The 144179-nt window shown below is 42.1% G+C and overlaps 3 protein-coding genes across 4 annotated transcripts in view; all 3 read left to right on the top strand.

Annotated features, from left to right (window-relative positions):
• The window catches only part of LOC311186663 (carbohydrate sulfotransferase 6), a gene marked incomplete at both ends in the record, with an annotated part of 1188 nt that extends 265 nt beyond the window's left edge, over nt 1-923 (top strand). The window contains one exon of the mRNA XM_084257791.1: nt 1-923. This exon is cut by the window's left edge and continues 265 nt beyond it. Within this exon, the coding sequence (XP_084113917.1) occupies nt 1-923 (923 nt within the window).
• A 3960-nt stretch (nt 924-4883) lies between these two features.
• TMEM170A (transmembrane protein 170A) lies at nt 4884-20534 on the top strand (the record flags this gene model as incomplete). 2 transcript variants are annotated; one of them, XM_084257594.1, is made up of 3 exons in its annotated part: nt 4884-5007; nt 16723-16824; nt 20404-20534. In XM_084257594.1, the coding sequence occupies 3 exons, from the start codon at nt 4884-4886 to the stop codon at nt 20532-20534; spliced, it is 357 nt and encodes a 118-aa protein (XP_084113720.1). The 2 variants fall into 2 exon arrangements, with proteins under 2 accessions (XP_084113720.1, XP_084113719.1); XM_084257593.1 differs by having other exon boundaries at nt 16723-16893.
• Nucleotides 20535-26794: 6260 nt separating this feature from the next.
• On the top strand, nt 26795-128498 carry CFDP1 (craniofacial development protein 1). The gene is made up of 7 exons (XM_084257100.1): nt 26795-26883; nt 35218-35335; nt 36833-37052; nt 37371-37498; nt 49260-49379; nt 120102-120260; nt 128239-128498. Exons 1-7 carry the CDS (start codon nt 26820-26822, stop codon nt 128327-128329), a joined length of 900 nt encoding a protein of 299 aa, XP_084113226.1. The 5' UTR covers nt 26795-26819; the 3' UTR covers nt 128330-128498.
• Nucleotides 128499-144179: the final 15681 nt, after the last annotated feature.

Raw genomic sequence — 144179 nt, 5'->3', positions numbered from 1 at the left:
ACATGGCCGTGCGCGATCTGGTGCGCTCCGTCTTCCTGTGCGACATGGACGTGTTCGATGCCTACCTGCCTTGGCGTCGCAACCTGTCGGACCTCTTCCAGTGGGCGGTGAGCCGCGCGCTGTGCTCGCCGCCAGCCTGCAGCGCCTTCCAACGCGGCGCCATCAGCAGCGAGTCTGTGTGCAAGCCGCTGTGTGCCCGGCGGCCGTTCAGCCTGGCCCAGGAGGCCTGCCACTCCTACAGCCACGTGGTGCTCAAGGAGGTGCGTTTCTTTAACCTGCAGGTGCTCTACCCGCTGCTCAATGATCCCGCGCTCAACCTGCGCATCGTGCATCTGGTGCGCGACCCTCGGGCGGTGCTGCGCTCCCGCGAGCAGACAGCCAAAGCCTTGGCTCGCGACAACGGCATCGTGCTGGGCACCAATGGCACCTGGGTGGAGGCCGACCCCGGCCTGCGTGTGGTGCGCGAGGTGTGCCGCAGCCATGTGCGCATAGCCGAAGCCGCCTTGCACAAACCACCGCCCTTCTTGAGCGGCCGCTACCGCCTGGTGCGCTTCGAGGATCTGGCGCGGGCTCCACTGCCTGAGATCCGCGCGCTCTACGCCTTCGCGGGCTTGAGCCTCACGCCACAGCTCGAGGCCTGGATCCACAACATCACGCATGGATCCGGGCCAGGCGCGCGTCGTGAGGCCTTCAAGACCACGTCCAGGGACGCGCTCAATGTCTCCCAGGCCTGGCGCCACGCGCTGCCCTTCGCCAAGATTCGCAGGGTGCAGGAGCTGTGTGCGGGCGCCCTGCAGCTGCTGGGCTATCGACCGGTGTTCTCCGAGGAGGAGCAGCGCGACTTAGCCCTGGATCTGGTGCTGCCACGCGGCCCCAGCAGCTTCAGCTGGGCGTCGTCCACTGCGGCACACCCTGGGCCTTAGCTGAGCCTGGGTTGTGGCGGTCACTATGGTCAGGAGACTAGTATGTATGGCGGGGAGGTAGCCAGTGTGTTTGGGGGCGGGGGGGTGGAGTGGGGGAGCTTGGGGCCCTCCCCTGTAGCAGGAAAGGAATGGATCCCCAAACGCTATGCTTCTTTCCCCCTCCTTTTTGACTTTCCATTGAGTCCCCTTTTGGAGCTGGGTTCTGTCAGGCATATTCTTTATGGAAGGCAAAACTCGGGCCCCCACTTCCTCTGGACTTGACTCCTATTCAGGTGCTCTTTTTCCCGTTAGCTATTTCCTCCCTTGGCACAATCCAGCACCTGAGAAGGGTGGTCGCTCCCCCTGAAGTGTAGGGCACAACAGTGGCTGACCCCTGAAGTGTGAGCATCTTCACCCCCATCTCCCTCTGCCTTCCCCCAACACATACACACGTGCTCGTGCATGCACCGCACACACCTGGACTCCATACTCCCCATGCGGGTGGCACCACACCCCATCAAAGTCCCTGGTGTTTATATTGACCTATACCTTCACCAAGAAATCAGACAAGATGCCTTTCATCCTGTGGTTGCCCTTTAGCCTCTGCACCCCCACACTGCTCCCCCAAAAGTGAACCTTTGATTCATCCTGACAGGAGAGGTCCCACCTGAAGAAACAAATATAACTAGCCCATGTAAGACAGATTAGAGTTTACAGCCTGCAAAGTTTGACAGGCAAAATGTGAAAGTAAAAGGGTTTGTCCAAGGTCACATGATGTGGTAAGAGATGAGGGGGGGAGTGGAGGAGGAGGCTTTGCTCTGGGCTGCAATGGGGAGAAGATGGCAAATCAAGCTTGCAGAGACTGGTCTGCTGGACACAGAAGGGTCAGATTGTGCCAATTTCTTTGCCCTAGAGAAGAGGAAGCAGCTATGGCTGGGGCCACGCCTGCAGGAGACAGGATATGGTGAGCTTTGGGTCCAGACTGCAGAAACCAGAGAACCTCCTAGACAAGCCTGGAGGGAAGCAGCAAGGAGGGAAGGTGGAGGAAGGGAAACTGGGGAGGCCAGGACAGCAAGCCAGGCAAAGCAAGTGACTGACTGCAAGAGGTAGGCAGTCGGGATCGGTGCCTGGAGGACAGGTCACAGGGTGATGAATGTCATTAGATTGAATTTGCTGTGAGCTTAGAAGAAACAAGGCTCTGGGGTGCTTCTGTCTTCTCTCTAGCCTTCCTAGCCACACCCTGGAGGAAAGCAGTACAATTCAGAGCTGCAAACCACAATCACTAGCTCTGGCAGTGACTTAATGAAAGGGGTGCTGGATATAGAGGGGCTTAGTCCTGAGCCTGGGAGACCAGAGCCAGCAAGTACTTGGTAAATGTTTAAAAGAATGGGGTGGGAGGATCTGAGGACAGGGAAGCAGATTTGAATCCTTGCCAACAGAATACCCCCCCAGACCCCACTGGGGCAGAGTTAGTTTGGGGATTGACCTTGGCCACCAGAACTACTCTCCCCATTACCTCTGGAAATGAGGTAGCTGCTTTTGTTGTTGCCCTCGCCAGAGGGGTTCTGGAGCTTGCTAGCTTCTGATTCATGGCCTTGAATTGTTGTGACCTGGACTGTGGACCCACATCCTTGCTGCAAAGCAGACGTTCTGACATTTTCTCCCTCTTGCAGGGAGCAGCAATATATTGACCCTGAAGTTGAAGCTTCAGGTTCCATAAAACTTAGCTTTGCCCCAGATCACAGTAGCATGATCCTCTGATATTGAATCACACTGTGGCCTTATGCCACTGAGATTTTCGACTTTATGTTCCTGGAATACAGCCTGATGTAGCAGCATTGGGTCATTTGGTTTAGTACTTAATAGCATATTATTGAAAATAATAGAATTTTCTTTATTCATTATTTTTTTAATGGGCATTGGGTTGTTTTAAGCTATTGCCTGTTGTAAGGTGAACAGGGACAAACTTGCATGGATCTCTTGGTACAAATGCTATAGATTATTCACCTGGGAGTGAATTTTCTGAATCATGAGCATTTTCAGTCAACATTATTCCAAAATATATTAATTTACACCTCTTTCAAGTTATTTTACACTATAAACAATTAGCATAAATAATTAGCATTCTCAAACTTTAAAATTTTTGGCTATTGGTGGTTGACAAATTATATTTCAATGTGATTTCATTTTATGCTTCACTGATTAGCAGTGAAGTAGAACATCTTTATTTTTGCTGACCATTTGTTATTTTCTCTTTGATGAAACATTTATTCAGTAGTTTGTCTCTTTGTCATTTCCTTACTGATTTTTAGGAGTGCATTATGTATTCTGGATACTCCTTTGTCAGTTATATGTATTGCAAACATCTTTTCCCAATTTGTGACTTGTCTTTTTACTTTCTTTATGCAATTTTTGAATTACACAGGTTCTTAAAGTAGTAGTGAGCCTTTCCTTTATGATCTTTGCTTTTTATATTAAAGAGCCCCTTCACTCTCTTGAGACCATAAAGATGTTCAACATTGTCTTCTATAGGTTTTACAGTTATGCCTCTCACAATAAGTGAAACCAATGTGAAAAGGGGGGTGGATTTATAAAGAAAAACAAAACATTAACCTGGCTTTTATTTGTTTATATTTGTTTCATAATTTTCTTGCAGGGTTTTCCTGGAGTTTGTATTGCCTTTCAGGTTTTTTTTTTTTTTTTTCCTATTGAGAAAAAGAATGGGTACCCTCTTCACCCTGTCATTAAAAACGTGGACTTCATAACCATTTTGTCTATAGTTTAAGATTAATTCCATTAGTCTTCCTGACAACAGTACTGGTTAAACCCATCATTTCTTGTATTGCACACCACTCTTGGTAATCACTTTTTAACTTCACTTGAACACTTACTCAGTTTTCTTAGAAAGGGCACATGAAATACAATTTTCACGTCCTGCCAGTCTAAATGTCTTTTTTTTTTTAACCTCTCAATTCATAATATTGAGATAGAATTCTAAATTCAAAATAACGTTTCCTATAATGTGATATGTGATTACTTGTTACATTACCCTAAAATTGGTTTCATCCACTTACACACTCTACCAGTCTGGAAAAAAAAACAAAAGACAGCATTACTAAAGATCACATGACTTTTTTATACTTACTATTTTCATTTTAGATACGTTTCTTGGTAGATGTAGAATCCCAGTTGTACTATGAAAAAAACTGACCTTAGAAAGGGTCAAAACATAGGCTTCAAGAGGAAACTAATAAACAATCTTGGCTTATGTTCTTGAATTAAAAGGAAAATTGCACCTATTTGTACACATGTTTACTTTCAAGTTAAGCTAAAATAACATTTTTCCTTCAGAAATTGCAAGTATAGCTGCGTTATCGTCCACTCTCCTTGCTTGCCTGCATGAATCTTGTTCTCACTGCCAGATCCGTTCTATTCTATTCTATTCTATTCTATTCTATTCTATTCTATTCTATTCTATTCTATTCTATTCTATTCTATTCTATTCTATTCTTTTCTTTTCTTTATTTCATTTTATTTCATTTCATTTATTTTTTACATCATTTTTCATTTTTGCACAATGTATGCATTTTCATCTCGCTCCCTTTTAAGTAGGCATCCTGGGTCTGGTGGCGGGCATGCAATGCCACCACCTGTTCTAGGTGGCGCTGCAGAGAAGGGCAGCCCTGAGCCGGTGAGACTTCCCCAGTAGGCGGCGTAGCCCGCGGGTGCTGGGTCTCGGTGAGCTTACGCAACGTCAGGGGCGCGACAGCCTTCGCCCCGCCCCTGCCATCCGCGCCGCCCTGTGATTGGAGGAAAGAACCATCACTTGGCAGCGCCGTTGGGGTGCGAGGAAGCGGGCCTTGCCCAAAGGTGACGCCGAGGCGGCCGAGGTGCGGGGAGCCGCGAGGGCCGCGAGTGAGAACGAGGCTCGGCAGCACTTCGGGCGCTCTCCCCCATCTCTCTGCGGTGCATGGCGGCGGGATGGAGCACGACGGGAGCGGCGGGTCGGCCGGGCTCCTGCAGCAGATGGTCAGCCTGAAGCTGGTGAAGCAGGTGGGCAACGCGACCCAGTGCCCCAACTCCACGTCTCTCTGCTCCTTCCCAGGTACTGGCCCTGCCGCGCCTGCGCACTGCGCGCCCGCCGCTGCCGCCGGGCGGTGGGCGCCCCTCCCCCCGCGGGCCGGCGCCCCGCCGGCGGGGGGCCGTTTGCCTTCCGGGGGGCGGGCCCCGCGCCCTCGGCGGAAAGCTGGGGGAGATCAGCCCCTTTCCCCGTCGCTTCCCGGCCGTCCGATCGGGCGGGGCCACCGGAGCCCGCGGCGGGGCGAAGTTGGGGGGTGGCCCCGTGAGGGGGGGCGGCCCGGTGAGGGGGGGGGCTCCGCCACCCCCGGAGCTGGTCTTGGTCTCTGGAGTTTGAACTTGAGGGCGACAGAGGCCCGGAGGCCGCGGTCCCCGCGGGGAGCGGCGCGGGGTGCGCCTGGCTGCTGCGGTCCGGGCGGGCGTGGGAACCCCGCGCCCCGGGTTTCCAGTGTGTGGCCGACTCCGCTGCCTCGAGGCTGTGGGCTGGCACCCCGGGCCGCAGCCACCCTCTCCACCGGCGACTCTTTCTAGGAACCACTCTGCGGACCTGTTGCGAGCCTCCCACTCCTGCCTCCTCCGAGACCTTTGACACTGCTTTTAACTTCTCCCGGCCCCGCCCCCGACGCTTGAGCTGCACCTGGTGTGATGGGTTTTCGAAATTATAATACAGTCTAGAAGGCATAAGTGCTCTCAAGGTGGGGGAAATGGGAGGGCTCATGCAGGCTGAGAGGTGGGGATGGTGCTGTCCCTTGTGTGAGACATTTAAAAGGCAAGAGGGGGCCTCCTTGGTGGTGCAAGGGGTTAAGATGCAACATATGAAGCTATCTGCAGCCTCTGCAGCATGAGTTTGATCCCCGCCAGGGAGCTACCCACATGGCGCAGCAGACCTCTCCTGCCTCGCCCCCTGCTCTCCTCAGCAGTGTATTTCAGTCAGTCTGCCTGTTCTGCTCCCCACTCTGTCTCTGGTGGGTCCTCTTACCCCCCCCCCACCCCAAACCTCTGGCCTGCACTGAGTTCTTGTATGCATAAATAAATAAATCTTCAAAAAAAAATAAACAAAAGGCAAGAAGGCCGAGAACAGTGGCGATTGAAGGGTGAGGTTGGGCTCTGCTGCAAAGCTGACGGATGGATATCTTGCCCTAGTAAACAGAATACAGGGCACGAGACCTGCCCTAGATGCAGGATGGAGTTACCACTGCTGACATCACCCAAGCACCTGCGATCTAGCAGCCACTGGGCTGCGACAGTGGGTGCTATTCAGTGGACACCCGGGACCTGCTGTGTGTAACTACCTGATATTTTCCCAGACAGGTTTGTGAAATAGCTGATGGAATAATAGCCGTGTTGGGCAGATGCATATTAAAATCTAACCCGAAACGCCCGTCTGACAGCTCATGTGGTTTCAAAAGGTAAATTGAATAGTGACAACAGAAACTGGACTTTCTGGAGACACTGTCCAAAGAATGAAATGTTCAGGTCAGGACCAAATTCATTTCTTTCAGTTTGTTTCCTTATTTGTCCCCCAACTTTTTAGTTTGAAATTTTTCAAATTTACTGAAAACTTGGAATAACAATATCCTTTATTAAGGATATCATATCCTTTACTTAGATTCATTATTAATATTTTGATCCTTTTGCCTAGCTCTATTTTTAATGTAGAAAAAGAAATGTATTTGTACATATACATATATGCATGTATATATACATGCACATAACATTTTTACTTTCTGCAAAGACCTTTGAAAGGAACTTAGGGGAGTGATGACACTTGGTATCTAATAATAGTTCAGCACATTTCTTTTATGACAAGGACATTTTCTGCCAAAAAAAAACAAATCACACCCAGGAAGTTTAACACTGAATATTATCTAATCTATCGACATCCTTTAAAATTCCTACATTGTCTCACTGGCATCATTTATAGCATTTTCCCTCTTAAAAAAAAAACCTCAGGATCTTACCAAGGATCACATAGTTGTCCTCTTTACTCTTATTTAATCTAGAACAGTTCCTCCATGTTCTTTTTCACTTTATTTCATTTCTTTTTTTTTTTTCTATTTGGATTAACCTTGTTTTATAACATAAGCTTCAGATCTATACCATTAAAAAGCAACCTGTATATACAACATTAAGTTCACTGCTACAAGTCCAGTTCCCTCACCATGCAGCTGACACTCTCAGTTTCATGATATTGACCTTTTTTTTTTAAAAGATTTATTTATTTATGCATACAAGAGCAGGGGTACAGGCCAAAGATGTGGGGGGGCGAGAGGATTCACCAGAGACAGTGGAGAACAGAACAGGCAGATTGACCGAAGCACAATGCTGCGGGGAGCAGCGGGCGAGTCAGGAGAGATCTGCTCCGCTATGTGGGTTGCTCCCTGGCCAGCCAGGGATCGAACTTGTGCTGCAAAGACTGCGGATTGCTTCACAGTGCGGTGCTTAACCCCTTGTGCCACCAGGGAGGCCCTCATGATACTGACATTTTTTAAGCAGCCAGGTTAATTATTTCATAGAATATTCCACAATCTAAGTTTCTCTGTTCATTCATGATTAGATTCAGATTAAATGTTTTTGGTGAGCATGCTACCTACGTAAGTGATGTTCACTTCCCGGTGCATGTGTCAGGAGACATTTAACATCAGTGAGTGCCTTGTTGGTAATGCTGTGTTTGATCATTTGAAGATGGTGTGTGTGAGATCTCAACACTGTAAGGATGTCTTAATCCTTTAGTAATAAGTCATTTGTGGGGTGATACTTTAAACTCTGAATATTCTATTCTGCCTGTCTGGCTTTTAGTTGCCTTTAAGAAAAGATTGTGATAAGGGGATTTGAGATGATTGTTTTAACACTATAGGAGAGACTGTAGCTATGAGAATTGTTTTGCTTTCAGATGTTCTGAACATATTAAACTACAATATGTATTTGATTTGATGGGCACTTCTATGGATTTATAACTTGGGGGTGTTGATAGCCAGGAATCATTCATTCAGCAAATGCACATTTGAAGTGCTGGCTCTGGTCTGGGGATATAAATGTCTGAGATAAAAAAAAACCAAAAAACAAAAAACTTGCTGTCCCTACCTATTATCCAGAGAAATCGCTTTAAAAAATTATCTGTGAGATAAAGCCCTTTACCTCAAGTTGAGCAAAATGTAATAATTAAACATATAACCTACTTTGTGACTCACTTTGAACTGGAATGATTGATATAATAAGTACATGAACTTTGATCCTTTTTTGAGACACTAAAGTCTGCTGACGGTGAATCTCATTCATTGTCTTGAATCTGGAATAGTTTAACTTTTGTCCCCACAGAAAAGGTTACTGGCACTTTATGCCAATACAGTCTGGCAGAATTATTGCTCTAAAATAGTCTGTGGTTTATCACTATCAGGAAGCTTTGAATTGATTTTTTTCAACCTGCATTTGCAAGTTAGTCACTTAGATTTCTGCCTCACTCTCCTTTTCCCAAATTGTTCAAATGTCTTTTGCTGCTCTTGTCATCATTTTTAACAAATCTGAATGTCAAGAAGAGCAGATCTTTTCTTTGTATCAGCAGAGGTATTAACTTTCTGAAGATATGAATTTCATTCAAATCAACATCAGAGTGGATCTTGTAATACTTAAATTAAAATCCATATTTTGGTTGTGTCAATGCTGGAATCAAGACTGGGTCATATTTAGACCAGGTAATTATTCATTTATCTAAACAAATATTTACTCCATGTCTGTTGGAGACCTTTTGTTTTCTAGGCACCAAGTGTAGATTCGGTAGTGAATAAAAACAAAGGCGCTTTCAAGGGAAGGGAGAAAATAAGCAAACGAAATTAAAAAGTATAGAAAGGAACAGGCCAGGGAGTGAAACAGGGTAGGGGGATAGTAAGTGGTGACTCTAGTATGTCAGGGGGGTGCTGCTGTTTTACTGGAGGTCTTGAGGAAGCCGTTCTGATGCCGCCACATGAGCAGCGAAGGGTGTGAGGAATGGGAATGAGCCATGTCATTGGGAGAAGAATGTTCTGGCCCAGGGACAGCAGGTTGAGACCCTGGAATAGCAGCTTTCTTAAGAAGCTTTTTCCTCTTCTGGGGATGGTGTCTGGAGACCAAAATGGTCCAGTGTTTGACATCATTACCCTGCACTACAGCCTCTAATGAAACCAGACTACCCCAGCTAGTAGCATTGCTTACCTCTACACCAAGGAGGTTGGGGAAACACCCACATCCACACGTGGTATGTGCCCAGGTCCACTTGGAGTTCTTGTGAGACAGTCCAAAAGGAAAAACATGACTTCTGGTAGCTCCATGTGGGGGGAAAGTGTCTGACAGGATCAAGTGCTTTCCTTATTGTGTGTTGAAGGTACAAGAAAAGTTAGAAGCTAAAAAAAATGAAGCTTTTTTAAGTAATAGGGAAAAAAAAGAAAAAAGAGTCCAGGTAGTGGATGGACCTGTATGTTGAAGGAGAGCGGGAGAGATAAGAACCTGCAGGGCTGTGTTGGAGGATTTCAAGCAAAGGAGGGATGAGCTTCTCTTTTAAGTGTACAATGCATGGGCCTTTAGTGTATTTGAAGTTCGCAGCCATCATCACAGTCAGCTCCAGAATATTTTTGTCACTGCTACTAGCACCTCATATCCGCTAGCATTGACTGCCTTTCTGGCAGTTGGAAGAGATTAGATAGATGGCCAGGTCAGGACATTCCCGAGCTACCAGGGTAGAACCAAGAGCCCTGGGGTGAGGCAGGCTGAGGGGTGCAGGGAAGCACACTTGGAAACTAGGAGTGGGCAGTCATGTCGGCAGAAATCAGCCCAGGGTGGTGGTCCCCGGGCACCTAGGTTGTTTCCTAGTTTAGTTATAGTAAACAGTGCTGTAATGAACAAGGGAATGCAGTGTTCCCTTCAAATTAGTGTATTTGTGTTCTTCAGGTAGATATCTAGGAGTGGAATTGCTGGGTCATATGGTAGATCCATTTTTTAAAAAAAAATTTATTTATGCGTACAACAGCTGGGGTACAGGCCAGAGGTGCGGGGGGTGAGAGGATTCACCAGAGACAGAGTGGGGAACAGAACAGGCAGATTGAAACACACTGCTGAGGGGAGCAGCGGGTGTGTCAGGAGAGGTCTGCTGTGCCATATGGGTTGCTCCCTGGCTGGCTGGGGATCGAACTCGTGCTGCAGAGGCTGAGGACTGCCGCATAGTGCTGTGCTCAACCCCTTGTGCCACTAGGGAGGCCCCAATTGAGTTCAATTCTGACACTGTCTACTTGCAATTAACAGATTCCACAGGGCTGCCCCCCCCTTCCCACTTTTTGACACCAGTCAAAAATCCAGGTTGTTACCTGTTTCTGCTATATATTCGAGGTTCCCTGGATCCCTCCTTGGGTTCAATTAACTTACTAGAGCAGTTTGTAGAACTCAGGAAAAGTTCTTTACAAAGGATATTAAAGGATACAAATAAATAGAGGAAGAGAGAAATGCTGACGTCAAAATGACAAGAGGCCTACACTGGGCACATTGAGAAAAGCCTATCTGACCCCTGTGGGGAGACCAAGCTCCAATTCCAAAAGGCACTCCTGGAAATTGCAAGGGTTTTAGAAGCTCTGTGTGCGGAATTGTGGGTGGTGTGTGTGTGTGTGTGTGTCATTATTTCACAAGGGAACAGATGGGTCCTCTAGTATGTAGATGGAATTTGGTAACAGAGGGTTCTCCCAGTGGGCACTGTGAACAGAAGTAGACCAGCATCTAGTGGCAGCACTGGCAGGACTACAGTTCCCAGGAAGACTGGTGTGTCTGCCTAGAACCCCAATTGCACAGGAACTGGCCATGTTCATCCAGGTGTTTGACTGAGAACACAGGGCAGAATAGGGCCCACAGTGGGGGAAGGCTGAGAGCTGAGCCTCGCCCTGCTCGCTTGGCTTAGGCGCCTTCCATCCTGCTGATGGGGGCCAGGGTGATCTGGAGCTTTACTTGCGTAGAAAGTGACTCCGTTGTGGAGGTGAGAGGGTCAGGGAGCCAGCCAGTACAACAAAACCCCTCTGTGAATACAGAGCTCACCTAGAAGACTGCAGTCTGTGGAGCTTTTCTTTAACTCCAATGTCTGCCTGAAACAGATTCTTAAAGATAGTAAGCTCTTTGTGGACAGACATCTTTGTCTTTTGTTTTTCACTGACATGTCTAGCACGTGGACTAAGGTAATAAATATTTCTTTGTGAATACACTTGCCACAAGTTTAGTGACTTAATACAGACTCCCGCCTTCCTGGTGGTGCAAGGGGTTCAAGGTATGAGGCTCTCCACAGCCATTGAAGCGGGAGTTTGATCCCTGGCCAGGGAGCTATGCACTTGGCGCAGCAGCCTCTCCTGACTCACCGCTGCTCCCCTCAGCAGTGTCTTTTGGTCATTCTGCCTGTTCTGTTCTCCACTCTGTCTCTGGTGACTCTTCTCACCCCCCACAACTCTGGCCTGTACCCCAGTTCTTGTATGGATAAATAAACCTTTTTTTTTAAAGATTTATTTATTTATGCAAGAACCGGGGTACAGGCCAGATGCGTGGGAGGGTGAGAGGATTCACCAGAGGCAGAGCAGGGAACAGAACAGGTAGACTGACGAAAGACACTGCTGAGGGGAGTAGCGGGCATGACAGGAGAGGTCTGCCATGCCATGTGGGACCCTCGCCGGCTGGTCGGCTGGGATCGAACTGGCACTGCAGAGTCTGCGGACAGCTTCACAGTGCTGCGCTCAACCGCCAGCACCACCAGGGGAGGCCCTAAATAAATCTTTAAAAAAATAACAATACAGATTCATCTTACAGTTTTGGAGATAAGGAGTCAAAAATGAGTAAGCAAAGTGGTAGTACTGAAGGCTCTGCAAAAGATTGGTTTCCTTACCTTTTTACAGAGTCTGAGGTCACTTGCATTCCTTGGTTTGTGACCCCTTCCACCATCTTCAGGATCAACAGTGTAGTATCTTCAGATCTCTCTGTCAGCAACTGCTGCACCTCCCCCTGCAGTGACCTTTAGGGCTAACCGTCCCTAGGTCCGGCTGGGCAACCAGCGCGCAGGGGGAGAACAGCAAAACCCTACCTGCTGCACCTCCCCCCGCAGTGATCTTTAGGAATGGCTTTCGCCAGGGTCCCTAGATCCGGCTGGGCAACCAGCGCGCGGGGGGAGAACAGCCTGAAGCAGAGAAAGTGCAGCAGAAGTTCCCTGAAAAGGCAGAAGCTTATCAAAAGATAACGACCACCAAGAACCACTACAAGAATGCTAAAAATCTTATCCCGTCTTCCTAGAACTACAAACTTTAATCCCTTATCTGTCTTTCTAAACTTCCTCCTTTCTTCTATAATGGTCATTGCTTGTTATGTAGATCACCTCCCTGATAGTGATAGACTGAGCCAGTGAGCAAGCTAATTTCTTTGATATTCATTCCTGTGCTTTTAGAAAACATATATATACTAGTCACAAACTTAAAGAAAATTACACTCAGATTTTCACTCTTGAAGTGTGTCTGTTTGTCATTTCTTTCGCCGACGCCCTGACCACCCTGCACGCTTCTCTCAACCCTGAGGTGGCCTCATCGTCTACTGCTGTGCTGGTCTGCAGCAAGCAACAGTTTTGCCTCCCTCTCATAATGACCCCTATGATTACATTAGCTTTACTGGAAATCTGGATAATCTTCCATTTTGAGATTTTTTTTTTTAAGATTTATTTATGCATATAAGAACTGGGATACAGGCCAGAGATGGGGGGTCACCAGAGACAAAGTGGGGAACGGAACAGGCAGACTGAGTGAAATACACTGCTGAGGGGAGCAGCGGGCGAGTCAGGAGAGGTCTGCTGCGCCATGTGGGTTGCTCCCTGGCCGGGGATTGAACTGTGCTGCAGTGGCTTCAGATATCTTCATAGGTTTCGTCTTAACCCCTTCCGCCACCAGGTAGGACCCATTTTGAGATTCTTAATCTAATCACATCTGCAAACTCCGTTTGGCTATAAAATACTATGTGTTCAAAGGCTGTGAGGACAAGAATGTGGTTATTCTGGGGCCTTTTCTGCTGCCAGTACGGAAAGCTAATTTCTCTTTATAATTTTTTATTATAAACTAATTATCTGATTTATACTTCAGCATCAGAAAGTGGTGTAACTCAAGTTGCCAAAGTAAACAAAGTGGAAAATAACGCATTTGATTTGAAACAGGGAACAAGGAAATACTGGAAGATGTTTAGACAAAGATTTTTGAATGTATAGAGCCAGGGAAATGAAAAGTAACATAACATGATCAATAAACAGCTATTAAATGGATGACAAATTAAAGTGCAATAAACTTCCAGTTATAAAATAAATAAATCATGGGTATTTAATGTACAGTGTGGTGACTATAGTCAATAATATTGTATTGCATATTTGAAGGTTGCTAAGAAAGTAAAAGTTCTCATCACTAGCAAAAAAAGTCATAACTTTGGTAACTTACGATGTGACCATTTTGCAGTATGTACAAATATCAAATCATAATGTTGTATACCTGAAACTAACATAATGTCATGTCAGCAATACCTCAATTTTTAAAAAGGTAGGAGATTAAAGGGAAATCACTTAGTTTCTTAAGTGTTTTATTGATCAGGGTTTTCCTTCACTATTATAGTCCTGTAATAATCCTTCCATCTGAAAAGTATTTTATAAACTGCACTACACATCTAATATAATAAAGCCTCTTTCTTCCTACTTAAAGTGACTTAAGTACACTCTATAAAATATGTGAGCACTGAGGTAGCTAATGGATGGAGAGAGGTAAGAAGGGGGTGTTATGCTTCCTTTCTCAACCTCAGGGAGTTGTATATAGACGATGGAGATTTTTATTGGAGATTTTTTTTTAAGATTTATTATTTATTTATGCATACAAGAACTGGGGTGTAGGCCTGGGGTGTGGGTGGTGAGAGAATTCACCAGAGACAGAGTAAGGAGCAAGACAGGCAGACCTACTGAAATCACTGCTGAGGGGAGCAGCGGGCTTGACAGGAGAGGTCTGCTGTGCCATGTGGGTAGCTCCCTGGCTGGGCACTGAACTCGTGCTGGGGATTGAACTCCCCAGCTGAATGGTTGGTGATAGTTTGATGGCACTAAGACTTTAACCCCTATGCCACCAGGGAGGCCCGGAGCTTGCTTTTTTTTTTCCCCACTCAAAATACACAAAGAATTAGCACAGTCCTCAGTGACAATGCCAAGGGTGACTTGGGAGGATATTGTCCCCACCTCCAACCTCTGTTAGCCTCTTAAACTATTTACCAACAAGAATAAGAATTTGACGTGGCGGGGTGGTGGGTGGGTGGGGGGGCGGGCAACACACAACTGTATGCTTACAACTCAAATCAATTTCCTCCTCCCCGCATTTCCACCCTTTCCCCATTGTCCACTCTCCCCAAGTGGATAGACATTCCTCTTTGGTCTCTCTTAAATTGTTTGCCCCAATCCAACCAGCCTTCCGCAACAGTTCTTTTTAAAGCAAAGTTGTTTTTTTTTTACTTAAAGTAAAAGCTGAATTGTCATCAGCCTTCCCCCCAACCTCTCCCTCTACCCAGAAATAACAAATTTCTTAGCTTCATAGACATTAAGAGGCAACCTAGTGGATGAGGACATGTCTTGCAGATCCAGGTGGACCCGGGCTCTGCCTCTGGCTGGCAGTGTGGCCTCAGGCAAGTTCCTGCCCTTTCCAGCATCTGAGAGCTGGGGATATTAATAATGTGTGCCGCATCGAGCTGTTTGGAGCAATACATAAGCTAATATTTGCAAAGCACCCAGAACAACGCCTGTGTGCATTGCAAATATTTGTTAAATAAACATATGTCCAGACTTTTCTGAGTACACAGAAGCATTTACACACACATATTTACTTGTGTTTATTTAATTGTTTTTGTTTGTACAAAAACCTGATCTCACATACATACTATTCTGCAACTTAATTTTTTTTCCTTCCCAGCATGGTTGGGGCATCTTCCCCCATCAGTTTGTAAAGTTCTATGTAGTGGTATGTTGACTAGGGTATTACTTTTCAGATGTGGCTTTAAATACATAAATGATTCCTCATGTTTTTATGTGATTGTGTAATGTGTGTTATGGATGCACCAAAATGTGTTTCTCAAGACCTGCATTGGTAACATGCAGTTGGCGTCTAGTCTTTGGTTTGACAGGGCAGCTGGGAGCCTCTGGACCCCTTGTCCTTGCCTCCTGTGCATCCTGGTTGGATGCATTCCTGGAGTGCAGTGGGTGCACATTTAACTGCTTTGGATATGCACTTGTGAATGACTCTCCCGAAGGGTTTCCTAGTCTGTGTTCCCACTGGGAGTGTCAGTAGGACCTGCAGAATCATGTCTTTACAAACCTTTCCTGCCCAGAGTCTTTCATGGTCCTGCCAGGGTGTTCGTGCTCAAATGATCTGGCCTTCGAAGGCCACCATAATGTGACCTTGTCTTTTTAATTTTCCCTAACGTGACCGCATCTGTCTGTATCCGTATCTGCTATTACTATATCAACGCTCTGTAGTTTTATTTGGGGCAATTTTGCCCCCAGTGGACATTTGGCAATGTCTGGAGGAATTTGGGTTTGCCACATCTTGCGGGGCAGAGTACTAGGTCTATATGGGTAGAGCCTGGACTGGAGGTGCTGCTTCACAACCTGTAGTGCACAAGGCAGCCCCCCCACAAGAGAATTCTCTTGTCCACATATCAGTTGTGCTGCGGTAGAGAAACTGAGTTAAGCTGTTGACATCTCTAGATTGACTGTTGCTTACCTGCCTCTGGCCCCCCGGTGGACAAATGATTTATCAGTTCTTTGGGTAGCTGGAGAGCTATCTTGAGAATTCTAAAGCCTTGCCTGGACTAACTGGGAGAAAAAAACTATTTCATCAAATTGTAATGTCAATAGCATGGTATTACCGTTTTTTAATTATTTTTTTCATTTCCCAAGACATATGCCTAGTTGTGTATGTGTAGCTGTCATCAATTACCCTACTGTTGCCTGAACAGCCGGCATCTTAAGAGTGATTGGAAGCTCTTGCAGCCGCCAGCTCCTCCTGTAACCTGCCATTTGTCTTGGAGGAAAACCTTACTCACTTGCCATTTGTCTTAAAGCCCAATGTTTATGTTTCCTGGCATTTATTTCATATCTTAAAGATCTTTGCTGTCTTAAGAGGAGGTGCTGGCTTGATATTTTCTGCATTGTCTTAAAAGTGGTTGTCAACTGACTAACTGTACAGCTTTTCCATTTTATAGGATCGGACAATCAGCAATTCGGGAGCTCCAGGAAATAACTGCATTACGCCCTTTTGTTTGGTGCTTATGCTTGTACTTCACATAGAAGGGCATGATTGAGGCCATTTTCAAGTCTGGGTGACTCTTATTTCAGGGTTTGGGGGTGAAGATAGCTCTACCCCCAGTGTCAGGGTCTCAAACTTTTTCTGTAAAGGATCAGACAATGAGTATTTTCATCTTTGGGGGCCATGTGGTCTCTGTCACTGTTTCAGCTCTGCTCTGAAGAGATTTAAATGAATGGACATGACTGTTCCAGCTGTGGATTTTATGTCCAAAAACAAGTGGTGGCCTGCAGGTCATCGTTGGCTGAGCCTCTGAAACCATCAATATTTGGATATTGGATGGATGAATTTACATTGCCACTGAATGGTTTTGAAAATGAAAGAATCCAGAGTAATGATTTTCCTGGGAAGGCTGGTGATGTGTGACCTCTCTTTGTTTTCCCTTGTAGAGATGTGGTATGGTGTGTTCCTGTGGGCACTGGTGTCTTCTCTCTTCTTTCATGTCCCCGCTGGACTACTGGCCCTCTTCACCCTCAGACATCACAAATATGGTAGGTTCATGTCTGTAAGCATCCTGTTGATGGGCATCGTGGGACCAATTACTGCTGGCATCTTGACAAGTATGTTAGACATTAAAATACCAGTCAAAACGTTTCATATAACTAGTCAATGTCAGGGTCCATTTTAGAAACATGTCTGAGTGAGATGAAATTAAGAGTGGGTTTTATCCACAGATCCTGTTTTCTAATATGTGTTTTGTTTCGTTTTCCTTCAACTCCCAAGCCCCCCACTAGTAAACATCTTTGACTTCCTGTGTCAGATTTTGCCCTCATGGGCTTCCAGGAAGCCATGTTAAGCTTTATGCCATACATCTTGTGTGATAAATCACTAGCAAGAGAAAGATATTTGTTACTTTGGAAGCTCCTTCCTGCTTCTTTCAAGCTGCCACTTGACTTTGGCATTGCAAGTCAAATGTGGTTACATTAAGAATGGAAGACTCATTCTAATGACAAAAAAATCTTGTTTAGAAAAAGTACCAGGTTACTTTTTCCTCTCGGGACTTTCTGAGTAAAAATTGGAGTAACATTCATATTATAAATTATTTGTACCTTTTTTTTTTTTGGCTTTTGCTCATGTCATAGGGATGAGAATGATAAATTTAAATTGTTTTTAAACTCATAATTAAATATAACTTATACACTTTATATAAGACTTAGGAGAAAGGAAAAATAAACCCTCCATTCTGGCATCCCTGAGTGATAACCACAGCTTGCATTTTGGTGTGTGCTTTCAGACTTTCTTCTGGGTATACGTGTAAACATAAATAACATATTCCTATTAATTTGTAACTTTTATTTTTTTCACTGTGGATTTAAACCTTGAGCCTCAAGCAGATATCTGTCTGCTTGACTTGAGGATTTTTGGGGGACAAATTGACCTCATTTCTCTATATTTTGTAGATGATGAAACCTCTGTGATAACGCTGGGAGAAGCCAGCTTTCTCCTGTCTGTATTTTAAGGAGTTTCCATAACTGGCTTTGTACAATATATTTTTTTTAATTTAATTTTTTTAATCTTATATATATTTTTACATCATTTTTCATTTTTGCACAATGTATGCATTTTCATCTTGGTTATACTCCCCATACAATTCCCATCACCCTTGTTTTTTTCCTACTCCCTTTTCCCCCTCCACCCCTGTAGTGTGTCTCTGGTTTACAGTTGCTTGTTGATTTTGATTTTTACTTTATTATAATTAGTCTTTTTCCTGGTCCCTTATTTAGGTTTTCTAAATTCCTGCTATGAGTGACACCATCCGGTATTTTTCTTTTTCTTTCTGGCTTATTTCACTGAGCATGACTTCCAGCTCTATCCATGTTGCTGCAAATTGCATGAGTTTATCTTTTTTGATTGCTGAGTAATATTCCATTGTGTATATGTACCACATCTTCTTGATCCAGTCATCTATTTTTGGGCATTTGGGTTGTTTCCAGAGCTTAGCTATTGTAAATAGTGCTGCTATAAACATAGGGGTGCAGGTGCCCTTTGGAATTAATGTTTCTGTGTCCTTTGGGTAAATACCTAGGAGTGAAATTGCTGGATCATATGGAAGCTCCATCTTTAGCAGGTTTTAATTTAAATTTTATTTTTATATTCCCCATACAATTACAACCCCCTTATTTTTACCCCCAGCCCTCCTTTCCCTGCCCCCCACCCTCTATCATTAGTGTTGTGTGCAAAAATTTTCTCCCAATCAGTGGGGTGTCTCTTTGTTTTGGTTACTGTCGCTTTTGCTGTCTGTACAATATTTTTAACTGTATAACCTGCTGTTGTCTTAGAGAGCCTCTGCTCCAGTGTCCTCACTGGGTGACTGGCCCCTAGGGCCTGTTTCAGATTTCTCATCAGTAAAATAGGGGTTCTACCTACCCTGCTCACGTTATGACACATAAATGAATTAATTGTATATTAACAGAGTACCTGACACGGTAACTGTGCAGTCAGGGCTGTGATCATCTCCACCTTCAAGACTCCAATGTAGAGTTGGCTTCCTTTTCACTGTGCTGCTCTGCTATGCTTTTTCCTTTAACTTTTTTCATCATCCAAACCTACTTCAAATTTCTTACGCTTCTTTCTACTCAACCCACTTTTTAGGGAGCTAAATTACAAAGGGGTCCATGAAGCACGTGTCTTTTTATTTTTTTTTTTTTAAGATTTATTTATTTAGTTATACAAGCACTGGGTACAGTCAGAAGCACAGGAGGGTAAGAGAATTCACCAGAGCCAGAGCAGGGAACAGAACAAGCAGACCGACGAAATACACTGCTGGGGGAGCAGCAGGTGCGGCAGGAGAGGTCTGTTGCTCCATGTGGGACCCTCACCTGTGGCTGGGGATCGAACAGGCGCTACAGAGGCTGCGGGCAGCTTCGCGGCCCAGCGCTCAACTGCTGTGCCACAAGGGGAAGCCCAGCACATGTCTTTTGTGTCTGTGCGTTACCACTGCCAGTGGGGCCTTTCAAAGCTCTCAAGCAGCCAATAAGGGTCATAGTTAATAATATTCTTTCTTCTTTTTAAAATATGTTGTTAAACTTTCACCTCACATTTAGAACATAGTAGGCATTTAATGGGGATACTTTAGTCTTGCATTATTCAAAATTAGTCTGATTCATGCTTGTGCTTTCTCTCTTGTGTCCCCAGCTAGATTCTAGATACTATAACCATAGGAATCATACCTCATAAAACATAGAAGTAAATAAATATTTGATGAAATGAACATACTGTGACCAAGGAGAATTTTATTTGAAGCATTTCTGATGGGGAATATCTTCTGAGAACTTTGGATTTGTTCTTTTCAAACTAATGAATATACTCATGATATAATGAATCTTGATACAATGCTGAGTTCCTGCAGCAATTCAGATGGTATCTGGGGACATACAGATGTTTGTTTTGTTTGTATTTACTCAATTTCTAGGACATTATAGTGACTAACATAATAAGCACAATAAATGATGTAGAGAACAGGAAAGAATCCCCCAGTATCTCTCCCTCCATGCCCTTTGAATTAACTACAGCTTTATAAACATAGATCTCTTGCTTTTCATTCCCCTTTACTCCCTCCTCCATTCATTTCTGAAGGCAATTCTGATGGTAATAAAAGGTGGAGCAGAGATTCCCTGTGGCTTCCCCTGACATATTTCTTGCTCAGTGTCACACATTTTTTGCTATTTGCTCAGAATGTATTGGTTTAATGCATGGGGAATAGAGAGATGTTTTTGAGTTGGGCTTGAGGTCACTTGGAAATTGCAGTTTTTGTGATTTGGATTATGACTTCCAGATGATTTTACACAGTAAAACTAGGAATAACTCTCACTTCAAGGAGTCGCTTTTCAACATTGAAAAACACATTAGTGATCTGCAAACCATGGAAGGAATACTTAAGACCTACAGTCATCAGCAAAAACAGCAGAGCAAACACTTCTGTAATATTTAAATTTTAATGTTAAAAAATCCGGAACATTCTATTTAAAGTCTAAATGCTGTATTTTTCTAATGGTATTAACCTTGATTCTTTTCTTTTTTTCTTTCTTTCTTTTTTTTTTTTTTTTTTAAACACTTGACCTTTTGAACAGGTGTAGCAATTGCTGGAGTTTACCGAGCAGCAGGAAAAGAAATGATATCATTTGAAGCTATCACCTTGGGCACTGGACAGACATTCTGTGTGGTGGTGGTCTCCTTTTTACGGGTTTTAGCTACTCTATAGCATAAACCCTTTTGCTATGATGTCAGACTTAAGTTTTATAAAACTCTTGAAAACACAGCGGGATGTCATGTTTTCTTAGTTCTTCAGAAGGAAGCAAGTCAGATGAAAAGTATATGAAGAACAACATCTTAGCCCTTTCTTCAATTTGAAGCCCTAGGAATGGAAGATCTTTTTGGACTTCTATTGTTCTCAGCCAAAACAAATCAAGTCTTTGGGGGGTAGATATTTAATTTAAGCTGTTTTACGGGTACACCTATATACAAGCCAGGTCAGTGCTTCTGGGATGGCATCTTTTGCACTGAAATTCATAATATTCAGTTAGAAAATGCTGAATTTTGGTTATTTCAGAGGAACAGTGGAAAATACTGGTTTATTTCTGAGCAGAATAGACTGTACTAAAATCTATTTGAACTGATCTCGATTAAAATTTGGCAATCTTCTTTTGCTACATCATGACAATAAGTGCCAAGTACGTGTTGGTTGAATATAGCTTTGAGAACAAATTTAGTGAAATCTAACAAGAATAAAAATCTACAACGTAAGTAGTGGCTTTGATTACACCGTTTAAATAAAACAAAGATAACCACTGAATGATGTGACTTGATGGATAACTTTTTTGACCTCTGAATTATTTAATGTATTCTAAGAGATGTGAATTTGTTGTTTTGTACACTACCAAAATAAGCTAGCTGAATTGAGGCCTTTTTGAAGAATACTTGTACTACTTTTTCCTATTGCTTTTATTCTATTAATTTTATTTATGAAAACATAACCTATTAAATAGCTTTGGTTGAAAATTTCAGATCAGATTTGTTTGGATGCTCTTTGGACATTGGGCACATAGAAAAGATACTTTAAACATTGTGTTAAGAGTCTTTCTTAATGACTTTGGTTTACTCATAACTTGAAAAATTGTAGCAGTGTAGCTTAAACTAGAGGTAATGGTTATTGATTTCTTAGACTTCATGTAATTACCTGGAGGTGGGTCTTCAGCCCACTTTTACATTATTGGGTATCACTCCCAGAAAGTGCCTGAACTGAAGTGTCACTTTCAATTATGTCTCCACTGTGCCCTTTATGTTTTCTTTCAAGAGAATTTATATCTTTAAAGAAAATGAACTATCAAGAGTTTTTCCAATTTTAGCTATTTTTATTTTTCTTCTACTGCCTAGCTTTCTTTTTCACTAAAAGGCCTGAAAACTGTGACTTACAAAAGAGAAAGAATCACAAAACTGAAGTATCTAACTTGATCCTACCACCTAAACTGTTTTGTATGGTATTGAATTTATTGTTTTCAAAATAGTTTCTGTTCATTAAATCTGGCACTTTTAAAGGAAAGTTTTCATTGTGAGAGTAAGACTAATAGTCCATTAGTTTTGCACATAACCTATTAGTTTACATGCAAACACGTTTGCATACAACTAATAGGTTATATGCAAATGAAAATACCAATCCCAATTAAAGTTGTATGCATTCTGACTTCTAATTAAAGCAGTGTGCACTCAGGAGGGCTAATTTACAGGCAAAGTCATAGAGAAAAATTACAAAGAGTTCACAGAAATTAACTGGGCCTTTTTCTTCTGACTAATAAATGATTAGACCATTTATTGAAATTACAATGATATCAATATTCAGACCAGATGGAAAATACAAATAGAATTGGAATCCAAGCAAATACCCCAACAAGATTACTCTTCAATGCTCAACTCTTTCAAGTAAAATTTTAGTCTTTAAATAAGAATCCATTTTTCAGTTCAAGGAATTATGATTCTGAAAAGTATCCCTTCAGTTTAAACAATTTGGGGATATTGTATCCTTTCTTACAGAAAATTACTTTAGTCATCTTTACTGAAGGATCCCTCTTACACCACTTTTGGAAATAACTTTACAAATTGAACATGTGGACCAATATTTGGTGGGCCCCTCTCCCCCAACTACTAATTTTTAAACATATGATCCATGACTTCAATATTTGGTTATTTTTCTTTTAGAGCCAAAGCATTAATGTATTTTGAAAGGTGTCTGTTCCTTGTTTTATCTATTTATATTATCCATTCTTTTTAAAAGCTTCAAATATTAAATGTACCTTCAAATTATTGAATGTTTGATCTATCCCAGTATGTGAACTTTATTCTGTGAATAAATGTATATAGATTTTATACAGTTCAACCTTTGTAGCTTGAAGTGTTTTCAGGGAAAAGCTATTGGAATGATACAGTATGTCTGTTCCTCCTAAGTATGTGGGTTTTTTTAAAAAAATTTCTCATCTGAAAATACACAATTTGGGGATAGCTTGCTGAGATGAAAAAATATTGGCATTGTTTTACCTTGTATCTTTTTGTTTTAAAGCAAAAACTTTTTAACAAATAATTTTCTCTTTTTTCCATTCTTGGCATAAATTTAATTCTTTCCAGTGAAGCCCTCTTAATGTCCTCCAAAATGTGAACTTCTATTTCTGTCTGGGTCAAAAATCCATTCACAAGGGAGCCGTGCAATTCCATCACCCTTTGTGACTTTGAACTTTCCTTTGCCAAAATCAAACAGTACAACACTACCATTTCCTCTGTTAGCTTCATTCTATGACACCAGTTCCTACTTCTGTGGAGTATTTTGCCACAAAATCAGAATCTGGAGCTTTTCTTCCATAACACAAAGAAGAGCTCTCTGAATGGCAGTTGTCACAGGGGAGATGACAGTTGTCACAGTGCCTCTTCAGAACAGAGCGAACAAGGGGGATGTAGGTTTTTGAGACTTTTTGCCAACAACTTGTTTTATTAGAGACAAGCAATCACCCCTTCCCCAGCAGCTCTGCATCAACTCCTTCTCCCCCCCCCCTTTTTTTTTTCAATTTTGCAAGAGTGGGAGGCAACCTCTAACCATAGACACAATCTTCTGGGATTGTGGGGTTTTGGAGGCAAAGGCAGCACATGAAAATGTAAGTCCATGTACACATGTGTAATAAATATTCCAAGAGAAATGTGTCTTTTTATGCTTCTAACTAATATTTTTTTTTTGCAGCAAAACATTACCCCTAGGAAGTATTTAAACTAGTGAAAGTTCATGCAAAGAATTACCCTTGAACCCACCCTTATGTTTTTAAAGTTTTTAAATAGTATGTTGTCTTTGATTCTGTTATCTTTTCTGGGAGTTCTGGTTTGAATTAAGCTCTCACTTAAGTTATATGCACAACTGCAGTGCATATGAACCTTCCCTAAGAAACCATTTCCTGGAATGTGATGTCCTGGTGCCATCAACTGTCCACACATAGAAAGTTCTGTGTATGTGCATTTCCTTTCCATGCTTTCTGTGAGGCTGGTTGTGAGTAAAATCATTTTAACTTTTTGTATTAGATAATTTCACTAACTGCTACAGTCAAATGATCAAATCTTTGTACAATAGAAAATCATTTAAATTTTATTTTTCTACTGACATTTTTAATTCTGCTATAAATGTTTATCAATAAAGAATGACATTCAATTCTATGAACTGGAACTGTTATTTTGATTTCAGTGGCCAGTGACTTCAATCTTTTGTGAACAGTTTTCCAATTTAAGTTTTGTTTTGATGACCATAATTAACATACATATTTAACTGTATTTCTCTTATGTTCCCCTTCTTACTGATTTATGGTGAAATCCTTGTTCAAAGATGTAATTAAAACTTCACTTAAATGTGAACTTGAGTCTTATTAACTCCACTCATTGGGCTCTATGTTGCCATTAAGGACTATTATAGTTCCATACTGGAGTGGCTGAAGGCTGATACAGTATGTGAAAAATAATATTTCAGTACTAATTCCTCAAGAAGAGAGGTTTCCAAGATTGGTTTACTACTCTCAGTGACATTATAAGTTGTTGTGCTCTGCCATTTGCAGTAAATCGGAGTGACCTATTTAAGTAGCTTACCTTGTGGTTACAAGAAAACCAAACATGGGCCTCCCCGGTGGTGCAGCGGTTGAGCGCTGGGTTGTGAAGCTGCCTGCGGCCTCTGCGGCGCCGGTTCAGTCCCCGGCTGCTCCCCAGCCACCAGAGGAGGGTCCCACATGGCGCGCAGACCTCTCCAGCCGCCCGCTGCTCCCCTCAGCAGTGTACTTCGGTCCTTCTGCCTGCTCTGCTCCCCGCTCTGGCTCTGGTGGATTCTCTCACCCTCCCGCGCTTCTGACTGTATCCAGTGCATGTATAAACCAAACAGACAAATAAATAAATAAATAAAACATGCCTCTATTAAAAAAAAAAAAAAAGAAAGAAAACCAAACATTGGGTCTGGAAGGAGACCAGCGGTCCATTCACTTTTTTTGTAAGTATAACATGGTGCACAAGTCTTTGTTAGCACAATGCTAACCAATCCTGATTTCTACCAAACTATATGACACAAGAGACAATAGGTCCCACCCTACGTAGCCTTAAGGTAATCACTTTCTTTGGGGGCAAAAAAAGGACTTTTACATTGCAATCGGCATTTCTGAGTTCTTCACAACAATAGACTGGGGCATTATCCAAAATTAATAAAGGCAAGATTTCTGCCCTGGAGATAACATTGAACTTCCGGGATGAATCAATTGTGGAACCAATCAGACGTCATTGATGCTTTTTTGTTCCACAGCCAATATGCGGGCATATGCTTCACAATTTTCACTCTCAGTGCTTGTGAATTTGGGGATCTACACACCATTAGTGGTTTGCACTTAAAGCCGCCCTTGGCATTGGTGCACAATAGCAAGGTTGCATATTCTTGGCATGACGGAGGCGTTGAAGGCCATTTGCGTTGTATAGGTTCGTTTACCAGCATCCTTGTGAAATAACCCTGTATCACCAGCACTGAAAACCTGCCCTTCCACGTACCCCTTTTCCTGTATAACACTTAGCAAGTGTCTTAAATTCTTTCGCAGCCTTCTGATCTGCAGAACTTGCCTCATTTGCAAGTTTAACATTTTTCATGCCACATCGCCTTTTGAACCGTGCCAACCAGCACATGCCAGCCAGCACTAGCCGAGGAGGTTTTAACATTTTTCTGACCCTGGGAAACGTGACTGTAAATTTCTTCGGCTTTCAGCCTCACAACAACGCCGTCCATCAGGCCTTTTTATCGGTCGTCATCTCATGAATCCACAGATTTAGGCGCTTTTCCATAGTTTCCTCACGCACGATAGACGTTGCTCTGGCAATCCGGGAGCAGCCTCAAGAACAGATCAGCGAGTATCTTTCCTTTTTCGTGATGTACCGGATGGATGGTTGATTCATTAACGTTGAACTCACGGCCAACAGCAGTACAACTCACGCCTGACCAAAGCTTATCTAACATGCCGGTCTTCGCCATAAGGCACATCTATCACAGCCTTCTTGCGCTTACGACCACCAGCCAGCCCTTCACTGTGCTGCGGGGTCATTTTGTTTTATTTTATTAAAGATTTTTTTATGCATACAAGAACTGGGGTACAGGCCAGAGATGGAGGGGGTGAGAGGATTCACCAGAGACAGAGTGGGGAGCAGAACAGGCAGACCGATGAAATACACTGCTGAGGTGAGAAGCAGGCGCGACAGAAGGGGTCTGCCGCACCATGTGGGTAGCTCTCTGGCCAACCGGGGATAGAACTCGTGCTGCAGTGGCTGCGATTGCTTCATAGTGCGATGCTTAACCCCTTGCACCACCAGGGAGGCCCTGCAGGGTCATTTTAAACAGTGAAAATATCAACAAAAAGTAGTAGTGCCCCAAAAGCGTGGCACTAGATAGACTACAAAAAAGACACTTCTGACAGTTGGAGCGCTGAACAGCCTGCCTGGTTCAACCTCAGCTGGTCCACACACCAGCTGGGGTCTCAAAATGTTCACCCTCTGCACAGTCCGTGAATAACCCCAGCAAACACGCGATTATTGATTTGAGGGCGACAAAATACCTTTTAGCAAACGAGCGGATTCGAAAACACTAGCCCGTGAATAATGAGGGCCTGCTGTATCCCCACGGACATGTCATTCTGTTTAAGCAACTTTCCTAAGCCATAGCCCTGGGGCAGGGCTCCAGCAGACTACAAGCCCCAGCATGCACCGCTCCAGCACACGGCCCGTGCTCCGTCAACCGCCGCCGCCGCGGCGTCAGGCCCCAGGCCTTGGCCCGGACGTGTCGCGTTGCCACACGTAGAACTCTCTGCGCATGTGCACACGCTCTAGGGGTCGCCCCGGCTGGCGCCGCCGCCCCCAGCACCATAACTCTATGGTGTCTCCCTAGTGCTCGGCCGTTGCCGGCAGCTGCTGCGGTCCTGTGGCTCGGCCCACCGCGCGGGGCGGCGACATGGAGGAATTCGATTCCGAAGACTTCTCTACCTCGGAGGAGGATGAGGACTACGTGCCGTCGGGTGAGCGACTCGGCCTGAGGCGAGAGGCCGCTTGCCCCGCCCCGCGCCTCACGTGAGGCGCGCTCGGCCGGGCGTGCGTGGGCCGGGGACCCGGGGAGCCCGCGGCCGGGTCTCGCGCGTCCCCGCCGGCCAGGCCCGGCGCTCTCGGCCCTCGTGCTGCGCCGCCTCGCCACCCCGGCCGGCGCGGGGGCGCGGGGGGATTCGCCCGACGGCCCCCTGTGGGCTGGCGTCGGCCGCGCCCTCGGCCGCAGCGCGGGAGCGCACGGGAACCCCGCGGAGCCCGGGGGGCCGCGGCCGGCTGCAGCGTCGTCGCCGGACCTCACCGACGGCCGAGCCCCCCGAGGAGCGCGAGCGGGCACCGTGGACGCTCTCGTCGGCCCTCCGGCCCGGGGGGCTCGCTCGCCAGCGCCACACCCGACGTGGATGCGCCCCGCGCTCTGCCCTCGCCGGGGGCCAGAAAGTTCACCTCACGATGATGCACTTTGCTTCTCTGCAGTTTGTTTCTGCAGACGGTTTTGTTTTGTGTTTTAGCACAGGCATCTGAAGCCATCAAGCTCGTGGCCCAAACCTACCCTTTCTGCCACCCAGCGCCTTCCCCACACGCACCTGAGGTCGCTCAGGGCGAAAACAAACAGCAACACCCAAAGCTGGGAGTCATCCTTTTCCTTCTCTTTCTCTTCTCTTTATTGGGCGAAGCAATCCATGGGTTTTCTCTGAGCCTGTGGAAAATTCGTTTCTGCCTCCTCACCTGTCTCACTGTTAGTGAAGTGCCGCTAGGACGCACCAGAACTGCCCTACTGGCTTGATCGTGGTCACTGGAAAGCCACTTGGGATTTTCATCGACGTCATGCATGCACGTGCCAGAAATTGTCCACTCTAGCTAAAAGGCTTAGTTTGGAAGAAAAGAAAGAGTGCTTCCCATCACCTTCCATCCTTCTTCCATCTTCCCAGAAGAAACTGCTTTTCACTTTCTCAATTTAGTATTTCCAGTGTTGACTCAACCCATGCCTGTCTTGTCTCCTGCTTTACCCCATTCAATTCACCCCTAATTCCTAACACCCTCCTGCAGGCCATTCCCCACTCTCCTGCCTGTTAGGGTTCCTGTGACCCATTTTGCTTAGCTCAGTATTCATTTAGGGTTTACCTGGAACTGTGCCCGCCTCTGCTCACAGGGGGACCATTTGGTACATACTGTGGTTGCTTTTCCTGCACCACTTATTTTCCCTGGAGTTACAATGGCTATTTTCTTTTTACTTGTCTAATTTGAAGCTAAGCTAAGCATTGTCTGAAACCATCTTCCAAGATCCTTAGTTTTGTTAGGTAGGGTTCTTTATCTTGAAGTCCATTTGTCTTCTGATCTCTTCCGGTTTGGCTTGGCTTTACAACCCTTTTAAATCTGGATTTTCTGTCCTTCTCACCACTGTGGGTGTTTCCTGTATCTCCCTTCTCTCTAAGACTCCCACTTTTTTGGGTCCGGTGTTGTCTTTTTTGGTGGGTTCCACCCAAATGAAAGTAAAATAAGCCCTCACATTTCCTGAAGAAGGATGCATGGTAGAAACTTTTTTTGAGAGTTTGTCTGAAAATAATTGAGAGCCTCAGGCATGATTGATAATTTGGTATAGATAGTAGTTTAAATCAGAATTTAAAGATTTTTTGTTACTATCTAGTTTGTCATGTTCTGTTAAGCCTGTTTTGTTGTTGGTTTCTCCTCATTTATATAAAATGATAGAATCTTTGTTCCTGATGTTTTCTGATATTTCACAATAATTTACTTTGGTAAGAATGTTTTCATCCGTTGTGCTGGACCTCCTGGGAGTTATTTATTTTAGGACGTTTTCTTCCTTCCATTTTCTTTGTTTTATTCTGAATTCATCATTTATATATTGAACTTTATGTTAGACCTAGACTGGGATCTTACTTTTATTCTCTCCTGTTTTCTAATCCTTTGGCTTTTTCCCAGTATATGGCAAGTTTTCAGTATTTTCTTTTAATTCAAATTTTAGATTTGACTCTGGAGCAAAAGTTCTCTGTACTGTTTGCAAGATTGTTTTTGAATTATAACAATTCCTTGTTTTTTTCTCCTATTCCCACATTCCATCTTGACTGCCAAAGACAGAAAGGGTGGAGTATTTCTCTTGCATCTGCAGTGGAAACATTGGCAGTAGAGTTTTCAATATTTTATCTTTCAATTCCTATATTGTTTTTTTTCCTTTTATAGTTTTGATTTTGAATAGCTTTTTGTTCCTTGAGGATATCATTTTATAGCAACATTTTATTGTTTCATAAGTGCAGTATGTGATTGCTAAGAAATTAACAGTACTTTCAGGTTAGTTTTATTTATTTATTTTTTTTTAAAGATTTATTTATTATTTATACAAGCACTGGGTACAGTCAGAAGTGCGGGAGGGTGAGAGAATTCACCAGAGCCAGAGAGGGTTGCAGAGCAGGCAGAAGGACTGAGGTACACTGCTGAGGGGAGCAGCGGGCGGCAGGAGAGGTCTGCGCGCCATGTGGGACCCTCCTCTGGTGGCCGGGGAGCAGCCGGAGATCGAACCGGCGCTGCAGAGGCCGCGGGCAGATTCGCAACCCAGCGCTCAACCGCTGCGCCACTGGGGAGGCCCCAGGTTAGTTTTAAACTTAACAGTAAATTTCAGTGCTCTGTAAGTTTTGACAAATGCTGAGAGTCACCAAAATTAACAGCTCTAAGGAAGCACACCCTCCCCCAAGGAAAAAAAAACATAATCTTGTTTGAATAGAAAACATTGTATTTCTTCCTTTTCAATAGGTATACCTTTTATTTCTTTGGATTGCCTTATTTCTGATGTGACTTTCGCCATCATCCTTGTCTTATTCCCAATTGTAAGGGGAAAGCATCAGTGTTTCACTTTTTAATACAGTGTTAGCTATAGCTTTTTCACAGATGCTTGTATATGTGTATTTTAACTAACTCATTACTAAATCACGTAATGCTACCATGTCTGTGCTATTGTGCTCTCCATCTTATGAAGAAGAAAGTAAGACACTCAGTGTCATTCAGGTAGTCTGAGGTTGAGCTGGGATTTGATCCTGGCAGTTTTCATATCCTGCCCCTTACCAGATGCCTGTCATCAGAATTTACCTCTATTACTAATTTGCTGAGAGGTGAATTTTGTCAAATGTTACTTGTCTTTCTAATGATTAAGTGTTTTTTTTTTTGTTTTTTATTAATGTGGTGAATTAGAGTGATTGATTTTAAAAGTTTCAACAGCCTTTTATTTCTCGCATAAAACTCACTTGATTTTGGGCCTTCCTGGTGGCGCACAGATTAAGGCAGAGCTATCAAGCTTTCGCCAGCCACTGCAGCATGAGTTGGAGTTGAAGTTCGATCTCTGGCCAGGGAGCTGACCCACATGGCTCAGCAGACCTCTCCTGTCTCACCTGCTCCTTCCCTCAGCAGTGTATTGCAGTAGATCTACCTGCTCTGCTCCCCACTCTCTCTGGTGGGTCCTTTCACCACCTTTCCCCCACCCCACACGTCTGGCTTGCACCCCAGTACTGAATGCATAAATAAATCTTAAAAAAAAAAACCTCACTTGGTTTTGATATTTTTATATATTGCTTTTGGTTCCTATTTTGTCAAAAATTTTTGCATTTGTGTTTACAAGGATGTTGGTTTGTAGTTTTCTTTTAATTTCTCATTTTAGTATCTGCTAATGCTAGCTTCTTAAGATGAGGTAACTGTTTCCTCCAAGGTAAATAGTTTTCACCATGTATTTGTTTTTGGCTTTATTATGTTAGATGATTTCTCAGATTTTCAGCGATTAGTAATTGTTTGGCTCGCATTTAAGCATGGGGAACTAAAAAGGTGATTGGAAGTTCTGACTTTAGAGATTTGTTTATTTTGTGCTTAGTTGTCTAGATAGACACCACATTTATTACTTTTTTTTATAATAGTCTTTTTGGCTTTGTTCATTTATGTAATTTAAAATTTGCTTATCTCCTATTAATGAGATGAGCATATTTTTGAGAACTATGCGTAGCTCCTTCTCCGAACTGTTTGCTCATTATTATGACCAAAAAAAACTTACTATGAAAAGTTGATCCCAAAATGGCTATTGCTTGTTTGTCCAAATCATAATTGAGTTCAAGATAACACATAACTAGATGTCCCATCCCTTAAATCTGTATTAATGTAGCTAATTTCCCTTTCTGTAATGACATTGATTTGCTTAAGAGAGGACCTGAATTTGTCTAATCGTGCCCTCCTGGGAGTTTTAGGTTGGTCCTTTGTCCCTTGACTTTTTCTATAAATTGGAAGATACATTTAAAACTTTATGCATTCAAATGCAATATTTTTGGCTAGAGCACTTTATTAGTGACTTATGTGCTTCAAAATGTTTAACGTCAGAAGACACAATACCAGTGATTCCCACTTTTGACACTTGGCTCAGGATGATGAGTCTGATGCCTCTGTTGTGTAAGCATTCTGTGTGAAAATGTTCAGTATGCTGGGCCTCCCCAGTGGTGCAGCGGTTGAGCACTGGGCTGCGAAGCTGCCCGCAGCCTCTGCAATGCTGGTTCAATCCTCTGTTACCAGCGAGTGTCCCTCTTGGCGCTCAGACCTCTCCTGCCATGCCCACTGCTCCCCTCAGCAGTGTATTTCGTCAGTCTGTCTGTTCTGCTACTCACTCTGGCTCTGTGAATCTTCTCACTCTCCCACACTTCTGAATGTGCCCAGTGCTTGCGTAAATAAATTTTAAAAATTAAAAAAGGGCCTCCCCGGTGGCGCAGCGGTTGAGCACTGGGTTGCGAAGCTGCCCGCAGCCTCTACAGCACCGGTTCGATCCCCAGCTGCTCCCCGGCCACCAGAGGAGGGTCCCACTTGGCGCGCAGACCTTTCCTGCCGCCCGCTGCTCCCCTCAGCAGTGTACTTCGGTCCTGCCTGCTCTGCTCCCCGGTCCTTCTGCCTGCTCTGCTCCCCGCTCTGGCTCTGGTGAATTCTCTCACCCTCCCACGCTTCTGACTGTACCCAGTGCTTGTATGTATGTATGTATCAATCAATAAATAAATCTTTAAAAAAAATTTAAAAAAACAAATAAAAATATTTTAAAAAAATTCTGTATGCAGTGTACTTAATGGATAAAACTTAAAATTTTTCGTGATAATCCTTGCCTTAATTACTTCTGTCATTAGAGTGTAAAAGGAGTGTCTTTCTAAATTTGTAGAAATTACACACTTAAACACTTATCTGGTTGATGTTCTGTAAAGTACAGCTTTCCTGCATCAATTTGGGGCAAGTTAAATGTTTAATTCATCTCTCTTAATTGCCAATTTTCAAAATAGTTATCTGTTAGATTAAGGAGTCTAAAATGTACAAATTATTTTTTGTTTTTTTTTAATATAATAAATTGTTCACGGATTTTTATCAATGTGATGTGTTTTAGTCTACTAAGTTGTGTTATTCCTTTTTATGCTCGAGATAGCACTTTTGGCCTCTATGAGTTCTTTCAAACAGAATTTTACATACTTTTAATGTGACCCATTTTTCTTAAATAACTTCCTTACTTTCAAGCATTGCAAGGTGCCCCATTTTAACTTTGTGCTTGCTTTCTCTCAGATCTAAAATTGGCTGGTGTTTTTTGTTTGTTTGTTTTCAGGGGGCCCTGAACTGTAGAGAGATGCTCTTTGCTACTAGAATTCATTGTTCCTGTGCCATCTCAGTGAACAGATCTAGAAAATACTTAGAGTTCGTGTTGATTTTTTTTTTTTCCCTTGCTCAGATTTTTGGATTTGTTACTTGTTTACATAACTATAATTTTGGAGTACAACTTTCCACCTCCATATGTATATATACCTCACTTATTTATACTGTAAATTCAGTTTTAATATTTGTGTTTTCACCTGATTTCTTTGACTTTATGATTGTGTGTGAATTTTTTTTATTCTGAATATCTGGATTCCCTGCATGATTAACATAACTATATACTTGCTTTAGCCTATGATATAAAGGAAATAATTTCAAAATACCAACATTGATGTTACTACGAGGAACAGAACTTTTTTTGCCATAGGAATGAATCTTGCTAAGGCTGTATGGTTGTTTCTAAAGCCCTAACTATTAATCTTTTCTTTGTGGTTTATGTTATTGTTTGGGTTTGAAGTTATGTTCGTTTGTTTATTCAAGCAAATCTTGATTTAAGGGATTTTCAAAATTCTGTAGAATGATAAACACAAAGAATTCTTACTTCTATTACTGCCTATTCCACCCTCATCCTTATAGATAGCTATTTTCATTATTTTTTGTTTGTCCTTCCAGAATTGCTTTTTGCAAGTATAACAGTAGAGTGCATTTAGATGCCCACTTTTGTGGTTTTATGTCTTTTAAAGTTCTTTTGCTATATTGATTTTAAATCAAAAGGAAGCAAAATTACATTGGTGAATTCTTAGCTTGGAATTCATTCCTCTCTTCAGGAAACACTTATCACTTAGTGTCTGAGATACCAAACTTGTTTCCATTTTAGAGTCCTTATATTTACTGTTCCATCAGCCTTGAAATGCTTCCTCTTCAGTGTTTCACGTGACTAGTGCTGTCTCAGTATTTTTTTTTTTTAAAGATTTATTTATGCATACAAGAGCTGGGGTACAGGCCAGAGATGCGGGGTGGGAGGTGCGGGGGCGGGTGAGAGGATTCACCAGAGACAGTGGGGAGCAGAACAGGCAGACTGACTGAAATACACTGCTGAGGGGAGCAGCGAGTGAGACAGGAGAGGTCTGCTGCGCCATGTGGGATTCTCTCTGGTGGGCCAGGAATCTAACTCATGCTAGAGGCTGCAGATTGCTCCATAGTGCGGTGCTTAACCCCTTGCGCCACCTGGGAGGCCCAGTATTTTCTTTTTTATTAATCTCTGCTGTCATATTTGTATTGTTCAAAAGTTAAAAAATTTAGATTTATGCAAAAAATTTTTAGTCATCGTAATATTTTATGAATGTCATGGTTTTTCTTATCTCTGAGGATAATAATTGTAAAGGTTTTTTATCTTTTTGAGGATACTAGTTATAAAAAAAGTACAGTTTTTTTCCTGTTTCCTCTGAATTCCTTTCTGTTTGTTTTCAGTCTTGCCTTTCAAATATTAGCAAGTATTTGGCCACTTCCCACAGTGTTTGGTTATCCTTGGTTCACTGGTTGTATAGGAATATTCAAAAAGCACAATTTGTAATAATCCCCCCCCACCAAACTGGAAACAACCTAAATGCCCATCAATGAAGAATGGATAAATAATGGTATTGCCATATGATGAAATACTTTTTAGGCATGATGATTAAACTATAGGTATATCTAACAAAATGGGTGATTCTCTCAAACAGAATATTAAGTGAAAGAAGCCAGACTCAAGAGTATATATATATATATATAGATAGATAGATAGATAGATAGATAGATAGATATCCTTCGGTCGGGTTAAGGCTCAAAAACAGGCAAAACTATTCTGTGGTGTTAGAAGTCAGCATAGTGGTTACCTTTAGGATGGGTGTGGTGACTTGTTACTGGAAGGAGACAAAAGAGGCCTTCTGGGATACTGATTTTCATGTTGTTCTTGCCCTGGTTCCTGCTTCTCCACATGTGTTCATTTGGCATTTCATTGAACTGTACTTTAGATTTATGTGCTTTTCAATGTATGATACAATGCAAATATAAGCTTAGATGAAGTGAAAAAGAAAAAGGCTAGTTGAATCTCCGTTGGGCAGGATTTATTGACTAGTGCCCAGAGAGTGATCAAAATAGGCATCCAGGCAGTCCTCTTTTGTTGGGGATTTCTGCATGTTGGTGTATGAAGGTGGGAAATAGATGTGTGTGTTCTTTCTGCTATGTCTAATGGAAGTCCTCAGGCCTCTCTCTAAGTCTCTTTTATTGACAAGACAAGATATCTTTTGATTACTTTTGAAAGATACCCAAGATGACATGGGACCATCAGTTTGTTCTTTGAAAAGTACTGTAGTATAATTGGTGTTTCCATGTATTCATTCATTCAAGAAATACTTAAAAAAATACAAATGGAATTCATGTCCTTGTGTGTAGAGCATAGCTGAAATCTTAAACACTCCCTGTAAGTGGGATAAGTTATGGAGGGAAGTAGGACTCGATGGAAGCCTAGAATAGGGTAACGGTCTTGTCCTCAGGGACAGATTTCCTTAAGGAAATGATATTTTTGTTACGTGAAGAATAGAGAAAATACTGGATTTTTTTCTTAATGAAAATACCTTGATGTAGAAGTCTTTATTCTTAATGAAAATGTCTCATCTTGATGTGAAAACCTTTATTCCTATCTGTCTGACCACCCTATTATGTGATTTCAGGTGGAGAGTATAGTGAAGATGATGTAAATGAATTAGTGAAGGAAGATGAAGTGGATGGTGAAGAGCAGACACAGAAAACCAAAGGGAAAAAAGGAAAGGCTCAGAGCATTCCAGCCAGGTGATGCTGCCCTCCAGGCCCGTAGAAGTCAGGGCTCTTGTCACAGCCATTCTGGCTATTGAGATTGATCTGTTGATTTCTTACTGGTAGGATTTCTTGCCTTTTACTCATTAAGAGAAACATTTGATATCGTTTAAGGATTAAATTCTTGGTCTCTAGCAAGCTTTAAAAAATTTTTGAGATTTAAAAAGAAAGTAATAGATGATATGTACATCTGGTTAAAATGAAAAATTCGTTTACTACAAAAATGTGTCCGCTGCCCCTTATTAGCCCTTATTGCTTTGCCTCAGAACTGTGTTACCAGAGATCTCAATGCATGTACTGACATATGTATGTTTTCTACTCTGTTTTGTTTTGTCATTACATTTGAAACAGCTTTATTAGGACAAAGGAAAGAAGATGTTCACTCAGAAACAAGTAGGCTAAAAGATCCTACTCTGTTTAAAAACCCACAAATACTAGCATACTCTGCCGATCATTTCTCACTTTCCTGTTTCACATCTTGGAGATGCTATCATGGCATTTTACATAGCTGTGTCTTACTGTTTTCAGTAACAGCATAGAATTACAGTATATGTGTAAGCCTCACTTTATTTAAATATTTTTCAATGGGAGACATTTAGATTACAACTTGGCCTTAGCACAACAACAAACAAGATTGAAGTGTATTACATGTATGTCTGTAAATCAGATCTGTAGAATGTTTAATCCTGGATTAGGCCTTCCATAGGAGTTGGCACTAAATTATACTCCCTCCAAAAATTATGAAAATTCTGACAGATGTACTCGCATAGGGAATCTTCCATGGAAGTCTTTTATTCTCTTTGATTGGTGTTCTGTCTTCATGGATGTTGAAGCAAAAAGTAGATTGTAGTTTATAAAAGGGGAAAAAAAGAATTTTAGTTATTAAATGATTGACTTGAGTCAGAATGGTTTAAGAAGCTATTTTCTCTTGTAAGTCTCAGGTCCAGTTCTTTAATCTTTGAATTTTTCTGTATTCTTGCTTTCCATGTCTTTAGAAAGAGGGAAGGTATATGGATTTTCCCTTCCCTGAGAACTCTAGAAATAAACTCTAGAATAAATTTGGAACTCTCCTCAATGGGACGTGTTCTCCAAATGGAGTGACTTTAAGAAGTAAAAAAATTATCTGGCTTTTCGATGTTCTTAAAAACACTCTTTCTGGGAAGATTGATTCCATGTGGTGATTTTGGGTGTTTTCTTGGTGAAAATAGCTGATCCTGGCTTAGAAGTAAAGCACTGTATTTTCATTCTGTTTGGAAGGGAGTGTATCCATAAGAACTGAATTCTTTCTTACTTCCACAAAATTTTATCAATAGTTTACCTCCCCAACTTCCCCCACTGTGAGGTTAATCAGTAGTCCGAGATTTGAAAAGTTTTCTACGTTTTGCAGTATCATGTTTGGAATTGAGGGGATAACTGAAATCATTGTGCATTGTCTCTCTTGTCTTTTGTTTCTGTGTGATTGTTGGTGCTTAGGAAGAGAAAACAAAGTGGCCTCTTGTTAGAAGACGAGGAAGAGGACGGTTCCAATGAGGACTCTGGAGGAAGTAGCAGCGAGGAGGATGACCCAGGTGAAGAGCAGGAAAAAGGCATTGGGACAGAGGATGCAAGGAAAAAGAAGGAGGATGAATTATGGGCCAGCTTCCTCAATGATGTTGGACCAAAAACAAAGGTGCCCCCAAGCATGCACACTAAAGTGAGTTTGATAGATGAACGAGATGAATGTTCTTCCAGAAATACGCTAAGTTCCTGGAATAGGTTTTTGGTTATTTTTTAACAAACAGATTTGAAACCTAAAACAAATCAGATCAGATGCCTTTTGATAGTAACTACTGAGTGAAAAACAAAGCATTCCCTGTAGTAGGAAAAATAAGTCTTTGTAATCAGGTAAATTTCCAATAGATCTTTAGCTGTTTAAGATGGAATGTTGAAGAATAGCCTTAAATACTGTTTGGATACTTCTTTCAGCTTTCTTCCTTACATGAAACTAATTATATTTTTTACTTTTTTAAAGAGAGAAGAGGAGAGTGAAGAGACAAGTTCAAGTAAATTGTTGGTCAAAGCAGAAGAACTAGAGAAACCTAAAGAAACAGAAAAAGTTAAAATCACCAAGGTCTTTGATTTTGCTGGTGAAGAAGTCAGGTAAGATGACTTTCACAGACATAAAAATTAGTTCTTTAAGAGTGAGCATCTTTCTAAATGGTGTTAAGACATCTGTCCTCATTCCAGCCTATTATGATTGTTTACAAGAATTTTATTTGAGCTCAAGGCATACAGGTGGCTCCATGAACTTGGAATTTGAGGGAACAAACAATGAGAAAAGTGCTTTCATATATGGCAGTGTGATTTTTGGTTATTATGAAGTGGTTAGGTGAAGTGGTAATTAGTTTTTGGGTATTACAAAATGGATAGCGGAACAGAAACAAGAACCTTTAAATTGAGGTAACACTATGTGATTCAGCAATATAGGATGATACCTCTTCATGAAATAAGTATGTGCTTCCATTTATCCATTGCCATGTTTTCTGCTTTGCCTCAATCATTTCTCCTTTTATTACTTTTTTTAGTTGTGAAGCATGAGCCCCAGTGAAGCCTCTGAAATCAGATAAGAATTGAAAGCACTTAGGAGAGATATTTGATTCCAGTATTATTTCTTCATCTTAACATTAGTTTTTAAATTGATTACGAGGTTTATTACCAGTGTAGAAAAGTAGTAGGGCCTTGAAACCTGGTTGTTCTAGGTAAGAACCATATATGCCTAAAATATTCCTTTCCCCATTTATTTAAATTTTATTGCCTGAAAACAACAGGTCTATAATTTGGAAATGAATGAGAACAGAGAAGTTCCAATCAATAATCTTACCTAGGTGGTCATTTATTTTCCTTGGCAATAATTAATTAGGCTTGTATGCTCTCAAATTCTAAATAACCCTAAAATTGATACTCTTAAAAATACCCGGTTTCTCCCCAGTGGTGCAGCGGGGTTGAGCGCTGCGCTGTGAAGCTGTTCGCAGCCTGTGCAGCATGGGTTCGATTCCTGGCTGGCAAGAGGGAAACCCACATGGCACAGCAGACCTCTCCTCTCTTGCCCGCTGCTGCCCTCATCAGTGTATTTCGGTCCGTCTGCCTGTTCTGTTCCCCGCTCTGTCTCTAGTGAATTCTTTCCCCTCCCGCACCTCTGATTGTACCCCAGTTCTTGTATAAATAAATAAGTCTTTAAAAAAAAAATCCCGGGCCTTCCCGGTGGCGCAGCGGTTGAGCACTGGGTTGCGAAGCTGCCCGTGGCCTCTGCAGCGCCAGTTTGATCCCCGGCTGCTCCCCGGCCACCGGAGGAGGGTCCCGCATGGCGCGCAGACCTCCCCTGCCGCCCGCTGCTCCCCTCAGCAGTGGACTTCGGTCCTTCTGCCTGCTCTGCTCCCCGCTCTGGCTCTGGTGAATTCTCTCACCCTACCACGCTTCTGACTGTACCCAGTGCTTGTATAAATAAATAAATAAATAAATAAATCTTTAAAAAAAAAGATTATAAAAAAAATCCCATATCCAACAATTGGCAGTACATCTTGGAAATTAGCATTTGGCATTATAGTATTATAAATGGTGTGAAACAAAATTTTTTATTATTTAAAAAATTTTTTTTTAAAGATTGATTTATTTATGCATACAAGAACTGGGATATAGGCCAAAGGTGCTGGGGGTGAGAGGATTCACCAGAGACAGAGTGGGGAACAGAACAGGCAGATGGACTGAAATACACTGCTGAGGGGAGCAGCGGGTGAGACAGGAGAGGTCTCCTGGGCCATGTGGGTAGCACCTTGCCTGGCCAGGGATCAAACTCTTGCTGCAGAGGCTACGGATGGCTTCATATTGCTGTGCTTAACTCCTTGTGCCATCAGGGAGGCCCCCCAACTTTTTCTTCTGAAAATTTTCACTTAAAGAGATGTTGCCAGGGCCTCCCCGGTGGCGTAGCGGTTGAGTGCTGGGTTGTGAAGCTGCCCTCAGCCTCTGCAGTGCCGGTTCGATCCCCGGCTGCTCCCTGGCCACCGGAGGAGAGTCCCACATGGCACGCAGACCTCCTGCTGCCCGCTGCTCCCCTCAGCAGTGTACTTCGGTCCTTCTGCCTGCTCTGCTCCCTGCTCTGGCTCTGGTGAATTCTCTCACCCTCCCATGCTTCTGACTGTACCCAATGCTTATATAAATAAAATAAATAAATCTTAAAAAAAAAAAAAAAGATGTTGCCAGAGGGCATCCCTGGTGATACAGAGGTTAAGTCTCAGCGCTATCACTGTGAAGGCCTGAATTCGATCCCTGGCCAAGGAGCTAACCCATATATGGTGCAGCAGACCTCTCCTCTCTCCCCCGCTGCTCCTCTCAGCAGTGTATTTCAGTAAATCCATCTTTCTGCTCCCTACTCTGTCTTGTGAATCCATTCACCCCTCGCACCTCTGGCCTGCACCCCAGTTCTTTTATGCATAAATGAATAAAAATAAATCTTAAAAGAAAAGAAAGAAATGTTGCCAGAATGGTATTATAATAAATACCCATGTACCCATCATACAGATTTGCTAACATTTTGCCTCTCTGCCGCTTACATCTGTATTTCTCTTTTTGTCTTCAAAGAACCATATGAGAAGTACTTCTATTTATCCTGATATCTCACTCTTAAATACCTCAGCTTTGTTCCTCACCAACAGGGCATTCTCCTTTGTGGCAGTATGACCCTCACATCTAGTCAACTTCACATTAATGCAATTATTTTCAACTTCTTGATGACCGGTACTTTTGTAAAATGAAAGATTTACTAGAAAAATAAATTAGAAAGATAAAATATACAAGCCCAACTTTTTAACAGTAAGATCCTATAGACAAGAATTACATTTCATTGAATGTAGTTAAAATGAACATAAGACAGGGAAAAAAATATGTAAATACTTAATTTACATAATTAAGTATTTATTGAAATATGAGCAGTTGATATAGTGGATCACTGTTACACTTTATTATTCTGTAATTGAAACAAAAAACTGAATATTATCAGTTCTCAAAACTTAATATATAGACATACATTGAATAAATGCTGCTTATATTAATTTTTAAAGTTTTTAATATGACAAAATAACTTACTTCTTTCTTGTTAATTTATCTTATGTGGGCTTCTCTGGTGGCGCAAGGGGTTGAGACGCAACCTATGAAGCTGTCCACAGCCGGTGCAGCACAAGTTCGATCCCCGGCCAGGGAGCCACCCACATGGCACAGCAGACCTTTCCTGTCTCACCCACTGCTCCCTTCAGCAGTGTATTTCACTCAGTCTGCCTGTTCTGTTCCCCACTCTGTTTCTGGTGAATCTTCTCACCACCACCACCCCCCACACCTCTGGCCTGTACCCCAGCTCTTGTATGCATAAATAAATAAATCTTTAAAAAAAAATTATCTAATGTAAGTTGGATTGACAATACCACTCCTCTTAGAGGATAATGTACAGTTGACCTTTGAGCAATGTAGGGAGGGGCTAAGAGTGCAGGCCCCACACACTTTGAAATCTGAATAATTTTTCACTCCCCAAAAACTTAACTACTAACAACCTGCTGTTAACCATAAGCCTAATGTGGTTGATTACACATATTTTGTATTTTATAACTATTGTATTCTTAGAATGAAGTAAGCTAGAGGAAAGAACATGTTGTAAAATCATAAGGAAAAGAAAATTTATTTACAATACTTTTGACTGTGAGGTTTGAGGGCCAACTATAAATCTGTTGAAAATAATCCATGTATAAGTGCATCTACACAGTTCAAACTCATATTGTTCAAGGGTCATTTATTATGTTATACATATCTGCTTCTGTGTTGGTTTTCATTTTTGTCCTAATAATACTTACAAGGAAGCCTACCTCACAAAGATATTTTCATGAGGATGGAGGTACAGATTTTAAAGCAGTATCATTACGTGCTCTATTTCCATTTTACTTTTATCCAATATAAAGCCATTTTCAAAGTTCATCTTCGGAATTCTATTAGTGCCAGTTCCTGACAAGTTATAATTAAATTTGTTTTAATTCAGTGAAAAAAGAAACTCTGGATGCATAAATTTCCTATTTGTGGATAGTTTTTTCACGGAAAATATAATTCAGGATATTCTGTGAAACATTAATCTGTTGAAATTCTATTCTTTCAGGAAAAAAAATTGTTCTTTCAAGCTTCTATATTTTATTTTACCCTTGTAATTTATTTGCTATTGAAAAAATGTGTTGATTCCTTTCTTGCATGGAAATAGATTACTATAGATACCAAAGTTATCAGACAAATAAGGACATTTTACCATTTGAGAGCTTTAAAATTGGAGCCATCTGGTTACTTTTTTTTCTTTTAGAAACAATGCATTATTCTTCAGTTTATCATTCTCAACATTTTTATTTTTTGTAATCATTGTGCTCTGAGCATGCACTATAACATGCACATTTAAGATCATCCTTCATTTATCACATTTAAAAAGAGTCCTCGGGGCCTCCCTGGTGGCGCAGGTGGTTGAGTACCGCACTGCAGAGGCTGTCCGCAGCCTCTGCAGTGCGGGTTCGATCCCGGCCGGCCGGCGAGGGTCCCACATGGCGCAGCAGACCTCTCCGTCTCACCTGCTGCTCCCCTCAGCAGTGCATTTCGTTAGTCTGCCTGTTTTGTTACCTGCTCTGCCTCTGGTGACTCCTCTCACCCTCCCATGCATTTGGCCTGTACCCCGGTTCTTGTGTAAAATTAAAAAGAAAAAGAAAAGAAATTCATCTATTAAAAACAAATAAATAAATAGAGTCCTCTAAAAATTTAATGCATTAACTTCACATAATTTATAATTTTTACTACTATACTAAGAAAAATTATATTTTTTGGCAGCAGGATTTTTTCAATGAGGAAAATGTTGAGAAAACAACAGAGAATGTTTATTTATGTTCTAGTACAAGCTTCTTAATCTAAACTGTTTTCTTATTTTGCAGCTGCATCATTGGGAATACTCTTCTGAACACTTAAATTTCCAATCACATTTGTTGACAATGTGATGTTAGTTTTATTAGATATATACATCAGTGTCAGTTATGTTAGTTATAAAGAAACTGAAATCAATCCTTTATATCATCCTCGTGTTTAAACCACACAAATACTAAATATCACATTAGCAGTAACATGGCCTTCTTCAAACTGCATCAAGAAAATTCCCTGCTAACTTTATTATAGTTTTCACTGTCTTAATTTAAGCCAGATCCTGAATATGTCAAAGTTTGGTGTCATTAAAAAGTTGTACTTGAAACATTTTCTTTGTCTCTGTTACCAAGATTTTCAGACAAACATTTTGAAGGTTTTGGCAGCAGTATTTGTTTTTAAGTTATCAACTGAAAGTGCTCCTTTCTGAGAAGGTTACAGTGCACTGATGTTAATGTGTGGAATTTTGCATCCACTTCTACTGGCCTGTTAGCTTAGTATTCTTTCTTCCAAAATTTTTTTTGATTGTTTGTTTTATATGTAAATGCCACTGAAGTTTTGATGGATCCATTGCTTCATTAGCCAAAACATCTCTGCAAAAAACTCACTATGATTTTAGCACTGCATGACCAAACTCTGTACATGAGGTCTCATAGACTAAAGACAGTTGACCTTCATTTCTTTGGCATCATCTCCATTATCATCATGTAGTTTACTACTGATGCTGCATTCAGAAGGTTGTGTTTTCTTTATAGAAAGGTACAACGATGCTTGTTTTGCTGCCAGTGATTGGATTAAAAATATGCCAGTTTCACTTTATTCACTTAGTTACTAATTTTAATCTATAAATTTTTTTAAAGATTTATTTTATTTGTACAAGCAATGGGTACAGTCAGAAGCACGGGAGGATGACAGAATTCACCAGAGCAGGGAACAGAACAGGCAAACTGACAAAATACACTGCTGAGGGGAGCAGCGGGCGCAGCAGGAGAGGTCTGTGTGCCAGGGAGCAGCCGGGGATTGAACCGGTGCTGCAGAGGCTGCGGGCAGCTTTGCAGCCCAGTGCTCAACCACTGCGCCACCAAGGGAGGCCCTTTAATCTATAAATTTTAGAAGTCCCACTTGGGGGCCTCCCCTGGTGACACAGCGGTTGAGCGCTGGGCTGCAAGGCTGCCCACAGCCTCTGCAGCGCCGGTTTATTTCCCGGCCGCCCAGCGAGGGTCCCACAAAAAAAAAAAAAAAAAAAAAAGTCCCACTTTGTTAACTATTAAAATGAATGTAAAAATAACAACTTATAAAAATAAATGCTTAAATCTTCTTACACTTTAGGGTTTTAGTTGACAGAACCCTAAAGTGACATACAAATTGTAATGTGGTCATACTGTGCATGATTGATGTACTAATATTGCACATGTCCACCTTCTGAATTTGACAGTACCAGAATTGGTCCAGAATCTGCTTAATGCAATGAGTCCACTGATCATGTCTTGAGTATTACGACAATGTCAAATTGCTAGCTAGGTTTCTGAATACTTCGAATTTCCATCCTCATCTCTTCTTGGACCAATAACAGGGTTGTTTTGCAACTCATATTTTAAAGTGCTTTCCTAGGAGTCTACTCAGATTTTCTCCTAGTTATCCCAGTAATATTCTTTATAACATTATTTTTTGTTGAGTCCAAGATCTAATCCAAGTTTATACTGTGAATTTAGTTTATCCTCTTTGAAATTAGAACTGTTTTTAAGATTTTTATTTCATGGCATTTATATATGTATATTTTTAGTTCATTTGTATTGCAGAATATCCCTGTTTGAATTGTTGCATTGTTTCCTCATGATAGGCTTCAGATTGATGATGTTTTGTCTACCTCAGTGCATCACATCAGTAACTTACCCTCAGTTTTAGTGGTGATAAGTTAGACCACTTAAGGCAATATCTGTGAGTATTCTCCATTGTAAAGATATGCTTTCCTTTGATCAGTCATTTAGGGGGATCCATTAAAGAATTTTTGACCATGTGCATTTGTAATGTATTTTGCTGCGGTAAATCACACTGGAAACGAATGAGTTATCCAGTAGGGGGTAGCAGACCACTGAGGAGAAACCTTTAGTGGTTTGGAAGTCCTGCAAAAATAATACAGAAAATATTTACCATTAGGAACATAGGTTTTAACTTTTTTAGAAGTCTTTCTTGGCTTGCATTATTTCCCAAATGTCAAAATGGAAATCGAAGGAAGATTCATTATAACTTCAGTAGAAAAAGTATTAAACTAGTAAATAATTGTGTGGAATCGTTAAATTTCCTAACAAAATTAAATTTTGTGGTCTTATTTATATTTATAAATATAGTTGTCTGAATAACTAGACATACTTCCCACTTCATTTTTTAAGCAAATGGATGGTAATTTTAAATATTGTATTCAGGGAGCCTACTATTTCTGTGATTTGTCAGAAGAGGGCAGCACCACGTCTCAAAAACAAAGAGCTGTAAAAAGGGAAGCTTTTTTTCCCCATCAATATACACATGTATTTTATATCCAGAGGTTATGAATGCTTTTAACTTTAAACTACTTTGCAGACATGTATCACATGACAAGTTGTCTGTTACTCTGTCCTGCAGAAAATGAAAACCCTGATAATAGTTGGTGTAGTGTGTTCTTTTTAAACTTATATTGTTTATACTTAAATTTAGGTATTATAAGTGAATCCTCATAGGAAGTTGGGACTTGAATTTTAATTGACTGCCAGTTGTTAATGTGGTATATGGATGTGAGCATATCTTTTTTAACTCTTCATATCATTATTCTGCTTTTTCTTTTTTGTCTTTGTATCAAGTTTAAGAGCATTACTACATCTTTAAGAAATATGAGAAAGAGCTAGTGATGACTGGGAAGAATTTGTAAGTATAAGCATAAGGTAGTGTTAGCACAAAGTTAGTCTTTTAGTTTTTTCCTAATAATATTTTAATTGTTAAATTTTGGATTTTTCCTTCTGCTTTATATTTCCCCAGTTGAAAAAAATGTACAGCTTATTAACCTTGTGGAATGAGGAAAAATAGTATTTTTTTGTCCTTCCCTGACACATAATCAGCTGAGTCAGTTAGCTCAGACTTTCCTAATGAGTCACTTTTTGGAAAAGGCCAGTCATGGAAAGTTTCTGGCTAAATAAAGACTTTTCAGGAAGTTCTAAGTAAGTGAAAATGAAGTTAAAGTGGAATTTCTCTTGATAACACTTGAATTAACTTGCTAATAGTGGTCCTTTTCCTGTCAGGGTTTCCTTTTGATATATTAGAAGTGGTCTGTAACTTAATGTTCTACTGGAAGATTCAGACAGCTGAATTTCTTTTTATTGTTTGTTAAAAGCAGAGTTCTAGGCCTGCTGTCAAGGAAGACTAATCGCCTGGCATTACTTTGTGTCAATTACCAAAGTCCCTGAGGGAAATATACCAGCTTATAGAACTTTTTTCCTGGTGAATGTGGAAAGGACTTTGATTCCAAGAATGACAGAGATACTCCCACAGCTTGTACTTTTCCCTGCTTTATTTGTGACCCTTACTATAGACTGTGCATTATCATGGCTTGTTTTCATGGTTACCCGTCCTGATGGAGAGTCCTGTAAGTGCACAGACCATGAATCTTTTCCTGCCTCCCATCCCTAACAGTGCCTTGATCTAGGTTGCTTTCCAGAAAATGTTCACTAAGTTGTCTTAGGTGGCTGCTAAAAAGGTTTTGTCAGTCCTCTGGTAAAACAAAACAAAACTGATTTGTGTACAGGCATCTTTTACTTTTCCTGTAACTTGATCAGCTTGATCTTCTTTTTCTCTTAATAACAACATTCTGAAATTCCACAATTAAAAAAAATTTCATAGTGATATTCCTTAATGTTGATCTTTTAAAATTTGCTATGTTGGATGCTCTGTGACTCCTCTTGTGGAAATTCCTCCTCCTCGGAAATTTTCCTTTTTGTTGATAACCTCTCCCCTATTTTCACTTTTTCTGAAACTTTATTAGTTAAATGATGACACAGTAGTTAGGCTAGTCTACAATATGCTGGGGTAACAGACCCAGAAACTACATAACACAGTATATACTTATTTCTTACTGTAGCAAATTCTAATACAGGTTCAGTAGCATTCCATCTAGTAATTCAGCTCTCTGGAACATGTCATCTCTGGGATTGCTGTGTCAATGGAAGACAAATAGCTTTTCATTTATTCCCCTCTTTTCAGAATGAGACTTCAGCCCTGCCTTTATAGTCCAGAACTTCTGTGGTTTTCATTTCTCCCAAGAGTAATGGGTTCTACTACTAAGTTGGACTGGAGAGTCTCCTGTGGTTTTAGCACTACCCTGCCCCTCCACTTTCAGAGGTTCCTGGTATCTCATTTACTGAGCCTTTCTAAAAGCTAGTATAGTTTGGTTTCCTTGTTATTAACCATTCCACATTGCTGTAGTCTTAGGAGGTCAGAGAAAACAAAAACCTAAGGCAGTTATACTCCTTGTCTATTTGCTTTCTGTCTTCGGAGAGTTTGGTTAACATCCTTTTTTTGATAGACTTCTTGTTTTTTGTGTGTGGTTTTGCTATTTAAATTCCCCCTGCTGTTTAATAGGGTTTTGGTAGAGACAGGCAAATAAAACTTGTATTTAGCCACCATTTCTCAGTGATCTTCACAGTTGTTGTTCATGAGCCATCTCAGGTCTGCCCCAGATTCTACCCGGGGCACAGAAATTTAAAGTACTCTCTCTATTCCTGCTTCTCGGACTCTGCATTAAGTCTTAGATTTGGATGTGGGTTTATTTCAATTGTCTATATAGCAGTATAAAGTCACTGCCAAATTTAGTGACTTTAAAACAGTTGTATTATTGTAATTTCTCATAGTTCTGGGGGTGGCTGAGCTCAGCGAGGCTGTTTTTGCTCAGTGTCACTACTGCTGCTGTGGTTAGTGGAGCCATCCCAAAGGTTTCCTTACTCCCATGTCTGGTGCCAGGGCTAGGCAACTTAGTCACCCAGGGCCAGGATCAGACTACTCTGGCATTTGCCTCTGCGTGGTCTTCCCATGTGTTCTATCCAGCATGGTGACTTCAGGGTGGCCATACTACACAGCATTGTGTCTGGTTCACAAATTTGTCTCTTAGTACAAGTTTCAATAAACTTGTGTTTGAATCCAGTGAAGAAAAGGGAGGCTTTCGGGGGGGAGAAAAAGAAAAAAAATAGGAAAGGGGCCAGACTTCTTGTATGGTAACTTTAGGTCTCAAAGCTGCATTCTCAAGAGGGAGAAACAGTTGGAAGCTATATCACCTTTTATCAGCTAGCCTCAGAGGTCATGCACTGCCACTTCCACTGAATTCTAAGAACTGGAAGCCACAAAGACACACTACTTTCAAGGTGTGGTCTCACCCACACACAAATAAACACACACACACCCCTGCTTTGGGATAGTTAGGTTGTGGAAGAACAGATTATATAGGATAGTTGTGATAACCATCTTTGGGAAATACAGTCTACTAGAGGGCTCTCTAACATTGCTGTCAACACTTGATCTCTGGATAATCTTGGAAAAGTAACTTAACCCCTTGGATTTCCGTTTTCTCACTCTTGAATTTACTAATGTGTCTGCTCTTGCTAGAGAAATGCTCTGTAATAAACCATCCCAAAGTGTTTATTATTGCTTATGGGCTTCTGGGTGTCTGGGATTCAATTTGTCTCAGCTTGACTCCAGGCTGCTTACTAGGTTCAGATCCGGCTCTTAGGCCTTTCAGCCTCTTGGACCAGCACCTTCTTGAGGCACGTTCTTCTTACGGTGAAAGGGAGGGACTCTGGGCACAAGTAGAGAACATAGACATATTTATAGCTTCTATCCTTGTCACGTCACTTCACTTCTCACTGGCCATTAAAGCAATACATGTGCCCAAGCTCAGCATCAGTGCGGTGGAAGATTATTTTCTTGGTTACCAGGGAAAGAATGACTATTTGCTGAATGATGGTCTAATCTGTCATTTAAGTTCCTCCTCTTCCAGTTTTGATAGTGATTATTGAGTGGTTCATTTGGGAGACTAGAGGGACACAAAGATTTAAGTCTGTACGGACTTACATTCTTGAAAAAACGGAATGTGTAGGATTCGCCTGTTAATATTCTTGGCAGTATTATTCTGGACAACCTAATTGAACGTTTCATAGTACAGTAGGACCATAACTATGAGCCCTCCTACACAGAGGCTGGAATTTAGACAGAGTTCCTCAGATGTTTTTGTTGACTTGGCAAGTCTAGTCAGGCATTAGGACGTCTCTCTTTATCTGAAATTTCAGGCACTGTAAATATTTTTATTTGATCCTTTAGGACTCAGTGTTATTGAGGGCAATTTTTCCACATTGGAAATTGGACAGGATTCTCAGTCACACAGCTTTCTTTCACTGCTGAATTAATGCCAGTTTAGTTAGTTTTAAGTAACTTTGTTTCCACTTTGGCTTGTTTTAGGTGTATTAGGAAATACTGCAGAGTATTTCCCATTGTTTATACTGTGGCTTTTCTCCTTGAAATAATGCCAGTGTTTTTCTCCCAAATATTCTTTCTCCCCATACCAGCTTTTACTGGGTCTTAAAGTATGAGTTCTATTCTGTGTGGGAGCTACTGTGAGGGGCCTTTTTCAACCTCCACATCAGTAACCGCCAGTGGACTGTGATTCAGTAGTGACTACTGCAGTGTTTTATGCTGACAGAAGTCAGGGAGGGGATCTAATGAGAGATCAAATCTACATACATGTCTCATTTAGAGGGAAAATGTTTTCTAGAACTGTTCCAATAAACTCGAATCTTAAAGTTCAGTAGCCAGAGTTTATTACAATCCCAGTAGCTATTTCCCTTGTCATTTATTTCCTTTTCTTAGATTTTTTTCCCTCTTTTTTTATTTGCCTTGTAAACTTAGCATCTCTTTCCTTGTTGTACAGGGTGACTAAGGAAGTGGATGCTACATCTAAAGAAGCCAAATCTTTCTTCAAGCAAAATGAGAAAGAAAAACCATCAACTAATGTCCCTTCAACTCTGCCGCCACTGCCTGCCGGGTCAGGGTGAGTGTTTGCAGCTCAGGCCAGTTGTGCCTGGAACGCTGGCCGGCCTGTTTCCAGTTTAAGGACCCCCAGCTTCACTTGAGCTCTCATGACTCCTTGCCTGAGAGGGGATTATGCTGCTGCTCTGCCTTTCCAGAAATATTTGCCAGAATGGCAGGTGCAAAGGAAAATTAGCCATAGCTTTCTATTTTGATTCCATTCTGAAAAAAGTCCTCATTTACAGTAGCCTTTACATTTTAAAAATTAATTTCTGAATGAAAATATCAGCAGTTCATCAGAACTTCTAATTCAACTTTGGGTTGAATATTCACTCCCACCCCCCCAGTGACCTCAGAGGAACAAAAAGGTCAGAACTGATGTACAGTAATTCTGTTTAACACATTGTCAGACACTTGTTCATTTTTCTTCCTTCCATATTTTCCATATTACTTGAGTTATTTTTAGGTGAAGATTAGAATTCTTTCTCTCTGGAGGAAATAAAAATTCCTTTCTTCTTAACCTATATGTTAGGAGTAAAGCTTCACAGCCAATACAAAAAGCCTGGGTACTCGTGTCATGAGCACCCTGGATCATTGACTGACTCCTGGGAGAGCTCTGCATCTTTAAGGTGTTGGAATTAGTACATGTAATTCAAGGGGCTTCTCCGACTCTTCTGTCTCAGTGTGTCACTTCTTCCGTCTCCCCTTAGAAAAACCTGTGTCATTGCTACAAACAGTAAAGTTTTGACTTCTTATATTTAAAAAAATACTGATTTTCTTATCAAATAAGCTTTTCTAGGATAGGCCTTTCTCATCTTTGCAACTCTGACTCTGAACTGTTGACCAGAAGCAGACCTGGAGACAAAAGTTTGAATGTAGGTCCTTTTGGTGGGAGGTGACTCCATGAAGTTGTGGGGCGGGAGGGAAGGGAGGAAGCCAGTGCAGGTTGTTGCTGCCCAGCTTGCTGTTGGTGGTAGCTGGTGCTCAGTCCTGCCGGGGAACACAGGGAGATGGTGAAGAACACAGTGCGGACACGGAGGCTGGGCTTTTTATCCTCCAACTCCCATCTGTCCTCATTGGCACAGCTGCTTCCACCAGCCCTTGGACTGTGAGCTACAGGTGCTTGGAGTCAGAGCTATGCGCAGGGTTCCCTGGCAGTGAGTACAAGAACACATAGCTGTTTCTGCATCTGCTCCATGCTCTGCATCTGCTTCTTGATCCAAATATTTTCTCTCCCAGTGGAGCTACTCTGTAGTAGTTACACAGAAACTCAAGAAGGAAAGAGATTTGAGTGCTTGCTACCACAGTAGAAGTGATGTAAATACTGATGAAGGCAGTCCATGAATGAGACTGTAATGTGAACAGAGTTCTCCAGATCCGAGTCTGTTAATACTCTAAGCCAGCATTTTTCAAGTGTTTAAAATAAATGAAATAGACTAAAAAGGTCATGGTATATGGTAAAAGTAAATATTGTTTCATTAAGTTTTATATTTCAGTCATTGATATGCTTGTACAGTTCTGTAAAGGTTGAGATTTTTTTTAAAAAGGCAGGTCTATAGGGTGAAGCAACATGTTTGCAGTCTTTTAATCATTATATTGTTTTGAAAGTCTTCAGACCACTCGCTTCTAAACTTTATTGATGGCCACTTACAGTAAGGAATACAGTTTACAGTATGTACTGATGCAGACATAGATGTAAAAAAGGGAAATAAAAATTTGGTGAAATCGCATTTATTGTTATTACAAATGATAAACTGATTTTGTTTTTACATTACTGTGTGTAGTATGTCATTGAAAAAATGTCACTTAATTGATTTCAAAATCTACAAATTGAATTTGGCAATATGTGGATTAGTCTTCTGCAGGATTTTACTTGGGTTTCCACCTGTGCATCTGCTATTAAATATTTATTCGATGCATTTATTAAAAGTATTACTATGACACTTAAACTATATTAATTACCAGACAGAAATAAAGCCAGGGCCTCCCTGGTGGCATAAGGGGATAAGTCGCAGCACTATGAAACTATCTGCAGCCACTGCAGCACAAGTTCAATCCCTGGCCAGGGAGCTGACCCACATGGCGCAGCAGACCTCTCCTGTCTCACCTGCTCCTCCCTTTTTATCAGTGTATATCAGTAGATCTTCCTGTTTTGCTCCCCACTCTGTTTCTGGTGAATCCTCTCACCTCCCGCACCTCTGTCTTGTACCGCAGTTCTTTTATGAATAAATCAATCAATCAATTTTTTTTTAAAAAAAAGTTAAACTTTCTTTTACCTTAGGTTTCTAGCATGGTCATTTTCAACTAGCACAGTTTTTACTTCTAGCCTTTTTGGGTATTTCTTAAAGAAGTCCCTACTGATGATTAGAGATTTCACTTGAAAACAAATGTCCTCTATTACTGTAATTATGAAGGTAAATAGAAGAAGGTGAAGTGGCATCCTACAAGGTCAGGTTAAGTCACTGTGTCACTCATAAAACTCTCACTGCAGTCTATATCCATGCCTTCCTTTCTTAGAACTCATAGCCTCTGCATGATAAGAAATCTGCTGAGATGATACCTGTAATAGGGAGACCCAGCAGAAAACAGAAGGTATCCTCAAATTAGGATACTTTGAGGAGAGTTTAATAACTCACTAAGTGATGGAAAAACACAGGAATAGGAATAGTGTGGTGTTCCACAGGGCTAGTAATAATGAGACTCCATATCTAATCCTAATCTTGAATGGGCAAGAGACCCTGGAAGCAGGGAGGGCTATGTGGAGAGAGCCTCCTCTGTCACTGAGACATCACTTGAGGGACTGATCCTCCAGGGGGAAACCAGGGGAGTAAGTGATCAGCTCTCCCTTCCTCCCTCTTTCCCATCTCATCAGGGCATTCCATTGACCACTGAGGCTTGTGAGAAAAAAAATTACTCTGAGTGCTTGATACAAGGATAAGGAACATTTTATGCAGAACTGTTGTAACAGGCGTCAAGATTGACAATGGAAGAGAGAGATGAGGACCAACTTTGAACCCAGTTAAGGAGCAGAATGAGGGGGTATCAGCAGGTGGAGCACTACTAAGAGGAGATATTAAGGCTAACAGAATTCTTCCTAAACCTAATTTAGCAGGGTTCTTGCTGAAAGCAGGCTGGGGGCTTCCACATCAAAGATAGAAAATGAGGAAGAGAGTGATCAAACATCATGGGTAGAGGATTTTCTCCAAATTGATTGAGCAGAATTCTTCCTAAAACTAAATGAGGCAGGCCCAGCAAAGATGGGGGTCAGGACCAAGGTCTAAAGAAGTTTCAAAGAAACCTGACTAAAATTTGGTGAAGAAAGAAGTCTGTCAGACATTCCATACAAGACCTCATTTGTGGCCCAAAGCAGCATGAGGAACAAGTCTGGAGGGCCAACAGGAAACTGTTTGGGTGAAATATCTTTCAGGGGATTTATCCCTTATAAAGGGGTGAAGTGAAATTTGATCAGTCAGTTTCTTTGAAAACTGTAATAGAATGTAACAGATTACAAAGCTGTATCTGCCTGGTACCTGTATAAAAGTCCTTGAAGTTGTACATGAAAATGGGGACACGTTTAACTGTAATAATATGGGCCTTGATTTTTTTTTTTTTCTTTCTTTCTTTTTTTTTAAAGATTTATTTATACAAGCACTGGGCACAGTCAGAAGCACGGGAGGGCGAGAGAATTCAGCAGAGTCAGAGTGGAGAGCAGAGCAGAGCAGGCAGACTGACGAAGTACACTGAGGGGAGCAGGAGGGGGCAGGAGAGGTCTGCGCACCATGTGGGACCCTCACCCTGCAGCCGGGGATCGAACCGCGCTGCAGAGGCTGCAGTCAGCTTCGTAGCCCAGCGCTCAACTCAACTGCTGTGCCACCAGGGAGGCCCTGGGCCTTGATTTTTTTTAATAGACTGAGATGACCTTCAAGTTTGGTATGGTATTTTTTTTTTTTTTTAGATTTATTTATTTATTTATCTATCTATTTATTTATTTATTTATACAAGAGCCGGGGTACAGGCCAGATATGCGGGACGGTGAGAGGATTCACCAGACAGAGCGGGGAACAGAACAGGCAGACTGACGAAATACACTGCTGAGGGGAATAACAGGCGTGACAGGAGAGGTCTGCCGCGCCATGTGGGACCCTCGCTGGCTGGCCGCGATTGAACCGGCGCTGCAAAGGCTGCAGACAGCTTCACAGCGCTGTGCTCAACCACCTGCGCCACCAGGGGCGGCCCTGGTAGGTAATTTTTCTGAAGTGCCTCTCAGCTGCTGCAGTTGTAACTGTGCTTGGGGAAAGATGGGATGAAGGGGATTCGGATTTAGGTGCCATTAGTAGGTATATTTTATCATACAGACTTTAGTATCTACTGCAGACTGCGTGTCCAGGGTATGGAAAATCTTTTCAAGGAAAGGAAGAATCTACAGAAGTCATTCAATTTATTATAAGAACATTATCAGTGTAGTAAAATCTTTTGCTACACACTTTTCATTTGTAATTTTGGATCCACTTCAGTTTATAGAAATTGTCTAGCAGAAGCACTTTATTTTCTTCTTTCTAAACAAATTTAAGCAATACAGGAAAACCAGAGCAGGAGAATAAAACATCCTGTCCCCACATCCTTGGCTAGCAAATAAGAACAGATTCATGGGAGCAAATGTTTGTAACTGAAAATGCATTTCCTCTACATGTTTAAAATAGCACACTGCTTAGCTATAAAAAGTCAAAGTTTATACTTTGGGAATAGAGTAAAGCAAACACCCAGTTTAAATGAGAGGCAGGAATCAGCAAGGACAAGAAGCATTCTCTAGTCTTGGTGGTAGAAAGCACAGCTCTTAGTGTGTCTAAATTCCTCCAGTTTTGTTGCCCTAAGCTCTTGTTCCTCTTTTTATTCCCCACTCCCTCCTGTTCACTACCAGTACTGTTGGCCACTGGAAGCCAGCTTCTGCCAGCATTTATGGGTATCTGGCTGGTCAGCTTTCACCCCACATTACTACCTGTTTCCCCCAACATATATTACTTTATTCTGGCAGTGGGTTACCATTGGTGTCATTGAAGTTTATAATCCTCTTTGCGGACATTACCACATTTGATTAATGGCTTACTATTATTAGTTCCCTCCTTAGAGATAGGGAATGACCTAAAGCAATAAAACAAAAGTGAAAAACATTTTCCTATGGAGTTTTGTCTTCTCGTCTGTTGATCCAAAAGAAAAAGATCGTATTGTTGTGTCTCAAAAGCATCGTGGATGGTGTCGGTTTAGCAGTGCTTGCTCCAAGGAGGAGATAGGATTCCTCATGTGCCGCCGTACTGAAGACAGAAGGCACAGACTACAGCCCAGGAGGCTGGCTGTGCTTCACTGTTTTTGTGACTTGTTTGTGTCGACGTATCTGATCAGTCAGTCCCCGGCAACCTTTAATTTGTGCAGCAAGATTTTCTGTTAGAACAGTTAAGGTGACCTCACTTTTGTTGCCTTTTAAGCTTTAAAATTTTCCACACATAGTTCTTTGATAGAAAACAGTGAGTATTTCGCTTTAACAAAAGTCAGACCTAGCCACAATATTGGGAGAAAATGTTTCTAATTTTTTAATGTGAATCTTTTGTTATGCACGACCAGTAGAACTTCTGGCCTATTGTTGGTTTTTTTTGTTGTTGTTGTTGGTTTTTTTTGTGGGACCCTCACCAGCGGCCGGGAACCTGCACTGCAGAGGCTGCAGGCAGCCTCTCAGCCCAGCGCTTAACCACTGCACCACCAGAGGAGGCCCTAGCCTATTGTTGTTTCAATGCTCTTTTACCTTTAAAGGAGTTATTCTCTTCATGAGTGAGAGGAGCATTTCAAAACTGTCTAATTAAATTTCAAGAGTTTCTACTAAGAGGGAAGAAAGGATTCCAAAATTATTCACAGCAAATGCGTTTACATCAACAACAAAAAAAGACTCCCTTAGAAATTTGATTTCATCTGGTTCGATGCCCTGATGAAATGCCTGACTCATCAGCCTGTACCCATATGTCTACTGAATACATGTGTCTTGTGAGCTTGCTTCATGCCCAAAGAATGGCCACTCATGGAGGAGGAAAATCTGCTATGTTAAGAGTAAGGGATCATTGATACTTACTATAATAATTAAGATAATTAGAAGAAAGGGGGGGGATTCCAGCAAGCATGATGTGTGATCTTTTGGAATTCGACTGGAAAGGGTGTTTTTTAAGAGAACAAATGATATTTTATCGATTTAACCATTTAAACTTAGTTGTGCTTTTTTCTCTTTTTAAAAACAACTTTATTGAGCTGTTTTATTTATTTACCAGTGTCAGTTATACGGTTCATTGGCTTCTAGCATATTTACAGAGTTGTGTATTCACAGAACTGTGTAGCCACCATCATTTCCGGCACCTCAAAAAAAAGAAATTTAGTCAATCCCTATTGGTCTCCACCATCCCCAGGTACCACTATCACTAATCTGTGTTTGGTGTCTAGATAGGTCTGTTTGAACTTTTCATGTAAAGTGAATCATAATCCTTTTGTGTCTGACTTCTTTGACTTAGCATGATTTTAGTTCATCCATTTAGCTGTACTTCATGTCTCCCCCCTTTTGTTTTGGCCAAATAATACTAAATTGTATGAATATACCACACCTTACTTATATGTATTCAGTAGTTGATGGGCATAAAATTGTTTCCTCATCTTGACTATTATGAATAATACTTCTGTGAACATTTGTGTACGTGTTTTTGTATGGGTACATTTTTTTTTACACTTAGTGTATACCTGGCTATGGAAATGCTGGTAGCTTGGATATGCTCTTGGACAGCAGATTGAGCAATAAGAGAAAAATCTAGGAGTCTTACCAGGGGGTGTATGACTTGAGTGCCTAGATTTATTCCATTATGTATTTTGTGAAGCATGTACAGTTGTATGTTAACTCCTGCTGTCCGGAGTGGGGGAGGTCAGTGAAAAACTATAATGTCCAGTAACACTGTAAAAGTCATAGCCAGGAAAAAATAGTTTTCTTTCTTCATAATTAATTCTAGAATTAAGGAGAGGGATTAGCTTTTTGAATTGTTCCCACAGCAATTGTAAGCTTTCTATTCAGGGAAATTTCCTGTTAAATGATAATTAAACACTTTAGTTCACTTGATTCAGGACTGGTCATGGTCATCCTGTCCTTATTTTCTGTTTGAAATTATGTGTTCTTGACCTTCCCACTAAGTATTGCCATTAGAAGGTATTCTTAAATGTGTGGTGAGTTTTTTGCTTCTCATATGACTTGAGGAGGCCCCTGCTATTTAGTAGGTGAGTTTCAGGGATACTAAATGTCCTGTATCGCTTAGGATAGTTTGTTCAGAGAATTCCCTAAAATGCTGGAATTGTCCCCTTTGAGACATACTGTTTTAGGGAGTTGGAGGGGAGAAAGGGAAGGGGCTTCTCAGCTACATAACCACTAAGCCTCGCCGCAGTTACCAATTTGAAACTCTACCCCAGGTTAGCATTCATAAGCTGGTAGTTTGTAGAACTTTGATGTTTTTATTTAGCCAGTATTCAAAAATCAGGAGTGTGTACATAAAAATCTGGATTACTGGCATTTCTTGGGGGCAGGGATGAGCTGCTGTGGAACACATGGTGTCGGCCCTTTCCTCTTCCCTTACTTAATTTCATCACTTCTTTATGTTACCTGCTCTAGAGAGACATGTTTCCTTTCAGTGATCATGTCAGTTTTCCTGTGGGGATGAATTTTTTCTCTAGTTTAAATACCAGACATCTTAGGCTACAGGTTAAATATTTCTTTACTGTTCATAAAAGAACAAATAGCTCCTGTTTTTGACTTGAGGCGCAATGCTAAGTGTTTAATTTCACTTAACCCCATAAACACTTTAAGAGGTAGGCACTTTGTGTCCATTTCATAGACCATGAAACTGAGTCTCAGAGAGGTGCCATTAGCCTTTGGAGTTACATAGTTGGTGAATGGTGCAGCCTGGATTCCACTCCTGATGTGTGTGAGGCCCGAGCATGGACTGTCAGCCATTGTGTCATACCCCTCACTCTTACCCTCTCGTAGACCTTTTTTGTTAAAAGTATCCCTGCTCAGCATTATGAGGGATAAATGACCTTCTGAAAGCTATTTTGTTCTTCTTGAAAGAGGTGAGACAACTATTTGCTCTACTCTCCTTGGTATGTAAGCCTTTTTACCCCATTAACTATGATGAATCCAGGTTTTCCATACTATATTTCAGCCTCATTCCTGTTTCATAAAAAGGGGCTAGCATAGTTTTTAGAAATGAGTTCCTGGTGTGTTTGTACATTGACAATCTTTCAAAGTCAACAATGAAGCAGTGAACAAGAGGTGATCAGTCAGCAGTGGAATAATGACCGGTGCTGTTCATGTGTGGCAGTTGACGCCTCCAGAGGTCTGAATCCTGCATTGTAGGCAGCTTATGGGAAACTTGGCTGGGGAGCCAATAAAAGGTGTCTTGCGGGCTTCCCCTGGTGGCACAGCGGTTGAGCGCTGGGCTGTGAGGCTGCCCGCAGCCTCTGCAGCACCCGTTCTTTCCCCGGCCACCAGCGAGGGTCCCACCAAAAAAAAGAGGTGTCTTGCCCAGCTTGTATTAAGTGCACTTCTTCTACAGCCATTTGATACAGGATAGCACTAGCTAGAAATAGCATTTAAGAGGATACTTCAGGAACTAGTGGTAACAATGGAAATGATTGATTCTGGCGGCTCTCATGGTACTGCTTGTTAACTTATCAGCTCCACATATGTGTACTCTGTTGGGAATTAGAAAGCCCTGTTCCCAACTTACACCTTCCCATTGAATAGATGCTTACTCTTCTTTACTTGGTTTTAACTTTTTTCTTTAAAGATTTATTTATGCATAGAAGAACTGGGGTATAGGCCAGAGGTGCAGGGCGTGGGAGATTCACCAGAAACAGAGTGGGGAGCAGAACAGGCAGATCTACTGAAATACACTGCTGAAGGGAGTAGCGGGCGAGACAGGAAGGTCTGCTGTGCCATGTGGGTTAGCTCCCTGGCCGGCCAGGGATCGAACTGGTGCTACTGTGGCTGCCAATACCTTGATAGTGCTGTGTCTTTAACCTCTGCGCTACCAGGGAGGCACCCTGTTTTAACTTATTTTTAACTTTTTTTTTTTTTTTTGAGTATACCTCTACAGAAAGTTGTTGCAGGTACAGAATTAGTGGATTTGAAATTGAAATTAAACAATTATTTAACGATTTCCCCTGAATAGTTGGGACATTTTGAAATGATAGCATTCACATTCTTAATGCAAAGAATTATTCCAGGCAAGCTAGTAATTAGAAGAATTATGAATGGGGAGACTGGTGCTATTATTTCAAGAGGAGCGGTAGGAGGAACTATGGACATTTGGATCAAGAAGTCTAGTGCCTGTCAATCCAAGTGAAATCCCAAATGTAGAAAAGCTTTCAGCATAAGAACTTTTTTCATGTGTGGTCACCAGATGGGTTAAAAATCTGTCAGTTTGGATTGAATACCTACACCAAACACTATGAACTTAGGAAATGTCAGTGATTTTTAATGCCTAGAGTTGAACAAGACTTGATTATACAGAGCAGTCTTTTTCCTTTGCCCTTAGCCTTGAATTATAGTGCCAATAAGTTTTAAAAATTACTAATTTAAGAACTGCATGCCTATCTGTATTATAAACTTAAAAATATTTTTTGCTGTATTTCTGAAACTTCTATTTTTCCAAATTTCTTTTAGTGTGACTAGAAAGAATAGGTAGCTGCAGTTATGACATTCATAGTTTACTCAGTATGATAATAGGAGGTTTGTTTGGCAGTGGGGCTATAGAGGCCTTCAATTAAGGAGCACGTTGTGATGTTCTAAGAATGAGGTGAAAATATTTTGGTTAACTTGATAGCACTAATTTATTAATTTGTTTTTTTGTTTTAACTTCTTTTAGTGTACACTAGAGGGCATAGTAACCCCTGAGAAGATATATCACATGTCTGGCTAAACCCCAGGAACATGAAGCATTCCTAAGGCTTGGTGCATGGGTGCTGTATACTATTCTTTGCATTATTGGATTAGTCACTGAGGATAAGTTTATGTGTGCATTATTCAATTTCTGTATTTTTTCTTTTATTGAGATTTGTTTTCAACTCATTTTAGTGAGGTTTTTCTTCTAAATTTTCCCCTTAGATCCAATATCCCTTATTATTTTTTTTATTGCAAATAAGAAAATAAAAATGACCTGTAGTTTCCACCACTTAAATTTTGTTCAGAAATAAGTCAGTAAAACTTCCTTGCTATTTGCTTATTCCTCCATTTTCAGTCCCATTGGCTAATAGTTGTTAAATGGTGATCAGTTTTGTGTAGGTCCTTCCTATGCTGTGCTGACATATTGTAATTTTATATACATTAAGAGAAAAACTGACTATCTTTTAGTCTGTGACTTGTATTTTTACCTAACACTCTATCTTGGGCTCTTCCCAGCTCCAGTGTAAACATGTACAGTTTTTAATGTCAACATGATATATTCCATTGTGTGGGTTGTCTGTAATTTCAGTGGCCATTCTCTTATTAATGAATGTTTATTTTTCCAAATTTCACGTTTATAGTTCTGTAATGACCTGGCGCATATATTTTTTATATTTTCATGCTGTTAATTATGAAGGACAGATTTTTGGAAATGTGGTAGCTGGGTCATCAGATATGTGCACCTTAACCCTAATAGATGCTGCCAAGTAGGCAATCCCAATTTGAAATGTCTCCAGTATTACCTGGATGCCATCATTGATACTCATTGGGATTTTCTCCACAATCATTAGGTTAACTGAATCCTTATAACCTGCTGGTTTGACTTGTGGCTTAAAATAGCTTCTCCTTTGACAACCTTTATCAAAAACAGATTCTTTTTTTTCTCCCAAGAATTAAACTAATGTATATTTGCCAGATTTCACAAAAAAGAACAAATGAAGGTTTGAGTACGTCACCTCTAGTCTTCATAGTGAATCAAATCATCAAAGTTAGTTAATTCTCAGTCATTTAGAATTCAGGTAAAAATCTCAGTTTTATAAATATCTAGAGAAGTTGAGAGCCAGTTTCGGGGCTGTGTGTTACAGTCCTTTAGTGTGCTGTGAGCTACTTCTCTCTGGGTCCTTGGAGTTAGAGGTTGCTGTTTCTAAATGTTTTAACAGCAGTGATGAAAAATAAGTCATTTTTCTAAAGCATATCAGTTCGTAATTCTTATATCCTGATCCAGTTCTGAAACAGGCGTCTTGCTGCCATTTCATGGAAGGTTATGACTCTACAGAAAGACTCACGTTAGATAAGTTTTATTTGGGTTGTGGGTTTTTAATATGGGAGAAACCAAGCAACTGTCTTGTAATTATTTGGGTCAGGGATTGGAAAATCGGGCTAACCTGTGTCCTACACTTAAACGTTACTTAGTCCTAAATTCTTGCCAAAACATTGTTAGCCAAGGGAGCCTATGATAAATGTAGGTCGAAATAATTTAAAACTTCTAAACTAGGCTAATACATCTGTGTCATTGAGAAAATGGTGGATTCTCAACAGGCATTAAATTTTAGATCTAGGAATTCTGACTACATAAGATTGTAAAACATTAGGTTTTTTTTTTTTAAATGATTATTAGCCTTTCCTTTGAATTTGAAATGTATAATTTTAATTGCTGCTGACTTGAGAGTGAAAAGGAAAACCAGGCTTGGCATTGGTTTTTTTCTTTAACCTGGGATCCTTTCCCCCGACTGTTTGTGAGATGGTGAGCTGTAGGGTGTAGAAACCAAAGATCAGGAATGCTCTGTACCGTCAGATAGAACCTGCCATGACTTGTTCGGAGCAGAAGTGAGAATTAGAACAATCCAAGGAATACCGTGTACAAGCACTCTTGATTTTGCTGACTAGTCTAGTGTAACTAGCTTCAAAGAAAAGATTTGAGGAGAAGTTTCCTTTAGAACAGTAACCACAATCATTGGCTGTGCTTCCTAGATGTGATTCTGTGTTGTACTGTGAGTTTTCGTGTTGCGCTATCCAAGTTTTTGACATCATTTCAGAAAGTCATTCTGATTTAGCTTACATTGGACAGTCAGACCCAATTTCTCAGTCTTTATATGGTGAAGCCAGCTTTCCTGTTGGGCTAACTCGGGTCTGCTGTGTGTTTTATAGTGTCATAAAGAATGAGCCAAGCAGAATCTCAGCTCAGTGAAGACTTAGAATATGAAGTATCTGTCTGTCTTTAACTTCTTTGAAATAGGACTTTGGTTAATAACATAATGAAAGGGTCAGTGTTTCCCAGCATAGTCGGGAAAGGCTTTTATTTTCCTGCATCTGGCAGTGTCTGAGAAAACAGAGCAGTTCCCTTCCTTTCTCCCAGTATATGTCTTCTAATCATGGTACACTATTTCAGGCCAACCCCTCCTAATAAAACAAGTATGCCTCTGACCTTACTCCTACCACTTCTTCTGTGTTTGTTTAGGGTTTTTGCAAGGTTCACAGGCCTCTTCATGCATTTAATAACACTCATCTACACCAGTAGTATTAACAATCTCTAGTATGTTGGTGGTTTGCGGCTTTGTTCTTCCAGTACTGCCTCTCTCCTGAGCTCCAGCCCTATCTTTGTCACCTGTGCTCTACGTTTATTCTGAATCCCATTGGCATTACACTTGTCCAACATTCAACTAATTGTCTCTACATCGTCCCATTTTACAGAACGATAGAAACTGAGCTGTGAATTTCAGCTGTCCTGGAGAGGGAGCCTAGACTAGAACCTGAGAGTTCTTTCCAATCCAGTGTTTCCATATGCTATGCCAGATTGCCTGTCTGTCTCTGGGGAAGAGTGCCACCTTTATTCCCTCAATCACTCAGGCTAGCTCAGTGCCATCTTCAGGTCTTCCTGTTCTTTTACCCTGCTACCCCTCTCCCAACTGCCCCATCTACTAAGCCCTTTTAATTCTGCCTTCACAATACCTGTACATATCATTTATTTTCTTTTTTTTTTAAAGATTTTTTTATTTTTAATACAAGAACCAGAGTACAGGCCAGATGCGCGGGAGGGTGAGAGGATTCACCAGAGACAGAGTGGGGAACAGAACAGGCAGACTGACGAAATACACTGCTGAAGGGAGCAGTGGGTGAGTCAGGAGAGGTCTGCTGTGCCATGTGGGACCCTCGCCGGCCAGCCAGGATCGAATCAGCACTGCAGAGGCTGCGGACAGTTTCACAGCGTGGCACTCAACCACCTGCACCACCAGGGAAGGCCCCATATCATTTATTTTCTTTCCCTCCCCTCTGCTCACTGTATTTCATCTCCATTCCCATTGCTATTTTTCTGGGTCTGTCCTTTTGGAATATGTTCTAGTCTTGAGAGGCTTGTATTGTAACCATTTCCTAAGTTTACTTAAAGGCTACAATCACTTTTCCTGTACCCTCTATCCATCTTACCTGCTATTACTGAATAATTTGATAGAGATTCAGTTTTGATCATGTCACCTGTTGAAAAATTTGATCCCACCATCTACTATTAAGTTCAGATTTTTTTGCCTGATGTTAGTGAATGCTATACTTTAGCTCCAACTAGCCACATCTTTTTCTGAGTTACTTTGTTCGACAGCCAGAAAGGACTCCTTCCCTTTGTCCCCCATACTCTCCTTCCTTAGCTTTGTTCAAGCTGTTCTCCTTCCTCCCCCATCCCTTACACTATCTCTTCCACCATCTGTGGGAATCCTGCCCATCTTTCAAACCCCAGTTCTGCCCTCCCACAGTCGTCACTGTTACATGCCATTTCTTTTGGCACTCCTGTTTTCCTAATGATCGTTTACATATTTGAGCATAAAGTACAGTTATTCTTTCTAATTCATGCCCTACAAAGAAAAAAGGCGCTTTCAAAATTTCTCCAACTTTGGATTTCTGCAGTTTGAATACAGTGTGGATGGTGCAGATAGAGTTTTATTTCTTGAATCCGAGGATTCATGACTTTTGAAAGTTTTGAAAAAATCTCAGGCACTATCCATTTGAATGTTGCTTCTCTTGCAATCTTTTATCTCCTTCTAGAACTGTTAGGTATATGTCAGATCTTCTCATTTTGTCCTCCATATCTCTTGATTCTCACTGGTATTTCCATTTCATTCTTTTCTGAGTGGCCTTCCTGTTACTGATTGTATCCCAATACTTTGCTTTTTTATGCAGCTGTGTCTAATCTGTTTTTTTTTTTTTTTAAAGATCTTTTTTTTTTTTTATAGAGGCATGTTTTATTTATTTATTTGTTTGTTTGTTTTTGTTTATACATGCACTGGGTACAGTCAGAAGCGCGGGAGGGTGAGAGAATTCACCAGAGCCAGAGCGGGGAGCAGAGCAGGCAGAAGGACCAAAGTACACTGCTGAGGGGAGCAGCGGGCGGCAGGAGAGGTCTGCGCCATGTGGGACCCTCCTCCGGTGGCCGGGGAGCAGCCGGGGATCGAAACGGCGCCGCAGAGGCCGCGGGCAGTGTCGCAACCCAGCGCTCAACCGCTGCGCCACCGGGGAGGCCCTGTTTTACACTGTCCATTAAGTTTAATTTCAGTGACTCAGTGTTTTTCTTTTGAGAAATTCTATTTAATTTGTTTCCAAATCTGCTTGTTCTTTTTGCACAGTTTCTGATTTATATGTTTTGAAGTTTCCTTTTATATTCTTAATCATTTAAAGTTTACTTCCTTTATAGTTTCTGTCAGATTGCTCTTTTATCAGAAGTTCTTGAATTCTAATAATGTATTTTCTTTGTTGGCTCTCTTATTATAGATTATTTCCCTTAATGTTTAGTAATCTTTACTCATCTTTATCAAGGTTTTATCTCTGAGGTAATCACATGTGACTTGGAATGAAGTAGTGTAGTATTTCTCAAAAGTGGGGGTGAATTTGCTTCTTCTAGATGCCCTAGCTTGGCCTAATTTTTAGGCTAATTTCTTGTGTTGGCATTCCCAGAACATTCAGGTATTACAATTGAAATTATAATTGGGAGCCCTAAACCCCTATGATTGTGGCCCAGGGTCCCCATCTCCTGCCCACGCAGAGAGAAGCTTTTATGTCTGCTCCCTAAGCTATTAGGTGAATTTTTCCCGTCTGCCCTTTCCCCAAGGCTGTGTAGTTTTCACTTTATATGCGGTTTTACTTCTAGTTTTCCAACTTCTATAAGCCCAAAACCAGATCTGTTAATGTAGATAATAAAACTCAGGCCAGAAGCTGTTGAAACTCCTTCACCATTCCAGTCACCCTCTGTAGCCACTGTCAGCTGAAGTGCTGCTCCTGTGGTTTTCAGTTCCTTCTTTGATCCTGGTACCCGGGGTTTCCTGTTCCTCCTTGTGAGTTTAGTTTTGCATTGAAAGTAATTTGTGGTATATTTCATCTAGCATTTTAGGTCTTCATCAGGAAATTGTTGAGGTTATATTAAACATCTTTCCTGAGCTGGGAGGTAATTGTTAAACTCTGAAAAGGCAGATACTTTATTTGCTTTATTTTTTGTTTCCTTAGACTAATACAGAGTTGCTTGTTATATTGATGAATTTGAAGTGATTTAAACATATTTCTGACCACTTTTAGAACAGGAAGGAATACCTAATACCCACCCCCTTTTCTTTTCCAGATTTATTTATTTATGTATACAAGAGGTGGGGTGTAGGTCAGAGGTGTGGGGGGTGATTCACCAGAGACAGCAGGGAGCAGAACAGGGAGATGTACTAAAATACACTGCTGAGGGGAGGGAGCACCAGGTGAGACAGGAGAGGCCTGCTGCACCATGTGGGTTATCTCCTTAACTGGGGATGGAACTCATTCTGCGGTGGCTGGCGATAGCTTGATAGCCCTGTGTCTTTAACCTCTGCATCCCCAGGGAAGCCCTACCTAATACCCCTTCAAAATATATTTCATGACTTCTTTTCCATATAAGATATAAGCTGCTGCTTCTCCCACCTAAGACTTACTGATTTTCATTATTAAAATACTGCATTACCTGAAACGTCAAATGTTTTCTTCTCTCTTTTGACCTTTTTACATTGTTCTTTTTGTTGGTTTCCCTATTGTGTTTATAACCCCCTTTTCAGCTCCACCTTAATGTCAGTTTTGAAAATCTTTACTACCCAATATTGTGGGCTTCCTTTTAGTCCGTCTAGTGTCTGATCCCCTCAGACACCTTTAAGGAATCTCATAGATGCCATCTATCATAAGGGTCAAGTTGCCAAAAATTCAAATCATGGATCTCTCAGCCTCCTTTGCAACTGTTTTTCAGTCATGAACTTCAACTTCATGAATCAGACTCTGTCTGATATTTTGAGTCCAGGGTTAGTGAAGCATAGACAAGGAACACTAAAAATCTTCCTGGGCCCACTTGGTGGTTCCAGCTGTAGCCTGTGTACTACAGTTGTGAAAGTTGCTTCCTTGCCAGCCTAGGTCTGTGGTGTGACTTAGTGGCATTAATTGGCTTCTGAAATTGGTTCCCCCCCTCCCTTTTTTTTTTTAAGATTTATTTATTTATTTATACAAGCACTAGGTACAGTCAGAAGCACGGGAGGGTGAGAGGATTCACCAGAGCTAGAGCGGGGAACAGAACAGGCAGACTGATGAAAAACACTGCTGAGGGCAGCAGCGGGCACGGCAGGAGAGGTCTGTCGTGCCATGTGGGACTTTTGCAGGCAGCCGGGGATCAAACCAGTGCTGCAGAGGCTGCATGCAGCTTCGCAGCCCAGCACTCTACCACTGCGCCACCAGGGGAGTCCCTGAATTGGTTCTTGAGTCCTCCTAGATTTTGTGAGTGACTCAGTACTTTTTTTGGTAATAAGATTTTGAGAGATTGTAGACTCACATGCAGATACATAAAACAATGTGGTAAGATTCCTTGACCCAGTTTACTGTATGATATTACAGTATCATATAGTATCTCAACCAGGATAATGGTATTGATAGTCAAGACAGAACACTTTTTATTCATTACCTCCCTGCTGTTGCTTTTATAGCCATATTCAACCTCTGAAATCACTAATTTGCTTTCCATTTTTTAAGGTTTGTCATTTTAAGAATGTTATATAAATGGAAGCATACAGTATCTTGCTGATCAGTATTCCATGGTATGGACGTATACCACAGCTCATTTTACCATTCACCTATTTAAGGACATTTGGGCTGTTTCTAGTTTAAAGTTGTTATAAATAAAATGCTATAAGTATTTGTGCATGGGTTTTTATGAGCATAGTATATTATTTTTGTATGAGCATAAGTTGTGTGTTTTTTTTTTTTTTTTTTTTTGTGGGACCCTCGCTGGTGGCTGGGGATTGAACTGGTGCTATAGAGGCTGCAGGCAGCCTCACAACCCAGCGCTCAACCCCTACGCCACCAGGGGAGGCCCAAGCATAAGTTTCCTATTGCCACTGTGATGAAGTACCACTAAGGTGCCTACACAGCACAAAGTGTCTTACAATTTTGTAGATCAGAAGTTGTTGGAACATGGGTCCAATTGTACTAAAATCAAAACAGGTTCTGTGTTCTTTCTGACTGTAGAACTAACATCCTTGTTTCCTTGGTCTCTGTCAGCTGAGGACTGTTCTCAGCTTTTTGGGACCACCCACATTCCTTTGTTTATAGACCACTTCATTTTAAAAGCCAGCAACAGCTAGTTCATTCCCTCTCAAGCTATGATTCTCTACTCCTTCTCTCTCATCTCTCTAAGACAGCTGGAAAAGATTCTCCACTTTTGAGGATTCCTATGGTTAAGTGGGCCTACACAGATAATCTAGGATACTCTCTCCCATAAGCCCATACATCTGTAAAGTACCTATTGCTATGTTGGGTAACAAATTTGCAGCTTCCTCGGGGAGAGGGTATGCGCCTACCACAATTAAAATTTCATTTGTGAGAGGTATATGCTCTGAGAGGGGTGTACATGCTGGGTCATATTATAGTTGTGTATATAGTTTCTGTAAGAAACCTCCAAAGTTTTGCAGAGGGATAATACCATTTTACATTTCCACCAACAATATGTAAGGGATCCATTTTCTTCTATATACTCATCAACATTTGGGTGTTGTCACTTTTTTATTTTAGCCATTATAGAAGATGTGTAATGATAATTATGGTTTTAATTTATATTCCCCTGATGACTTGTGGTTTTAAACATCTTTTCATGTGCTTTTTTGCTATCTTTGTATTTCCTTTGGTGAAATATCTCTTTATGTCACCTGCCCATTTTCTAACTGAATTGTTTGGGCTTTTTATTGTTGAGTTTTCATAGTTGTTTAAGTCTTCTAGATCCTTGTCCTTTATTAGATATGTGGTTTGCAAATTGTTTCTCCTGACGTGTAGTTTGTCTTCTCATCCTTTTAAGAGGATCTTTTGCAGAACAGTTTTTAATTTTGATGAAATTTTATTTAAGCTTTCAGTTGATCAATTTTTCGTTTTACAGATTATACTTTTTTTAAAATAAATGTTATTTTTATATTCCCCATACAATTGCAACCCCCTTATTTTGACCCCAGTCCCTCCACTCCCCACCTCCCACCTCCCATAGAGTGTCTCTGGTTCATAGTTTTTTATTGATTTTGATTTTCACTTTCTTAAAGTTATTCATTTTCCTGGTCCCTTATTTAAGTTTTCTAGATTCCTGCTGTAAGTGAGACCATCCGGTATTTTTCTTTTTCTTTCTGGCTTATTTCGCTGAGCATGATCCCTTCCAGCTCCATCCATGTTGCTGCAAATTGCATGTGTTTATCTTTTTTGAATGCTGAGTAATATTCCATGGTGTATATGTACCACATCTTCTTGATCCAGTCATCTATTTTTATACTTATGATGTCAGTCTAAAACTTCTTTCTCTAGTTCTAAATCACACAGGTTTTCTCCTTTGCTTTTTTCCTGAAAGTTTCTTAGTTTTGTTTTTTTTTTTTAAAGATTTATTTATGCATAGAAGAACTAGGGTGTAGGCCAGAGGTGCAAGGAGACAGAGTGGGGAGCAGAACAGGAGGATCTACTGAAATACACTGCTAAAGGGACCAGCAGGTGAGACAGGAGAGGTCTCCTGTGTCTGGCTGGGTATTAAACTCAGGCTGTAGCAGTGATAGCACTGAAATTTAATCCCTATGCCACCTCAAGTTTTGTAGTTTTATGCTTTATATTTAAGTCAATGATCTGTTTATACTTAAATTTTTTATAAGGTATGAGTTAGGTCAAGGGTAATTTTTTTGTCTTTGTGTTTCAATTTCTAGGACTATTTGCTGAAAGGCTTTGTCTTTCAATTGCTTTTGCACTTTTGTCACTGAATTACTTCTTAATTTTTGTCAAAAATCAGTTGGACATATTTGTGAGGGTCAGTTACTGTCCAATGACATGTCTATCCTTCTGCCAGAACCATAGAACCTTGATTTCTGACCTTTATAGTAAGTCTTGGTAGACTGATTCCTCCTACTTTATTCTTTTCAAATTAAGTATTACAGTTCCTTTACCTTTTCATATAAATTTAAGAGTACTCTTTTCTGTATCTAGAGAAACTGTGGGATTTAATAGGGATTGTATTAAACTTTGGATGGACTGAATTGTGTCCCCTTCAATTTATATGATGCAGACTTAGTCCCTAATGTGACTTTAGGTGGTGGTTAATGTTAAAAGAGGTCAGACGGGGGCCTAATATAGTAAGATTGGTATCCTTAGAAGAAGAGTAAGAGATGCCAGAGATCTCTCTTTCAACATTTGCATGACTAGGCCATGTGAAGACACAGTAAGAAGGCAGCTATCTGCAAACCCGGAAGACATTTCCCTGACGACTTGTGGTTTTCAACATATTTTTATGTGCTTTTTTGTGCTGTTAATGAAACTGCGGTCTCACCAGACATTTTAATCTTGGACTTCCAACCTACAGAACTGTGAGAAAGTAAATTTCCTACATGGTTAATGGTATTCTGTTCTGGCTGCCCAAGTAGACTAATACAAACCTGTATATTATGTGAGGAGAATTGTTTTCTTTACTATGTTGGCTCTTCCAATGCATGAACAGGTGTGGCTCTCCACTTATTTAGATCTTTGATTTCTTTGATCATTTTTATGGTTTTTAGCATGTAAGTCCTATAGATATTATGTTAGATTTCTATTTCATATTTCATTTTCTTTTGAGTGATTATAAAGGATATTTTACTATTAATTTCACTGTCCACATGTTCACGACTAGTATATAGAAATAGAATGGATATTTGTTTATTAGTCTTATATCTTGAAGCCTTGCTGAGCTCACAGTCTACAAGTTTTTAATGGGCTCCTTGGAATTTTCAACATAGGTAATCATTATTGCAAAAGAGAGTTTTTTTCCTTTCCAGTATGTATGCTTTTTCCTTTTCTTGCATTATTATATTGGTACAAACTTCCAACTCTTTGTTGTATAAAAGCAGTCAGATTGGAAAGCTTTCCTTGTTCTCAGTCCTAGAAACATCTTTCATGATGTGTAAGGTTAGCTGTGGGTTTTTTGTAGATGCACATTTAATCAAGTTGATTAAGTCTATCTCCGTTTCTATTTTTTTCAATTTTTATCATTAAATGGGTGTTAAATCTTGTTAAATGTTAGATTGTCTTAATCATGTGATTTAACCCTTTAGCCTGTCAATATGATGGATTGCATTATTTTATTTAAAGTTTTGTTGATATGTAATTAAGAACCATACAATTCACTCACTTAAATGTACAATTCAGTGGTTTTTAATATATTCAGAATTTTGTAATTATCACCATAATTAATTTCAGATCATTTTCATTACTGGTGCAAAATACTCCATTACCCATTAGTTACACTCAACACCTTGCACCACCAGGGAGGTCCCTGTCAATTTTACTCTTTAAAGTAGTGTTTTTTATTTCATAGCTTGTGTTCAGTAAGTAACTGACCCAGATAACAGACTGTAAAGTCTATTATATGACTGCAATGACATTTTATTTCAGTTTAATCATATCATGGTTCAAGTATAGACATGTGGGAAATTACTTACTCATTCCACAAGACTTATTTCACAATTCCTGCTGTTTCCTTTATTTCAGGTTGACTTCTCTTCTTGTAAAAGTATTGTTTCCCCTGCAGTACATTTCATAATACACATCCTTGTCAGAGTGAGCAAAAGCCTTGTTTCCTAGTCAAGGAAGCACATGGTATTCCTTCAGCCTTTCCTGAACTTAAATTTGGGTTTCCTTGTGAATAAACCTTTTGGTTGTTTTCTCCTGCCTAGCATCAGTGTTGGGTTAAAAATGTATCTGACACGCACCATTACCAAAGTGTCTGGCTGAGACTGGTGACCACTGACAAAGTTGCTGTGGACAATAGAAGGAATAGATATATAGGAAACATTACAGGGACATGAGCTAAACGTTCTCTCTTGGCCTAATAACTTCCCTATTGCTAAGGCAATTTGGGGTGAGTGCCTTTTTATTATTGCTTTCGGGGATTTTCTTGAGGCTTTTATTGCAAAAAAAAAAAAATAGTACTAAGTTAACATATAGGGAGAGGCAGTGAACAAAATAAACTCTTGGGCTTTTTGAGTAATTTTCTTGAGTTTCATTTTTGAGCATATTTAATGCCTTTTTTCTCCCCTTTGCAACTATTGACTAGATTGTGCTTGAAAATGGGAAATTTTTTCTATATTATCTCAAATTTAGTTTTTCTTTTTTGTTGTTTTGTTATTTAAGCTAGATGTCTTATTCGTCGGACAGTCACTGAAAATAAGAAAGAAGTGAAATAAAAATAAAGCAAGATTTCAGAGAGATAAGGTTATACTTTGAGTTGTGATGAATATTGCTTCATCTCATTTTGAATGACTAGAGTGGGGGGAAAAACTGGAGGAAAATTTGCTGAAGAGCTTCATGTAGACTCATCATTATAGGAGAATAATGGAGAGCATTTTAGTAATAATTTTCCATATTCCAAGTTTTATTTTTCTCAACCTTCATCTATTTCAAAGATGTATCACAGCGTCCATTAAGTACTGCCTTTTAGTTTTCCACTGTGTTTAACCTTCAAGACAGGAAGTAAATGAGCGACCACAGGAGCCTGTAGTGTTCAGTGAGTTTTGACAATTGCATTACATCTGTTTAACCACCACTCAGAAGAAGGTGTACTATGATTCCATAATCTTAGAAAATTCCCTTTCCAGTGTCAAGTTCTCTTCCTCTGTCCCCTTACACTGTCTGCCCCAGTCACCCATTCATTATTATTATTATAGATTGGTTCTGCCTATTCCAGAACCTCATAAGAATGAAGTCATATTTTGTGTAACTCTTTTGTGCCTTACTTCTTTCACTTAGCATAATGACCTTTAAAAAAAAAAGGATTTATTTATTTATTTATTAATGCATACAAGAACTGGGGTATAGGCCAGAGGTGTGGGGGATGAGAAGATTTACCCAGAAACAGAGTGGGGAGCAGAACAGGCAGACTGACGGAAATACAATGCTGAGGGAAGCAGCGGGCAAGTCAGGAGAGGTCTGCTGCACCATGTGGATAGCTCCCTGTCTGGGCGGGAATCAAACTCATGCTGCAAAGACTGTGGATAGCTTCACAGTGCTGTGCTTAACCCCCTGCGCCACCAGGGGGGCCCAGCATAATGACTTTTAGATTCACCTGTATTGCTATGTTTGCCAGTGTAGTTTCTTCTTTGTCATTTCCTTGTATCAGCATATACCAGTTTATGCACCCTGTTGATGGACATTTGTTTGTTTCCAAATCTTTTAAAACAGATGCTTTTTTCTCTTGGATAAATCAATACATAGAAATAGGGTTGCTAGGTCACAGGGTAGATGTGTTTAATGTTAATAACAAGCTGGGAAACAGTATAAAATGATTATACCATTTTATATTTCTGCCAGAATGTGTGAGGGTTCCACTTGGTCCATATCCTTACCCACCTTTGGTCTTGTCTTTTCTTATTTTAGGGGGTGTGAAATGGTATCTCTTGTGGTTTTAATTTGTATCCCTGTAAGGACTAATGATGATGACATCTTTTTTTTTTTTTTTTTGATGATGACATCTTTTTGTGTACTTATTGGTCATTTGTATTTCTTTCGTGAAGTTTCATTTTTCTGTTGGAATCATCATCAGTGTTTTGTTGATTTATAGAGCACTTGAAATCCTGAATATTGGTACTTTGTCACATATAAATATTATTGAGAGTTTTTCCCAGTCTGTCTCGCCTACTCATTTTTTTGTGATGAGCAGAATTTTAATTTTTTTATTTAAAAAACCCAGTTTATCTTTTTTTCTTCTATTACTAGTGCTTTTTGTGTCCTAAGAAAGTTTGCCTATCCTAAGGTTAAAAAGAATTCTCATGTGATTTTTTTTTTAAATATGGTTCTAGCTTTTATGCTTAGTGTGTGTAAAGTATTTGATATTCTTGTTAAATGACTGCTTAATACTCTATTTTGAATGTTTTGTTTTGAAAGATTTATAAAGCCATTTTTCTGTAGTGACATTTAGATTATTTACCCTTCTGCTTTTTGATAAATAATATAATTGTAGAAACTCCTTCATATATTGAAAGGGGATAAAACCAATTAGACTTTTCAAATAGAAATGGTTATCACATCTAGAGTGAATGTGTCTAGACTTAAAAGAAATCATATAGTACCACTCTGGGTTCTTCTCGGATAAATACAGAACAACATCAGAAAGGTTAACAAAGAGGGAAAAAAAACCAGTTTAACAGCATACAAATGGAGAATTTGTAAATTCTAAGAAATAATGGACGAGACCAGGAATTTTTATCTATCCTGTTTTTTGGGTCTTGGGGTATCAAGCACTGAGATGGAGAGACTTCATCCTTACCGAAACTGAAGATGAGATTCGTTGATAGTGAGAACATGTTTACTGATAAACTGAATGAGTGTAACCCGCCTCCCCACTACATTCTTCTAAGTCATAAAAGGGGGAGCAGAAAAAAGGGGGAGGCAAAATGATTGTTTCTTTAGTTAGATTGAAGGGCCAGACACTTAGGACATAATGATTTCTTTGTTAAAGAATAGTAAAGAAGGGCTTAGGGAAGAACAGAAGCTTCTCCTAACCTTTGGGGGTGCCCAGTACTCTCCATCCCATGTAATCTGCACTGTAAGTAATAGACCTCCCAATGCTCACAGGGCCTTGATTGTCTCCTAGTTCCCATACCATGATGACAAAAGGCCTGCTCTGGGCTTGTCTGACTCTTGGGGGAGACTGACTACACGGGTGAATCGTGTAGAAAAAGTCAAGTTTTCTTTGTAAAGGACAAAAGGACTTATTAATTTGAACCTGAACAGGGGAGGGAACAGTTTGCAAGTACTCTATTTCTCCTGTTAGTGTTGGAACAGTTTCTCTCTTTTGTTCACATCAGTTACACTGTGAGTTTAAGCAGGATAGAGACACAAAGTAAAAGATCCCAGTATTCTGTGTCTTAGCTTAGGGGTATTTATAATGCTCACTACTTGAAAATTCTTTGAAAAACTTTGCTAAATAATTTTCCCTTTTTTAAGAGGAAAACAACCTTCCTAATGTTTATAAAACGTGGTATATCACCAGTCATTTTATGGTAAATAAGTTTCACAAGAGAATGACTCTGTAAGCATTAACAAGAATGAATGAGATAAGAAGATTTAAATATACTTTGGTTAATTTAGCATCTGTTTGTGAGTGTTGAAGTGGGTCATGTTATTTCCATAAATGTGGCCTGGGAAATGTGCCTTCTTTTCAATTAGCACATGTAAGTGATAAATCCAGCTCTAGAAGTAGCATTTAGAGAAAGGGAGGGACTTGAACAGATGGGAGCAGCTGCTCCTGCAGAGGTGTGTCAAGCAAATCACCATTTTATCTCCTTGCCAGAGTTGTTTCTGGTTCCTAAACCAGAATTAAGTCTGATCTGATTCCATGCCTGGGTAGTTCTTTAAAACAACTAGGTCATTACCTTTTTTTTTTTTTTGTCTTTATCTTATGGTTGGTAAAATTAATTTCCCTTTCCAGTTACCATTTTGCCTTTAGAACTTTGGAACTAAAATGTTTCCTTGCTGAGGCTTTTATTTTCCCTTCCCTAACACATGTGTTCTGGTTGATGGAGGATTCAAACAGGCATTCAGAAGGGATGATGTGTATTTCTTTTAAATATGGGTGAATGGTCCAAAGAGAAAAAGTTAACACTTCCCTGTGTTAAAGGATGGTTTCACTCACTGCTCCCTAAAGGAAAACAGTCTCAAGTAGAAGCTTCATATAAGTTGCAATAACTGAATTGAGCCATTATTTACTGTTTGTGATTTTTTTTAAGTCTTGCATATACGAATTGCATTTTTTAAAACTATTAAATAAACTACTCTCGTATGGACTAGACTGTATTTTTGATATGTATATATTTTTATAACTTGAAAAAAATTAAATTTGCCTGTGGCAAGTTAAAAAAAAGCGGGGGGAGGATGATGGTTTTATTTTCTTCCATGAAACAGAGCCTGTTTCCAACTGATCCGTATACTTTGGCATTAAGTTGATGTTTTATTGAGGCTCATCAGCCCTCCTGGGTGTCAGGACTAGGTATGTTCCCGCTGTTTGATTTTGAATTATTTATGAATAGTTAGGAAAACCATACATTTAAATTTCATTACTATTTGGCAATTCTTAGCTCTTTTAGCAAACTCTTCAGATTAATACCCTTTTTATAGCTATTGTTTTGGGCTTTCTGTATTTTATAGTAGAGGGAAAAGAATACTGTCACAAAAAAGAAAAAAGAAAGAAACATTACCGTCACAATTTTTTTTGCTGATTTCTTCTTCTTTGAAACTAGAGTATAGTAATATGTGCTTTTGACTTGCATAGTCCTACCTGGTTCAAGCTCTGGTTTTGCATAGTTCTTTCAGCTATAAAATGGGGATCATAATTCCTACCTCATAGAACTGTTCTGAGACTAAAACAAGATGAAGTGTCTTAATACAGTTCCTGGCACAGAAAAGCTCAATAGAATTTAGTTCTTGTTCTCTTTTCTTAAATAGCTTTCTTAAATAACTTTCTTAAATAACAAGGCTAATGATCTTTGCTGACTAGTTACTGTTTGGACTAGGAAATTATAAAATGATCAGGAAGAATAGGAAGCAGAATTAACAAATTAAACCTAAAACTAATTAAAGCCCTGTAATGGGTCTAATGAGTATTTTTTATCCTCTTCCTGCTAGATGAAAACCTTTGAATATTCCCTGGCTGAAATTTCGTTTACTACTTTCCTTTGTTCAGTGCTCATTCTTAAAGATACATCTAAAAGAAAATAATCAGAAATGGAAGTTCCCCCCTTGAATATTAGGTGTTATTATTGTCATTAATATTCCCTAAATTAAAAATTGTGTTAATGAAATTAGTCTCATTTACCTTTAAGAACTATACAAAGGAAAATACTGTTTACTTTTGACTTTTGAGCAGTTCATGCCTATATATATAATAGATACATTTCTAACTTACCAAGATAACCAAAACTTTCATGTAATACATTAACCAATTTACCACGTAATTGGTTGTTTTAAAGCAAAACATAATAATGCAAGTATTCGAATATTTTATTGCATTTTACTCTTACTTTCTTAAATTATTAGGCAACAGAAAAGTGCTGATGCTAGTAATAAAATATGTAGGTATTAGACTCCCTTTTTTATGATTTTTTTTTTTTATAGAGGCATGTTTTCTTTCTTTATTTGTTTGTTTGTTTTTTGTTTATACATGCACTGGGTACAGTCAGAAGTGCAGGAGGGTGAGAGAATTCACCAGAGCCAGAGCGGGGAGCAGAGCAGGCAGAAGGACCGAAGTACACTGCTGAGGGGAGCAGCGGGCGGCAGGAGAGGTCTTCGCGCCATGTGGGACCCTCCTCCGGTGGCCGGGGAGCAGCCGGGGATTGAACCAGCGCTGCAGAGGCTGCGGGCAGCTTCGCAACCCAGCGCTCAACCACTGCGCCACCGGGGAGGCCCTAGACTCCCTTTTTTAAAACTTCAAACATATATAGAAGTAAAGCAGGGAGATACAATGAGTTTCTGTACCCATCTTCCACAGCTCATCAATATCTTGCCAACCTGGTTTTATGTTAAGCCTTTTGTATATATTATCAAGTTGAATACTCAAGAATAAACCTGTGAGGTAGATATTATTATTCTCTTTTAATTTTTTTAATTATGGGAACTTTCAGTTAATAGGAAAGAGAGGAGTGTAATGAATCCCTTTGTCCATATCACCTAGTGTCATGTTGTTTTTATATATTCAGAGGGGGACAGGAACCTCACGAGACAGCTCTCCAGTCTGAATTCCAGTCCCGCTGCCAACACCTCTCCTTGCCTTGTTCCTTTCTTTTGTAGCACTTACCTTGATTATAATTACTTGGTTTTTTGTGTATATTTGTTTTTGTTCACTTCTCTTTTCCCCTATTAGACTGTCACCTCCTTGAGGGCAGTCTGTTCACTTTTCTCAGCTTGCTGCTTTGTTCATAATCGTCTTACCTGAATATTTATTAAGTGAACGAATGAGGCTCTTTGGGAAACTCACATTAATTTCCCATTTGTCAGTGCTGAGCAGTTCTGGACAATTGCCAGAAGACAGATATCCTGCCCAAACACCATTTTTGCATGAGTTAAAAGCTTCCTGCATTTATTCTAGTTTCCCATAGAGTACTAGGTGAGCAGGAAGTGTTCATAAGCAATTTTAGGAGGTGTCGCAAGAGGGGGCTGCAAAACATTTCATTTTGCTCAGTCTTTCATACATGAAGTCTTTTTGCTATAAAGATTTCTTTCTCATTCTTTGATTTGTTATGTTTTTCTCTAAATAAGGTAAAAGTTTAAAAAAGCCCCTCATTAGGAGTTGTGCCAAAGCCGACTGCAGTGCCAGAATAAAGGGCATTACACCAAACACTTCCTTGTGCCTAAGTGAAGTTAGTCTAACACGCACATCTGTTTCCTTACAGTGTTGCTTTCGGTTTTCTCAACTCACCACTGAGTGGTCAGAGGCAAGTGGCTGGATTTCAGAGCCAGCAGTTTGCTTATACAGCTGTAAGACCCTCGCTGCCACAAGACTTGCAACTGCCATAATAGCAGACTGCAGCTGGAGCTCTTGCTGCAGCCATTGAGGTCCACCCAGAGACCTCTGCCCTTGCCTTGGTTGTACTAATATCTTTGATTAAAGAAAGAATTAGCAGCTGTTCTATATAAAACAACTGCAAGAACAGACCTTACGTAGTCACTTGTAGGAGGACTCACAGAGAACTATAGTTTCATAGTGAAGTAATAGGTTTTCTTATAAACAAAACTTTAATGTAGGTTTGCTCATGTGTGAGGAACGAAAAGGCAGGTACTCTTCTGGAAGGTAACTCAGTGCACAGCTTGTGTTGTACATTGAGATGGGCTTCATTATCGTGCCACATGTTTTCATTTTGTTGTTTTTCTAGCTAAATTGAGCATATATTCCATACCCAAACTCAGCACACCTATTTAGACTTTTTTGTTGACGATGATATATTTACCAGAAAATAGTAAATATATGTGGTTGTATATTTAGGAGTACAATAAAAAGATTGGGACGGTCCAAGAAAATCCAGCACATAGGGTTGCCTTGCCTAGAAAGAAAATAGTAGGTTGACTTTTCAGAAGAGCAGTGTACTATCTATAAATTTCTACTTTACTGGTCTTTCAGCACATTGGTGATGATATCAATACTTGTAAGCTGAGCCTTGCTCCTCCTCTCCCTCCAAAACAAAGTCTGATGCTACACCATAGACTAGAGGCAAAATCACCATTGATTTCTGGTATGAAGAACATTCTCCCTTGAAGCTTGCAGGGCAAACACATAGAAACACAATGTAGGAGTGACCTAGATTGTCCCCACATGACTGTCATCACCTAATTTGTGTGGATCATATGCTGTAGGAGGTAGCAGTGTTTGATGGTGGCAGTAGCACCTCTGGGAAAGAATGTCCTCCTTGAATACTTGCCTTTTTCTGAGGTTTTTTGTCTTATACAAATAGCTTCCTGTAGGTATGGGAATTACTGGTCAAGAGAGGCTCTTTTGATTGTTTTTCTTAGACCACACTTTCAGCCCTTGCCATACCTGTACACTGTGGAGTAGGAGAAGGAAGGGAGCAAAGAAGTAATAAAAGTTCTGAAAACAAAAACAAGGAAACTAGGGGAACCAAAAAGGAAACAGACATTGAGAATGTCAGAAAGCCAGACAAGGAGAGAACATGTTCCTGTGTTTAGAGTTATTTTCTCCAGTGTATTTATAGATAGTACAGGTGCCTTGGCGATTCTATTGTGTATTGTAAAGTTTTTCCATTCTCTGAGCTCTTCAAATCATTGTCCCTTTCTAAGTTTTTGTAGCGTCTGACCAAACTTTCTCTCTTGAGATGAGATTTATAGTTCCTGCTTAGACTTCTTCTTGTGCATAAGTAGCAAACTCTGTAACACTGATAGCAGTATCATTTGGAGAGGTTATTTATAGGGACCTGAATCTGTGACTTAAGCCCAGAATTTTACCTATGAAAGTTCACTTACTGAGTAACGGTTGGGTCAGTGTGTACCGGGTCCTGTTTACATAAGGCGGTCATCACCTGCAGGACAGTGGGAACCACTTTGCTTTGTTTACTGACCTCCATGTGAGCAGCACCTAGAACACTTTATGTTAATAAACGGTGCTCAATAAATATTGAATTAATGAATAATTATAAGAAGAAATTTGGGGACCGGATGGTTTGTTTGAAAGGATAGAAAAACATTCAAGGGCCTCCCTGGTGGCATAAGGGGTTAAGACGCAACCTATGAAGCTAACAACAGCCACTGCAGCAAGAGTTCTATCCCCGGCCAGGCAGCAACCCACATGGTGCAGCAGACCTCTCCTGACTCACCCGCTGCTCCCCTCAGCAGTGTATTTCAGTCAATCTGCCTCTTCTGTTCCCTACTCTGTCTCTGGTGAATCCTCTCACCCCCACCCCCCTGCATCTCTGGACTATACCCCAGTTCTTGTATGCAAAAATAAATAAATCTTTTTAAAAAAAAAAGAAAAGAAAAACATTCAGGAAGTTGAGTGATATACTGGAGAGCTTGTAGACAGTCGACTGCTAGTTCTTGCTATTGCTTACCCACACTGTCTTGCATGCAGCTTTTTAACAGCTTACCTGGAACATTTCTGTTTACTGTTCCCTGTTGATGATTTAGCTCATTGATACAGTTTTATTCAGCTTTATTAAATATCATTGTGTGAGTATGCCACAATTTTTGTCTTTTCCTGTATCTAGTTTTTTCTATTGGAAAAAAGTACTGCTTGTGCAATATTGCATATTTCCTTGTCCTTGTATATAAGGTTTCTCCAGGTTACTGTTTAGAGAAGTGCTTTTAATCATAATCCCACAGTAAGAAATATGTTTTCATCATGACCACGGTATGCACATACATACTACTACATGACTCAGCATACACATCAGTACATACACTGAAACAAAAATTTTTATTAACATACAGTAATGTAAAATGCAATACTTGCTGTAATAAAGTAAAAATGTAACATTGTTTCATTAAAAGAAAAGTGGTTATCACCTGCTAAATTGGTTCATGATGCATTGGATTACAATTAGCAGTTTGAAAAACTTCTCTAAGAATGTATTTGCTGGGTCTACAATATGTTTAAATGTTATTCTAAGATTATGTCCGTTTGTTTTCCAGAGTGGTAGAACCAGTCTAGTAGCAAGTGAGACCTTTTGCTCCAATCCTTTGTTTTGGCAGACTTCAGTATTGCTATCTCCTGAGTATGAAATGGTGTGGCCTATAGTTTTAATTTGCAGTTCCCCATTACTGATCATATTATCTAGGGACAGGCACTAATTTTGCCAGCTATTAGAGTGCAGTTTGTGTTCATCTAAATATAAAATAGGTCCTAACTTTTCTCACATCTTGAGGTCTTTCTTTGAAAATTATTGACCTACATTCTAGGAAAAGTATATATAAGCATGTACATAAAATGGACATCCACTTTCAGAGTATTCTTGATCATCCTAGGCCTTCAGGGGAAGGGATAGCCAAGGAAAAGTGCTCAGGGACTTCCAGAAAGAAGAGACAGCTAATCTCTTATTCCACTCTGAGACATTTACTGTGCTGGCTCGAGACTTCCTCCCTCTTCCACATCAAACCCTCTCTCCGCTTCTTAAAACTAGTAAAAGTTTGGTATGACAGTTTTGTGTTGGTGGCAGGTCTGAGTTGGTGTCCATCATGGATCCCCAACACACAGAATATTGAGTGTGTAGACAGCGTATGTTAAAGTGACACAACAGAGGATATGTATTCCAACAGAATCCCCCAAAAATGAATCCAAAAGCAACTAATAAAGACTCTCAAAATGCAGAAGACAGTGGGTGGAATACATCCATTCCCTATGTATGGGGTATATTAAGCCAATTTTATTTGAATCTTAATAGAGAGGATAATCTAGTAACCTTGAGGCTTGGATGACACTTTTTGTAACTGACGAGTTACATGGGCATAATTTGTTCATATCACTAATACACTTAATAGGTAGATATATTTCTACATGTATAAATTCATCTTAAAGGAAAAAATTGTTTATGGTTTCTTTACCAGTACCATGGACATTTTTTCAGATATTTCCCTATAGAGTTTCTTTTATTCATCAAATGCTGTGATTTAGAATCTATACCACTACTCTGGCTCCAGGGAGCTTTATTCAACCATCTGACTCATTACCCAGTAAGGGTTCATACTAGATGTGATACCTGTCTTTAGAGACATCTACAGCTTTTTTCTAACTTCCACCTCAGTGTTGCCATGGCTGTGAAATAAAATTGTACTATAGTATAAAGACACCTTCTGAAATGACCTTCCGGAATCATCTTATTTCATGTGTTAAGAGGTATGTGTGGGTAAGTCACCAAGCTCTGTTGGGAGATCATTGTTTGAAAATACAGAAAGCAAACAAGATTAGCCATATAGAAAAATAATTGTTTCTTAGCCAATCTCCGCTTTCCTGGGAAAGTATTAGCAATGAATATGTGAGGTTTGGTGGCACTGTATAAAGTTTCTGATGGTATGTAGGAAGCACTGCCTCTGTTGGGTCAAGTATGACAGTGAACATATCCCTACTGGGCTAGAGGGATATGCTATCCTTTTGTTATAAACCAATTCTTTTTGAGGGCCCTAAATCTCACCCCAAATGTGTTTAGGGTTATAATCCCTGGAGAAAATCCCAAGAGAATCTGATAGGTTATGTTAGTGCTGGGTAGAGGCGGTGATGGTCTGGGGAACTTAACATGCTGGAGTCTCAGGAAGGATCAGCTAAGATGGGTTGGCAAGGCATGATATTTGATGCTTTTGTCTTTTTTTTTTTTTTTTTTAACTCAAGAGTCTTTGGGGGAAAAAGTAAGCACAGACTCAAAATTCAACACTTACTCCACTTCACAGCAAATAAGCCTCTCCAGAGCTTTGCTATTTTGGAGCCAGTAGTGTGAATTATTCCCTGTCAATAAGAATCTGCTTTTCTTTTCTTTTTCTCTTCTCTTCTTTTCTTATTGGAGAAAAGAGGGTTGTGTGCACATTATCCACCATCAGCAATTCTCAAAATGTTTGTTCTCAGGACCTCTTTCCACACTTTAAAATTATTGCGTTACAGCTGTAATTTGTAGTATAAAATATTAAAACTGAGAATAATTAAATATATTAATTTGTTTTCATAAGCCCATTATTTAAGCAATATAAATAACAATATTTAGGCGAGTAGCTTTGTGATTTTATCTGTATTATATATTAACATAATACAAAAATGTTTTCCAAAGAAAATTAGTGAAGAGAGTAACATTGTGATTTTTGCCTCTTTTTTTTATTATGAATTATTTTATTTTATATAATTCTTATATCATTTTTCTTTTTTGCATAATGTATGCATTTTCATTTTGGTTATATTCTCCATACAATTCCCACCCCCTTTTTCTGATCCTAATCCCTCTTCTCCTCCCCCCGTCCCCCACTGTAGTGATTTTTGTCTCTTTAAAGTGTCCTCATAACAGATAGCTGGATCTCAACTCTGCTTCTTTATTCAGCTTGTTTTGATGTATTGTTCTGGTGGAATTATATGAAGAAATCAAGCCTCATACAGATATGTTTTTGGAACAAGTGTTAGTGTGTATACTGAGGGACACCCCCAGACCCCCAAACCTGCACAGTGGGCAGAGGTTCTACCATCCACTGCATATAGACAGAGCATATACTTAGTGTGTGTGGGGGAAACAATAACTTTTAATAGGGTAATCCGCATAGAGAGAAAAGAAAGAGTAATGGTTTCCCAGTGATACACCCAAAGTTACCCATATCCTCATGGGTAAATAGCCAAACAGGATTGGCCCAAATGGAGAATGCTAAGACCTGAAAACTTGCCACAAGTCTTAGGCATCTTCTGGTAGGGAACCATAGAAAAGAGACAGAAGGGGATTAGCAAATTTGGGACAAAAGGAGCAAAATCAGAGTACGAATCAAGGTAACAGCTGCCACTGTCAGCTTCTCCACAGGTCTCATCCACATCTCTTCCAAGTGTCTTCATGTCTCCTCCCTTGTCCCCCAAGTCCCTGGTGCAAGTCCAAAACCGAAAAGCAAGTGCCCCCTCCTTCACATGACCCCTCCTCTAAGTCGCCTTCTCCAAGTTCTCTTCTTGCAGCTCACCTCCACCCTTCATTAGGTAGCATAGGAAACATGTTCTGGTAATGTTGAGTATCATTCTGTGATACTGTACAGAAATATAAATGGTGTCAGTGTCTCAAAGTTTCATTGCAGTGTGGCGTCTGCAAGCTTATCAGTAGACTTTTTACATTAAAATCTTTACACTTATCCCTTCCATTTGCACTTTTAATACTTTTTTTTGGCGATACATATGATTTATAACATCATGTGTTAGTCATTTGGAAAACTACTTCATTGAGTTATATGGACCTTCTAAGGTTGCCTAGTTTCATTATATGGTATCAAGAAAGTCACATTCATTAATACCAACATCACTCTCATCAGAAAGTCTGTAAGTACCGGGAAGCTGTCCAGCTCATGGTGGTAGATACAAGTTTTCCAAAATTCTAAAGCTCAAAATTTATCATTGGCAGCAAATACTGTTGGTTGTTCTCCTTGAAGTGACAGACTTACTTCGTTCATTTTTGAGAAATGAGAAAATGTCTGCCAAGTCCCTAAGTATGAATAACCATGGTTTATCTGGAAAAAGTAGATAATTTAGCTTGCAGCTCTGCTACACAAGTGCTTTTCCTGGAGACCACTGTTCTTGGCAGAGGTACTTTATACTTCCCATTTCGTAAAATAGAATAATAAAACGATATCTCTAAGTATCAAGATTTAATAAATTAGTAACCTCATTGAATAAAGTTATATTTATTTCATATAAATACAACTATGAATCGTTTTTATAAAATACAGGTTTTTTTTTTTTTAAAGAAAGCTCTATTTTTTTAAAGATTTATTTATGCATACAAGAGCTGGGATACAGGTCAGAAGTGTGGGGGGTGAGAGGATTCACCAGAGTGGGGAGCAAAACAGGCAGATTGACCGAAGTACACTGCTGCAGGGAGCAGCAGGCCAGTCAGAAGAGGTCTGCTGCGCCATGTGGGTTGCTCCCTGGCCAGCCGAGGATCGAACTCATGCTACAGAGGCTGCAGATAGCTTCATAGATTGCGTCTTAACCCCTTGCGCCACCAGGGAGGCTTGGTTTGTTCATTTTTTTAATAAAAAGTTATTTTAGAATAATTTTATGTTGAAGAGTCTGAATAGATTTTTGTTTCAGAGAAGTTGCTAAATGGCAGAGAATCCCCATATACCTTCACCCAGTTTCCTCTAATATTAGCGTCTGACATGGCAATGGGACTTTCGTTGATATTGAGAGATTAATATTAGAACAAGACTAAACTCTACACTTTATTTGAATTTCCCCAGTTTTCTCTTTTTCTGTTCCAGAATTCAATCCAGAATGCCCAGTTGCATTTATAAAGGCAACAGTTTTTAACACAGGACTTTCCGTACCTCATTTAAAAAGCTATATAAATTTTAGATTTACAGAAGAGTTGCAAAGATAGAAGAGATTGCTGTGTACCCTGTGCCAGGCTATACCTAATATGAACATCTTGCATAAACACAGTGATTTGTCCAAACTAATAGATCAGTGGGGGCTATCACGTTTTTGAACCATCACAAGGACACCTCCCTGAAGATATGTCTTGGATTTTGGGGGACCTTCACATGGTGAGCCTCCCACTCACATGACTTCAAACTTGGTGTCAGGCTGTGAAACTACACGTTCTACTTTGCCATGTCCTGTGGAGACTCCCTCCTTAAATCTCAGCTTGGTCCTCTACAAATGGGTGAATGCAGTGCTTGAACTGGCACTCTACAAATTGCTGCTTTGTTCGTCAGTGAAACTAGCTTCCTTTCTCCCTCCCTCAAACCCTAATGAAGAAGATAAGTATCCCAACAACTGACTCTAAAACAAGTTATCCTCAAATGTTGACCTGAAGATGTCCTCTCTAGCCTTTCTAGAGAAAATGATTCTTTTAGAAAGAATCATTTAACTTGTATGTATCCCTGTCACTCTTTACAGATAAGCATAGTTCACTGCAGGGCTACTACATAGGAGTGGATCTTAAAGGCAAGCAGTTTACTTTATCTTTGTGGGCCAGTATCTCCTGTCCCCAACTCTCCCAAGATGTTCTGTGCCCTCTCGGGTAATGGTAGCAGCTTGACTTGATGTTCTAGTCCTTCAACAAGCCTCAGGAAAGAAAGATGATAATTATTATTTAGTGAACACCAACTATGACTGATTAATGTGCATCATCTCTAATCCTAGGGAATAGTTTTATCTCCAACTTACAGATAAAGAAGCTGCTCTAGAGAGGTTTGTTAATTTGCTCAGAGTAATGAGTCAACCCAGAGTCACAGCCAGATTTGTTTGACTCCATGACAATAGAGTTTTCTCTATATCTTGATGGTTTTCCAAGGAGATGGAAGCTGGGAAGCAATGGCATAAGCAAGGAAGCTTATAGGTTTCCTGCCACATAATAAAACTGATCAAGGTTATAATTTCCATAAGAAGAAGGTCTCTGAAAGCTATAGGACTCAAGAGGAAAAAGGTTCGGTGATTGATTGCTGATGTCTGCTATGGTTGTGGGAGAGGGGACCTTTGGAAGATGTCTTTTATTCCCACTCTGAGCAGTAGTTTCCCCTTTGGACATTTGCCTTGTTGGTTTCTAAATGAGGGGCTTTCAGTCTTTCTAAACCTTGAAGATTCTTTGAGAAATAGGAATTACATGAAGATTTAATTCACATTTAATGTGTATATATTCTAAGTTAGCCTTTTTAACTGTTACAATAAAAAATTTTTAAATGTTATCAGGTTAGAACCTGTTTCATTGGCAACATGATTGGTAAAGATTCTTTAGAAAGGGTTTTAATTATCACTTTTATGGAAATTCTTTTAAACATAAAAAAAAAATTATAAGAAAGGGTATAAACATTCTACTTCAATTATAAAGTCTCTTCTGTCCTCAGAAAGAGCAAAACAAATTCAATAAAGTGATAAAGAGCTTTAAAAGTGAAAAGGGATTGAAGAACTTTGTAAGGAATCTTTAATTTTCATTATTTCTCTAATAACATGTTCATATACTTAGCTTTTTCTACCCAGCTTCAATAATGACCATTAGTGCCCATTCTTATTTTATGTATGCTTATACCTAGCACCTCATATTATTTCAAAACAAATCCCAGATGCGTGATTTTACATAGAAGTATTACATGTATCTCTAAAAGAATAATGTTTACCTCTAAATGTTTTAGTGTAAATCTCTTCTTTTTAAACATAAGCACAATACCTATCACACCTGAAAAAAAATTTCTTCATAATGTTACCAAATATCCATTCATCATTTAAATATCTAGCATATCTCCTATGTTTAGTTGTTTTACAGATGGTTTAAATCATGATGAAATAGGTCTGGGCATGGCAATTGGTTGGTATGTCCTGTCCATGTTATATGTTCTGTTCTGTTGTTATATTTACCTTCTGTTATGTTGTATATGTTGTTTTTCTTGAAACATAGTTGTTTAAAAAGCTAGATTTAAAAAAAAGAAATTAGGTCATTTGTCCTAGATTTTCCCACGTCCTTGATTTTGCTATTTTACTGGTAATATCCCCATTGGTAGTTAGATCTAAAAATTTGATCAGATTCCAGTTTTATATAAGTGTGTGTTAATTTCATGGTTGTGTCAGAGTGATGTTCTGTTTGGTGACGTGTAATGTCTGGTTTTCCTTTTTGTGGTGTTAGTAGCTATTGATGATCCCAAATTCATTCTTAGTTGAAAAATGGTGGCTGTTCTCAGTCTACTGGGTCTGCCATAACAGATTCCCATTAACTGTGGGATTTAGAAACAACAGAAATTTATTTCACAGTTTTGGAAGCTGAAATGTCTAAGATGAAGGCCCAGGCAGATTCTGTCTTTAAAGCTCATTTCCTGGTGCATGGTGTGCTCTCATCTCTCATCTTCTCACATGGTGGGAAGAGCAAAAAGTTCTGTAGCAGCTCTTTTTTAAGTTTACTAATCCGTCCTCATTAATGCCATGCATGGGCATTCATCCCTTATAATTCAATCATTTCCCAAAACCTCTCCTCCAAATAACATTACATTGGGATTAGACTTCAAGATGAATTGGCAGGGTGGAGAACACATTTCAGTCTGTAGCAGTGGCAGCCTAATTTTCTCATTCCTTCATTTGCTAGCTATAATGTTGATACAGATATCAACTTCTCATCTATTTGGTTTCCAATTCATATAGGAAAGATGGAATAAGTGCTTCTTTTTATGTGCCTGTTTTCAAGTGAATTGGTTGACTAACATCCTCTATTAGCAGCTGATTAGTATTTGTTTTATTATGAATTCATGAATTGAAGTATTTGTTGTTGTTTTAGTTCATTGCAGTCATTATTCTTATTGTCATATTGTTTCCTCTGGCCAGTAAGTACCTTTTAAGTAAATTCACAAAACCTTTGATAGTGACCCTGGCAGTATTTGATAGCCTCACTGTTGTCTGGTAGGATTTTAAAAAATAAAATAGAATCCCAGACTCATTTTGTGCATTTCTTGTCCCAGAACTGTATTAGTTATCTAAGTAGGACCTCTGGTGCCTTTAATGGGCAACATTATTTCAAGACGCTAGGGACAAATGAATGTTATTTGTTACTGAACTGGTCTTTATTCCAAGGACTATTCTGTACACAGAGCAAAGAATTTTGTTTTCATTTTCTTACTCTAAAGGCAACACTATAAAGACAATAGAACTTTCAGATTAGTTTAGTATTTAATTCTATCCCCTCCACCTATTTTCTGTCTCTAACAAAAGTCATCCTTTTTTAATGGTTTATCCTTTTTCATTTTTTTCTTTTTTTTTTATAGAGGTATGTTTTTTATTTATTTATTTGTTTGTTTGTTTGTTTTGTTTATACATGCACTGGGTACAGTCAGAAGTGCGGGAGGGTGAGAGAACTCACCAGAGCCAGAGTGGGGAGCAGAGCAGGCAGAAGGACTGAAGTACACTGCTGAGGGGAGCAGCGGGCGGCAGGAGAGGTCTGCGCGCCATGTGGGACCCTCCTCCGGTGGCCGGGGAGCAGCCGGGGATCGAACCGGCGCTGCAGAGGCTGCAGGCAGCTTCGCAACCCAGCGCTCAACCGCTGCGCCACCGGGGAGGCCCTGGTTTATCCTTTTTAAAAAAGTGATTCATTTACCTCCCCTTAGTTAGAGTAATAGTAATATTCTATGTACAATTTTCTTTGTCTTGCTTTTTCCCACTTAGTTATATATATGGAGGTCATGATGATTATAGAGAGATTTTTTTCTTTTTTCTTCTTTCCAGATGCAAAGTATTGTCTGAGTGTACCAGAGCTAATTCAGTTAGTTTTCTTTGGTAAATATCTGGGTTGTTTCTAAAGTCTTCTGTTATTATAGAGTCCTGCAGTAAGTTAGCTTGTACCTATTTTTATGGTTTCTGGCATGGATTTCAGTGTGATTTAAGGCTATCCTTATTTAAGTTGTGCCCAGGTTAAATGTCATTGATGATTTTAAAATAACAACAGTAATTAAAAGGAACTTGCAGTATATAGTTATTCATTAGAGAAATGAAAAATCAAACCACAATGTGATAATCCTTCATACCCACTAGGATTACTATAATTAAAAATTGGAAATAGCAAGTGTTGGTGAGGATGTGGAGAAAGCAAAACTCATCTTTTGGTGGGATGTAGAATAGTATAGCTGTTTTGAAAACAAATTTGATAGTTCCTTTAACAATTAGACAGGCCTCCCTGGTGGTGCAGCAGGTTGAGCGCAGCGCTGTGAAGCTATCCGTAGCCTCTGCAACGCGGGTTCGATTCCTGGCCGGTCAGAGAGATGACCACATGGTGCAGCAGACCTCTCCTGACTCGCCAGCTGCTCCCCTCAGCAGTGTTTTTGGTCCTTCTGCCTGTTCTGTTCCCCGCTCTGTCTCTGGTGAATTCTCTCACCCTCCCGTATCTTTGGCCTGTGCCCCAGTTCTTGTATAAGTAATTAAATCTTTAAAAAAAATAAAATAGGGCCTTCCCTGGTGGCGCAGGCTGGTGAGGGTCCCACATGGCACGGCAGACCTGTCCTGTCGTGCCAGCTGCTCCCCTCAGCAGTGTATTTCGTCAGTCTGCTTGTTCTGTTCCCCGCTCTGTCTCTGGTGAATCCTTTCACCCTGCCGCGCATCTGACCTATACCCCGCTTCTTGTGTAAATGAATAAATAAACCTTAAAAAAAATAAATAAATAAATAAATAAATAAAATTAGACATGAATTTACACATGACTCAACAACTCTAGTTTGGGATATATATCCTGGAAACATGTCTACACAAAAACTTGTACACAAGAATTGTAATATAATTTGCATATCAACAGAATGCCCAGTTTTCTTGGCCAGGTAATAGTCCATTGTATGAATTTTACACCACACATTTTATTTATCAGTTCATAGGCACTTAAGTTGTTACCATTGTTTTTATACCCTTTGACTGTTACGAATAACATTGCTATATGAACATGTGTTTATGTGTACAAGAGATACTCACTTGTCATAGTACCTACCAGTTGATGAAAAGACTATATACCTTTCCCATGTAAGTGTCTTGGCATATTGGTCAAAAATCAAATGGCTATAAACATAAGGGTGTATTTCTGAACTCTCAATTCAATTCTGCTGATCTGTTTATGTCTGTTATGTCAGTGCCATACTATCTTGATTATTGTAACTAGTAAATTTTGAAGTTGGGAAATGTGGAACCCCCCCCCCCAATTCTGTTATTTTTTAAAATTGTTTTGGCTATTCTCAAGTTTTCATGATGTTTTAGAATCAGTTCATCAATTTCTACAAAGAAGCCAACTGGAACTCTGATAGGGAATACAATTAGTGTGTAAATCCAATTTGGGAGTATTGTCATCTTAACAATATTAAGTCTTCCAATCAATGAACATGAATGTATTTCCATTTATCTAGGTCTTTGATGTCTTTCAGCTTTAATTTATAGATTTCAGCAACAAGTCAGAAACATCTTTTGTACATTTACTCCTAAGTATTTTATTCTTTTTTTTTTTTTTTTAAATTTTCTAGAGGCATGTCTTATTTATTTATTTATTTATTTATTTATTTTTTTGTTTCTTTGGTTTATACATGCACTGGGTACAGTCAGAAGCGCGGGAGGGCGAGAGAATTCACCAGAGCGGGGAGCAGAGCAGGCAGAAGGACCGAAGTACACTGCTGAGGGGAGCAGCGGGCGGCAGGAGAGGTCTGCGCGCCATGTGGGACCCTCCTCCGGTGGCCGGGGAGCAGCCGGGGATCGAACCAGCACTGCAGAGGCCGCGGGCAGCTTCGCAACCCAGCGCTCAACCGCTGTGCCACCAGGGAGGCCCAGTATTTTATTCTTGCTGATGCTTTTGCAAATGAAATTGTGTTCTTAATTTCATTTTTCAGATTATTTATTGCTAGTTCAAAATGTAATTGATTTTTGTATATTGGTCTTATATCCTGGCAACCTTGCTTGACCTTGTTTATTATTTCTTAGTTTTTATAAGACTGCTTAGGATTTTTTAATATATAATATCATGTCATTTTTTAAGTATGGTTTAACTTCTTTCCAATTTGGATGCTGCTTATTCCATTTTCATGTCTAATTGCCCTGGCTGGAACCTCTAGCACAATGCTGGATAGAAATGACACAAGGGGGCAGCCTTATCTTATTTCTATCCTCCGGGAAAGCATCTAATTTTTCACTATTCAGTATTGCACAATTAAGTATGAAGTATGATATGGATTGTTTTTACCATGGCTACCCTTTCGCAATTCGAGGAAGTTCTCTTCTATTCCTAGTTTGTTGCGTATACTTCATTGCTTTTTTTGTTTGTTTTCTTAACAATTGATTAATATTCTATGAATGTGGTATAATGGAAAAAATATTTGGTCTTTGTCCCTACTTATTGGGACAGAGCTCCTAAAACCTTCTAAGTCTTTGTTATTCATAGCAAGAAGCTATGGCTTCTTTTAGTGCATCAGAGTTTATGCTAATGCCATGTCTCAGGGTGAGGCCCATAGATGGCCTTGGGTTGGAGCTGGTTACCTGAAAAGCCAAGTGAATGGAGAGTGTAACTTTCAAGCTTCTACCCTCCTCCCACTAACTCGCACTGTTGTATCTCTTCCATTTGGCTTTTCCTAAGTTGTAGCCTTTGTAATAAATTAGTTGTAAGAAGTTGTATCCTTTGTAATAAGTTAGCAGCAGCAACAACAACAGATTGTCATCCAATGTTGCTTCTGGGCTCTTCTATTGTTTTCTTTCTAAAAAATTTAAGTTGTCTCTAATTAATCTTTCCTTATTTTTTGCTTCTCACGTGAATTACTTCTACTCTAAAACATCTGCACATGACGGTAATATAGTCTTTTGGTCATGAATTGTACATGATGAAGAAGACGTATAGGCCCCCAATGCCTTGTATTTGCTGACAGGGCAAGCTTTTCATGGCTTCAGAATGTGTGCTCTAGTGCTGGGGGTTAGTTTCATCCAGCAGCCAAGTGATTGGTCCATTGGGTTTTAAGTAAATAGGGTTTAGAAATCCCATTGTCCTACCATAATTCCACTAAATAAGAACTCTATAAAGTTGTTTATGCAGCTTTAAGATGAGGGTAAGAGGGAAAACAGTTTCTTACTAGAGATTCTTTAAAATGTTCTCACAATTGAACAGATGCCTCTTTAAAATTCTGCATAGAACTTTGCCTACTGATCTGTTGCCCAGTCTGTTCATCATCAGATCATTCCACGAGTGATTCCCTTTTCTTTGTCTTCTTAGGAAATTGGCCTTGCATAAGCTGATCTTGCATTGATTAACTAATGTATAGTGGTATGGCAGCAAAAAGAGTAGGGTTAGTCAACATTAAGATATTGATCATTTTTAGTTCATCAGACTGCCTTTGAGAGTCCTGCATACTTGGAGAGTTTACTACCTAAGGTACTTCCAAGGTTTATTGCTTAGTTTCTGTTAAGAAGCTTTTAAAATAATTGAACTAATGGTGAATTCGTGACCTCTGTCTCAGACTTCCCTCATGGTCTCCTAAAGACTATGGGAATGCCCCAGCTGTTTGAGTAATATATTTTTTTCTCTAAAATTCCTTTTCATCTTGAAATAGTTCCATTAGTGTTCCTTTCTCATCTTCACGATGTGAGCCAGTATATTTATTGCTGGAGAAAAATGGATTCAACATATTAGTATGAGAGAATCACTTGATGGTTGCTCAGAGGTTCATATAGAGAAAACAAGCTATCTAATACCACCTGCATTTTGTTCCCCATTCAGCCAAAATGTGAAATACCATTTGATGAATGGTATCGAGAAGTGTTTAGTGTCATGCCTGGAGTCTTTAAATTTAGTCCACAGGTTTTTCGTTTTTCCTGAGGACCAAGCCAGTTTCCATCTTCCCAGTGAACAGCTGTAATTTGGGACTCAGGGTGTGTGCACTGATGAACCTGACCTTAGGTCTAGTTGTTGTCTTCTAAGGAGCTCAGGGAGACAGCTGGCCTCCCTTCACATTTGGGCTGCATAGTTCATTGTTGTGCAGGTCTATCCTCTGTGTTACAGGATGTTTATCAGCATTCCTGGCTCCTACCCACTAGATGCCAATCATATCTCTTCCCTCTGCCCAAATAATGGCAACCAAATATGTCTCCATACATTGCCATGTGTGCCTCAGGGGGCACAGTTGCCCCAGGGTTGAGAATCAATCACAGGTTTCTTCCCAAAGACAAAGATGAAGGTTCCAGTCACCTAACCTTCACCTCTTCTCTCAAGTAAGAGACTCAAGGAGGGATGCTTTCTCTGCTTTTGTTTGCAGGTAGAATGTGGGTAAGCTGACAGATAGGAATTGGTCAGATTTGGATTTGACTTTGGCAACCACTGGGGATGGTGAATTATGAGCTAACAGTTATCTCCTTACCTACTCCTCTGGGTCCAATTAAATATTTACAGTCTTTCTGTAAACAGTCTTCCTTTGTCAAAGCTATGGTAAAGCAAAGACATAGAGTTTTTACACATCAGTTCCTGTTGTACTGACCTTTTTCTTCCTGGAGAGTAGATACCAGTGAAAATAGAAGTGCCAGCAAGGTTTTACGCTATAGTGCCAGTTTTTGAAAACAGTAAATCCCAGATTTTTCCCAACAGTAATAATGAAAAAGTACTGATATTTTCTGTATCTTAGAGTGAAAAGTAAACGCATATCAACAGGAGATTATAAAACCCTTAGCATAGCAGACTCCACAGGTTGGCCCTGGCAGTGGATTTTGTGGCGGTGTGCTAACAGCTGGAAACATTCCTCATGTGGCCTGTGATGTTCATGCATACAAGGTGCATATTTGAATTGCTTAACTGGAATGTGTGTACTGTCCAAGTATGGGGAATTAAGAAAATGCTACTGGAGTTTAGAAGTAAAGGAAAGGAACGTTCAGAGAGACTACAGCGCAGAACAGTCAACATATCGTGGCCTTTTAATTCCTTCCAGTCAGTGCTTTTCATTTGTATAACACTGCCTCCTGAACTGAACTGGCTGCTTGAGAACAATAAGGTGAGCACGGAAAGGAGTCTTGGAAAGAAATGGTGGCATGGAAAGGGAGCACAAGAGCTTTGCCTCCTCCAGAAATGCTGTGGCTGCTTTTAGTTTTCCTGATGCTGTGGAAAGTGTGTCAGTTGCTGGTTCAGGACTGGGAGGGGAGAGTAAGAAATTTGTTTTGTTTTGTTTTGTTTTCATATATCCTTTGCACGAAGGGCACAAAAGGCTTACTGGTCAGGACTTTGCCAAACACATGGGAGATCTACTAAGGACTCCCTCTTTGAGAACTTTTACTTGGGAGTTTTACTTTACACTCTGTTTATCCAACTTATCACTTATTTTGGAGAGAACAACCAGTCTTTCGATACACTTGTGATTGCTCAGTCTTTCTTGGTTGTCCTTCTTGAAGTATGTGCCAGGTTTAACACTACCAAAGAAAGCCTCACTGAACATTATAGAAAAACCGATGGGGTTTTCTTTGGGTTATTAATAGCTTTGTCTCACAGTATGGACTATGAACAGTACGTCACAGTCAAGAAGAGCAGTTATCAGGAGAATTGTAGCTGATGTTACATGGTGCAGGTGGATGGGTAGGCAATTACTACTGCAAATTCCCTAATTGATAGCTATTAACATTTCCATAAAAATTAATTTATTAACTAGTTCCTTGTCAGTGAAACCCAATAAGGTACACATAGCTTCATTATAACATAATTAACTAGAGAACAAAAATGTCTGAGTAAGTGTTCTGGAGTAGAAGCCTCACGGTTGCCCATTGTGCCTTTAGGCCAAATGTAACACTCTCCTGAGAAAAGAATAGTCAGCATGAAAATATTCTCTCTTCTTCCAAGTCAGGAAGCAGACTTACAATGGAGTCTATTTCTCCATTCTGAATTATAAGATGGGCAGGAAACAACAGCCATTACCAGCTAAGGTTTTCCTGCTGATAAATGAACACTGAGGCCACGATGACCTGTCCTGTTAAGGAGTTAATGTAGAATCTGGTCCTTGCATTGACCCTATCCTTAAAAGCTTTCTGTGGAGCTAAAACAACATTCCTCTAATTTATGAGTTAACTCTTTCTTTCTTAGCAAATGAGAAACAGAAAGTGAGTAAAGAATCTGCATGGCAGAGAAGTGGAAACTTCTGTTTCTTGATTTTTTCATTTGAACAGTAACTTCACTTGCGGACAAATATTATTTAAAAAATTTTTGTTGCTGAATCTTAATAAAACTGGTTTTGTATTCATTACATTGCCTTTTACTGCAATGCAATAATATTTTATTGAAGAATCTCCTCACCCATTACTCTGACAAGAAACTGCTTTGAATTGAGCAACTTAGGTATTTTGAGTTTTATGTAAAAATTCAATGTAGGAAAATGAAAGTTTTACTAAGTAATCGTTATTAACTGAGCATCTTTTAAAAGAGGTTGCTCTGCTCTAGCTTACTAAACAGTCTCCTTTAAATCAACCAGAAATCATTTCTTTCCCCAATCTCTTTTAAAGATTGGTTATTAGTGATGTTCATGATTTGAAGGGGTCTCTTGGGTTATTACAAATACTTCTGTTAGGGATCATTTCTTAGCTTTGCAGTTCTAGAAAAGTGATTTTTATCAGTTGATCAGATTTTAATGAACTGATTCATGATATTAATGAATCATTCAGTAAGTCTAGTACCGACTGATAATCATTCAGAAGTCTAGTACTGGTTAAACACTGCTAGTATTTAACTTGTAATTACTATTTCAATAACCAGAAGAGTTTGTCCTGTTGGGGTATCCCAAAACCAGTATCTGGAATCATTAAAATGATAAGAGGCTTTGTTTGGTTAGCAAAGAAGGGGAAATGAATCCATCATCTTAAAGGCTTTCAAGGAAGCTTTGTCTTCTATAAGGCATCTATCGGGTACTGGGTATTAATGGTATGGACCATTAATACCTGGTCACTTCTAAATGACCATTGCTAGCATGGCTCAAGATGGTAAATGATCTCATATGCCACATGTGACCCAAATCCCCAACTATAACAGAAAGATATGTCTTAAACAATGCTGAAAAATACAAAGAATGTCCAAGGTAGCCTAGAAATTTGAGGAATTCCTAAAGGATAGAAAACAGAGTCATATTAAAGGTAGAAAGTCAGAGTCCAAAAGCCCTGCATGTCCTGCCCCTCCCCTGTAATTACAGGATGCTGGTTGTCGTGAATACAGGAATACCTAGTTTTATTGTACCTCATGGAAACCCTTTTTGTTTTGCAACTTGAGTCCTGATTTAAGCAAGTCTGTAAGCACTATTTTTCCAATAACATGCTCATTTCATGGCTCTCTGCTACATTTATTAAGATATTTGTATGTACATTTTTTGGGGGCATAATAAACTACACCATAGTATAAACAAAACTTTTATGTGCACTGGGAAATAAAAAAATTTATGTGTGTGACTCAGTTTATTGCAATATTCTCTTTGTTCCAGTGGCCTGGAACTGATCCCATAATATCCCCAAGGTATGCAGGTAGAGCTTTTAACACTGGGGATCTAAAACACAACATGGGCAAGCACATAACTAAGAGTCGTCAAATAGTAGGCAAAATCCAATGTCATAAAAGAAAAGCTCCAAACTCAAGAGATTGAAAGTTATCATTGGAGGATTTAAGTAAATAGAATGTGGTGAAAGGGGAGAGTATAAAGAGAAAAAGAGGCGACACAACAGACCTCTCCTGCCACGCCCGCTGCTCCACTCAGCAGTATATTTCATCAGTCGGCCTGTTCTGTTCCCCTCTCTGGCTCTGGTGAATTCTCTCACCCTCCCGTGCTTCTGACTGTACCCGGTGCTTGTATAAATAAATAAATAAATAAATCTTTAAATAAAAAGAGAGAGAGAGAGAGAAAGAGACTGTTGCATTCAGAAAGCAAGAATAGACTGTTAAGAGAAAGAATGAATTTTATTTTCTGGATCTTGGAAATAAAACATGATTGCTTAGCTAGAGCCCCTTCAAAGGACCTGGGTAGCATGACTGCAACTATGGGGAATTAGTAAGCAGAAGGAAAGAGCCAAAGAATTTTCCTAGAATATAAAATGATTGTAAAAGAAAGGATGACAGGAAAGTAAGTACAGTAAAGAGATCATTTCAGAAGTTCTGTTTATCCAGCATGAGTTCTTGGAGAATAAGATAGAGAAAGTGGAGGGGGAGATAATACCCAAAAGAGTAATGGAATAAATTTTCCCCAAACCTAAGAAAATCAGGAACCTTTAGGATGAAAGAACCTACCACAAATTTATCAATTTAAGAAAATTTACATTTTACACATATAATGGAAGTCTCAGAAAACTAAGAAAAAGAAAAAATCCTAAAAGCTTCCAGAGAGAAAACAGGCTAGCCTGTAAGAAATGCTCAGTTGTCATTACAGTCTTATTGGCACCACTGAATGAAAGAAAATTATAATGTTTTTGTATTTCTGTGAGAAATAATGTGGAATCCCAGAGACTATACCCAGGGAAACTATGCCCTCGATATTAAGGACAAGTGAAGATATTTTTCAGGTAGGCAAAAAAAAATACATGTCCCTTGTATTAGGGAATGACCACAGAAAGCTGTTCAGAAAAAAATGAAAAGAGAAAAGAAGTATTTATTATGAAAAGGAAAAACATTTATTTATTAGAAAAGGAAAAACACACACCAGAAAATGTATTTAGGTTAATAATCTGGAACTTGAGCAGCTGTGTGCTCTTCACAACAGTGTCATTTGTAGACACAGGCAAAAACAGCCACCTAGAAGGGCTCAATCAAGGTGTGCTCTGACATCCGTCATGGCTGTCACCTTAAATCCCCAGATTACGCTCATCATTAAGATGCTCATCCTCACCCTGTCCTCCCATGACCGCATGTGCTTAGGGACCCAGAGATGAATGATCCCTTTGCTTTCTTGCCTGCACTGAAACTGGACCCTATGGTCCTCTGGAAACCCTGCCCTCTCCACTTTTCCCTCCCCTCCCCCAACTCTACCACCTCCCTACCCTTTACCCCAAGATAGATGACCAAATCTGGAAGCATCACGGGATTGGTGGAGTCCCTGGACTCATACCCATTTGGAGACCAATTTTAGAGGCTCCTGAGCCATTTTCAACCTACATACACTTTCTTTGAGCCCATCAATTGACCTGCTGAATATGCATTTTTCTGTCTTTTTCATTTTGGTAAAGTTGACTTTGTGCTGGGAGTGTCCATCTTTTGTTTTCTCTTTTAATCTTGTTTTGACAGTAGTGAAAGGTGGGGCAAGAGAACTGTCTTATGACCTTTTCTCCCTTCTCTCTCCTTTCCTCTGATGGAAAACTCCTCCTCCACCCACAGCCTGGCCTCCAGCTGATGGAGCTGATGGCTTCTGCTTTATAGCAGCAGGCTGGCGGGTGGCTCTGTTCTGGGGCCTTGTACCAGGAGTGTAGATGTGCCTTGGAGCATTTCAGTCTGGCAGGAGAGTCTGGAAAGGTGTGCTTGCTACCAAAATTTGTCCTTGTCATCATCCTCTTTTCTTTTCCTTTCAACCTGTTTCTGTTGTTTTTAAAGGCTTTATTTGGACTAATTATAGAAGAACAAAATGCAAACCTTCCATAGCAGTAGTGAGTAAGGTGCTATGAGGAAAAAGCAAGTCATGGATCATTGGGAGGGGAGGAGGTGATTTTTCCAGATGATCAAAAGAAAATCTTGCAATACCCCTGTTCTACAGAGATTCTTCCTGAGCATTAATGATTCATAAAGCTCATGGCCTCACAGAGTTCACTTGGTCTCTTTGTGTCTCAGTTACTGAAGTAGAAAATATGAAGGAATGATTAATTATCCAGGGTGGGGGCGGTTTATACAGCAAATGAAGCAATGCAACCTAAAAGGTTCTACTTACACCTTAACACCTTGCATTCACCACCATAACTACCTTCTTTATTTTTTAACCAGTTGTAGAAAGAGCAAAAGAAGGAATAATGTATATTAATAACCAGAATGTGGTGTGAAAGACTTTAAAGACTTCCTTGCATGGCTTCTCTACTTCCCTTCCCCTATTTAACACAAAACAAAACCTTTCTGATTTGGTGACAATTTCAGTGGCATTTCAGGACTTCCCTTTCTAATTCTCACTTGACAGAATCGTGTCTTTTTTTAGCCATTTCCCGTGATTTACTTTGACTTTGCAACACAGCGTCTATAAGGAGCAGCCATCAAAGATTTTCATCTTCATAAAATTGACCTTGCTTTTACACAATGGAATGACTAATGCTGTGCATTTGCTGCGATGTGGAATTGACTTCTAATAGCAGAGTTTCAGGAAGAAGTGCCAATTTGTTTTTTAATTTTCTAGCATTACATAGATATGCCTGTTGCTTATCAAGATAACATTAAGAAAATGAATGGGCAAGCCATAGGCTGGAAGAAAATATTTACAAAATGTCTATCTGATAAATGCATATATATATATATATGAAGAACATCATTCAGTAATAGACAATTTTTAAATGGCAAAAATAGGGACAGACTTCACAAAAGAATACAAATAAGCACATGAAAAAAAAGTGTTCCTCCTCATTAGTCATCTAGTAAATGCAAATAAAGGCCGCAGTAGGTCTGAGTTCACAATTTCTAAAGTGGCTAAAGTGGATGAAAAGGACTGATAACACCAACTGTAGGTGAGGATCTGGAGCAGCCGCATCTCTTAATGCATTGCTGGTGGGAGTGTAAATAATGAGAGTTTGTAACTTTGGAGAACTGTTTTCACATTTTTTGGTTAATTTAAACATATACTTACTCTGTGACCCAGCAGTTTTACTTCCAGGTTTTCATCCAAAAGAAATTAAAACGTATACCAAAAAAAAAAAAAAAAACCCCTACAAGCATGTTGTATTCACAATAGGATAAAACTAGAAATAGCCCAGGTGCCCATCCATAAGGGAGAGGATAAGCAAAGCGTGACAGTAACAAGGAACAACCACTGGTACCCCCAGTGTGGATGAACCTCAGAAACACTGAGCCACGTGAAAGAGCCAGACTCAAAAGGATACATATATACCATTAGTGCAAAAACGACATAACCTATGATGATAGAAGTGAAAGTGGAGGGTGGGTGGGGTGCAACTGAATGGGAGGGGAACTGTCCAGGATGTTAGAAATGCTCTGTATTTGACTAGAGGCCCGTGTTACATAGCGCATGCGTTTGCTCAAGTAGGTCAAAGATAAACTGTACCTTTTCACTGTATGTAAATTTCAGTGCCCAAAAAATGGGGTGACCAGCTGGGAAAGATAGAAGTGATAGCACTAGAGGCCCCTCAGTCTCCACTGTCAGAGCACAGAAAGGGGTTGTAGGGCAAAGAGCATTTTGCCACCATTTTGGAAGGGGGCAAGTTAAAGACTCTGAGGCAAGTTAAAGACTCTGATGCTGCTTTGGGTTTTTCCTCCTCAAGTTGTGACTGTCAGTGCTTGATGCCTTCATATAGCTGGTGGAGCAGTGCCTGATAGAAGAGAAAGCCCATCCTGAATGGCTGTAAAATAAGTTCTGTTGCCCCTTGAAGTAGCCATGGTGAATAAGACCTACTTGTGTTTTTTCCAACATTTAATAACTGAAATTTGCTTCATTTTGTCACCATAGTGGCTTATCTGTCTGCTAGTGAAGCAGCCTACAAAACAGTAGCAAAGTTGTGCTATTTGGACTCAGTGTACTTAGGGGTGGATATAGAATTGTTACTAAACTGAAGGAAAGTCTCCGCTGATGAGTTATAAGCAGTTTTGTGCTCTGTATTGTCTACTTTACAGCATACAAAACCTACTGAGAAGTAAATACCATTCTTCAAAACCTTTCATATTAGAAGCTGGGAGAATGTTCTAGCTTTTACCTTGTCACTTTGGCAGTGTACTCTCTAGGTATCAGATCATTTCACCAACTCTTCTGATGTTGAAATAGCAGTAAATGGAGCTGCCTAATGAGTAGTTCAGAACCAGTTATAGAAGGCAGAGCCATCCTATCCTGGCCTCACCTTCATCCTAAACCTTTATTTACGTCTAGCCTCCTGACTGCTTAGCAATTTAGCCCAATTCATTCCCAATTGAGTTCACAGCCTTGCCCTAGTGTTCAGACAGCCCTTCAGTTTGTCTTCAAACTCTATAATGTTTGGATAATTATTTCAGTGGTAATGTGTTTCAGTGGCAGACTTCAGGAACTTTCTCTAAAACAGTGGTCCTTGGTTTATCTTGGTATGCTCCTGGAGTTTGCATTTTTAATAACCTTGGGAACTTTGAAGCAGGTGGTTCTTGTGCAGCTCTGAACAATACTAAAAGGTATTAAAACAGAAAAAGGAAAGACATTTTGCTCTTGCTATTTGTTAGGCATTCTTTGACATTACAACTTTTAAAGACCAATAATGAGACTTATTCTTTATATCCCGGCCTCAGCCTGCTTGCTGGCACATAGTAGGAATGTGTGACATTTTGAATGAGCAAATGAATTCAAACAAATGAACAAGTCATCTACACACAGAACACTATCGAACACAGCTTAAGTTAGTTATGTTGATGTATGGAAAGGATTATCAGATAGAAAATCTTTATTGGGGAAAAACAAACATGCCAAGTGACAGCAGCAGCACTGGTCAATGAGGACACATGCAGTATCAGTTATCAGTGGATTTTTAATCAAAGTCATACAAATGCATCATTTGAAATGTAATGTGTTGGCACCTGACCCAGTGCCAGGCCTGCTTTGTAGAAGCAACCAATGCAGATTTTTAACTAGTTCTGATATTTTTTGTCCATATGCACACTGTTGTTTCTTGATTTGTAAATTTTAGACCTTCATTAACTTGTTTTAGAAGTTTGGGGGTTTTTTTTGTTTGTTTTTGAATAGAAGAGCTGGGGTGTAGGCCAGAGGTGTGGGGGGTGAGAGGATTCACCAGAGACAGAGTGGGGAGCAGAATAGGCGGATCTACTGAAGTACACTGCTGAGGGGAGCAGCGCTTGAGACTGGAGAGGTCTGCTGTGCCACATGCGGGTCACCTCCCCTGCCAGGGATCGAACTCAGGCCTTAGAGGTGATAACGCTGAGGCTTAACCCCTAGGCCACCAGGGAGGCCCCCTGTTTCGGAAGATTTAACACCCTTGTAGCACCATACACCCATAACCCTCTTCCCTAGCATCACAGTTCTTCCATTCTCCCAATTTAATGAGACTGTCTCAGTCCTGAGCTTACTGGTACTGTTACTATCGTTCACTGTTGAGGCAAGATGTAGGCTTACATTTCCTTCCCCCCTTCTCTCTCTCTCTCTCTCTCTCTGTGTGTCTCTCTCTCTCTCTCTGTGAGTGTATGTATGTGTGTGTGTGTGTGTGTGTGTGTGTGTGTGCTGCTTTGTTTGGTTTTCTATGTGTCTCATATATTTTCCAAGCTCTCCAACAGGGCTATAAAATCCCTGTCAGTGCTGTTTCAATTATGTCAGATAATCTGTCATTTCCACCCCTTCTTTTTCCCTCCCCCGTCCCTTCTGGAGCCTTCCATCCTCCTGCTGAATCCAGGGCTCTTTGTTCTTTGGTCTTCTGTGCAGTTGTTGTTCAGAGCCTGCCTACCTTTTATCCCTCTTAGTGTCACTCCCCAGTTTCTTGGTCCTTTGTTTTTCTCTTTCTAGATTTATTCCCTGATTTTGGTAGAGCACATCCTCCAGGAATGTCCTGAGGAAATGGTTTATGGAAAGATAAATTTTTGAAACTTTGCATGTCTGAAAATAACGTTCTACTTTCACATCTTATTAGTGGTTTTTCTGGGTATTGCATTAGAAGTGGAAAATGGTTTTTCTTTAGAATGGTGAGGACATTGCACCAGAGACAGGCTTCTAAAAGTCTGAATCCATTTGCAAGTCTTGAATATTTGTGTATGACCTAATTTTCTCCCCTCTCCCTCTGGAAGTTTTTAGGTTTTCGTGGTTTTTTTTTGTTTTGTTTTTTGTTTTTAATCTCTGGGTTTCTCACCAGGCACAGAGATCCCTAGCAGGAAACAGCATGATTTCCTTGTCTTTTCCCACCTCTTCATCCTCTTATCCACAGTATACACCAGCTCAGATTCCCACCGACCGAGAGAAAGTTGTCTAAATAATTCTGCTACCTTGCCTTGCTGGTGGTAACAACTGGAAGGAGAGGTCATCTTCACTGCATCTTGTTGCCTGTAGCAAATCTATACACTGGAGTAAATCTGGCAGATTCTGACCAAAAAAACCTGTTCCATTGACTATTTGGTGATTGCTCCAGTTACATTCACCTGGTATTGGTTTAGCCTTAAAGCTGGATCCAAATGTTTCTAGCTTATAAGATTGCAGTGTGTGTGACTTTAAACTAGTCCCTCAAACTAAACAAACAAAAGCAGCCTGACTGTGAGGTAGCAGTAGCCAAGGCAAGGGGGAAAACTCATTTGTCACACACAGCTTTCACTAGGTTTCCTGACCTGGTTGTTCCAGAGCTTTGTTTTTACGTAAACTGAATCGAAATATCACTTTTTCCCCCTAAAATTGATTCCAAAAAAAAAAAAAGAGCAAGGATTCCCATTAATTCTGTGTCTTATATTTCCATTAAGACATATTAGTCTCTGTACCCAAAATTATACTTTGTGGCAATCAGCGTTCTGCAGGCTCTCATGGCAAGTGCCTAGGTTAAATTCAAGGGACTGACAGCCATTCAATGTCTTGATTCTGTTGCAATGAACAAATTCTTGTCCTGTGCTTGCTCTGAAGTAGTTTCTTCTAAAAATCCTAGCTAAGGATGAGCAACTAGCTATAAGATAAGCTGACACAGAATTGTTAGAGGTATAATTTACTGGAACTTATAAAATATACAAAGTTGATCATGGCTTTCCAGTATTTATACATTATTTCAGCAAATATTTACTGGGTGCCCACCATATGCCAGGCACTCAGTTATGATCAGAGAACACTGCAGAGGTTGGTTCCAGTCTTTGTGGAATTTACATTTCAGCAGGCCGATAGACAATACAAATAATAAGTTACATGGTGTGTTAGAAAGCAGTCACTGTTAAGGAGAAGAGAAAACCTGAGGACAGGAGGATCAGGAGTTAGGGGTGAAGGTGAAAGTTACATTATTAAACAGGATAGTCAGGGCAAGCCTTACTGAGAAATTAAGATATGGGCATAGAATTGAGGGAAGTTAATTGGGATGGTATCTGGGAAGAGAGTATTCAGGGCAGAAAGAATGGCTTGAGGCAAGCCCTGAAAAGTGGGCATGAGATAGAATGAATGAGGTGGTGGTGCAGGAGAGGAGGTCTAAGAGGTAATGCCAGTGCGATGTCGCCGTCTACCGAGCAGTGAAGGCTGCTGCAGGTGAAAAGGCATTTGGGCATCGTCATAGGCCTGTAACGGGCATGTAAGCCTTGGACTGGGTGGAATTGCTCTGAATATGAGTGTAGATGGAAAAAAGCAGTCCCAGGAAGCATATGCTGAAAGGTGTCCTCAAAGAAGCTGACATGAACAGTCAGACAAGTCTAAACTGTGGGCCATTGTACAAGCAGTAGGACTCTTTCAGATTAAAGGAGAGCAACTATTATTGGTTTGAAATTTTTCAAAATGAAGTTTGTAGAGGGGGGACAGAACATCAAAAGATAAAATACACTTTGCTGCTCGGGACTGCACTCTGTTCAGAGAGCTTTTTTACCCCTGTCCTCCTTATCTGACTATAAATAAAGTTCTTGCTTTTTTCTGCCCTCCCCCAAATAAAAAAAGATGTACTTTGCTGCTAATGATGAATTAGCCTCAGGAAGCAGAACAAGCAACTCCTAACCTTCTAGATCGACTAATTTTTCTCTAGCAGCAACAAGATTTAAATTTCTTTTTGGATTTCAGAGAGAATCTTTTTTTTAAGATTTATTTATTTATGCATACAAGAACTGGGGTACAGACCAGAGGTGTTGGGGGCTGGGAGAGGATTCACCAGAGACAGAGTGGGGAACAGAACAGGCAGACTGACTGAAATACACTGCCGAGGGGAGCAGCAGGCAAGATAGGAGAGGTCTCACTGCGCCATGTGGGTAGCTCTCTGGCTGGCTGGGGATCGAACTCATGCTTCAGTGGCTGTGGATAGCTTCGCAGTGCTGTGCCCAACCCCTTGTGCCACCAGGGAGGCCCTCAGAGAGAATCTTTTCAAGGACACAAGAGGATAAGAGTAGAAATGAGAGGAAATATTACCTACTATGTGCAGGCATTGTGTTCAGTGCTTTCACGAACACATTGTAAATGCCATTACCTCTTTCTAACCTCTGTTCAACTCGTCCCCTTGGCAAATTTCTTTTCATTCTTCAAATGTCAGACACCTCCCCCTCCCTCTGCAGCTTCCGAACCTCACTCTGTTATGCTCCAGATATTCTTGCTGTGTAGCCTTTTCTTATAACATAATTACTTTTTTGCATATCTGTCTCTTGAGAATGAATTAAATGAGAATAAGAAATTTGTCTCTATTTCCAGTTGCAAGCAAAGAGTGACACAGTGAAGGCACTCAATAAATAAGAGCATGACTTGATGAATATCTCATTTAATCATCATCCTTCAAGGTAGTATTTTCCTCATTTTGCTAATTGGTTACTCAAGGCTCATAGAAATTAAGTCTCTCAGGGTTTTAAGTAAAAGATTAAGTGGCAGGGGCAGATTTCCACACTGAGGGCAAAGCCTCTGTTCCCCACTGCTTTAAAAACTGCTCCAAAATAGTATTGTGATATCTGGGACTGGGTCACACAAGCAGTGCTTAGATTGTTTATACTTATCTGAAATCCACATTTTTTAAATCTTCCTGGCCCTTCTAACATTTGTATATGATCGTCAACATAAAATACAAGTTTCGTTTTTCTTTTTTACAAATTGGAAGTTTCCTATGGGAAATTGTCATAGATATCAGCTGAGAGATGTGTTATTTCTAAATGCTTTAATATAGTTGTAAACTTACGATTTAAACATATTAGCTGAGAAAACAGGCAAATCTGTAGAGACAGAAAGTAGGTTAGCAGTTGCCCAGAGCTGGGAAGAGGGGTGACTGCTAATCAAAATGAGGGGTTTATTTGTGGAGGTGGCAGAACATAGAATGTTTGAGCGTGGTAATGGCTGCACAACTAAATATGTGCAAAACCCATTGAACTGTGTTGAATTCTTTAGTATGTGATTGCCATCTCAGTAAAGTTGTATTTAAAAGTATTAACTGAAGGGCCTCCCCGGTGGCGCAGCGGTTGAGCGCTGGGTTGCGAAGCTGCCCGCAGCGTCTGCGGCGCCGGTTCGATCCCCCGGCTGCTCCCCGGCCACCGGAGGAGGGTCCCACATGGTGCGCAGACCTCTCCTGCCACCCGCTGCTCCCCTCAGCAGTGTACTTCGATCCTTCTGCCTGCTCTGCGCCCCGCTCTGGCTCTGGTGAATTCTCTCACCCTCCCGCGCTTCTGACTGTACCCAGTGCTTGTATAAACAAAAAACAAACAAACAAATAAATAAATAAATAAGCACGCCTCTATTAAAAAAATAAATAAAAAAAATAAAACCATAAAAAGTATTAACTGAAAATAAGAAATTACCAAATAGCAGCTTTTCCAGCATTCTTCCAGAATATACTAAATTCAGTAGCTATATGTTTGGGTTATTGTCTCCATCATCTTCACTCTTAGAGAAAACCTCTTCCTCAATATGAACAGGTAGTTTGAGGGTTGGTTTTTGCTTTTGTTTTTGTCTCTGTCATGACTGGCCCTCTATTTAGTTGTATCAGTCAGATGAGACTATCTGAGTCCCAGGACTGAGCCCCTTCCTTCCTCTGGGTGGTGAGAATGATGAACAAGCTCACTCCTTTACTGAATTACCTGCTGAGCCTCAAAGTGGAGGAAGTAGATTATGAAATCGCTGGCCCCCCAGGAGAGGGTCGCAGAGTGTCTGTGGCTCTGCTGGTTTCCAGCAAGGAGGTATTATGCCTCAGATTCTCTCTGAATCCTCACAGCAGGGAGCAAGTGACATCAAGTTTCCTAGAGCAGTGCCTCCCCGGTGGCACAGTGGTTGAGCGCTGGGCTACAAAGCTGCCCGCAGCCTCTGCAGCGTTGGTTCAATCCCCAGCCACCGGCGAGGGTCCCACATGGCGCAACAGACCTCTCCTGCCGCCCACTGCTCCCCTCAGCATTGTACTTTGTCAGTCTGCCTGTTCTGCTCCCCTCTCTGGCTCTGGTGAATTCTCTCACCCTCCCACGCTTCTGACTGTACCCAGTGCTTGTGTAAATAAATGACTAAATCTTTTAAAAAAGAAAAGTTTCCTAGAGCAAATGGTTAATACATGGGAGGAGTCAAAGAACTGAAGAGCCTGCCCTTCATATATTTAGTTAATGGCATTTTTTCTTAATTCCCTCATACCATTTCTGCAGAGCGGGTCAGCCAGCTTTGTTTCAGTAGACCTTCCTCTGTTGGCCAGCCATTGTTAAAACACCTTTCTCAAACTTTAACCAGATCCACAATCATACATTCTTCATTATGATCCATGGTGGAGGATGGTTATAAAGACTCATATTTATGGGGATCCCAGCATGTGGAGGAGTTTTGTCTGCCATTCAATATTCAGGTTGGGTGACAGGAACCTTGTAGAACAGTCTGCCTTTCTGAATAAAAAAAGCAGCTTTAGCAACCCCTGGCTGGCAGATTAAGGAAAGATACTCATTATTTTCTCTTGCTTCTGAAATGGAGGATGGGAATTTTTTTAGTGGTCAGTGAGGCAATGAGTAAAAATCTTCCATTTATTAAAGAGAAACTATGTTGTGGTTATACAGATTGCCTGGCTGCGGTTAGCATCTATGAGAACCATTTCCTGCATGCAATAAAAGGAAAGTTGTCTGCTTTCTATAGCAGACTACATGGAAGTAGATATTTCTCTTTATTGAGATCCATTGCATTGCCTTCGCCAAGTGGCATCTTGGGTGCAGGCTGAAAAACTCCCCTCCTCCCCTCATTTTGCTCACCCTTGTGCATGCAGTTGCTTCCCCAAGGCCCTTTGAGTCCTGGGTTGCGAGAGGTGGTAAGGGGGAAACTGCTGCTGCTGATTGTGGTGTGTCTTGTCTTTTTGAGGAGAAGGGGGAACTGCCCTTGGCAGGGATGAGATGCGGGGAGAATATTGAAGTCTGAGCCTCCACTGAGTTGCATGTTGAAGTTCAAAGAATTGTGGCTTCTAAGGGGCCAGAAAAGATACCCTGGCAGCAGAGCAGACCTGACACATTACAGGTGCCACAGTAAGACAAATTTGGAGTTAGGCCCCTGCTAACCAAGTTCCTTTCTTACTACTTCTTGGTCTAAATGCAAGGATCATAAGGCACACACTTCTCCAGACAGAACTTTGGAGTGTCAGGAATCACAGCTGTGTCCAATGGCCAGAACCTTCTCCTTTGGAATTTAGCCTGCTTATTTAGTAATAAGTTTGCGAGGAATGGGTAGTAAGTTTGCAAAATGTACACTAGCCAGCTCCTATGAGTTTCTTTTAAAGCTGGTTAATGTATCTACCCATTTCTAGGAAGGAGCAAAGGCTTGACTTGTTTTCAATGAGATCTCTGTGGTGCAAGACTAACGGAATATTTCTGATCTGAGGACACCCCCACATCCTGAAATTAACTTGACCATGACCTGGAAGGTGCCCAAGAATTTAATATTTATTTTATGTTGACACTCTCATTTTCATGAGGTAGAGACCTGCCTGGGAGAAAAGGCTGGAAGGCAAAGGAGAAGTAGAATGCTGAGCTTTAAGAAAACATGCCAACTCTCTAATTAGCAATTTGCCAAACAACCCATAAACCAGGCGTGTGTATCTTCTGTGCTCTATGCTTTGCTTTTTGTGTAGGCTGGCCCAGGAGAGGGGCTGTTTGCCCACCATGGTTTCCTAGGGGAGCCAGCTGTGTGAGCAGGACTCCTGCCCTCAGAACTGGCAGGCAGTCTGTAGACTGGCTTAGCACGGCCACAGCAGGAGGCCCACTGAGCTCTCCTCTAGAAAGTCACTGGCAAGTTAGATGCCAGATTCGCTTTTTGTCTACTTTGCCCGTGGCTGTGCGTGGTTGGGAGCCCACATGGACCAGTATCTGGAAAAGAAGCTGCACCCTTCTCATTTGAATGCCCAGAGTTCTGCAGTATGGAAAACATCATTACAGACTTTGTTAGAAGCTGTATTTATTAATCCCTTTAAAATTCTGTCTCAGAAATGTAAATGGTCTGTTTGTGTTGGTTGATAAATTATTCTCCCAGCTGTGCCTGATCATACAAATTAAAGCAACAACAGTTTGCACCTCAGGGGAAAGCATCCCCCACCCTATTCCCATTAAACTAAGCATTTCCTCCTTTGAAAGCCGCAGGCCTTCTTCATTCCCCCACTGCTATAAAGTGGTGGAGCGCCCTTTCCTGCTTCGCTGTGAACCCCCACCATGGGAATGGTGCGAGAAAGGAAATGGCTGCAGCAGAGGCCGGAAAGGATGTGGCATTATCTCTTTCCCAGGGAATGAGATGAAACCACATGGGAATGGGATAAAGGAGAAGGAAATTCAGAAGTATCATTTCCTAGAGGACTGGCGGGCAGGCCAGAAGGGTTTTTCTTGCTGCTGATTTCACGTCACTTACCCCTTCCCACATAGCAGACCCCCGCCCCTTCCCGCCTGTCCACTAGCATTCTGCTGATCCTCCCATGGCCATCTGCCTTTTCTCTAGTTGCTGCTCTTTCATTTTCAGAGATTATCATACAGCCACAGCTTTATATGATCCTGAGGGGGGGTGGGGAGAGGGCTTCTGAATAATTGTCATTCAATGCCTTGGCCACAGCAAAGGCACAGTAAGGCACCAGGAATAAACAGCAGAATATCCTGAATTTCCTGAAAGTACATACTACCCATTAATTACAGTCAAAGAGAGGAGAATATACCTTTATAGATGAGAACTCTGGCAGTCACTATCTAGCCCAAGGGTCCACTCTTAGAATCAGGGGTCCTGACCTGACACTCTGTGCCCCCAATAAATGAATAGTGAGAAGTACCAACCTCGTCTATGTAGCATATGCTTGGTAGAAGAAAAAATACTGCCGAAGTGGCAGTATTCTATAATACAACCAACCTGATCTGTGGAAAACTTGGGAGTGACATCAAAGACCAAAAGTAAAACAAAACACAAAGTGGGAGACTGGTAATGACAAGATTAGAGGAGACGAAAGGAATTTAGTGCCGGATGTCAGGGAGTAGAGCACAGTGGTCAAGGACATTTGGGGAGGCTTTGAGGGAAGTTTGAATGTGGAGTTTTTATTCGGCTGCATTATTATGTCAATGTTAGGTTTCTTGGGTATAATGTGTGTTGTATTTATGTAGGAGAGTGTCCTTGGGAGATGCATGCTAAAGTATCTAGAGGTAAAGTGGCATAACTACAACTAATTTAAAAATAGTTCCCTACCCCTCAAGAAAGAAGATTTACACAGAGAGAAAGCAAATGTAGAAGCAAATGTAGCAAAATGTTAACAGTCAATAGATGTAAGTGAAAAATACTCAGATGATGGTGGTTCTCTGCTTTCAGCTTTTCTGCCAGTTTGACATTTTTCACACCAGAAAGTTGGGGAAATTTCCCACCAGATATTGGCGTTGCACTGCTGCATGCCATCATGTTCCACCCCTCAGAAGCAGGAGTGGAAGGCACATTCAGATACCTTAAAATGTACATGTCCAGGGCCTCCCTGCTGGCCTGGGGGTTAAGTCTTAGTGCTGTCACCACTGTGGCTGAGTTCAGTCCCTGCCCAGGGAACTAACCCACATGTGGTGCATCAGACCTCTCCTGTCTCACCAGCTGGGAGGCTCCTCTCAGTAGTAAATCTGCCCATTCTGCACCCCTCACTCTGTCTCTGTTGAATCCTCTCTCGCTCGCTCGCTCTCCCTCTCGCTCTCCCTCCCTCTTTCTCGCTTGCTCTCTTTCTCATGCACACACTTCTGGCTTACACAGTTCTACGCAGAAATAAATAAATCTTCAAAAAAAAATTTACATGGCCAAATGGGAATAGAAGCCCTTGCATCTTCAAGCAGCATTTCTCTCTGCATTATATATGTGAACCAGGCACTACAGATGCCTTGTTTGCACCACAGTAGGGCATGGAAAAGGCCCTATTCTTTCCTAATGCCTGTCTAACTTAACACCCTCTCTGAAAGGTCTGAACTACTCAGATTAATAAAACAAACAACAATAAAAAACAACAATTACCCTTTGTGGCAAGGGACCCAAGCCCACTGAGCTGCCTGGTTTTAGCAGAACAATAGACCAGTAGAAGACTATTCTTCACAGAGAAAAAGGACATTAACTTTCTCTTGGAGTATAATGCTAGTAACATACTGCCCAGCAGAACAATTAGCTTGTCCCAAATAAGAAGTCCATTTCAGTATCATTTGTAAGCCCTTCACCCCAGCTACTTGTCTCAAAATGAATGATCCCAGCAGAGGCCAGGAGTCTGCATTTAGAGAAGCTCTGCTTTGGGGAAGAACAGTTCACTTCTTATTGACTATGAATGGATAATGTGTCTCCTCTAGGAAAAGCTCTCATTTAAATAGAACCAAATCAGCTAGAATAGTGATTCCATCCTGCGTCAGTTGAAGGGGCGGAGCACGCTAAATCAGACCTCTATGCCTAACAGATATGGAAGGAAGGGTTGGAAAGGGCTCCAGGAAATATACTGTTTCAATGTATTGTGTTTCAGGGCTTTGCCAAAAGAATTCTCAAGTATGTTTCCTAGATTTGTTATAAAGATGTAAAGCAGGGCCTCCCCTGGTGGCGCAGTGGTTGAACGCTGGGCTGTGAAGCTGCCCACAGCCTCTGCAGTGCTGGTTCAATCCCTGGCTGCTCCCCGGCCACCAGAGGAGGGTCCCACATGGCGCGCAGACCTCTCCTGCCGCCCCCTGCTCCCCTCAGCAGTGTCCTTCGGTCCTTCTGCCTGCTCTGCTCCCTGCTCTGGCTCTGGTGAATTCTCTCACCCTCCCGCGCTTCTGACTGTACCCAGTGCTTGTATAAATAAATAAATAAATCTTTAAAAAAAAAAAAAAGATGTAAAGCAGCTGAAGTCAAATCAGGCAAATGTAAGTGCCCTTCATTCTCAGATTAGCATAAGAGCAGTAGAACCAACTAGCTGATCATTTTCTATTTGTATCACAACTGTGAAGCTGCTGCTGTTTGCCAGCATTGAGCCCACCTTTTTTTGCTGGCACTTTATCAACATCAATAATAGATTGAAGAGAACTGACAATTTTTCAGGCCACAAAGTGTTTAAGATCATTTGGAACTTCTTATCTTCCGGCTCTTCACATTTCTGAGCCTGAGGTCCCATAGAATACTGTCAGCACAATCTTGGGAAGTAAATGGGATTTAAACTCTCTTCTTAATATAATCCTGACTGCTAGTCCATTTCCCTGCATGGCCTGGCCTTTGGGCACATTTCTTAGAAACTTAGAAACTTCATCAAGGGATTTGGACTTTGTTCTTCATTCTTAAACACGTCAGCTAAGGGGCCTCCCTGGTGGCTCAAGGAGTTAAGACACAACCTATGAAGCTATCCGCAGCCACTGCAGCAAGAGTTTGATCCCCAGCCAGGGAGCTACCCACATGGTGCAGCAGACCTCTCCTGTCTTGCCCACTGCTCCCATCAGCAGTGGATTTCATTCAGTCTGCCTGTTCTGTTCCCCACTTTCACCCCCCCACACACACACCTCTGGCCTATACCCCAGTTCTTGTATGCATAAACAAATAAATCTTTAAAAACAAACAAAATAAAGATGTCAGCTAAGCTAAACCCAAAGAAGATCTGAAAAGGAACAGTGGGTCCAAGCAGACAGGACTCACTGAAGAATTATCATAAACATCCTTCGTGTTTCTCAGAATATCATGCCAGTTCCAGACCTTTGTATGGCTCTGGAAAATAGTCCACATGGAAGCTTCAGAAAGTCAACTCCTGAGCCTCCCCGGTGGCGCAGCGGGTTGAGCGCCGCGCTGTGAAGCTGTCCGCAGCCTCTGCAGCATGGGTTTGATTCCCGGCTGGCCGGCGAGAATCCCACAAGTCACGGCAGACTTCTCCTGCCTCGCCCACTGATCCCCTCAGCAGTGTCTTTGGTCCGTCTGCCTGTTCTGCTCCCCGCTCTGTCTCTGGTGGATTCTCTCACCCTGTCGCGCCTCTGACCTGTACCCCAGTTCTTGTATAAATAAATAATTTTTTTAAAAAAAGTCAACTCCTGACTTGTAAGCACATGACAAATACTAAGGAAACTGTTTATCTCTGCCAAAGAATCTTTGTTCCAAATAATATGCATTTTAGTGGTTACCAGGTTATGAGACGGAAGGCATAGACTTGAGCCAGACCCTGTATGTTGACGTTCTAAGTAAAGGTTATTAGCGCTTCTGTGTGTGTGTCAGCATTATCCTTGCTGTTCCACTTTTTTTTTTTTTTTTTTTTTTTCTGTTCCACTTTTGAATCTACCATTTCTGGTCTGGTATCTCAAATGCAGTATTGAATCTTTTTGTGAAGAGGAAAAATTCATTTGGATAATGCCGTTGTCAAAGCCCAAGGATTCTTAGTTCATTAAACTTGCAGTGATCACGTACCATGGGCAAGGCTTTGTGCTACACTCTAAGTGAGTCAGGAATGAGTAAGACATGGGCCCTGTGTATGGTGAGCTCCAGGGCAATGGGGAAATTAAGAGTATCCCCTTCCTCCAAGTGAATGATGATAGAAATTAGAGTATAGCAGGGATCCCCAAGGGGTATCCATCCCCTAATTCTGGCATCAGCAAGGTGGAGCAGATGGGCTATCAAAATCACCTAGCACCAGTCCTGAGTCTCCCAGTATGAACCCAGGCAGTTTTGTTAACTTTCTTGAACTTCAGTTGAGTCATCTATAAAATAAGAAGGTTGCATAAACAGCTTCCCAGCTCTTCCCTCTTTAGTGCTCTCATTGCGTGTAGTTACATAAGATTACATTTTATATGTTTTTATGTCCCCAATTCCAAGCAGTGTTGGATACACAGTGAGCTCTCAGTAATTTCTATTGGGTGAATCATCCAAATTCATTCCTATACCTAAAATTCAACAGCTTGGTAACTGCTGGGTGCCTGAGACTGATTTTAAAGATCATGAGGAAAGATGTTCCCACTTTCCTTCACAACCAACTAGTGTGTCCTACCAACCTTCCTATTTCTGCTGCAGAGTTTCCTTTCACAGCTCCCTTCCAGGACCACTTCTCAGTAAACAGCAGAATCCAGACTGTTACTGAGAGGGGAGTGGGGGAGTCAGAGCAGTGCATTCATTAGAAAATCTGTTGGGTGAATCAGTGCCTGCATGGCAATGCAGCAGAGTAAACAAGTTACTCTGTATCTTATCACAGACTCAACAGGATGGAGTTTATCTTTAAAAAAAAAAAAAAGATTTATTTATTTATACAAGAACTGGGGTACAGGCCAGATGCATGGGAGGGTGAGAGGATTTACCAGAGACAGAGTGGGGAACAGAACAGGCAGACTGATGAAATACACTGCTGAGGGGAGTAGCGGGCGAGACAGGAGAGGTCTGCTGCATCATGTGGGACCCTCGCCGGCTGTCTGGGATCGAACCCACGCAGTAGAGGCTGCAGATAGCTTCACAGTATGGCGCTCAACCGCCTCTGCCACTGGGGAGTCCCTGGAGTTTATCATTTAATTGCAGTGACATTTGTTAAAATTACATTTCTTGGGCTTCCCCGGTGGCGCAGCAGTTTGAACGCTGTGCTGTGAAGCTGTCCGTAGCCTCTGCAGTATGGGTTCGATCCCCGGCCAGCCACGGAGAAACCCACATGGCATGGCAGACCTCTCCTGCCTCGCCCGCTGCTCCCCTCAGCAGTGTCTTTGATCCGTCTGCCTGTTCTGTTCCCTACTCTCTGGTGAATTCCCTCACCTTCCTGCGCCTCTGACCTGTACCCCACTTCTTGCATAAATAAAAACAAATCTTAAAATAAATAAATAAATAAAACAAGCCTCTTTTAAAAAATACTACATCTCTTGGTCTAAAGAGACTAGCAGAATAAGAATTAGTAAATATCATTGTAAACTTTGAATTCAGAAAGGAGGAAAAGATGACTTGCCATTTTAACTTTTTTGTTCTTTCTACGTTTTTGAGTTTCTCTGTCTTTTTTGTGTGCGGTCTTGGCTGATGTCTGGTGTTGGGATGAGTCATTGGGCCCAGTGTGATGGGAAGGGAATTGAAGGTAATTGCTGTTGATGGATAACCATACAGAGCACGCAAGAAAGAAATGCTTGGTAAGAGTCTCCTTCGCCAGCATGCCTACTACATCCAGCCGTGCTCCTGTGGCTTGGAAGCTGGCTGAAGAGCGCGAAGGCCTGCTCCTCAGACAGGGTTAGTATCTGCATGGAATTATAGCTGTGAGGTCAGTGCAGTAGTGTGACATTCAGGAGGATATGACCGAAGCATCGTTACTATATTGAAAATATCTTGACAGCAATGTTGTGGCCACTTCTGAGTGTAATATACTGAATGTAATCCATCACTGAGAAGTGTGCAGTGCTTTTTTTTTGAACATGGACTTGTAGCAGGTGGATAAGGATTCACCCAAATGAAGTACTGTAGTCTGCTGTGACACAGATCAGCACACTTTAGCACCAACACCAGAAAATTCACAGCGGGGGCAAGGGGAGTCTCTCAAAGTCCACTTCCTGGCAGGCCATGCCCTTATGGCTTAGGTTCCAGAACAAAGAAAAATTAGTGGTTCTGTTGATGTGGTACCTGAAACTTCCCTGGTTCTTGCTGACAGCAGAGAGCTCTCCAAGGGCATTCTGACCTCCCCCTTTCCACAGCTTTCCAGTATACCCAGCTGCCAAATGCCTGCAGGATACCACTGCTCATTTATCCCCTTCTAGCCATTCCCAGCACTTGGAGAGGCTAGCCTCACAGCATACTCAGCAGCCCCTGTCCAGAGCTGATTCCTTCCCAACTCAACTTTCTTGAGAGTCTGATGGGTGAACCATAACAGCAAAAAGCAGGCCAGGGTCATAGTATATCTGCTTTCCTAAAAGCAGGGATGGAATGACACCAGGATTATGCCACTAAAGCTCCGTGTCAAGGCAGGAATTGGATATGAGAGCTGCAAAGCCTGCAGGGACCCACATGCCAGCTTCCAGGAAGAAACTGCCAGTCTTTCGAATATGATGAGTTTCTGCATGTTTTGGCTACTACTATAAATGTGTCATTCACCTTGATTTAGCCTCAAATAAAATGTAATTTTTCTATAGAAACTATGAGATTAGGAAATCATACACCATATTAATGATGTAGTAAGGGCAGAACTGGAAGCTTTCCCTCAAAAGCCTAAAAGCAGGTGACACTTTGCTGATGTTTAATGGTGAACAAATCAAAGGAGGATTTTGGGTTTTTTTTTCTTTTATGGAACCCTCTTCACTGCTGTGCAGCAAAATGTCATTTTCTCATAGACTTAACAAAGTGATTTGTTAAAGACAGGTCAGTCAGGGACTAGCATCAGAGCAGCGGTGGGGAGAGATGGCGGGCACAGCCTCTGGTGCCACCCAGGCAAAATAGGAAACCCTGCAATATTGTGATATTGAGGCAAACACAACTAGAAATGTTTCCACTAATAAATCCCCAATTGAAACATGTTCCGAGCACCTTTTATCTTCTAAACATCCACTTCTCTCCCACTGTTGGTCCTGTGGCCTAGGGGACATTGTTGTGCTGAAGAGAGATTTGGAGACCCCAGGGATTTAAATAACTGCAGAGAGAGAAAGCATGCACAAGGGAAATATATTTTCTCCTAAAAGTGGTAGATTCCACTCAGAGCAGACCCTGGGATAAGGCTTTGAATACAGATACAGTTTATTTGGGAGGTCATTCCAGGAACCAGGAATGAGGGATAGGAACAGTAACACAGGGAGTGGGGGAGCGGCCAAACAAGAGTGCGTCTCCAAGGCCACAAGGGCTCGATGCCACCAGAACTTTTTTTTGTGTGTGTGTGGGGGGGGGGGGACCCTCGCTGGTGGCCAGGGAATGAACCTGCGCTGCAGAGGCTGCGGGCAGCCTCACAGCCCAGCGCTCAACCGCTGCGCCACGAGGGGAGGCCCGCCACCAGAACTTCTAAGGAGCAATCAGATAACCTCCCAGAATTGCCTTAGTGAGGACAGGAGGCTGGGCCACTGACCTGCCACCCATAAGGGTGTGTAAGCTCTACCATGAGACGTGCAGGCAGGGCCAAAGTAGGCCCTGCAGCCAGAAATGGAAAGCCTCCAGGTTTATGATTTTGGTGGGACGTCAGCAGTGACTCTGATCTTGCTCAGAACTGACTAGGGCGGTGGCAGCTGAAATTATAGTCCTTAAGCATCTGCTATGGAAAGGATTGCTGCTTTTTTTAAAAACATATATTTTATATAATTCTTACATCATTTTTCATTTTTGCACAATGTATGCATTTTCATTTTGGTTATATTCCCCATATAATTGCCCCCCCCCTTATTTTGACCCTAATCATTCCTCTCCCTGCCCCCTCCTCTGTAGTTTGTCTCTAATTTATAGTTGCTTGTTGATTTTGATTTTTTCTTTGTTATAGATGGTCTTTTTCCTGGTCATTTATTTATATTTTCTAAATTCCTGCTATGAGTGAGACCATCTGGTATTTTTCTTTTTCTTTCTGGCTTATTTTGCTAAGCATGATCCCTTCCAGCTCCATCCATGTTGCTGCAAATGGCATGAGTTTATCTTTTTTGATTGCTGAGTAATATTCCATTGTGCATATATACCACATCTTCTTGATCCAGTCAGAGATACCATCTCATATCAGTGAGAATGGCACGTATTAAAAAAACTAGCAACAACAAATGTTGGCAAGGATGTGGAGAAAGAGGAACTCTCCTGCACTACTGGTGGGAGTGCAAACTGGTCCAACCACTATGGAAAGCTGTGTGGAGATCCTCAACCTACTAAACATAGAGCTTCCATATGATCCAGCAATTCCACTCCTAGGTATTGACCCAAATGACACAAAAACATTAATTCAAAAGAGCACCTGCCACCCCTATGTTTATAGCAGCACTATTTACAATAGCTAAGCTTTGGAAACAACCCAAATGCCCAAAAATCGATTGCTGCTTTTTTTCCCCCAAAGATTTATTTATTTATGCATACAAGAACTGGTGTATAGGCCAGAGGTGCGGGGGTGGGGGATGAGAGGATTTACCAGAAAAAGTGGGGAGCAGAACAGGCAGATCTACTGAAATACACTGCTGAGTGGGAGCAGTGGGCGAGACAGAGTTCTGCTCCGCCATGTGGGTCAGCTTTCTGGTCAGCCAGGGATCGAACGCGTGCTGCAATGGCTGCAAATAACTTCGTAGCGCTGTGCTTCACCCCTTGCGCCACCAGGGAGGCCAAGGATTGTTGCTTTGATAGGAAAAGAACTGAGGTACAGTAGGGGTGCCATCAGAAGGCATCTAATCCAGAGACAAGAAGAGAGCAGGTTGAGGTGAACTGCAGATTTGGTACTGTGTGGTTAGAGCATAGATTGTAAGGGTCAGTGTGGGAAAATAATCTCAGGAAGAATGTTGCCAGTTAAAGAATTTAGACATTATTGTAAAAGAGCAGTTGGCATCAGGGAAACACACTTAAGCAGAAAGGCACATGTTTCTGAAAGCTCACTTCAATGACAGCTTGTAGGCTTGATGCCAGAGTGGGACAGGTGACTAAGGGTGGAACACAACAGTCATGGAGGCTGGCAAGAGGCTGCTGTGTTATTCAAGTGAGAGAGATAATATGAGAACCAGAGCAGTGGCAGTGCAGGAGGTAAGAGGTGAAAAGATTTGAGACATCTTAGGTTTCCACGTCCCTCCCATACTCTGCTCCTAGTACAATTGTGTGTGCATGTGCACGTGCACGCACATACGCACTGATGGAGAAATTGTAGTGGGGATTCAGTTATCCGGGAAAGAATTTTTAGAAGATGTAATTGAAAGCTCCTAAGAACCATTTGGAGTCTTCTTCAACAAATTGGGAAGTAAAATAGCTGTCAGAAAAAATCTTATTTCAGAGGTGAGACAGCACAAGGCACTGCACTGGCATTCAAAGAGACCTCCTTTTGCCCTTGATCTGAATTTTCTATTAGTTTGACCTTTGTTGTATCATTTAACCCTCTGGACTGTGTTTGTTTATTCAACTCAAAATGAGAAGGATGGCGCCTGCCCAGCTTATTCCAAGTAAATCTTAAGCTCAGCATGTAGTAGGATACAACTGCTAGAGGGAAGCTCACATCCTCCCGACCAACATGAATAGAATGAGAGTAAGGAGAGTGATTGTTCAGCCCAGGAGTCTGGTGTTCATTGTAGCCACCAGCCTCAGCCAATCCAGAGTAGAGGTGGTGGGCCATCTTCCATTGACACTGTGCTGCAGAGGCATGGTGTTTCAGAGTGGGGCCTGTGACACCAGATCTTCTGGAAGCCTCTCCCTCCAACTCAGACTGATTGGTGCTCTCTAACAGGCAATAATAAGATGAGCAAATGACTCTGAGAACAGTTGGAAAACCAGCATCTGTGCAAGTAAAAGGTATTATTATTGATATTATCAGCAGGCCTGTGATATTCACTCAGTTTTTGAATGGTTTCACTCTCCTGCATATCTTAGTAAACATAAAATAACCTCCAGTTCCCATGTGCTAGTTACTAGACATAAAGAGTCTTAAAGCCATGTTCCTTCCCCTAGTACCCACTTCTTACCAACTAGTTGTGTTCTCCTTTTCTTATTTGTCTCTACTATTTAACATTGACTGGAAACATTTGACCTGCCAAGACTTGTGAACTTGGGTATATGGGGTTTTTCCCACAGTTCTTGATAGCATCACCAGCAGATAGAACACAAGAGGTATATCCCTGGTTTCGGGCTGAGGGATATTCGCCACCTCCTGGGAAAAACCAGGGTCCTGACTCACAGGAGTTGAAAGGAAACTGATTTTGAAATCCTTTTAAGATACTGTGACTTCTTACTCATCAGTCCTAGAATCTTCTCTTTCTCTTAAAAGGATTCCCTGGGGCATTAGTGCACAAATGATGGCAGTGATTCATTATGGCTAACACTGCATCTTTGCTCAGTGCCAGGTGCTCTTTTAAGCATTTGACATAGAAGATATACATAGAAGCCCTGTGAGTAGGTATTCACTTTGTAGGCTAGGAAACTGAGGCATGTGTAGTTAAATAACTAGCCTGAAGTCACTCATATAGAGCTGGAATTTGAACGTAGGCATGTGATCCCAAAGCTGTGTCTGAATCATGCTGCTCTTCTCGCTTCTTGCAAGCCAAGACCTGCCATACTGGGCATACAGACACCTTCAGGATTTCCTAACCCCGGGTCCTTAGAGCGGGCAGAGATGTTAAGCAGTAGAATTCTGATCTGCTCACAGTGTATACCACACCAGACAGGAAGTGCCCCAGATAGGAACATAGCTCCCATTAAGATAAATATCTGTAATCCTGCCAATCAGAAAAACCATTGATCAAGAGATCATAGTTTTTACATGCGACATGTCTCCTGTTTTCGCTTTCCTAGGTTAAAAAGATCAAGTGGCATGAGCAACCTTCTGGGGAAAATTGGAGCTAAGAAGCAGAAGATGAGCACCCTGGAGAAGTCTAAATTGGATTGGGAGAGCTTCAAGGAGGAAGAAGGCATTGGTGAAGAACTGGCCATCCATAATCGAGGGAAGGAAGGGTAAGTAGGAGTAGATTGTATTCCTGTGACCCTCCTAAGAACTTGAGAACAGACAGACACCTGAGTTTAAACCACAGGAGCATTTCATGGTGAATAAAGACTGTGAGTACTTCAGTTTGTCAGTGAAACTCGGTTCTAATGTAGGACAGGTCCTGTGGGTGAGAAAGCCACAGAGGGTAAGGGAAAGAAGGACGTGTGAGCATTTCTCTGGGGTGACAGTCACGTCTGCCAAGCTGATTTACCGCTCCCGTGAACTCAAAGTCACCTTTATTCTTGTGGTCTCATCTAGCTCACTGTGTCACTCTTGGCCTGAATTATTTGGCCTCTGAGAAGCCAGACTGCTTTGCCAGCAGAGCGCCTAGGTGGTGTGCTTTATCTTGGGATTTTTCTGTCTTATGTCATTATGACCCAAAGTGGAGCTTCACTCTTGGCTTCAACCTGTATGACACACCAGCTCTCAGCACACAGGCCCTTACTCGCACCACCTCTTCTTCACTTTAGAATTCAGAGAGGAGATCCACAAGCAATGTAGTCAGTGAAATCAAGAAGGAAGCAGTGTTCATTGAGTCCTTAGGAACCTCGGATGGAGCTAAGGAACAGAAAGTTACTACACAAATAGGTCCTTGACTCAAGGTTAGTGTTCCTCGCCCCTGGCAGTGAAAGGAAGTATGTGACCCATCGGACTGCCCTGGGGTGCTCATCGCCTACCCCTCACCAGTAAGGGTTCTCCCTCCAGCACGCTGGCCACTTGGGAGGCTCAGCTCTGTCACCTTGGAATAATGATACCCCCACAGAGTGGATGTGAGGACCTCGTGAGGTAATGTGTGTGATATATATTAATACATACATATAACATGCAGAAAAGCACTTTGTAGAGTGCCTGTCACATAAAGGCCTGAATTAAGTGGTAATCATTCAGGTTGTTTTTAAGCTAAGTTATGATAAAGACAGATGAGGGATTTATTTGGGGAGTCAACAGGTCATGTTTGTAAATTAGGCTTCAAGGTTATTTGAATGAACCTGAAATTTGATCAATATATTAAAGAAAAATTTAATGACTTGATGAGCTTATTTAACTCCCAGACCTCTCGGTCAGTCTGTCAAAGATGGAATGTCATGGTCGGAAGCACCGCAGCCATCTGGGAGGGCCCAGGATAAAGTGCAGGCCAGAGTCATTGTTTTCTAGAGAAGGCCTCTGACGTTTGCCCCAGACCGCCCACTCTGACTCAGCCCTAGTCATGCACGTCGCCCTCCTCTTCTTCTCCATGTTTGCCTCATACTCTAAGGCAGCAGAGGAACAGCCAGTGTGTGTGTTTATTGCTCCTGTAAGTATTATGTGAGGTTTACAATGTTCACTCCGCTTGAGTCAATAGATAAAAGTAAGGAGTGGCGGTGTTGACAATAGGGAGAGTTAATAAAATGCAGACTGGAAGAGAAAACAAGATTTAAGCACACATCTCCCCAGTGAGAACTTTTCAGGCAAAGGAAAATCACATAACTGACTTGCAACTTCTACACTCTGCTTTTCCCTCCTCCGTCTGAGACTCCCCCTGCCCCCATAATTCCACACATCTGATTTTCCAATGCAAATATGATGACTTCTGCGCTCTGTCTCTGGCTGTTCTCACCTGCCCTCTCCAGCGCCCACCCCCAAGCTCCTCTCTGCTGCCTTTCCTAACTCCTGCAGCTTTATCCAGCCAACCCCTACTCCCAGGAAGGGACGATAGCTTTGGTTTCCACCAATCTAAGCTTGAAAATTCTGTGGGGAGTTTTCCTAAGTCATAGGACCACCCCTGTACAGAGCTGCTGTATCAAGAATCACAAAGAATCTATTTTTAAATCAAGGGGTACACTGGACCCTTAAATCCCTTTCTGGGGGCCTCCCTGGTGGCGCAGGGGGTTAAGTGTAAGCACTGTGAAGCTATAGGCAGCCACTGCAACATGAGTTCGATCCCTGGCCAGGGAGCAGAGCTACCCACATGGCACAACAGGCCTCTCCTGTCTCACCCACTGCTCCACTCAGCAGTGTATTTCAGTGGATCTGCCTGTTCTCCCCACTCTGACTCTGGTGAATTCTCTCACCCCTTCCACCTCTGGCCGACACCCCTGCTCTTGTAGGCATAAATAAATAAAAGTAAATCTTTAAAAATAAATTAATAGGGCCTCCCCGGTGGCGCAGTGGTTGAGCGCTGGGTTGCGAAGCTGCCCGCGGCCTCTGCGGCGCCGGTTCGATCCCCGGCTGCTCCCCGGCCACTGGAGGAGGATCCCACATGGTGCGCAGACCTCTCCTGCCACCCGCTGCTCCCCTCAGCAGTGTACTTCAGTCCTTCTGCCTGCTCTGCTCCCCACTCTGGCTCTGGTGAATTCTCTCACCCTCCCGCGCCTCTGACTGCCCAGTGCATGTATAAACAAAACAAACAAATAAATAAATAAATAAATAAATAAATAAATGAACATGCCTCTATTAAAAAAAAAATAAATTAATTAATTAATAAATCCCATTCTGGTGTGTTCCTGCCAACTCTTCGGGAATGGTGGCCAAATACGGCTGGGGGACCTCTTCTCCCAGTCTCCCTCACTGGTGTGTCTTCCTTCTCTGGGGTTTTAAACTGGGGAAATCCCTGGACTGAAGTCTGGGTGGCCAGTTTTCTTCACATTTTCCTTTCCTCCTAGAAAAGTCACTAGTTTCACAGCATAAATGCCAGTTTTCTGCTAATAACTCCCAAACAAGCTATCCCTGTAGTTCCCATTCACGTGTCAACTGCAGAATCACATAGCAACTGTTCTGTGTGACATCATCTGCACAGCAAAGAAGCAAAGAGTTGCTGCTTTTCCTTTGAGCCCCGGACTTCTTGGGCGTGGTCCAGCCTTTCAGGGTCATCGTCTGCATTCTGCGTCAGGACAGGGCGTTCAGCATTGCTTTCCTCCCCAGTCCTGTAAGCCACTCGCATCAGCAGTACCTCTCAAGCACTGCTGAAGAGGAGGCCTGCGGGCTTAGGGGAAGCGATTGATGCATAGGAAATGAGAGACAGACTTGTGTAGGGCTGCAGCTGCCAATTATACTGAAGCTTATGATGCTCAGTGATTGGAAGTCACATTGGAGGGGCATGGCGGAGAGGCCGGAGAGAATCATTTTCTTTAAAGAATCTGTCTCCGTGACCCCCAAGAGTCGTTCTTTCAGAACCTGCACACCTTGAGGTAAGATGAGAAGAAACCAGTGATGAAGAAAATTAAAATCTCCTCCTTTCCCCGTGGGCCTGGAGATGTTGGCAAGTCAGATCATCTTCCGCAAAATGAGGGCACAGGCCTGTGCTGTGTGCACAACTTCTTTTTAGGGCCATATTTCAGGGCAAACCATGCATCTCTCCTTACACCAACCACAGGGCCTCCTTCTTCCACGAAGTGCTTCAGTGCCTGTTGCTTTGGTGTCCGGAGTTCACTTGCTTTCCTTCTCGTGTCTGTGCTGTGCTGAGCACCGACTCAGGGAGCTGAGCAGCGAGAACACTGAGACATCTCAGCTGTGTGCATGTGCAAACCCTGCACCTCCCTCTGCTTTTCCTCTTTCTGGCTAGTGGGCAGGAGGCCCCTTGTGGGCCATCAGCCACAGAATGACCATGTGATGGAGCTTTGGGAGATAAGCACACCCACTGGGCCTTCCCGCATTCAGAGACCTCTGACTTCTTGAGAGGGTGATGGCAGTTTTTGCACTTGCGGTGTAGATTTCCAGAAGCAGATACTGACATTTTTTCTACCCCTTTCTTGTTCTCTTCCTATGTTTTCCCCTCCCTCACCCTTGGCCCGGATCTCAAGAAAATTGGTGGCAGTTATTTGGGTTGAGATCAAAAAGGTGTCGAAGCCTGTTGTGTCTAACCTGGTTCTGAAAGGACAAGCTAGAAAGTCCCTTAGGTTTTGATGCTGTTAGCATATTTCATTAATGAAAGTAGAAAGCCATCTCTTAAGTGGGCCACATAAAGCAGTGGCAGCGGGGAGGGATGATGCCCCTTCCCTGTGGACCAGGCTAAATCAGGCTGGGACCTCAGGGGGCTGGACACAGGCAGGAAAGTACCATTGCACTTGGCTGCTGCCTGTTCTGTTCGGGTCTGTAACCACTTAGAGCGCCTGAAAACTTCCTGAGGCTGGGTTTAAGTAGGCCGGCCACTTGGCCCACCTTGGAGGAGAATGCCTTCCCGAGGCGCCTTTCCTCTCTCTGCGACATTCGGTCTCCTGATGTCTGTTTCAGCTGTCTGAAGTTTGGGGTGATAATCAAGTCAGAAATGGGAAGCAAAAACCCTGTAACAACGCTCACTGCTGTTTTTACTTTTATTGTTTACAAAGCACTTCGTTTTGAGTTTTATTTTATTATCAGAGGGTATTGTAATTCTTATTCCTGTTTTACAGAGAAAAAATAAAAGACACAGAACATGTCTTACCCAAAGTCACAGAAATAGTAAATGTAAGGGCCACTCTCATCCTTGGTGCCTTTTCTATCTCTTGATGGTGGGGGAACCCCTGTCCAATGGAAGTTTTGTTCCTGGCCAGCTCTTGGCAGAGAACCAGAGGCATCACAAGGATCCTGGTAGCAGCTGCAGATGGCTGTGAATGGGGCATGAAGTCACCAGACCTGCTTTGATAGCCTTTGTCTGGAGTCCCTTGAGAATTTAGCTGCATTTTGCACATGTGCCCCTTTTTGCTGCCCAGGGGCTTTCCCTAACCCTGAACTCTGCTTGCAGCTGCCTGTTTAACACCCAGCCTCACCTCTTGATTCTTGATAGTCTTGAGGTCACTAGACACAGCACAGCTTTCGGGAATCTGCAACTTCAGTGAGCATCCTAATTCAAGTGCTACCTCCTCCTCTTTAAAGGAAATTCAAGGCCACAAATGCTCAGAGCCACAGGCTTCGGCTGGCCCACTCTCAGGTAGCACTGGGGTGCCCTAAATTCCTCCTCGGGAATCGGGTTTCTGGTGGGAGGTGAGTGCATTCTGTCATGTATCTGCTTCCCCGCCACCATCCCCCCTGTTTTCTATCAGTATCCACCGTGTGTGGCTTCCCTGTCTGTGAGGGATTCTGAAATCCAAAATGAACTTGACATCCTATATTTTCACTTGCTAAATCTGAGAACTCTCGCCCTGGGGGCTTGTGTCAAACCTTTTAGCAGGCCCTGCTGCTGAGTTTCTAGCCATCCTGGCCTCTTGTTAGCAGGCTTGACACAGCTGTGGACCCTGACCCCACCCCACCCGACCCGACTAGACGCACCTTATCAACGTCTAATCACCAGGGAGGTCCCCTGCCTTCCTGGTGGCAAAGGGGTTAAAGTCTCAGCGTTATCAATCTATCACCAGCCACTGTCGCATGAGGTCAATCCCTGGCCAGGAAGCTAACGCACATGGTGCAGCAGACTTCTCCTGTTTCTCCTGCTACTCCCCTCAGCAGTGTATTTCATTAGATCCGCCTGTTCTGCTCCCCACTCTGTCTCTGGTGAGTCCTCTCACTCCCCACACCTCTGGCCTACACCTCAATTCTTGTATGCATACATAAATAAAAGTAAATCTTTTTTAAAAAAGAGAGAAAAAAATGGCTGTGTCGCATGGACCATCAGTTATCCTCAGGATCCTGGCAGCAACTGGCTTCCTAAAGTGATGGTGACGGCAGTAGCTGCCATTTTATGGGGCACCTGCTCTGTGCTAGGCATTATATAGGCACCGTTTGACTCAGTCTTCTCCGCAAGACTTGGGTCGGTCATCCTTGTCTCCTGTTTTCTTGCACATTAGGAAACTGAGAATTGTTAAGATTATGTGGCTTTCCCCGCGACGCAGGGAGTCAGGCTTCTGAACGGGAGCCCATATGTTCTTATTGGCTCTTGTTGTAAGGTCAGCGGTCACAGGCCTAGCATGAAAGCAAGTAGGATGGACTGCATTGCCCAGGATGCTCTTGGGAGGAAAGCGAGGCTTGCACTCAGCGAAGGACTGCAGGTTACTGAACATGGTGACGTTCTCACTGTAAATGTAACGACCTTATAATGACAGATGCACATTTTCCACAGTGCAACAAAAGAAAAATTAGTGCAGAGATTCAATTATGTCTCTCATTTTCAATGGCAATTTTGCTCTCTCAATAGACTAATTAGCAGCAGAGCTCCCCTCCTCCAGGCAGATCTCAGCACACTTTCTGGCAAGAAGGGGGCATTAAAATGCAGCTGTGTCTCATTAAGCAGGGTACTCCCCCAAGTGCCTGCCTGCCTCAGTCCCGAGCTTCCTTCCCATCCTGCCTGGGAGGATTGGGGAAAGCCTTTTGTGCTGAGCCTAGCTCCACATTAGGGAGTAGAGCACCCACCTTTTAAGGGGACTTTGGGTAGCAGAAACTTATTTTTTTTTTAAGATTTATTTATGCATACAAGAGCTGGGGTATAGGCCAGAGGTGCTGGGGGGCTGGGAGAGGATTCACCAGAGACAGAGTGGGGAACAGAACAGGCAGATTGACTGAAGTACACTGCTGAGGGGAGCAGTGGGCGTGTCAGGAGAGGTCTGCTGAGCCATGTGGCTAGCTCCCTGGCCAGGAATCAAACTCGTGCTGCATTAGGTGCCGATTGCATCATAGGTTGCGTCTTAACCCTTGCGCCACCAGGGAGGCCCTGGGTAGCAGAAACTTTTGATCTCTTTCCCTGAAAGGATTGAGGGATAATCTTGTGTCATCCTCACTGAAGCCTCCACCACATGGGTGGAGGACACCAAGACAAGGAGGAGGGTGCAGGAAAGCAAAGAGCTCAGGACAGTTGAGTACTAAGGTGTGTGCTTTATGGCCTTCCACCCACTTCACTGTCCCTGCAGCCCTCCGAGGGGGCTTTTACTACCTTATTCCCTTTCCTTTTTTCACACCACAGTTCCCCACTTTCCCCTCACAATCCCACCTCCAGCCAACTCAGTCCACCCCTAAAGCCAGGAAATAAGCCTCACTGTTTTCTTTTTCTTGTTTTTTTTTTTTTTTTAAATTTTTTAAAAAGATTTATTTATTTGTTTATTTATACCAGCACTGGGTACAGTCAGAAGCGCAGGAGGGTGAGAGAATTCACTAGAGCCAGAGGGGAGAGCAGAGCAGGCAGATTGACGAAGTACACTGCTGAGAGGAGCAGTGGGCGGCAGGGGAGGTCTGCGCGCCATGTGGGACCCTCGCCCGGCGGCCAGGGAGCGAACCGGCCCCGCAGAGGCTGCGGACAGCTTCGCAGCCCAGCACTCAACCGCTGTGCCACCAAGGGAGGCCCCCTTTTTTTTGTTTTTAAAAAGATGTATTTATTTATGCATACAAGAACTGGGGTATAGGCCAGAGTTTCAGGGAGTGACGGATTCACCAGAGACAGGGTGGGGAGAAGAACAGGCAGATACACTATTGAGGGGAGCAGCAGGAGAGACAGGAGACATCTTGCAGCGCCATGTAGGTCACCCCTTGACTGGGAATCGAACTCGTGCTGCAGTGGCTGCGGATAGCTTCATAATGCTGCATCTTAACCCCTTGCAGCACAGGGAGGCCCCTCACTGTTTTTCTATGGAGAAAAATCTCAGAGGTGCTGGTCCTTTGACCAGCATGGTCCAGCTAACCTGTAAGCGAGCTGGGATCGAAACCTGTGCTTGACCAGCACCACATCTTCCTCTTTTCCCTCAAGCCTTGTTACAGAACTGTGACATTTCCCTGTCACCAAGCCTCTAATGTTCTTTCCTTTTGATAAGTTTTTGCCTTCTTCTTCTCATTTTCCTTCATATGCAAACCAGAAACAACCTTATGTAGACCAAATGTGAGTGGTTTGGATATTGTTGAGTCGTGGGTGGTCAGGCGAGCCATCAGCTTGGTGATTTGTTTGCATTTGTTGTAACCTGGTGATCCCAGGGGCCAAGAGGAGCCGTTTACCCCTGGGTATAGGCCACTGCAGCTGGGTATTTTCTCTTGCTAGACACTGCTTACAGATTTTTTTTTCCTGTTTTCTTCTAGGTACATTGAACGGAAAGCTTTTCTGGACCGAGTGGATCACAGGCAGTTTGAAATTGAGCGAGATCTCAGGCTGAGCAAAATGAAACCCTGATGTATGAGGAAAATCAATAGCTTGGTCCTGTTTACAATGTGAGCTTCTTGTGCGTCTGTGGAATATTCTGGTGTCTCCCAGTAAGGTCTTTTTTTCTACATTGAATTTCTGTCTTTGTATCTTGATCTCACGTGGTTTTATTCACTTTACTTTTGAAAGTTTGTCCTTGAAAAAAATAAAAATAAAAAAATTAAAGTTGATCCTATGAGAGGCTGGTGAAGACGATGACGTTGGTCACCTTTATTCTGCGGCAAAGCATGCCAGCCATGCCAGTACCTTCAGGCCTGTCCAGGCAGGCCACAGTGGAGGGCTGACCAGCCTGGAAGTGAAGTGCGAGGCTGCAGGGCTCCTTCTGAAGTCAGCCTTGCCCAGGATAACCAAGATCTGGAGGTGCACTAGCGGTGGTGGAACGCCAAGTCTGAGCAGTTGTGTTCTTGTTCCATTTGTGCTACCCTCATGATTGCCTTCTCTCTCCTCATGGGATTCCTTTTGGAAGAAAGTAAAGCTGAAGAATATATTATTATAGATTATGGGTATGAAATAGGGATTCTTTGCCTCTCCCCAAAGTTAAAGTTGATTTCAGAAATGCCCCCACCTCTAATTCTTTACATTTTTGCTTTGTCAAAGATGACTCTAAAAGATACTTTTTTTTTTAAAAGATTTATTTATTTATGCATATAAGAACTGGGGCACAGGCCAGAAGTGTGGGGGGTGAGAGGATTCATCAGAGACAGAGTGGGGAACAGAACAGGCTGATTGACTGAAATCACCACTGAAGGGAGCAGTGGACGAGTCAGGAGAGGACTACTGCGCAATGTGGGTAGTTCCCTGGCTGGGGATAGAACTCATGCTGCAGTGGCTTCGGATAGCTTCATAGGTTGCGTCTCAACCCCTTGCACCACCAGGGAGGCCCTGAAAGATGCTTTTTTATACCCCTAAGAAAACTTAAATTCCAGGGGCCTCCTTGGTGGCTTAGGGGTTAAGGCTCAGTGCTATCACATTTGCGGCCTGGATTCAGTCCCCAGCCAGGGAGCTAACCCACATGGTGCAGCAGACCTCTCCTGTCTCGCCCGCTGTTCCCCTCAGCAGTGTGTTTCAGTAGATCCACCTGTTCTGCTCCCCACTCTGCTTCTGCTGAATACTCCCCGCCTTCCCTCGCAGCTCTTGTCCACACCCCAGATCTACACAAAAATAAAATCTTAAAAAAAAAAAAGAAAACTTAAATTCCAAATTAAAAGAGCAGTAAATGCCATGGCCTATTCCTGGGGTGTGTATGCATGTGTGTTCTGAGTGTTGCGGGCAGAATTCAGGAAATTAGGGCTCCAAAGACAGGAATCCCAGACATCTACCAGCCACATCACCATGTCACCTTGACCACAGCTCCACTCTCTATGCCTCCACTTTCTGGTCTGTAAATGGCATGAGTAACCCCAGTATTTCATGGGCTTGAGATGAGCTGATGACAGGCCTGAGGGGTAACCTCAGTCTAGTAGTGGTCCATGCAGTGGTCAGAAACTCACAGCATCCAAGACCTGATTATCACCCTACCTGGTTATGGGTTGTGGGACTTGTGACTCGGAAAGGTACTTTTACAAGGTACATTTGAATGTATCGTTCACATCCACTCTGATAAAGGATTCTAGAAGTGGTAATAGAGCATTGCAGTCCAGTATCAGAGCAGGTGGCTGCGAGGCCTTTTGTAGTTCTGCTGTGGGACACAGGAATAACAGTAAGTCCTTTCACCTATGACTTGCCAGCGTTCTGATTAAGGTAGGCCATCCATTGCAGGAAAAATGCAAGTCCTGTGATTCCGTGGCCTCGGTGCCTTGTCTTGCTCACTGCTCTGGGGTGGCTGGTTCCTTTGCTGAAAGCCTCTGGCATTCCCTCAGCTGCCACGCATCTCAACAGTGCACGAGCTGACTTCTCTCCTAATTTGAAGACCATCTAGAATAAGTGGCACTGAGCTCCTTATAAGTTAAGGGTTTTATTTTCAGCAAATCTTTACACCTTTGAATGATGAATACAAAGGCTGCAAGAATAGGCTGGGTTTTTCGCGCAGGTGGGTTTGCTATTCTCGCTTTGCTTGAAGGCATGGAGAGAGGACTAGGATGTTGCTGACAGTCACAGTCGCTGGCTTGGCCCTGTCTTTTGCTCAGGCACAGGCCCTCGGAGGCTTCCCCTGTACTTGGCATTAGGTTAAACTTCAACTCTGGGGATAGGTTTATTCTTTTCTGCCGACTTTTAATTTGGTGAGTCTTTTCCCAGCAAGTTGGTTTGTTGCACACATCTGAACTCCACTTGGTGACTTTTTACACACCCATTGGTCTTTTGAAAAGCCCTCTAGCCTAGTTCCCTCTGACCAATCTGGCAGCTTGTCAAGGAATGTGGAGCTGTTGGCACCATCCTTACAGATGCCCTCCCTCCCACTTTTTTGAGCCTTCGGTATTCCCAGATTTCATCTGTAACACTATTTCATTTGCCTTGCCTTCAGCTGCCCCCCTCTTGATCCACATGTAACCTCTTTAAAAGCCACCTGTATTTGAAGTCTTCATCTTCCTGATGAGGCGGCTGCTTCGGCCTGATCCGTGTGCAGGTGTTTCTGTGCACACACGGATATCGTCTTACAATGAGACTTTTAAAAGTAGCTTCAAAGCAGGCTTTCATCTGTCTTATTGGCCATCGCTGGGTTATCTGACCCTCGCTGTAGGGGAGGCTGGAAAAGCCCCTTTCATTGATCACAAGTAGGGGGAAGGGCAGTAGGAATAGGGACTATGTCAGCCAACCAATGGCCTCGGCACACTCAGTCTTTGTACTAAACCAAAAGACTTTTCTCCTTTTGGTCTTTAAAATTATCCCAGGGGAGCGTGGGGTTAGAGAGGAAACAGAAAGGGCCTGTGTTGGTCATTGTTGAGCTGTGTGAGGAACACGTCAAGTCCCTTCACTCTGGTCTCTCTGCTTTGATATACATTTGAATTTTTCATAATAAGTATGGAAGAGGTTTTCAAAACCTTCTTATAAATTTTCCCAGAGAGGCACAATGGAGCTATGTGGAGGGAAGGACTTTGAAGTGCTTCAGCAGTTCTGGGAAAGTGCGCCACTTTCAGGATCTCCACTTCCCACCCTCAGATCTGACAGTGGCCAGGAACGTAGCAGAGGGGACCTTGGTCTGGGAGGAGTGCACCCCACCTCCCAAGATGCTATGTTTGTTTAAACAACTTAGAAATCAATTATTGTAGATTCAGTGTGGTCTCATCTCCCATACTTTGAAGCACCTCCTCTGACCTCTGTGTTTACTCCTTACTATTGTGGACCCGCTCCACGGGACAGTGGACTTGGCCAGCGAGACAGGTCCTTGGGCATCAGCAGCTGTTCTCCCAAAAAGTGGTGTAAATGAAACCCTGGGAGACAGGAGTCTTCCCAGCCCTGCCCGACCATCTGCAGGGGACTGAGCACTGTGGCTTCAGAATGGATTGTGCTCTGACACCAGCCAGGGACTGTGCTGTCAGAGGATATGCAGGGCATGCGGCCACTGAGGAGCAGGCTCACAGGATTCAGCAAGTGGTGAAATATGGAGAAGGCAAGGTAGGCATCTATCCAATCCCAGAGGAGGGGGGCTTGAGGCAGCTGCAGACCCCTTTGGGCCTGTCGGTTGTGTGTGCCGCTTACCGAGTCCCATAAGTACCCTTTGTGGGACCAACCTTATCAGCCAGCCCTGGTATCTGTCCTGCCCTCTTCCTACCTCACTCAGAGGCCTGTAAGCTGCCTCAAGGAATGATGGGTCTTTCTCATTGGGTCCACTGGGGCTGGGCTGGGTGGTGGAGCTGCTTGAAGTATGTTCATCTTCAATCAGGAATTCCCTTTTCACCAGAGTCTTGTTTGAACCATGGCAGATACCGTCTAGCCCACAGTTTCTCAGAGCACATGTGAAATTCCTCACTTCCACGTTACTCTGCATAACTCCCAAAGGAAGTGATGCCCTTTCATCCAGGAGTCAGGAATTGTCAAGGAAAATGTTTGCGGGAAGGGGAAATACTGAGTCAGTGCTAAGAGGCAGATTGGCTGCCCCTGCTGGGCCGGTACCTCCCTTGCTGTGGCATGAGTGCCAGAGGAGCGCCAGGCACTCTTCCTGGCTTGTCTGCGGAGTCCAGAGAATCCCTGGGATTTGAGTGTCCTGACTTTGCCCTCATCATCCATTTTTTTCTCCTACTTGTCCCAGATGGTTGTGTCACATCTCCAGGGCATCTGGTACCTCCCCTCTGACTGAAAAAGCTGCCCTAAGACAGCTTAAGTTCAAAGAATAAAACCAGCTTCTTGATATGCTGTGTTCACCTATTTCCTGGGGAACACAGTGTTCTAATTAGGAACTTGGCATAAGGCCTCTAGGGAAGAAGGGCACTGCATTAGGCACTAAATTTTACAGTCCTCCGTGAATTGAGGAAACTGGAGCTCTGAAGCCGTCTTGGGGCTGGCAGGGGCATCCAGAATGGTGCAGCGTTGGACTTTGTGTCGTAGGAGGCTGCCTGCACTACAGCCTCTTAACAAAGTGAGGCTGTCCCATCCCTGCTGGCAGCATTGCTTACCTCTACACCGAGAAGGTTGGGAAACACACGCCTCTGCGTGTGGTATGTGCTCAGGTCCACTCGAGGAGCTGGTGCCATGAGACCCGAAGTTATGTGACTTTCCAAAAAGAAGAACATGTCCCCAGGGCCTCAGGTGGCACCTGTGGGCTAAATGTGTCTGACAGGATCAAGTATGCTTTCCTTATTGAGCAGAAAATGTTTATAGAGTATTAAAGGTACAGAGTTGGAAAACCAAGTAAAAAATAAAGCTTTTTTGAGGAATGGAAAAATCCAAAGAAAATCCCTACATCTTGAGTGAGCTGTACACTATCAGAGGAACTAACCTGAGGGCACTGGCAGACACTTAGCTTGGTGCCTGAGTTCCTGAGGGCTGTACAGGTACAGCAGACGAGCTGAGGCTAACACCACAGAGGGACAAGAGACCCTGGGGGGCGAAGGGGTATATCCAAGCCAGGACCAGGAAGGCCTCTGCTGCCTTGTGGCCTCACAGAGGTGTGGTATGTTGACTGCCTGATGTGGCAGGTAGGATGGGAAGGATCTAGAACAGACTGGCATTCTGTATCAGTGCTTAGCCAGAAGTAGAATTGCTCAACCAGGTTGGGTAAGAATCCATGACTTCTTTTTTTTTTTTTTTTTTCTTAACTACCAAAATCCAAAAGTCAACTAATAGAAATTGATATGAAATGGCAGACTCCTGGGGGCAGTTTCAGAAGCACTTAGCTTCATCAACAAATGTTGGAATGGCCCTTGGTGCCAGGTGCTTCCTCATATGTTATCAGATCCTTTCCAGTTTTGCAGAAGAGGAAACTTGCCTGAGGTCACAGAGCAAAGCAGCCAATGATCACACCCACATTGTATGACTGGGGGGCAGGATGTGGGGGTGGGGGGTGGCATGGCATGACAAAATCACCTCTCACCGCCTTCTGGATCCCAATTCTGGGCTAGAGGTTTCACATTGGAAGGCCTTGAGTGCAAGGGGCAGAAGAATCAAAGACGACGAGATGCTTGCAGTTGAGAACAGCAGCTGCCACACCCGGTGCCAAAAGTTTGTGTCAGACGTACACCCACAGCACAGGCACTGCAGCTTCAGCCTCCCTGTCCAGTCTACGCCCTGGAGCAGCCTCTGAACCCTTGTGCTGGGGAGGAGTATGCGGCCTCACCTAGACACCCTTAGGCCTTGTTCAGACAGGCCTGCTGCTGAGGTGGCGCTCACTCTAGGCTCTGCTCAGAAAGGGAGTTTCTGCTCAGCAGTGTAAGTAGAGGCACCCTCTCTTTGGGATGCTGCCTGGTTTGGGGAGAGGGAGGGAGGGAGGAGGAACTGGGAGCCCAGAGGACTGCACCTTGCAAGTGGAGGAATGTTAGTGCCCCTCCCACTGTGCCTCCTTTCAGGTGTGCCCATAGTTCTTGCCTCATACTTTTTTGCAGTTTTCTTTTTTCTGCTGCTGCTCTTTTCCTTTTCCTTCCTAGAGTGACTTAGACCCCAAAATATTAGATGCAGTCTTCAAACACAGGCAAGCTGATCCCAACTAGGAGGTGGGATGCAGCCTGGGACATTGCTCCCTGGTTCCCTACAGTCTGGAATGGCCCAGACTGCAAAATCCTCCTTCAGGGTCTCCTCTGTGGTGGACCAGCAAGCTCTCCTTGCTGTGGTCTCAGAAAGTTCCTAAGGGTTGTGTGATCTGTGCTCATGTAGGGTATAAGGCTATGCTGGAGGAAGGAGAAATAAACAATCTAAGGAGAGCACTGTTTCTGGTCAAACACTCAGGTTAGTGTCTTGCCTCCTAGCTCTCTGATCCAGGTCGAGTTCCAGATTCCTTGCTTGTCTTCACAAGGTTACTGAGAATAGTTGTTAATCCTTCTCTGCCTACCTCACAGCATTTTAATAGTGAAATATACTATCAGGTATTGTTACTTTAATTAAATTGTATACCTGACTCCCAGTGCCCTGAGACTGCCAAGCTTATGGGAGGCTAAATTAGTATCACTTTGAAGAACACTGGCAATTAATGTCTAATAAGTCTAAATCTGCGCTTGGCCTAAGGTGCAGCAACTGCACCCCTGGGTTGCATTCTAGAGAAGAGAATCTGGAGACCACCCAGTGCCCATCAGGAGAAAGCGTCCGATGAGAAGTGGGCACACCATAGACTTCGATGAATGCATGCATCCACTCAGACGGAAAACCTAAAGCCTGATCCCACTTACACAAGGTCAGAAATGCAAATATAGAGGTGAGTGTTGCCCAACACTGTGAATACACCTTGTACTGTATGCTTTGAAGTGGTTAATACATGTTACATGAATCTCACCTCAATAAAAAATTTTTTTTAAAGATTTATTTATTTATGCAAAGAAGAGCTGGGGTACAGGGCAGAGATGCAGGGGGTGAGAGGATTCACCAGACACAGTGTGGGGAACAGAACAGGCAGAGTGATGACATACACTGCTGAGGGGAGCAGCAGGCGAGACAGGAGAGGTCCACTGTGCAATGTGTGGTGCTCCCTGGCTGACCGGGGATCAAACTCGTGCTGCAGAGGCTGCAGACCGCTTCCTAGTGCGGAACCCCTTGCGTCACCAGGGAGGCCCAAAAAGAAATTTTTAACATGCAGAAGTTACATATTATCCAGAAACACATAAATATATAATGTATAAAAATATATATGAAAATTATATAAAGGAATGAGGGATTAGTACTAGACTCAGCATAGTAGTTACCTCTTGTGGGAAAGGAAAGGTTATATCATCAGAGAAAGATAAAAAAGCATTTACATGTGGTTTTGTATCTTAAATTGGGAGGTTAGGTTGCAGATACGGTAGTATTCATTATACCTTTCTATTTCTCTGACCTACTTACAGGTAATTTTTTTTTAAGGAGTGATAAGCCCACATTTAAACTCACATCACCCCAGCTGGTCTCCTTAAAAGAAAAGAGGTCCAAGGGAAGGGCAGTTCAGGCATGGAAGGGTTGCCATGGTGATGAGCTTGCTGGTGTCAAAGAGATTTCTCTGCATCCCCTTCCAGGCCAGCGGACACTCCAGAATGATACCCCCAAGTGACTCCTGAAACATTACCTGGGAGATGAGTAACTCAGGAGAACTGCCAGGTGCCCCCTCCCAGTGGTGCGAGGTCTGCCTTCCCCTCACGCACAAGACCTTGGCAGATGCAGGGACAGGACGTGAATGGGCCATATGCGGGAAAGAAGCCACAGCAAGCCTCAACTTGCTAGATGCAAGTAAATAGTTCCTGATGTGGGTAAATGAGCTTGAAATTTGAAGACACCAAAATGAATCTCACTCAACATCTGGGTTTTAGTGGACACTGTGGAATCATCCATCTCAGACTGTCCAGTCTTTAGGCCCTTGTTCTAGATCCGTGAAGGAGGCTGCTGTGGGTGACCTGAAGGTGTGCAAGAGTGTCACTGGGCCCAGCTGCTCCCCTCTCCCAAGGCCTCTGCAGAGGGGGCAGGTAGCTCTCCTACACTAGCCCCACTAATCTCTGTTAATGATTTATTGCCTTTGCACCATAACCTAAATGTGCCTATGTTAGAGGACCCTGACTGGAATGGAAGGCACATTTAAGTGAGCCTTCTCTGCCCTGGATGCCCCGTCAAACTGCCTCGTCTTCACTGTGGTCTCTGACCCTCCAACTGTGTTTCAGCTCTGCCCTTGAGCTCCATTATGGGAGCTTGGAGTCGTCTGAGGTTGGAGTTCAGAGACAGGGAGGAGAGCCTGCCCATCACCCACTCACTGCTCTCCCCCAGCCCCTCCTACACCAGACAACTGGGGCTAGAAATGATGAAAATAAGATCATTGCAGAGGCCAATTTTGTCTGCAATGGGAGAAGTGTTGACCAACACTTGCAAGTACCCATGTAGTATAATAAAAATATTTGGTGTTTGTGTGATCCTGGCACAGAGTTCCTAAAACCATTGGAGTTTATTGCCTTGTATGCTAATGAGATGACTCCAGGGGGTGCATTGGGTAGCTTCAGAAAAGTGATTGGCCCCACTTTAGTGTAGTTCTTCCCTTAACACCATACATCCCCCACAGGCAACTAAGAGGTAGCATCACAGAGTGGACCCCCACATCAGAATCCAGTCAGGACATGCTAAATCCCAGTCCTTGCGTGCATGGCATGGCCTCCTGCCTCCCTGGCCCCATTTCTGCATCTGTAAAGTAAAGGAGATGAATCATCTCCTTTAAAAAATTACCTTGAGGGCCTCCCCTGGTGGCACAGCGGTTGAGCGCTGGGCTGCGAAGCTGCCCACAGCCTCTGCAGGGCCGGTTCTATCCCTGGCCACTGGCAAGGGTCCCACATGGCTCGACAGACCTCTCCTTCCACGTTCGCTGCTCCCCCTCAGCAGTGTATTTCGGTCCATCTGCCTGTTCTGTTCCCTGCTCTGGCTCTGGTGAATTCTTTCACCCTCCCGCGCATCTGGCCTATACCCCGGTTCTTGTATAATAAATAAATAAATCTTTAAAAATTTTTTTTTTTTAAATTACCTTGAAATATTTGAGACAAATAGAAAATTTTTAAAAATTTCAAAGCCACCAGCTACATATTTAGGGACATTCATTTTCTTTCCATTTCAGATAATCAAGCCCCTAAGTTCCTGCCACACAAGTAGGCCAGGACAGTTTCCTTCCTATCTTCAACTTAGACGGCCCTGCTGGGAATTTCTCCTACTCGCCATAGTCTTAGAAGACCCAGCAGAGCACTTAGCTCACAGCTGTAGTAAGGCCTGGGAAGCAAGTGAAAAATTCAAAGAACAAAAACCTAAGTTCCAGCAAACACAGTTGAAGAGGTGACACTATGCTGCTGGGTTGGCAACAGATGGCAGGACACGCACATGCTCCCACCAGTTAAACTGAGTTTGTGGCATGTCAGCTAGGTTGCTTTGCAGCTTGGAGAACACCCAAGCCAGCAGAGCATAGCACTCCTGTCAAAACAAGCCCTGCGGGGCACATTACCCAGCGTCCAGGCCAGCTCGACCACCGCCACCACTGTCGTGCCAACCTGAGCTCCTGTTGCGTGAGGTTTACGTGCCTCCTTCTTTCACTTATGATACACTTATTGTTCTGATAGTAGAAGTAAACTGTTCGTTGTTGGAAATTTTGAAAGCAGAAAAATTTTAATCTGCTATAGTCTTTTTAAAAGATTTATTTATTTATTTATGCATACTAGAACTGGGGTGTAGGCCAGAGGTGCTGGGACGGGGTGAGAGGATTCATCAAAGACAGAGTGTTGCAGAACAGGCAGAGCTACTGAGGGGAGCAGGGAGCGAGACAGGAGAGGTCTATTGCACCATGTGGGTTGCTCCCTGGCCAGGGATCAAACTCAGGCCTTAGCAATGATAGTGCTAAGACTTAACCCCTATGCCACCAGGGAGCCCCCTATAATCTAACAGAAAACTGCTATAGGCATTATGGGTTGCTTGCAGTCTTTTAATGTGCCTTTTCTTAACACAATTGGAATGACATTATGCTTGTGTAGCTAATACAGAAGCTACTACCATGTGAGACAATCTAAGTTTTAAATTCCTTAAAATTAAAAATTCAGGTCCTCATCACACTAGCCAAAGATTTCAAGAGCTCAATAGTGACTAGTGGCCACAACACTGGATGGTACAAGATGTGCACATTTTTATCATCAGAGAATCCTGGGCTACGCTGGTGTACAGAGAATTTTCCCCCATTTATTCAAACATTCCTTGAAGGCATGATTTTTGACAGCTGCATAATAGGCCATTATGTGATTGTACTATAATTTGTTTTACTCATCTTCCACCATTGGCCATTGAGGTTATTATAGCTAATGCTGCGATAAATTGATGAAACATATGCGTCCCTGGTTCTTTCCAGATTACTTCTACAAGTGAGTTGTGTCAAGGAAGGTCTTCGTTTTGACTACCTTATAAATATAATGCCCACTTTCTCAAAAAGTTTCCCTTTTGGGCCTCCCTGGTGGCACAAGGGGTTAAGCACAGCACTGTGAATCTATCTACAGCCACTGCAGCACCAGTTTGAGCCCCGGCCAGGTTGCTGACCCACATGCGCAGCAGACCTCTCATGTCTCGCCCACTGCTCCCCTCAGCAGTATATTTCAGTAGATCTGCCTGTTCTGCTCCCCACTCTCTCTCTGGTGGATCCTCTCACCCCTGGTACCTCTGGCCTGTACACCAGTTCTTGTGTGCATAGATAAATAAATCTTAAAAAATAAGTAAATCTTTAGAAAAAACTTCCCTTTCTCCAGCAGTACAGTTGTGCCTCTTATATAAACCCTCTGAGAAGATTCAGCAAGGAAGCTCTGTCTGCCTGTCAGTGAGCAGAGCTCCTCTCCTCTCCCCCAAGCTCCTTCCAGAGGGAGGTCCTGCAAGCGACTCCTAGATAGGCCCAAGGGCCCCCAGGACAAGGAAGTCGATAGCCATTGACTCATTCAGGGCAAAAGCACCTGTAAACTCTGCACTTCTGTGGAGGATGCTGGTGGTTACCTGCCCAGCCTTTCTTAGACATACTATCACCCAGCTGCTGGCAGTTGGCTGCTGTTTACAGTTGCCCCTCCTCTGGAAAATTACCCTTGGCAGCATGGACTATGCCTGGCCAGAGGCTGCACCTGCCTCATGTCGGGCAGGAGACAGGAACCAAAGGCCAGTCCTCCAGCCCAGCCCCTGGGTGGGGCTCATTCTGTGGTGCAGTCACACAGCAGGCTAGAGCAGGCTTCCAGCAGGGAGCACCCCATCCCTGCTTAGATCCCCCCCACTCCTCTCAGAAGCTGCTTTCAGAGAATCCAGCTCATGTTCTGCTTCTAGGAAATGACAACCCTGCAATGTCTTGCACGTTCTAGGTGCATGATCAAGACTTCTGTGTAGACACCAGCTCACCTGGGACCCGGGTCCCCCAGGTTCAGACTTCCCCTACGATACGGGTTCCCAGAGGAGCTGGATCCTGATGCCTTAAAATACCCTGAGGGATTTATTAAACGTGGTTTCTAAGGAAATAGTGGTAGATCCCAGGTTTGAAGACCCAGCTGGCGCCAGGTCCCTCAACACCTTTCTGAGCACCTGACACAGCTGCCCCCTTGCACAGAAGAAGAAACCAAGATCGGAAAGAACTGGGGTACAGGCCAGAGGTGTGGGGAGTGAAAGGATTCACCAGAGACAGGGTGGGGAGCAGAACAGGCCAACTGACTGAAGTACACTGCTGAGGGGAGCAGAGGGTGAGACAGGAGAGGTCTGCTGTGCCATGTGGGTAGCTCCCTGGCCAGCCAGGGATTGCACTTGTGTTGCAGAGGCTGTGGATAGCTTCACAGTGCTGTGCTTAACCCCTTGCGCCACCAGGGAGGCCCAGGCCCTTGGAATTCTGGCTCATCTTTGAAGTTCCAGTTCCAACACCTGCACCACCTCCTTCTCCAGAAGTCTTTGCCACTCCAGGTGGCCATGAGTTCGGAGCCCACAGGTCTAGCATCTCCACCGAGGCCTCTTAAGGAGTCTCTGGGTCTTAGCCTGGCATTCAAGAAATGTCCCTCAGCGAGTATCACTCCATTCCTCTCTGATCTGTCATCCAGATGATGTCTTGTCTTTCTGGAACCTTCTGGCTAAGCATTCCTTCTATCAAACATTGAGCCCATGGGCCTTGTGTAAGAAACTTGCCTGGGGTTATTCTGGAGGCAAGAATCTGGGCCAGCCTCCAGCATCTGCCTTAGTCTGCCCAAGGGCATCCCTCAGGAGGGGAGCAGGGGAGGGGAGCAGCAGAATGGTCTCCTGCCTCCAGGGAGCACAAGAAGAAGAATGCTTCTGTGTGGTAGTACAGGCTGATGGGTGGCGGCTAGAGACTGGAATCAGCGATTCTGACAGCAGCAGCATTTAGCTAGTGTCCCCACTTTCCCCTAACCTCCCACGTCAAGTGCCATACCAGCCCTTATATACCGCCTATCCCAGCCCTCCCAGGAACTTGGAAGAGGGCCTCCATACTGCCTAACTCTCTGAGCCTTTCACATTTAGTAAAATAGGGTTAGGACCTCCTGGAGCTGCGGATGCTTTGCTGCTAAATTTATTAATCCCCATCTCATCTATGCTGGAAACATGCTCGGAGTACAGTTACCCAGCTGCAGTTCCCACGGCAGCTCATAGACCACCACTCGCCTGCCCCTGCGCAGCAGAGGTGTCGGGGAGTCTGTGTTCCTGCCAAAGTGCTGACCTCACTCCGACAGTGACTTCCTGTTTTCACAAGGGCCAGTGTTCTCTTGGGCTGCCAGGCAGTTTCCCAGCGCCCAGGGCAGACCCTTGGCCTCCAGGCAACAGAGAAGCTGACAGGGGCTGGGGACTAGGTTCCTGCCTCGCTGAGAACACAAACTGCTGCTCTGGGGACTTATACTGGTGACCCCAATGTGGCAGCTGCTCTTGTGGGCGGGTTATTTAATAATTTAGAGACTGTATACTATTCAGTTAGGTGGTTTCATCTCTGCATTCAGAAACACAATGCCCTGGGGATTGTTTCCAGTGGAGAGTGAAATTCCACTTGTCACCTCCACCAGGAGCACAGCCTGTTCCTGGAAGGGACTCTGGGTGTTTACAAACATCCTGGAAGACCAGGAGGCAGCGGCCGGGTCCTGGGATCAGAGGTGGGAGCTCACATTCTGGCACAGCTGTCCTATGCTCTGGGCCCCTGAGAAGTCCTTCCCTGCTGCCTGCCTGCGTGTGGGTGAGCCAGGATCTTTCTCTGCTTCCTGCTGGGTGGTGCCCCACTCAGCCTCCCCTACCCTCGACCCTGGGAAAGACCTGGGCACCAGGCCCCAGAGGGTTCTTGGGAATCTGCTCTAACTAACTTGTATTTCCTAGAATTTGGTCATTGTATTTTCCCCTCAAAAAATGTTCTTTAAGAAATTGCAGTTGAAAACGTTTGCTAAGTGCAGTAAGCCAGACACAATAGAACAGACATTGTACAACAGCGCTTAAGGGTACCTTGAATAGGCAGAAAGCAGAATGATGCTTGCCGGGAGATGGGGGAGGGGAACCCAGAGCTATTGTTTAAAGCGGGATGCAATTTCTGCTGGAGATGATGAGAAAGTTCTGGAAATGTAAGGTGGTGATGGTTGCACAACAGTGTAAATGTCCTTGTGCCACTGAATTGTACACCTAAAAATAGTTTAAATGGTAAATTTTATATTTGTGTGTTTCAGCGCACTTATGGAATGTGCACTGTTAAAAAATTGCACAAGTAATGAATGTTCATTTGAGAATCATTAGAAAATAGGGCCTTCCTGGTGGCACAAGGGGTTAAGTCTCAGCACTATGAAGCTATCCGCAAACTCTGCAGCATGAGTTCGATCCTGGCCAGGGAGCTGACCCACATGGCGCAGCAGACCTCTCCTGACTGACCCACTGCTCCCCTCAGCAGTGTATTTCAGTAGATCTGCCTGTTCTGCTCCCCACTGTCTCTGGTGAGCCCTCTCACCCTCCATTCTTGTATGCATGAATATACCCCCTCTCTTGTATGCATAAAGAAATAAAAAAAATTTAAAAAAAAAGAAAAAGAAAATAGAGAAAATAATTTTAGTAACACCCACGCCCTGCTGCACTTCAACAAACATGTCTCCTATGACTTTCTAATCCACAGACAGAAAAAGCCCTACTTATAACCAACACAGTAGTAAGCAGCTAATAGGACTCCCTAAATATTACGAATTGGAAAAAAAAATCCTACCCCCCAGTTCAACATTCCTGCCACACTTTTCCCCAATGCAAATATATGACATAAATAGAAATATGTGAAATTTTATAACTAGGACCCTACTGTACCCACTGCTTGGAAGCACTTTCGCCTCACTTCTCTGTGTATGTAAATGTGTTTCCACTTCATTACGCATCGTGTATGGTAACCTCCATTATTGGGTTCTGTTGTGTGAGTGTGCTGTGACCCCTTTCACTGGTGCCTGTTCTGTTCCCACATTTTCTGACTGTAACAAAAGCTGCAAATAAGGGCCGCCCTGGTGGCACAGGGACTAAAACCTCAGCACTAACAAGCTATCACCAGCCACTGCAGCATGAGTTCTATTCCTGGCCAGGGAGCTGACCCACATGGCACAGCAGACCTCTCCTGTCTTGCCTGCTGCTCCCCTCAACAGCGTGTTTCAGTAGATCCGCCTGTTCCGCTCTCCTCTCTGTGTCTGGTGAGTCCTCTCATCCTCCACACCTTTGGCCTACACCCCAGTTCTTGTATGCATAAATAAATAAAAACTAAAATTAAAAAAAAAACTGCAAGTAAGATCCTTGCACATATATCTTTGGCTACTTGTGAGCATTTTTTAGGATAAATTCCTGGAATTTCTGGGTCAAAGGTATGTCTGTTGGGGGTTTTTGGCACTGACTCTACACATCATTTGTATCGATTCCCACAAACAGCAAGCTGCTGCTTGAACCAGAGATGGATTCCTCTGCCAGCCAAACTCAGCAGTGACGGAAGGCCAGGTAGGGGAACACGGTGCTCAGAGAGGGAACAGCTTGGGGGTCAAGGGTTGCCCCATTCATGTCCTCATTCCCGGAATCTATGACAAGGCTACCTTACAAGGCAAAAGGTGCTTTGCAGTTGTGATTAAGGTTCTTGAGGTGGGGAGATTTTCCATGTGGCCACAATGTAATCACCAAGTTCTTAAGAGAAGGAGGCAGGAGGGTCAGAGTGTGAGGAGATGCAATGATGGAAACAGGTTGGAATGATGTGGGGCCATGGCCAAGGAATGCAGGGGGCTTCCAGAAAAGTTAGAAAATGCAAGGAAAGGGATTCTTCTCCAAAGCCTCCAGAAGGAAAGCAACCCTACCAATCCATTGTAGACTTCTAACAAAATTGTAGAAAAAAAAATTGTTCTGTCTTAAGTCACTAGGAGTATAGTAATATTACAGCAGCGATAAGAAACTAATACTTCTCTCCTGACTCTACCACCAGATCCTGACGTCCCACTAACTAAAGGACCACGGTCTCTCTCTGCACCCAATAGCCTGAGACATGAACAACCTTCCCCTCCCCTAAACAGGTGTCTCCTAGGCGGAGCTCACCCAAGGTTCTGTGCATGGGGGACAAACAAGGAGTTCTGCTGCCCAGAATTACCATCAAGAATGTTGGGAACTGAGCTTGCTTACAGTCATAGGGTAAATGTGAAGTGGTGCCAGGTCTGAACTTGAAGATCTAATCTGGCAAGCCATGAGTTCCCCATCTACTCCATTAAGCTGAGCCTCTTTCTATACTGTCTGACTTGCCTTCATGCAGAGAGGTAATCATTCA

This window comes from Talpa europaea, assembly GCF_964194135.1.
Source record: "Talpa europaea genome assembly, chromosome: 16".
Classification (NCBI taxonomy): Eukaryota; Metazoa; Chordata; class Mammalia; order Eulipotyphla; family Talpidae; genus Talpa; species Talpa europaea.
The sequence above is the reverse complement of the archived record's forward strand: the minus strand, read 5'-3'. Positions and strand labels throughout refer to the sequence as shown.

Coding starts and splice junctions, on each gene's coding strand:
- CFDP1 (XM_084257100.1), top strand. CDS start 26,820: ATGGAGGAATTCGATTCCGAAGACTTCTCTACCTCGGAGGAGGATGAG. Junction 37,499..49,259: donor TTTGCTGGTGAAGAAGTCAG/GTAAGATGACTT, acceptor CTTGTTGTACAG/GGTGACTAAGGAAGTGGATG. Junction 49,380..120,101: donor CCACTGCCTGCCGGGTCAGG/GTGAGTGTTTGC, acceptor TCGCTTTCCTAG/GTTAAAAAGATCAAGTGGCA.